The sequence below is a fragment of the Orbicella franksi genome, chromosome 8 (genome assembly GCF_964199315.1).
Source record: "Orbicella franksi chromosome 8, jaOrbFran1.1, whole genome shotgun sequence".
In the NCBI taxonomy this organism is placed as follows: Eukaryota; Metazoa; Cnidaria; class Anthozoa; order Scleractinia; family Merulinidae; genus Orbicella; species Orbicella franksi.
The window spans coordinates 29,857,244-29,959,743 of record NC_138152.1 but is presented as its reverse complement, the minus strand read 5'-3'; the positions used below and the strand labels follow the sequence as shown (position 1 = coordinate 29,959,743).

Sequence of the window (102,500 nt, the reverse complement as noted above, 5' to 3'; positions counted from 1 at the left end):
GGCGGCGAGCGAAGAAAACGATCAATGGCGGCTCTTATGGATTTCGTGGATGAACTCTTATAATATGTGCCATCTTTCTTCCTCGCTGACGTGTAAAAGCACTTCAAACAAACGTTCAGCTCTTCTTTTGACATTTCTTGTATTGGTTTTGAAAATGTGGTGCCACCAGGACTAGCAAGCCATTCTGTAACATTAAGGTAAATATTGTTGTTGTTGTTACGTAATCTTCATGAATGCGTAAAATCTCGACGGTCGTATTTGAAATTTTGCAACTTTTAATTGAAAATTAACGGGTACGTACCGTTAAATAATTTCATCCCGAACTTTGTGGCTTTTTTTGTTGTTTCTGGGGCAGCCTTGTCCATGATTTCTTGTATTTCTTCCGTGGATAGCTCACCAAATCTGCTTTTCTCATCCATTTTTTTTTTCTGTCGACGAAACTTGGCTTCCCGGGAAAAATTTTATGCTGAATGACATTTGCCGCATTCATTTCCATATAAGGTCAAACGCAGGTATAATGGCTGGTAACCGAGATCTAGTGAACCAATCAGAAAGCTATAATTGCATTATCCGAGGTTGAGAATTTAATAATGAGAAATATCCCGAATTTAGATATTTATCCCCTGACGCTATTTGTTTCCAGTACTTTCTGCTGAGCTATCACGCTATATTTTAATGGTCAGCGTTTGCACAAATCACGTTTGAAAAGGGCAGATGATTTCACAAGTTTCAGTAAAGAAGATTGATTACCTGACTCGTGATTTCCACGTTAAATTTCACGCGAGGAACCGATATCGCACAAATCGCGAAGTGAAACCAGAAATCATTCACTGGTATTCAACAACGTTGAGCAAACGGGCAGTTTTAAGTAAGAACTATTTTTACACTCAAATTAAAATTTCAATACCAGCCAAATTTTCAATGTTCAAATTCTTCGAAAGAACATCGAGTCAAGAATAAAAAGTCGAAATGTACTTCTCGTAGCAGAAAAGCTTACCGATCGAGAACTGCCGTTGTACCAGATTGGAAGTTGATAGAAATATTAACTGGGGAGTTGTTGAACGATGCTCCAGTTGAAGTAGCACTAAATGCAAACCCAGCCAGCTTGTTTGACATCCTTCGTCGTTTTTCCAGAGGCTGTAGCTTGCAGTTGAATCTGGGTTAGCGTGACCTTTCAGTTCCGAGATTTTAAGCGGATGAAAGTCGTCGCGTAGGCTTTGAATATGACTGTTTTACAGCCGCTTGAGTTTGTGAATTTGCCATCCAAGGACGCAATTGAGGCGATGTCCAACGTCTACTTTGCAAGTGTATTTCGCCCGAGTGGAACCATCTTATACAAGATATTTTGATGTTGGTTTCTTAACTGGAGTGAGGATAACATGATACCAGAAACATTAATTGTGACGCTTAAGAGATGGCCTAGATACTCAAAATGAATGGTGTACTGTAGCTGTGCTTTTCTTAGTAGTTGGTAAGGTAATGTTCTCCTTGAAACCTGCCATTGATTTCGTCTTCTACGTATGTCACAATTGGCACTGGAGCTTCTTCGGCTGCTGAACTTTGCCTTCCGGATTTCCTTCGTTTCAGTGCTTCGGCCATTTTCTTGCCCAGGCCGTTATGGTTTTGTCGTTTTCTGGTACTCGGAATCGTAAGCGGCTTCTTATATCTCTCTAAAAAGTTGTACTTCAGGTCAAAGCAGGGAGAAACTTCATTTTCACTTTGAAAAAGACTCATGCTTGTTTTTAGCTCCGTAGATTGCGGCAATGATTTTGCAACATGATTAAAAGGTCACTTTTGTTTGTTCTTTGTCGTACCAATGAACGATCACGCAAACTTTTTTTGGAGTTTTTAGTGTTTTTGGAGTCGTAATTTCACGCTAAATACCTCGCCTTGGTTACCAAGACCGGCGCTTTTGATACTTTAAACAACCTCGTTACATAAAGTAAAACTCTTTTCCGCACTAATTCCTTTTAAATATATTCGCAACTTTTTGACAAATTCTGCGCACAAAAAAAATGGCAAACCGTTTTAGGCAGTTTCTGCCAATATTTGGCAACTTTTTGGCATTTCTTTGTTTGTCTCCTTTGCATTTTTGAGGAATTTCTGCGTGTATGGCCAGGTTTAATTGTTCAGTTGATCTAAAATTTCTGCACACTATTTCTTCATCTTTTGTCATACTGATTAGATTAATTCGTATACTACAATCATCATTTTTCAGCGTTAACTGACGATATTAATATTTTGTATTTTGTATTTTTTCTTTCTTACATCCACATCCACAATCGAGGCTCCCTTTTTCATGAACTTTTTATATATCTCTTTACTTCCTAAACCACTTAACAAAACAAATTCTAACCTGCTGGAAATCGATCTTCTTGCATTCGGTTCCGGTTGTCCAAGAGTTTAAGGATGTGGTGCCAGTTTGAGATCCATGGGGTTTCGTTTCAAACGCAAGATAGTTTACCTCAATGGACTTATTTGAACCGTTAACAAATTCTAAAACACAGATTGTAAATTCACTCGCTTTAACATCTTCTACCCAGACTGCAGCGCCGTTCCGAGGGGTTTGGCTCTTCACGGTATGGCCAACTGAGGCGAGAACCGTTACTTGCTGTCCGCCGTAAAATGGCGTTTGAAAGTAAATCTTCTTACAACCGAACAGCCCTGGTGAGCTTGTTGTTACGTTGTTTTTTCCGGCCTTGAATCCGAGTGCTGTAAAGGAATAAAAAAAACCTTTTTTCTTAAAAATGATCGCACCTACAAAGTTTTAACTGAATGCGCAGCCGATATCCTAGGAACGGACATGTTGATTGCTTTGGGAAGAGATTTAATTCTCAATTTCCTTGATCTGTGCGCCCTTCCCCCCATCTTTCAGCTCGCTTCTTCTCTGATCAACAAGACATAAAAACGCCTGAGCTTGCCGTGAGAAGTTGAATTAAGGTTTATATTCAGAGAATGCAACTGAGAGTAGATACCATACCTTCAGTGGCTGGAGCGCCCAGGCAAACCAACAAAAAAATGAGAAAGAAGTGCATCTCGTATTGGTGCTCAGACGACATCTTGCTCCGACTGAAAGGGAACTTCACTCTCATGCACATTATAATCATCACAAGGGCAATGCATGACTGGAATGTACCTGTTAAGACATGTCGAATTATAGGATATTAACAAATTTTAAACAGCACGTCCACAAAAGTGAGTTATCTTGGGGGTGCCGCATATAAGTGACAAGGTTTAGGATGACAGGCAGAAGGAAAATGACTAGCGTAAAAAAATATGACGGATTCCTTAGAAATTGACGATACTTCTCCTATCCGAGGAGCGTATTTTATTTTCATCAATTTACAATACAAGAATTGCTTTAAATAACACTAAATTGATTATTATCGCTGTTGCTTTGTGAATGAAAACTACCGACCCCACCCCATGTCCCCTCTCCCCAATCCCCCGCAGTGCCCCCGTATCCTCCACAACAAACCAAACTTGCTAAGTTAACTAAATTTTCCAGTTTGAACTTTACACATTTCAATTTTGATCGATTAATGTTCGGTTTTCGCTTTCCTAATTTATGCCTTGTAGCGAATTTTCAGTTCATTTCAAGTATGAATTTTTTCATGCCAATTGAATTTCAACCCAGTTACAGAGGAGATTGTGTCTGATTTTTTTATTTATACGGTTATCAGTTTCAAAGAGGTAAACTCATAAAGTAACTTGGGATTTGAAAGTTTCGAAGGCGTTCTCTTTCATCATATTCTTGTATAGATGATAATATCATTTAAAAGGGTCGTAAGTTATTTTCCTCAGAGTCGTCATTTATTTTGCTGTGTTAAGACTCGCTTGTTGTTCTTCCTGTTCTTAGACCTTCTTAAGTTCTTCGGTTATTCTTACTTATCGTTTGAAGACACGCCAGCTCACTACATTAGGAGATAGGCCTCAATTGGTTGACGTATTGTTTTGGTTAATTTGATCATTTGCCAGTTTGTTCATTTTATGTTTTTTTTTTTTTTTTTTTTTTTCATTTTGACGGAGTCTCGTTTCTTTAGATCGAAGCTAATGGCGGAATTTGCTATTACCTTCCTCTGACGCATTTTGTATTTTTTATTTATTGAAAGCCTCTTGTGTAAAATCTAGTTTCAACTCTGCTAGAAATGTGGACTTCACTTGATATATATGCAATCGAACTTTCCTTAAGTGGTGACATTCAGTCGAGCCACTAAACAATTGAGCTGTAACGAGAGCTGTCAGCTTACACAAGGGTAAAGATTCAGTGTTTGTACGTATCTGAGAAAATCACGATGCGTCTACTTACGGGTTATGGTATGCAATGGGATTCGACTGTGTTTAATTGTTGTTATCTTAGCTTATTGTACTTTGATGATGCACTATGCACTCGCGTGGACTACTAAACATAATCAGGTGTTTTTTTGCGGCTGGAGAGGCTTTGCGGAAGGGTTCGAGGGGAGATTAACAGAACGGTTTTCTATTTCTTTGTTTCTCGGCTGTTGTATAGTTACTCAGTTCAAGAATAACTAAATTCATTCTGTAAGTGTCGGGTGGTTTTTGTTTCTTTGTGCACGTGGAAGTTCTTTAAATTTTGTAACAGTAAGGAAGCGTGCCATGAGCGCTCGCCTCTTTAATCCGCTTTTTTCCCTTTTGTTTTTATGGTAACGCATTTTAATCATTCTGTAAAATTTTTCCGCAGGAGGGTGATTTTATTTAACCCGTGAAACAACATCTACTGTAGCAGTAAGTCAAAAAAGTCATAACTAATAAAAGAAAACCATGAAATTGGTATTCAGTAGCATCTAATTGTGCAGCAACTATTTCACGGGTTAGGTAAAATCACTCTGAGATTGACACCTTATTGATCCTGAATCCACTTAGTATTATTACGGCTGAGAGAATAACAGACACGTTGTGACAGAACAGTCTTTGAACTAAGAATGCCAATTTAATTAAGGACAGTTTTCTGGGAAAATATAAAATAGAAGTCGCAGTTGCATACAGCAGTCTCCTGTGAAGTGGTAGAGATACATTTTTTTTCTACCCCATGTCCCCTCTGCCCAGTCATCCGCGGTGCCCACGTATACTTCACAAGAAACCAAAATTTATGTTTATCAAATTTTCCGGTTTAAACTTTACGCATTTCAATTCTGATCGATTAACGTTTTTATTTTCGCTTTTCGAATTTACGCTTTGCAGCAAATTTTCAGTTCACTTCTATTTTGAATTGAATTGTTTTAGTTATAGAGGAAATTATGTCGAATTCTAGCTAATCTTTTTAAAGAGGAAACTCGTAAAGTGACTAGAGATTTGAAAGTTACGAAGGCGTTCTCTTCGATCATTTTCTTCCATAGATGATAAAATCATCTGAAAAGGGTTATTTTCGTCAGAGTCGTCATTTATTTTGCTGTCATCAGACTCGCTTGTTGTTCTTCCTGTTCTTAGACCGGCCTTCTTAAGTTCTTCGGTTATTCTTGATTATTGTTTCAAGACACCAGGTCATCACATTAGGAGATGGATTTCAATTGACTGATGTATTTCTTGGCTAATTTTATCATTTGTGAGTTTTTTTATTCATTTGATGTGTGTTCTATTTCATTTTGACTGTAGTTTGCGTGCATTTAACTAAATATATAAGCGAGCGAACTTTCCGTAAGCTGTGACCTTCACTGGGGCCACTAAATAATTGAGCTGTTGCGAGAGAACTTATGCAAGGTTAAAGATTGAGTGTTTGTATGGATCTGAGACAATCAGGAAGCCTCTACTTTGGGGCTGGTGTCCGATGAAATTCCACCGTGTTTAATTGTGGTTATCTTAGCTTGTTGCATTTTGATGATGCACTAGGTACTCACGTGGACTAGTTAACATAGTACTGGGGAAGTGTTTAAGGGGGGTAGAAAAGAATGGTTTTCTATTTTCTTCTTTCTCGCAGTTTTATAGTTTGTCAGTTCATGAATGACTAAATTCATGCTCTAGGTTACGCCGTATTTTTTTCTTTGTAGAAGCTCTTTAAATTTTGTACCCGTGCCATGCGCGCTCGCCCCTTTAATCAGCTTGCATTGCTTCCTTTTTTATCGTCACGCATTTTAATTCAATTCTTTGACATTTTTCCTGCTAGAGTGATTTTATTTAACCCGTGAAATATAGCTAATATTTAGTTCAAAAAGTCAAAATTAACGCAAGAAAACTAGGAAATTATAATCTAATAGTATGATCTAATTTTGTAGCAACTGTTTTACGGGTTAAGTAAAATCACTTTGAGATTGACACCCTGAAAAGATATTGAAACGTTCCAAAATTGATCCGAAATCCTCTTAGTATTATTGCAGCCCAAAGGATAATAGACACGCTGTGACAGAACAGTCTTTGACCTAAGAATGCCCATTTATGGACAGTTTTCTGAGAAAATATAAAAATAGTAGTCGCAGTTGCAGACAACAGTCTCCTGTGAAGTGGTAGAGATACATTTTGGAAGGCATTACTTATTTTAAAAGCCAGAAATAGAACACATATTTTCGAAGCTCAGTGAAAGAAAAGAAAGCACTTTATGACGTCGGACTGCATAGTTTAAGGAGTTGTTCAGCTTACGAACACATGTAATTTTTAACTTGATTGAAACCTCGATAACAAGGTGACAAGGGATCGACTTACTAGAGAAATCATTTGCTCGCTGTAACGCGTGTTCAGCGATATGACAAAGCATGGACCGAACCAGAAGGCTTTTGGTTATTATGTCTCAATTGAATTTTGAATTGTTATTAAATGGGCAAAGAGAATCTTCGAGCATTTCCCGGTAAGCTAAGGCAGTTCTTCTCATGACATCCTGCCCGGGCGAACTGTTCATGCAGGCTATTTATTAACCGCGCGGCCATGGGCCGAGCGCGGTTCATGTTCTACCCTTGGTTTATTTATTTTTTTATTTTTTTTGTCGGAGACCAGACGCAGATCTCCACTCGGCCAGCTTTGAATTACGCAATCGGTAATGTTTACTCGCCAAACCTTGTTTCTTCAGGGTCAACAGAAATCTCAGATTACAAAATCACGCCGAACCTACACGTTGCAAAAAAATCTCTTCAAAACCCTGACATCGAAGCGATATATCACTTTAGCGTTAATAGCTACCTCATATCGGCAGATTAAAATCTATTCGTTAACAATCCAGCTTCATCATATTAAAATTTCAACGAAATCGAACAAAACCAGAACTAAATATGATTAGATTTTTTTTGTAACCTAGCTTCATTGCGTGAGTCGACAAAGGAAGCGACGGTCGCCCATAGCCACCGAAACACATTAACATAACCAGTGAACCTACGTTTCGGTCAAAAAAATCCAGGATTATTGCCTGAAAGCTGAAAATTCAAGAGGAACATCTTTTTCGAACTTTTCTCAAGTTATTTAGACTAAAAAATGACCTCGGCGGACTCCAAAAGAGAACGAAACAAAAAACAGAACGAGACAGTGAGAAGAGCCGATAATTTATTCACCGCGTGGTCTTCGTTACGTTCACGTTAAAAAAACCTTACTTCTGGATAATTTCAGCCTTACAAGTCAGCAACTGGTCCCAAGTTACTTTCTGTATCCTTACAAGTGTCCTGACTTCCATCTCCGAAAGATTTGGCCGCAATTTTTTAGCAAATAAACATTTCGCCGACAGCAATCACCATTACGGTGGCTTGCAACTAATTCGCTAACTTTACAAAACCCTCCCGAGGGGGGGATATGACGAAAAGAGCTGAAAAATGATGACCGGAAATAGAGTAATTTTCTCAGCTTCCAGTGTGCCAAATTTGCTGGAAATAGGTTCAAAACCGATATTTTTTTTTCGTTTTTTTTTCTTCGGGTCACTCATGCTACCAAAACAGTTAACTTTTAAAAGCGCGGTTGTAAGATCTTAAAGATCTTCTTGTATTTCTCCAAGATCTTTTGTAATAAGATCCGGTTGCTTTTCTTTACTGAATTTTCGTTGTCTTCTGTTCGTCATTGCTCGTGCTATAACCCCGCTTGCTGTCGATCGTTTTATTGTTGTTGTTGTTGTTGTTTTTTTTTTTAATCGACGGCAACTAAGCTCGTACGAGCGGTTTCCTCCCGTGGAAGGCGACAGTGTCCAAAGTTGAGTGTCATGACTCCAAGAAAAGCCTTTTGTGGTAGTTGTTAACATTACTTTCATTTCTTAACGGCTTTAAATTTCTGACGCACGACGTCGAGAGCAAAACGAGTCAATTTGAAATCGTTGTTAAGTCGTAAGCAAGTTTTGATGCAAAAGTTAAAATAAAAGAAAGTTTTAAACTTTTACTTGCTATAAAAGTTAAGGACACTTGGTGATAAATTACATGGTCAACCGTCGCGCTACGATCGCTGAGATAGAATTGAGGTCTATCTCAGCGATTGTTGGTACAGTGATCACTCTGATCACCGTCTGAAGAGTTGTTTCCATATGTTGTACCGAAACAAGTTCAAGACTTCATTGCAAACTTTAAATACAACTACTACGATTTCCCTAAAGGCGGGTTTCACAGAGGCAATTAGATACGACTACCATGATTTCCCTAAAGGCGGGTTTAGTAGAGGCAATTAGACTTTGACAATTCTCAATAACAGTGATAAAAAAGATTTCTTTTCGCCTAGATAAGAACGAACACAAACACAAAACAACGCGTTATTTTCAGCCTGCTCTATTTTATTGTTACAAGCTTTTATAACGGTGTGCCTGATACGTATTTATTTTCTACGTTAGCAGTCTCAAAAGACAACTCACAATTACTACAAAGAAAAAAAAACAAAAACAAAAAAAATGCTTACTCCATCATACTTTCTCAATATCCTTTTTCTAAATCCCCTTTACTTGAATAAGATAAGAAATCAAAACCAGCTGGAGACCTGTAACTTGCAACTTATCCTGGTATGATGTTCGTGGAATTCAATCAATTGAAACTCAGCATCAAGATTTTCCTTCTTAAGGGATAATTTCACGGTTCAGCGCGTGTACAAGTTATAGCGTGACTATAAACCACTACCTTGTTCATTTTTTTTTACTGAGCCACATGTAGTTCAGTAACTACGGACTATAATTTGTGAAACCAGAAAGACTGATGCCCAAATTTTATCAAGATGTCAGCGGATTTATCAAGCAAAACTTCGAATTCAGTTTAGTCAGTTAAACGTTAAATTTTTTCATTCGGCGGCTAAGGTCTTACTCTGGACACACACACACGTTATCTACTTTTATTAGATTGGTGGATAAACAATATAGGTATTAATTAAAACAGAGAGTAAGAAATTCTAATGAGAAACATTACTGCTATCACCGTGTTACTGTGACTGAAGGGAACTGAAGTCTGACAGGAAATTCAGTTCTGGCAGAAGTCAGTAGCTCGGCTAACATTATAGCTTGTTATAATACGGAGCCATGAAACCATCCTTTAATGGCAATTACCAAACAAGTAAGCCGCTCAAAGTAAACTGTTTATCTTCGACTAAGGATACGTGACTACTCGATTTTGTACTAACCTATTGATTGACATATCATCGGCGATATTGAAATTTTCTGATTATATTGCGCTTCTATAATTTACCAACAGTTTGTATATATACTTGAATAATTGCAAAGGTTTAGTTGTTCTGTACAGGGTGTGTAAAACTAATACTGCAAGCTCCGCGATTTCTTCAGGTAGTTTCATAAAAGACTTCGACTTCGTCAGGTCGGAATTTGTAACTACCCGCCAGGAATGATCGTGAGAAGGCGGTGTACAGGCTGTTGCCAAGTGGCGGGCTGTAGGTCCATCCAAGGTCTGAGTATGAATTGGTGTTTGATGCAGCGTTGTTGGCAATGTAAATATCGTACCCGTTTCCAAATATTGGTCCACAGGAAGAGCAGCTGTAGATGGAATATCTGTAGGAACTATACTTTCCTGTTTGATCTAGCTTTAGCGGCTGCCAACCAGGCTTGTTAACCAACGAGAAGAGAAAGGCTGCTGAATCGTAGTGAAATGAAGAACTGGAGCCTAATTTGAATAAACGATGAAAACAACGTTGAGGATGTTTACTATACATTGATGTTTACGATGTATGTTTACTATACATTATTAATTTGTGATTTTTATCAGATGAATTGTGATATTAGCGTTGCCTAGTTGTTAGGTTCTCATTAGTTATTAGGTGGAATACTATTAGACTCTGCATGATGTATAAAATTCATAAAGGCTTGATAGCCATGGACGCGCAAGAGTTCATGACTCCACTTCAAAGGAGATCACGGCACGTAAATTCAGATGCGTACAAAATTCCCCGCTCAAAGACGGACTGCCACATGTACTCGTTTTTTCCGAGGACGATACGAGAGTGGAACAGCCTGACCAATGAAACAGTGAATGCACCAAACTTGACGGCCTTCAAGAAAAGCCTGCCGCCTGACCAAGGCCAAACCAAACGACGTTGACTTTGACTTTATTATTATTATTATTATTATTATTATTATTATTATTATTATCATCATTATTGCTATTATTATTATTTAGTTTTTATCATAACATTTTAGCCTTATTTTAATTTGTAGTTTTTTATTTATACGCTCACTAGAATCTTCAGAATTGAAGGAGGTGAGTCGCCCAGGAAGAAGAAGAAGAAACTAGCTCTCAAGCTATGCGTATATCCACGTTAAATAAAGCATTCATTCATTCATTCATTCATTCATTCATTCATTTATTCATTAATTACTGACACTTAAGACAGTTTCTTAATGTAGAATTACAACGTTAATGTGGTTTGTTCACAAAATTTTACTATTATTCGTAGCTCAGCATTATTTCTTGTAGTGTTAATCTTAAGTTCTCTGGTTTCTGTATGTTAAAGGTCTCCTGAGTTTTTAATAATTTCAATTCTAGGGTAAGCAAGCCCGGTGCGAGATTGGAAACAGCTGCCCCTCTTCAGACTGAACATGATTTCCACGCCCTGTCAGTTAGCCAAGCACGCCATGCCATGTAAAAATGCAAGTGTTTCTATCGGCCTGTTAAGCTCGATGGGTTATCCAGAAAATTCTTAGTATCATTGACTTATTTGCCTTTCTTTGGTATTAACCTTTTTTGTTTCCTTGCTTAATGATTCGAAGCCGTTTTACCGCTTCTATAAAGTTCTTACCTTCCGATATCTCCCTAAAACCGTCACGAATCAGAAAAGAGGCGCGTAAACACAGCAAGTAATATTTTAATACACCATGGAAGTAATATAAGGCATTTCGTTAAGAATTTTCTAGCACTTAACTATCCCAAACCATATTGTAAATATTCCTTTTTTTAAATTCTTTTTAAACTCTTTTCCCATATTTCTCCGTGACCGCTATTGCGAAATATGATCATGGCTGACTCACAGGTTGAGCTTGGGTGGCCTGTGATAAGATGAAATTGATCATGTCACTTACCCCACGAGAGACTTGTGTATCCTCCAAAAATATATTTTCCAACACGGATGATTGTGACAGTTGGACCTTTGCCGTCACAGTTTGAATGGAAGGTATAGGAAGACCAGCCATTTACAGTTGCCTGGTAACAGCGATTCCAAAAAGAGGATTGGCGAGTCACAGGCTTCAACCATTTATCCAGCCATGTCAAAAAAGTCTGGCTGTTTCCCACAATCCTGGAATATTTAAGACCCGCTGCAAAAATAACGTATAAGAACGTTCTTTGGATCAACTTTGTACTTAGCACTTGTTTTGGTGGACTATGTTGAAAGTTGGTTTTGCTAAGAATAAATAACACTGCCATCTTCACCAGTTATAAGATGACCATCATTGCTTGCACCCTAAATGTGACGCTAACTAAACTGGATGCACTGTTTTTTCGGAAAGATATTTTATATGTGGTGGTTATATTCCACCGTGCAACTTCATTTTTTTTTTTCCTGGAATATCTCGTTTTAAATTTTGGGTCGCAGTGATCAGTACTCTTAATAGATGATTTAAAATCCTGAACAGGAAAATATTCGTATGATATTTATCAGGAAAACGTAATATCATTACCAATGCTTCGCGCCGACGTCAGAATTCTCAATGGAAAAACCAGCGGCGGATAAAGTCACGAAATTTGACAGCTTTCGTAAATATTTAAATTTTGAAAAAAAGCCTTTAATGGTTAAAGTCCACGTAGGCGGTCTTAGCTCCACACCCCACTCCTGTCCTTTCTAAGTGTGGTTAATGTTAATGTCAAAGCGTGTCCGTAGTAGCGAGGAGATAGCAAACAACATTACTGAGTCGTGTCCTTTTTTTTATTTTCAACAATAACAGTCCTTGCAATATGGCAAACTAATCCAAGATAGAAAGGAGAATTCTGATTGGTTCCCTGAGCGGTTCGAATTTTAAAATATCGACCGCTGAGATGCTCCATTCGTGAATTAGTTTGGCGAATTGTTTTTCTTGAAAGCAGTTTTACAAAAGAAAGTAGTTTGTTAGGTTTGACGAAATCTCAGGTTTTTGATTGCTTTTTAGACATCATGTTTGGTGGACAATTTGAGCTTAATTCCAACCGCTGAAACCTGAATTTAAATACAATTAATGTAAAATACTAACCTGCCGCGAAGCGAGTGCATGTTTTCCCATCTCCTACGTAGGGATGGTTACACGTACATGTGTAGGATCCTACAGTGTTTGTACATGTAGCTAAACGGTGGCAGTCGTGTACACCGCTGACGCACTCATCGATCACTGGGGGAATAAGGAACACGGCAAAGTTAGTAAACAAGCATAAATTACGTTGAACATGTTCACAAAAAGTGCTCTATATGTTCTTGAGTAAGGTGCTTTTGTTCGTATTGATATAAGTACTACTTTATGATAATACTTCTGAACTCATTTCGCAGTATTGTTGTTGTTCTTGTTTTCAACTGATAACTTTGTAGTTCTTGTTAAGTGAAAACAACTTACCAGTGCAATTTTTGCCATCGCCCGAATATCCAAGTTTACATGCGCAAGTGTAAGATCCACGAGTATTGTTACAAACAGCATTCACATCACAGCTATGGGAGTTTGAAGAGCACTCGTCTATGTCTGAAACAAGATTAAAGGAGTAAATACGGATAAACGTTGAGTTATCGTTAGTCTCACCATTTCACCAAAGAAACAAACAGCTTGAGGACAGTCCGTCGAACAGTTACGGTAAGCAGAGACAGTATCTTTTCCTGAAAAATAGATTTCTTTTACTTTCCACAACCTCTAACTCATTCTCTGCTTTTGGATAATTTTATATTGCTGGTTTTCAGTGTCACGCCATTCAAAATAGATCAAAATTAAATAAACTGAAATCAAAACCGTTCAGTAGATAAAGTCCAGAATCTGGAAAATGAAAGAAGGTAAATATGCAAAGGCTCTCGCCAAGATTCTGGTCACCGCAATTTTTCTTATGCAAAATGCAGAGAAATATTTTACCCAGATTTATAGAGATATGTATAGAGACGCCATGCTGGTGCCCATCCGTATGGGCACCAACATGGCAGCCGAAAACCAACAGAAACATCTGTCACTGAGTTTGGCTACAAAAGCGTGAATATATCCCTCGAGGAACGCTACAAAATTAAAATAATACTTTTTCTAAGACATGAACTGTTCAGATAGCCAAATTCCCCGAAATAAGTCACTTTTTTAACCATCATGACAGCTCTCTAGGCCGTCATGTAAATGCCGCTTCACGCAAAAACTTGGAAATTCAAGCGTAGTGTATCACAAAACCAAGAACCCATTCGGAGCGAAATTTGTATGAATATTAGTTTTCAGCTGCTCTTATACATCATTAAAGTAAAATCTAAGGAAGATCAATAGTCTAGTAGTTTGAATTTTAGTGACATTGTTATCACACTCAGCATCAGCATCAAATGTATTCATCTCTGACTTTTTTGTTGCTATTGGTTGGTTTCTTACCGTTGCAAGTTTGTCCATCTCCGGTATATCCAGCTCTACACTTACAGGAATATGAGCCTACGGTATTCACACAATCTGCATTCACGTCACAGTTATGAGTATTGGTGGAGCATTCCTCTAGATCTGCAAAAATTAAATTTAGAAAAGAAAAATATGAAATAGTCATCAAATGCATAAATAATGTTTACAGTACTGGTTTGTAACAAGTTATTTTGAAAATGAACCATGGAACCTTTTTTAGCGCGAAAGATTATCCTGACTAAATTCTGGGAAGTTAACTATTTTTTATTAGTAGATTACAATGTATTTTAACCGCATTAAGCAAGAGATTTATCACCTGTAAAGCAAGTAAAGTTGAAGCAGTTATCGCACGGCACGTCATTCCAAGTGTATCCATGCCTCACGCCAAGAGTGTGCACACAGTCTTCGTTGTTCCAGTCGTTTGGTTGCTTTGGAGCCCAGAACCTAAAACTGCTAATTTCTTTGTTTGTCCACACAAAAGAACCTTCAACACTACGGTCATTCAGCCCTATCCATGATCTATCGCCAGCATGACGGTGCTGAATAAATACGTTTTCCTCCTGGTTGTGTACTGTAACCAGATCAGAGTTCATCTCAGAACAGTTTGACTCAGCAGTCAACCATGTGGCGCATGCGGGACTTGAAAAGTAGCAATAACCGCCAAAGTAAGTCCATCCTGGCTGGCAGATGTCTGTAGATGTAAACAAAAATAGATTCATAAAAGTAAGAGAAATCATTCAGAATGTCTTGAGTGTTTTTAAAGGAAATAGTTGTTTGTAATGTTTATGCAAAGGCTTCACATGTTTTGGTATTTTTACTCCTGACTGAAACATTGGACGTCATTTGTTATGAAATAAACTTCTAACAATCAAATTCAAGAAATGGCCTGATAAAATCTTATTTTTAACAGCGTAAGTGACAGAAGTTACTAATATGTGAATACTAAATGAGCTAAACTACTGATCTAGACGTTAGTAAAATTAACGATGCTTTATTTTGTCCGTACCTGAAAGGACAGTGTATGAGATAGACAGTGGATCATACTTTGTGTCGTACAACTCTTTTAAACAAACTCGCACACCGGTCGTATTGATGTACTGTAAAAAAAAAAAAAAAGAACAAAAATTATCCGTGGTCTTCTAAACTGAAGTCGAAAAGACAATTTTCAGAACGCTCACAATGATATTCTGAAATATCATTTAATCTTCGGAAGAAAAACCAAACTCATAGCTCCCTTGGGTTTTCGTTTAAGTAAGACATATCACTATCATATCATTTGCATCTAGTAGGTATCCCTCAACTTTCTGTACAACAGGAAATGTTTTTGTCGATTTTGACTTCAGCCGTCTTGGAGACGCCATCTTGTATTTTACGATTTTCCCCGCATTCAATTTGATGGAAAACAACGGATGTAAAAGGGCACGTTACAAATTCAGCATGGATGTTCCCCCTGAGAAAATTGGAAGACACCAAGAACTCTTTCAAATAGACGAGATTTGGTTTGACTGGCGTGTCAAAAATGCTGTTGCTATGGAAATGCCTAGAGAAATAAAAAAAAAGAATTACCTCCACCCAAGTAGTTATTCCATTGTGCACTGGTTGTCGATTTCCACCGCTAGACGAATGGTTCGCGGAAACGAACACATTCGGGGTGCTGTTGTACTTTTCAGTAAAGCGGATATCCTAAAGAAAAACTCTCATTAAGTAAGCGGGATGTTATTCAACTTTGACCACTAGCAGACTGAATTTTATAATAACCTACTGAGTGAGTATTGTTTAAATTGACGCTGTTCTGTTGGGTCTATACACTAACTCTTGAAATGTTTGAAAAAGTAATTCTAGACAAGCTCTCTAGTAAGACGAAAAAGATACCAACCTTGCAATACGCATTGTTGTAATCTGCAGGTGGATGTTGGGCGTTAGCAAAATAGACTGAACTATGTTCTGTAAAAAGAGGCTTGTGGAGAGAAGAGAACGCCAACCATTTCTAAAAGAGAAAAATGAATAAACCCGAAAAAAGGAACATCAACGAAACTTGAAGAACTATTCAAATGGCTCTAATGTTGCCAACCATGCGTGGCAAAACAATCACTCCATTGATTTCGACAATGCTTGTGTCTTTGACAAAGGCAATTACCGCGTTCGAAAAACACTAGAATCTTGGCACACAGCAAAAACCGTCGACGCGGATAACATTTCAAAACCGTTGCCTAGGCAATACTCTATTTTATTGTAATCAGACCTCATTTACATTTTTATCTTCTTGCTTTTTTCACTTTTGTTTTTATTCTCAATTTTTCGCACCCCATTCGTATATATTTTCGCTTGCGCGCCACATTTTTCATTCGTTAAAGGCTATAGACTGATAGCCGAATGCTTATGTTTTTAATATATTTTTAACCAGAGAACGTTCTTATTCCAATATGTCTTATCCTGGTTACAGAACGGTACAACAGCGGACCACGGAGGGAACAGCTACTTGTCGGAACAATGGGACAATAGGAGGATCGAAATGCACCAATCACAGCCGACCTTTGTCATATAAATGATACCGTGCAATCAGTCGACCTGATCGCCTGAAGAAGACTAGCAGTAAGCAGTCGAAACGTCGCGATCTACATCTTAAGTGACTACATCGTGAGACAAACGAAAATACACGTTATTATTAGAAAATTGAGATGGAAATAGTATTTTTTTCGAAAAATTAAGTGAAATAACCATAAGCAAACGTCTAAATCAAGATTCTATTTCTTATTGATATGTCTCGATGGTAAAGTATGTTAGAGACTTAGCTGCCAATGCAAAAGACCAGTGTTAAGAGGCTAAAGTAAGTGATAAAGATCTCTCAATACCTTATGGTTGGTACATAAAAAATGGTATGGAAACTTACAGTGTAAACATCGTCGTGAGATCCTGCGTAGTTCTGAAGCTCTCTCAAACAAACTTTAAACGAGGATTGCGTGACGTCTTCAATCCACACACTGGCAGCGTCACGCTTGAGTCCTGCACGATAGTGCGCTGCGGTAACAAACACTGAAGGTATCACTGAAAACTTTCCCTACATAGAAAACAAAAAAGCAAGCCGTTACCGTTGACGTTCAGCTTACTGATGTTGTTGCTGCTGTTGCCCTAGTGCTGTTTAACAGTAACGAGGATTTGGAAACTTAGTGCGGGTTAGTGCTCTACTGGTTGAGTGTTAGGTGACACTTTAGTACCATTAGTCCAAAGGAAGTCATATTATATTGAACTAAATCCGATAACTGTAAGCTATTCAAAATTATTCTTCGTGAACTTGAGTTGTAAAATGAAACGAAAAAGTACCTACCGATGGAAAATTGACAGATTTACAAGTCGTTCCAGTCCACCATTGTGATATCCGTTCTTCCCCGGCAACACCACCCGCTGGAGCCCCTTGGTACGTCATCCAATCAACTGTCACGTTGGCTTTTGATTTTCGCTCATTGTAGCCTGCCGCCATCACACACGCAGTGAATCGATCATAACTGACATTCTCAACCCACGACACAGCGGCATCATGTACGTACGACCTGTCACTGGTGTCAATATGATTGACAGTGATCTGAACTTCAAGTGGTTTGTCAGGATAAAACACATAAGGCTTGAGGCGAATTACTTCACAATGAGAATATCCCAGTGAAGGAATGTGTGGCATGTGACGGCGACCCCGCTGGAAAGGAAATCCTTTAAGAAAATTACAGTACAAAACACAAATCAGTACAAACGATTCAAACTTCCCACGTTTTTTCATCATAATGATCATCATCTTCTTCGACGTCGTCAGAAATTTCGGAGTAAAACAATTTCTAACCTTCACAACTACCAGGGTGTTGCACAGAGAAGTTGAGTCGCTGAATGCACATTTCCTGTCGAAACAAACACTCATTGTCGTATGTTGTGCCATTGGATGAGCAGACTGGTTCTTGGTAGGATGGACAACTGTCAACAGCAATGCAGCGAGCATCATTTGGTCCAAACGCTTTACAGAGGCAGTGATAATGACATGTCACGTCGATGCAAGGATCCAAGTCTGACAAGAGATAGAAACGATCAGAACAATTGTGAAGAAACGATTTGATCTTCTAGTACACGCTTGCTTGATAGTTATCCATACTTCCGTCTTCCCAGTGTGGGTTTGCAAGGTTTTACAAATATTATTGCAATGAACAACACCGCTGAGGGGTAAAGGGGATACGGGAAAGAGAATCTTAATATACCGAGTGATTTTTCAATCTCCAGACGGAATCTTTTTGCCTACCTCCAGTGACCATGTAGTCGACAGTGATAACATCTTTATTGTTGGCGTCGCTGTTGTAATTCTTTACACACACTTGTGCATCAGTTGTAGATGTATGCTGAATAACACAAAAAAGAATTAAACCCGGCCTGGTTCATGTTGTTAACGTCCGCCGGAATAGTATTTGAAAAAAAAACGGATATAAACGAAAGTTACAGCGAAACAAAAACTTGCTGAAATCGCTTTGAAACGGCTCCGAAACAGCATAGAAACACAAGTCACAAACAGAAGAATTCAAGTAATTATTTTTATCGAATTTTGCTTCCATACCTCGAGCTGTTATATGCGAATGTTACATTCCCGTATAAACTGTTATATTTATGTTGTTACGCAATGTCATATAATGTTCACGGGTCCCAAGGAACTTGGAATATTTGTGCCATTACCTTATGAGTGTTTGCTAAACTTACAAAAAGATCACAAGAGTTATTCCTTACCTCAACCCAAGCGGTGACAGCGTTACAACGTGACCCAGAAAGATTAGCATTGTTGTTGTTGTCAGTGCGTTTTAGCGTCACTAATACAACAGGACGAGCATAAAATGGTTTTGTGAAGTTCACTATCTGCAATGTAAAAGAAAAGAATAATTTAATATGGACTGTATTTCCGCAAGACTCTTTTAGAGGTTAAGCTGATAAATAATCCGTATTGGTATTTATAATGCGCTGATTCCAATGTTTAGATTCCAAGTCACAGCGTCTTTGATTTGAACAGGGCCGACCTGCACCGTTTACAAGGGTCTTCATGATTGACCAAACGAAACAATAGGTATACACCACAAACAATGCCCCTAGCCCTAGAACCAAAGAGGTGCAGATTAACAAGAACGAGTCAAAATAGAAGTTTTAAACAGGTACAGGTCATCTGTTTGAACAAGAGGAAAAGTATGTTTGATCAATTGATCACCGAAGATAAAATTGGGTCTATGACAGATTTTGAGGGTCCAGAGTTCAAATAGTTCCATGTTAACAGTCAATTTTAACTTCCTCCATTGATATGAAAGCGTTGCTGTTGTTGCCCTTTTGATGCCCTATTATAAAGAGGATTTAGATAAGAAACAATAATGCGCCGGGCTGCCAATAATTATTCTTACTTGACAGAAAGCGTAGTTATCCTGATCAGATGGTGAGTTTGTATTGGTAAACACGAGACTGTCGGTTATGGTAAAATTGTCAACACTCAGATTTGTAAACGCCAACCAATTCTGCAGAAAAAAAAGAAAGAAATTGTAGATAAAACCTGGCAATTATGAAAGAGATAAAAACATGCACAATTAAGGACTGTTTTAACCAACGTAAAAGAGTACATGAAATTATCGGCAAGATACGCAAACCCGGTAAGATGTTGATAATTAGCCTTTTTTCAGGAAAAAAATCTATAAAAGAAACAACTCTCCTTGTGTTTGCATTCAACTGCTTCCAGTCAACGCTTTCTACCACATGGTTTCCACAAGTAGCTTGAGGTTTATTTAAGAGCTAACAAACACATATTTTCTTTGTATTGTTTTCTTTTGAAAGCCAACGATTGATGTTTCATACTGGTACAAAAAAGACTCATCTGGAACAGCTTGAAAATGGAAGATGATCAGGCACGTCACAGGGAAAGTTGACCTCTGATATATTTGGTAACATCGTAACGCATGTAAAAATTTTAGAATGCTGCTCTTTAGTCAGGGGTCATCATGATTTTCATTCAACTTTAATGAAGTGTATATCTTTGGCAGAGCATGGTTCATTAGACTGACGACTGACAGAAAACGAAATTTAAATTTACTCACTATCTTTATGCCTTTATGGGGTCCATCGAAAATCTTTACTTCTCTGAGACAAATTTTGAAATTGTCCACGCGCAACTCCTCCACCCACACGGCCATGGCATCCTGAGGTCTCTTGGGAACTTGGTGGCTAGCAGTTACAAATATGGTTGGAGGAGTAGAAAACCGCTGAAATGAAATAACGAGAGAAGTTAGATTAGTAAATTAATCGAGTGCATGCCTGGGTGAATGACCGCATGAACAGATCAGCGAATATGTAAATGACCAATAATGAGAGAATGCGTGAATGCTTGTTTGAGCCATCAAATGTTGTGGCATTTTAAAAATACAAAATGCCTCAAATAACAAATTAATATTTAACAGTGAGTCACGCAACACGTTACACGCCGCAGAAAGTGTAAATATTTTCACAATCAGAGTCCGCCGAGGATATTTTAATTAAAAGGGAACAATACGCTTAAATCCGAAAAATACTAATCAGCTTATTGTTAATCGGTTTTGATCTTTTGCATTAGGAATATTTGCGTTTGATGAGGAAAAACAATATTTTTAGTTAGTCTCAATTGATAAATTAAAAACGCTGTTTAATTTCAACAATTTTCAAAATAGTGACATTTTACTCATGTTTTTCGATTGCATTGACATGAAAAGTTTTCTGTTTAGGCTTAGTCTTATGTTTTTCGGACTCTTTATTTGAATTACAAGGCAATTGTTCTACTTAAGGCAACTTGTTTTCAAGGGAGGTGGCTTTTTGGTGTTTTTCTTCAGTTATTGAGAAATATTCCGTACTCAGATATTTATCCCCTAAAAAATCTTTGTTTCGAATGCTTTCTGCTGTATTTTTACGCTATATTTTGATGGTTAGCATTTGCACAAGTCATGTTTGAAATTGATAGATGATTGACAATTTTCAGTAAGGAAGATTGATTGCCCGACTCGTGATTTCCATGTTAAATTTCACGCGAGAAACCGATATCGCACAAATCGCGAAGTGAAACGAGCTCGAGAAAGCGTAGCGAGAAAGCACTGGCTGATATTTAACAACGTCGAGCAAAGAGTTTTAAGTAAGAAATATTTTTACACTCAAATTAAAATTTCAATACCAGCTAAATTTTCAGTGCTCAAGTTCTTCGAAAGAATAATGAGTACTAGCCAAGATGTATTTCTCGCAGCAGAAAAGCCTACCGTTGTGCCATATTGCAAATTGATAGATATATTTACTTGGGAGTTGTTAAACGATGCCCCACGGTAAACAGTCAACCGAGAGCTCTCGCTGTAAATCACAAGTGATTGTTGCGTTGACTGCTGATGGCGAAGCAGGCCCGCTGTTGACATCGCAATTTCTCGTAAACCTTGCGTGGAGCCGGAGCCGCTTCAAATGTACGCAGTAGCACTAAATGCAAACCCAGCCTGCTTGTTTGACATCCTTCGTCGTTTTTTAAGGGGTTGTAACGTAAAATTGAATCTGTGTTAGCTTGACCAGTCAGCTCCGAGATTTTAAGCGGATGAAAGCCGTCGCGTAAGCTTTAAATATGACTCACTGCAGTTTTGCGGTCGCTAGAGTTTGTGAATTTATCATCCAACGACGCGGTTGAGGCGATGCCCTTTGTCTGCTTTGCAAGTTTATAACAGCTGAGAGGAACCATCTTATGCAAGATATTTGATAATGGTTTCTTAACTAGAACATTGTGACCCTTATGAAATAGCCTACATACTCAAAATGAATGATGTACTGTAGCTCTGCTTTTCTTTGTAGTTGGTGAGGTAATGTTCGCCTTGCAAGCTGCCATTTCGTCTTCTATATACGTCGCAATTGGCACTGGAGCTTCTTCGGCCGCTGAACTTTGCCTTGCGGCTTTCCTTTATTTGTTTCGGCCATTTTCTTGTCCAAGCCGTTATGATTTTGTCATTTTCTGGTACTCGGAATCGTAAGCGGCCTCTTATTTGAAAAAGACTTTTGCTCTATTTTTCGCTCCGTAGATTGCAGCAATGATTTTGCAACATGATTAAAAGGTCGCTGAGAGTGTTTTCTGAGAGTTTCGTCTTTTGCACTGTGAAGCCCTCACCTGAGTTTGGAGGTTAAGGTGGCTTGAAGGGAATTCTTGGGGAATGAAGATTTTTCTTATCAGGGTTCTCTATTGCCAAGTAAGGGTCGTTTCGTCTGCTTGATATCTCTTGGATGAACTTAGCGAATTGACTTAATGAAGGATAGTCTGCGGCTTTCTTAACTTTATATCGGTAAGCGTGACGTTGTCATCTTCCAGGAAGGTCATCAGGAAGTTTAACAAGTAACGGTTTTAGGAAAGCCGCTTCGTCAAGTACTATTAGACCACTGAGTCCTCCATCATTCTTTGCAAATTCCAGTTCGCACAGCAAATTTCCTAGTTCCTGTGGGCCTTTATTATCCTTGGGTTCGATCTTGGGGAACATTGTCAGTTTGTTAAGGTGCATTTGAGCTACGACTGCATTCGAACCGAAGCGCTCACTTAATTTCTTCCAAGCCTCTTTTAAACCCTCGGCAGGATTCTCTACATAGGCATTGCGCAGGGGTTGAACAAATCTCCTTGACTCTCTGGCCGGTGGTATTCTCGGTTAACAGGGTTAACGTTTCACTTGCAGTGATGTTCACATCTCTCACCATGTTTTCAAATGACGCTTTCCAAGCGCGGTAGTTTTCTGGGCGGTTGTCTCGTCTAGCCATAAACTGAATAAAAGATTCCAGGTGTTTGATAGGCATAGGTGAGACAGTGCTTTCAATTTGCAATGGAGTAAACTCTGTAGCTTTAGGATCTAACTTCTTAGGGGTGGGGAGTTCCTATTTGAAAGCTGAATTAATATGCTGTGCTGCTCAAGGATTTAACTTCTCAGCAGTGGTTTGCTCCTCCTTGAAATTTATGTTGGGATGAGTCCCTCGAGTGCTTTCTTCATCTATATGTGCCTCGATGAAATCTCGCACACGCTGGGATGGATCCATGAGTGGCAAATCTGGTTTCTGGAATTCGTTGGCAAAAGTGGGAGCGAGTTCCTCATCCATCGCGTTCGCTTTGGCCAGTGCCACGGCTGCCTTTTGCTCCAAGCGTAAACACGCGATCCGCGCCTCTTCCTCACGTTTCTGTCGGGCGAAGGCCATTTCTTCCTCTCTCTTGTTTTTCTCTTCTCGCTCTAACAGGAGGGCCGACTGGGCCTCGATTTCGGCCATTTTCCTTTCTCTTTCTGCCTTTTTTACGGCTGCCAGGCAACTCGCTTATCGCTGAGCGAATCTTGTCCCCCGAATCCAGTGTAACCGATAAATTTAGATTCATTTTTTGGTGAAAAAAAAGCTCTTACTACCCTAGCGATTGAAAATTCCAACTACCCCGTGACGCTAATAGAGACCAGAATGTAAGCTGAGTGCGCTGCCCAATAAAAACGCGAGGAAAGATCACATGGATAAACAAGGCAAAAAAGTAACGCAATAGGTAACGTGATGCTGTAAGTATGTGACACCACAGAATATGCAAATGACGTAAATGCTTGCTTGAGCCTTCAAATGTTCTTCAACTTACAGACATTTTGAGATTGCAACAGCTCTTTTCAAAAACTGACCGAACGTTTGGGATGGTAAAAATTCAAAATGCCTCAAATAACAAATTAATATATAAAAGTGAGTCACGCAACCCGTTACACGGCGCAGAAAATGTAAATGTTTTCACAATGAGAGCCAGCCGAGGATATTTTAATTATTCAAAAGGAGAAAAATACGCTTAAGTCCAAAAACCACTAATCAGCTTATTGTTAATCGGTTTTGATCTTTCGCATTAGGATCATTTGTGTTTGATAAGGAAAAATAACCTTTGTAGTTAGTCTCAATTGATAAGCGCTTCTTAATTTCAACAAACTTCAACATAGTAACAGCATATTCTTCGATCATTGAAACAGTTTTTTGTTTACGCTTAGCCTTATGTTGCTTGGCAACTTTTGAATTACAACTGTTTTACTTGAGGCAACCTCTCATCAAGAGAGGCGGCTGTTTAGTGTGTTCCTTCAGTTATTGAGAAATATTCCGAATTAAGACATTTATCCCCTGACGCTATTTGCTTCCAATACTTTCTGCTGAGCTCTCACGCTATATTTTAATGGTCAGCGTTTGCACAAGTCACGTTTGAAAAGGGCAGATGATTGACAATTTTCAGTATAGAAGATTGATTACCTGACTCGTGATTTCCACGTTAAAGTTCACGCGAGAAACCGATATCGCACAAATCGCGAAGTGAAGCGAGAAAGCACTGACTGGTATTCAACAACATGTCATGGTGGGTAAACAGTTTTAAGTAAGAACTATTTTACACTCAAATTAAACTTTCAATACCGGTCAAATTTTCAGTGTTCAAGTTCTTCGAAAGAACATCGAGTCAAGAATAAAAAGTCGAAATGTATTTGTCGTAGCAGAAAAGCTTACCGATCGAGAACTTCCGTTGTACCATATTGCAAGTTGATAGAAATATTAACTGGAGAGTTGTTAAACGATGCCCCAGTTAAGCCGGAAGTAGCACTAAATGCAAACCCAGCCAGCTTCTTTGACATCCTTCGTCGTTTTTTCCAGAGGCTGTAACTTGCAGTTAAATCTGAGTTAGCGTGACCTTTCAGCTCGGAGATTTTAAGCGGATGAAAGTCGTCGTGTAGGCTTTGAGTACGACTGTTTGACGGCCGTTTAAGTTTTGCAAGTGTATTTCGCCCGAGTGGAACCATCTTATACAAAATATTTTGATGTTAGTTTCTTAACTGGAGGGAGGATAACATGATACCAGAAACATTAATTGTGACCATTATGGCATGGCCTACATACTCAAAATGAATGCTGTACTGTAGCTGTGGAGGTAATGTTCTCCTTGAAAGCTGCCATTTCGTCTTCTACATATGTCACAATTGGCACTGGAGCTTCTTCGGCTGCTGAACTTTGCCTCGCGGATTTCCTTCGTTTGCTTCGGCCATTTTCGTGTCCAAGCCGTTATGATTTTGTCGTTTTCTGGTACTCGGAATCGTAAGCGGCTTCTTATTTCTCTCTAAAAAGTTGTACTTCAGTTAAAAGCAGGGAGAAACTTCACTTTCACTTTGAAAAAGACTTGTGCTTCTTTTTAGCTCCATAGATTGCGGTAATGATTTTGCAACATGATTAAAAGGTCACTTTGGTTTTTTTTTTTTTCACACCGGTGAACGATCACGCAAACTCTCGTTTTTGGAGTCGTAATTTTTCGCTAAATACCTCGCCTTGGTAACCAAGACCGGCGCTTTTGATGCTGTAACTAACCTCGTTACATAAAGTAAAGCTCTTTTCGGCAACTAATTCCTTTCAAAAATATTAGCAACTTGTTGACAAATTCTGCTCACAAAAAAGACTGGCAAACCGTTTTAGGCAGTTTCCGCCAATATTTGGCAACTTTTGGGCATTTCCTTGTTTGTCCTTTTTGCATTTTTGAGGAATTTCTGAGTGTATGGCCAGGTTTAATTCTTTGATCTACAATTTCTACATACTATTTCGTCATCTTTTGTCATACTGATGAGATTAACTCGTATACTGTAATCATCATTTTTTAGGGTTAACTGACGATGTTAATATTTTATATTTTGTATTTTTTCTTTCTTACATCCACATCCACAATCGGGGCTCCCTTTTTCATGAACTTTTTATATATCTTTTTTACTTTCTAAACCACTCAACAAAACAAATTCTAACCTGCTGGAAATCGATCCTCTTACATTCTGTTCCAGTTGTCCAAGAGTTTAAGGATGTGGTGCCAGTTTGAGATCCATGGGATTTCGTTTCAAACGCAAGATAGTTTACCTCAATGGACTTATTTGAACCGTTAGCAAATTCTAAAACACAGATTGTAAATTCACTCGCTTTAACATCTTCTACCCAGACTGCAGCGCCGTTCCGAGGGGTTTGGCTCTTCACGGTATGGCCAACTGAGGCGAGAACCGTTACTTGCTGTCCGCCGTAAAATAGCGTTTGGAAGTAAATCTTCTTACAACCGAACAGCCCTGCTGAGCTTGTTGTTACGTTTTCTTTTCCGGCCTTGAATCCGAGTGCTGTAAAGGAAAAAAAAACTTTTTTCTTCAAAATGATCGTACTTACAGAGATTTAACTGAATGCGCAGCCGATATCCTAGGAATGGACATGTTGATTGCTTTAGGAAGAGATTTAATTCTCAATTTCCTTGATCTGTGCGCCCCTCCCCCATCTTTCAGTTCGCTTCTTCTCTGATCAACAAGACATAAAAACGCCTGAGCTTGCCGTGAGAAGTTGAATTAAGGTTTACATTCAGAGAATGCAACTGAGAGTAGATACCATACCTTCAGTGGCTGGAGCGCCCAGGCAAACCAACAAAACAATGAGAAAGAAGTGCATCGCGTATTGGTGCTCAGACGACATCTTGCTCCGACTGAAAGGGAACTTCACTCTCATGTACATTATAATCATCACAAGGGCAATGCGTGACTGGAATGTACCTGTTAAGACATGTCGAATTATAGGATATTAACAAATTTTAAACAGCACGTCCACAAAAATGAGTTATCTTGGGGGTGCCGCATATAAGTGACGAGGTTGAGGATGACAGGCAGAAGGAAAATGACTAGCGTAAAAATATATGACGGATTCCTTAGAAATTGACGATACTTCTCCTATCCGAGGAGCGTATTTTATTTCCATCAATCTACAATACAAGAATTGTTTTAAATAACACTAAATTGATTATTATCGCTTTTGCTTTGTTAATGAAAACTACCGACCCCACCCCATGTCCCCTCTCCCCAATCCCCGCAGTGCCCCCGTATCCTCCACAACAAACCAAACTTGTTAAGTTAACTAAATTTTCCAGTTTGAACTTTACACATTTCAATTTTGATCGATTAATGTTCGGTTTTCGCTTTTCTAATTTATGCCGTGTAGCGAATTTTCAGTTCATTTCAATTTTGAATTTTTTCATGCCAATTGAATTTCAACCCAGTTACAGAGGAGATTATGTCTGATTTTTTTATTTATACGGTTATCAGTTTCAAAGAGGAAAACTCATAAAGTAACAAGGGATTTGAAAGTTTCGAAGGCGTTGTCTTCCATCATATTCTTGTATAGATGATAATATCATTCAAAAGGGTCGTAAGTTATTTTCGTCAGAGCCGTCATTTATTTTGCTGTGTTAAGACTCGCTTGTTGCTCTTCCTGTTCTTAGACCTTCTTAAGTTCTTCGGTTATTCTTACTTATTGTTTGAAGACACGCCAGGTCACTACATTAGGAGATAGGCCTCAATTGGTTGACGTATTGTTTTGGTTAATTTGATCATTTGCCAGTTTGTTCATTTTATGTTTTTTTTTTTTTTTTTTCTCATTTTGACGGAGTCTCGTTTCTTTAGATCGAAGCTAATGGCGGAATTTGCCATTACCTTCCTCTGACGCATTTTGTATTTTTCATTTATTGAAAGCCTCTTGTGTAAAATCTAGTTTCAACTCTGCTGGAAATGTGGACTTCACTTGATATATATGGAATCGAACTTTCCGTAAGTGGTGACCTTCAGTCGAGCCACTAAACAATTGAGCTGTAACGAGAGCTGTCAGCTTACACAAGGTTAAAGATTCACTGTTTGTACGTATCTGAGAAAATCACGATACGTCTACTTACGGGTTATGGTATGCAATGAGATTCGACTGCGTTGAGTTGTTGTTATCTTAGCTTATTGTACTTTGGTGATGCACTATGTACTCGCGTGGACAACCAAACATAATCAGGTGTTTTTTTGCGGCTGGAGAGGCTTTGCGGAAGTGTTCCAGGGGAGTTTAACAGAACGGTTTTCTATTTCCTTGTTTCTCGGCTGTTGTATAGTTACTCAGTTCGAGAATAACTAAATTCATTCTGTAAGTGTCGGGTGGTTTTTGTTTCTTTGTGCACGTGGAAGTTCTTTAAATTTTGTAACAGTAAGGAAGCGTGCCATGAGCGCTCGCCTCTTTAATCGGCTTTTTTCCCTTTTGTTTTTATGGTAACGCATTTTAGTCATTCTGTAAAATTTTTCCGCAGGAGGGTGATTTTATTTAACCCATGAAACAACATGTACTGTAGCAGTAAGTCAAAAAAAGTCATAACTAATAAAAGAAAACCATGAAATTGGTATTCAATAGCATCTAATTGTGCAACAACTATTCTACAGGTTAGGTAAAATCACTCTGAGATTGACACTTTATTGATCCTGAATACACTTAGTATTATTACGGCTGAGAGAATAACAGACACGCTGTGACAGAACAGTCTTTGAACAACAGTCTTCTGTGAAGTGGTAGAGATACATTTTTTTAGCCCATGTCCCCTCTGCCCAGTCCTCCGCGGTGCCCACGTATACTTCACAAGAAACCAAAATTAAGTTTATCAAATTTTCCAGTTTAAACTTTACACATTTCAATTCTGATCGATTAACGTTCTTAGTTTCGCTTTTCCAATTTACGCTTTGTAGCAAATTTTCAGTTCATTTCTGTTTTGAATTGTTTTCATGCCAATTTAATTTCAACCCAGTTTTAGAGGAAATTATGTCAAATTTTAGCTTATCTTTTCAAAGAGGAAAACTCGTAAAGTAACTGGAGATTTGAAAGTTGCGAAGGCGTTCTCTTCTATCATTTTCTTCCATAGATGATAAAATCACCTGAGAAAGGGTTATTTTCGTCAGAGTCGTCATTATTTTGCTGTCATCAGACTCGCTTGTTGTTCTTCCTGTTCTTAGACCTTCTTAAGTACTTCGGTTATTCTTAATTATTGTTTCAAGACACCAGGTCATCACATTAGGAGATGGATTTCAATTGATTGATGTATTTTTTGGCTAATTTGATCATTTGTGAGTTTGTTTATTCATTTGATGTGTGTTCTATTTCATTTTGACTGTAGTTTGCGTGGATTTAACTAAATATATAAGCGAACGAACTTTCTGTAAGCGGTGACCTTCAGTGGGGCCACTAAATAATTGAGCTGTGACGAGAGAACTTATGCAAGGTTAAAGATTGAGTGTTTGTATGGATGTGAGACGATCAGGAAGCCTCTACTTTGGGGCTGGTGTCCGATGAAATACCACCGTGTTTAATTGTGGTTATCTTAGCTTGTTGCATTTTGATGATGCACTAGGTACTCACGTGGACTAGTTAACATAGTATTGGGGAAGTGTTTAAGCGGGGGGGGGGGGGGTAGAAAAGAATGGTTTTCTATTTTCTTCTTTCTCGCAGTTTTATAGTTTGTCAGTTCATGAATGATGAAATTCATGCTCTAGGTTAGGCCGTATTTTTTTCTTTATAGAAGCTCTTTAAATTTTGTACCCGTGCCAAGAGCGCTCGCCCCACAGTCTCCTGTGAAGTGGTAGGGATACATTTTGGAAGACATTACTTATTTTAAAAGCCAGAAATAGAACACATATTTTCGAAGCTCAGTGAAAGAAAAGAAAGCACTTTATGACGTCGGACTGCATAGTTTAAGGAGTTGTTTAGCTTACGAACACATGTAATTTTTAACATGATTGAAACCTTGATAACAAAGTGACAAGGGATCGACTTACTAGAGAAATCATTTGCTCGCTGTAACGCGTGTTCAGCGATATGATAAAGCATAGACCGAACCAGAAGGCTTTTGGTTATTATGTCTCAATTGAATTTTGAACTGTTATTAAATGGGCAAAGAGAATCTTCTAGCATTTCCCGGTAAGCTAAGGCAGTTCTTCTCACGACATCCTGCCCGGGCGAACTGTTCATGCAGGCTATTTATATTTCTCCAAGATCTTTTGTAATAAGATCCGGCTGCTTTCCTTTACTGAATTTTCGTTGTCTTCTGTTCGTCATTGCTCGTGCCATAACCCCGCTTGCTGTCGATCGTTTTATTGTTGTTGTTTTTTTAAATCGACGGCAAGTAAGCTCGTACGAGCGGTTTCCTCCCGTGGAAGGCGACAGTGTCCAAAGTTGAGTGTCATGACTCCAAGAAAAGCCTTTTGTGGTAGTTGTTAACATCACTTTCATTTCTTAACGGCTTTAAATTTCTGACGCACGACGTCGAGAGCAAAGCGAGTCAATTTGAAATCGTTGTTAAGTCGTAAGCAAGTTTTGATGCAAAATTTAAAATAAAAGAAAGTTTTAAACTTTTACTTGCTATAAAAGTTAAGGACACTTGGTGATAAATTACATGATCAACCGTCGCGCTACGATCGCTGAGATAGAATTGAGGTCTATCTCAGCGATTGTTGGCACAGTGATCACTCTGATCACCGTCTGAAGAGTTGTTTCCATATGTTGTACCGAAACAAGTTCAAGACTTCATTGCAAACTTTAAATACAACTACTACGATTTCCCTAAAGGCGGGTTTCACAGAGGCAATTAGAATTTGGCAATTCACAATAAGAGTGATAAAAAAAAATTTCTTTCCACCTGAATAAGAACGAACACAAACACAAAACAACGCGTTATTTTCAGCCTGCTCTATTTTATTGTTACAAGCTTTTATAACGGTGTGTCTGACACTTGTATTTATTTTCTACGTTAGCACTCTCAAAAGACAATTCACAATTACTACAACAACACAAAGATGCTTACTCTATCATACTTTCTCAGTATACTTTTTCTAAATGCCCTTTACTTGAATAAGATAAGAAATCAAAACCAGCTGGAATCATGTAACGTGCAACTTATCCTGGTATGATGCTCGTGGAATTCAATCAATTGAAACTCAGCATCAAGATTCTCCTTCTTAAGAGATAATTTCACGGCTCAGCGCATGTACAAGTTATAGCGTGAGTATAAACTACTACCTTGTTCATTTTTTACTGAACCACATGTAGTTCAACAACTAAAGACTATAATTTGTGAAAGCAGAATGACTGATGCCCAAATTTTACTCAAGATGTCAACGAATTTATCGAGCAAAACTTCGAATTCAGTTTAGTGATTAACGTTAATTTTTTCATTCGGCCGCTAAGGATTTACTCTGGATAGATACACGTGTCAAGCGAAAATGAGGTGTTATCTACTTTAATCCGATCGGTGGATTAACAATATATGTATTAATCAAAACATAGAGTAAGAAATTTTAATGAGAAACATTACTCCTATCGCCTAGTAGTTACCGTGACTGAGGTGAAAGTCTTAAAGGAAATTCAGTTCTCGCAGAAGTCATTAGCTCGGCAAACGTTATAGCTTGTTATAACACGGAGCCATAAAACTATCCTTTAATGGCAATTACCAAAGAAGTAAGCTCAAAGTAAACTACTTGTCTTAGAGTAAGGATACGTGACTACTCGATTTCATCGGTGATATTGAAGTTTTCTGATTATATTGCGCTTCTATAATTTAGCAACAGTTTGTAAAATCCTTATATAATTGCAAAGGTTTAATTTTACTGAACAGGGTGTGTAAAACTAAGACTCCAAGCTCTGCGATTTCTTCAGGTAGTTTCATAAAAGACTTCGACTTCGTCAGGTCGGAAGGTGTAACTACCCGCCAGGAATGATTTTGTGAAGGAGGATCCATAGCTGTTGCCAGGTGGCGGGCTGTAGGTCCATCCAAGGTTTGAGTGTGAGTTGGTGTTTGATGCAGCGTTGTTGGTAATGTGAATATCGTGTCCTCCTCCAAATGTTGGTCCACAGGAAGAGCAGCTGTAGATGGAATATCTGTAGGAAATATACTTTCCTGTTTGATCGAGCTTTAGTGGCTGCCAACCAGGCTTGTTAACCAATGAGAAGAGAAAGGCTGCTGAATCGTAGCGATATCCACTACTGTAGCCTAATTTGAAATACACAATGGAAAAAGAAGTCTGACATTAATGATGTTTACATTGGACAGTTTCTTAATGACGTCTTACCGACAACGTTAATTTGATTGCCTCACAGAATTTTACTTTTATTCGTAGCTCGGTATTATTTCTTGTAGTGTTAATCTTAAGTTCTCTTGTTCCTCTATGTTAAATGTCTCCTGCGTTTTTAATAATTTCAATTCTGGGAAAAGCAAGCCAGGTGGGAGACTTGAAACAGCTGCCCCGATTTAAGACTGAACATGAGTTTCATGCCCTATTTTATAAATTTCATAAAATTGATATCCAGCTGTAAAGCTCTTAGTTAGCCAGGAACACCATGCCATTTAAAAATACAAGTGTCTCTATCGGCCTGTTTATCGCCATGAGTTATCCAGAAAATTCTTAGAATCATTGACTTATTTGCCTTTCTTTGGTAATACCCTTTTTTTGTTTCCTTGCTTAATGATTCGAAGCGGTTGTACGGCTTCCTATAAATTTCTTCCATCCCGATATCTCCCTAAAACCGTCACGAATCAGAAAAGAGGCGCGTAAACACAGCAAATAATATTTTAATACACCTTGGAAGTGAGATAAGGCATTTTGTTTAGAATTTTCTAGCACTTAACCATCCCAAAACAACATTGTAAATATTCCTTTTTAAAATTCGTTTTAAAACTCTTTTCCCATATTTCTCCGTGACCCGCTATTGCGAAATACGATCATGGCTGACTCACAGCTTGAGCTTGGGTCGCCTGTGATAAAATGAAATTAATCGTGTCACTTACTCCATGACAGACTTGTGTATCCTCCAAAAATACACTTCCCAACACGAATGATTGTGACAGTTGGACCTTTGCCGTCACACTTTGAATGGAAGGTAGAGGAAGACCAGCCATTTACAGTTGCCTGGTAACAGCGATTCCAGTAAGAAGATTGGCGAGTCACAGGCTTTAACCATTTATCCAGCCATGTCAAAAAATTCTGGCTGTTTCTTACAATGCTGGAATATTTAAGACCCGCTGCAAAAATAACATATAAGAACGTTCTTTGGATCCATTTTGTACCTACCATTTGTTTCAGTGGACCATGTTGAAAGTTGGTTTTGCTAACTGAATAAATAACATGTTCATGTTCACCAGTTATAAGATGACCATCATTGCTTGCACCATAAATGTGACGCTAACTAAACTGGATGTACTGTTTGTTCGGAAACATATTTTATAAATGGTCGTTATATGCCACCGTGCAACTTAAAATATTTTTCATCTGGAATATCTCGTTGTAAATTTTGGGTCGCAGAGATCAATACTCTTAATAGACGATTTTATATCCTGAACAGGAAAAAATTCGGAGAGTATTTGTCAGGAAAACGTAATATCATTACCAATGCTCAACGCCGACCTCAGAATTCTCAATGGAAAAACCAGCGACAGATAAAGTCACAAGATTTGACAGCTTTTTTAAAATGTTAACATTTTGAAAAAACTGTTTTAATGGTTAAAGTCCACATGGGCTGTTTTTGCTCCAAACCCCACCCCTGTCCTTCCTATGTGTGGTTAATCAGAGCGTGTCTGTAGTAGCGAGGAAATAGCAAACAACATTAATGACTCGCGTTTTCTTTTAATTGCAACAGTAACTGTCCTTGCAATATGGCAAACTGATCCAAGACGGAAATGAGAATTCTGATTGGTCCCTGAGCGGTCCGAGGTTTGCACTAGTGACCGCTAAGATGCACCATTCACGAATTAGTTTGCGAACTGCTTTTCCTGAAAGCATTTCACAGAAGAAAGCAGTTTGTAATTAAGACAAAATCTCAGGGGTTTTTGTTCGCTTTTTGACATCATATTGGTGGACAACTTGAGCTTAATTCTGACCGCTGCAGCCTGAATTGAAGTACAATCAACGTGGAATACTTACCTGCCGCGGTGTACCTGCAGGTTTTTCCGTCTCCTGATAAAGGATGGTTACACGTACATGTGTAGGATCCTACAGTGTTTGTACATGAAGCTGAACGGTGGCAGTCGTGTACACCGCTGACACACTCATCGATATCTGTGGGTAACAAGGAACAGGGCAGAAAAAGAAAAAAAAAACATAAATTATGTTGTACTTTGTCACAAAAAGTGTTTTATGTTCTAAAGTAGGGAGTTTTCGTTGGTAGTACTTTAGTAGTACTTTATCGTAAATTTGATAGTACGTGTCGTGATTAAAGGTTCAATAAATCTCTCAAGAGAATAAATCCTTGTTGTAGAGCGTTGTCATGGCAGTCATATTTTCGGATCGGCGATATTTCTTGCTTTTTTTGCGGAAACTAATTTTTGGGATTGTGAAAGACTGGTTATTCGTGCTGGGTATCCGTGAGTTTTGTAATGTTGAGAAAGTGGCATTTGCTACGTTCTTAGTTGCACTACATGGTAAGTTGTAATGTGCCGTAAGGCGCGGTAGACTCACGGCATGCATGGTTAATACACTCGTCTCAGGATCGAGACCTGGCCAGAGACATTGCGTTGTGTTCTTGGGCAAGACACTTAACTCTCTCAGTGCCTCTCTCCACCAAGGTGTATAAATGGGTACCGGCGGAATAAATGTTGGGGTAACCCTGCGATGGACTAGCATGCCATAGAGGAGGAACTACAAACATTCGTTGTTACTTCTTACTCCGGCCTGATAACATGGGCCACTTGGCTCGTATGCAAACTTTACCTTCACGGTAATCAAGTAGCCAGTCGCTCTGGAACAATTACGTCCTGCCCCAGTCTGGCTGGTAGTGCCTTCAGATGATCTTTTTCTGTCAAGTTTTAACAGCTACACCTGCCTTGTACCATGGGCAATTTCATCGTTTTATTTAAAGAGAGGTTTTAAATAAATGGCATCAACAAGATTCTGCATGTGAGTCCGTGTTTGTATGATTTCGACAATGGAGTAAAATTTTGTTTGCGAATCGTGGAAAAAAAAAATGCAACTTGAAAATCGCAAAAATTAGGACCAGAAAAAACTCGTCCCACATTGCAAGCGTATAGCTTAATTTTCATGTGGCGTCATTTCATTTCATTTCGCAGTATTTTTTTTAGTTCTTGTTGAGCAGATATAACTTACCAGTGCAATTTTTGCCATCTCCTGAGTATCCAGGTTTGCAGGCGCAAGTGTAAGATCCACGAGTGCTGTTACAAACACCATTCACATTACAGCTATGAGAGTTTGAAGAGCACTCATCTATGTCTAAAACAAGGTGAAAAGGAGTAAATATGGATAAACGTTGAGTTATCGTTAGTCTGACCATTTCACCGAAACTAAAAAAAAGAAGCATACAGCTTGAGAACAATCCGTCGAAAATTTACGGTAAGCACCGAATGTTTTAATTAAAAAACGATTTATTTTACTTTCCACACTCTCTAACTCATTCTCTGCTTTTCGATGATTTATATTACCCAGGTTATAAGTCATTGGCGCAGGCTTCGAAACTGTTAAAAAATAAAGTTATTACAGGGTTGAACCTTTCTTCTATCGGCCTTCTCATTGCACAAGAGCGGTTGGTTACATTTTTTTTTCTAAACTTATAAATGCAGGACAAATTTCATAGTTGTTGAAAATAAAGTGAGATTGTTATTAAATTCAGTATCAACATCAAAAATTGTTTGTTTGATGGTTGGTTGGTAGATTTCTTACCATTGCAAGTTTTTCCGTCTCCGGTGTATCCAGCTCTACACTTACAGGAATATGAGCCCACGGTATTCCCACAATCTGCATTCACGTCACAGTTATGAGTGTTGGTGGAGCATTCCTCCAGATCTGCAAAAATTAAATTTGAAGAAAAAAAAAAAAACGAAATAGTCATCAAATGCACGAGTAATGTTTACAGTACTGGCTTGTAACAAATTATTTTGAAAATGAGTCATGGAACCTTTTTGAACGCACAAGATTATCCTTGCTAAATTCTGGAGAGTTGGCTATTTTTTACTTGTACATTACGATGTATTTTAACCGCATTGAGCAAGAGATTTATCACCTGTAAAGCAAGTAAAGTTGAAGCAGTTATCGCATGGCACGTCATTCCAAGTGTATCCATGCCTCACGCCAAGAGTGTGCACACAGTCTTCGTTGTTCCAGTTGTTTGGTTGCTTTGGAACCCAGAACCTAAAACTGCTAATTTCTTTGTTTGTCCACACAAAAGAGCCTTCAACACTGCGGTCATTCAGCCCTATCCACGATCTATCGCCAGCATGACGGTGCTGAATAAATACGTTTTCCTCCTGGTTGTGCACAGTCACCAGATCAGAGTTCATCTCAGAACAGTTTGATTCAGCAGTCAACCATGTTGCGCATGCGGGGCTTGAAAAGTAGCAATAACCGCCAAAGTAAGTCCATCCTGGCTGGCAAATGTCTGTAGATGTAAACAAAAATAAATCAATAAAAAATAAGAGGAATCATTAAGAATGTCTTAAGTGTTTTTAAAGGAAATAGTTGTTTTGTCATGTTTCTGCAAAGCCTTCACCGGTTTTGGCATTTTTACTCCTGACTGAAACATTGAAAGTCATTTGCTATGAAACTAACTTCTAGCAATCAAATCCAAGAAATACCCTGATAAAATCTTATTTTTAACAGCGTAAGGGACAGAAGTTACTAAAATATGAGTACTAAATGAGCTAAACTACTGATAAAGACATTAGGAAAATTAACGATGAATTATTTTGTCCGTACCTGAGAGCACAGTGTATGAGATAGACAGTGGATCATACTTTGTGTCGTACAACTGTTTTAAACAAACTCGCACACCGGTCGTATTGATGTACTGCAAAAAAGAGAAGAACAAAAATAATCAGTGGTCTTCTAAACTGAAGTCGAAAAGACAATTTTCACAACGCTCACGGTGATATTCTGAAATATTATTTAATCTTCGGAAGAAAAAGCAAAGTCATTTGCATCTAGTAGGTATCCTTCAACTTTCTGTTCAACAGGAAATGTTTATGTCGATTCTGACTTCGGCTGTCTTGGAGAGGCCATCTTGTATTTCACGATTTTTCCCGCATTCAATTTGATGGAAAATAACGGATGTAAAAGGGTACGATACTAATTCTGCATTGATGCTCACGCTGAAAAAATTGGAAGAAACCAAGAACTCTTTCAAATAGACGAGATTTGGTTCGACTGCCGTGTCAAAAATGTTGTTGCTATGGAAATGCCTAGAATGAAGTTACAGAATTACCTCCACCCAAGCAGTTATTCCATTGTGTACTGGTTGTCGATTTCCACCGCTAGACGAATGGTTCGCGGAAACAAACACATTCGGGGTGCTGTTGTACTCTTCAGTGAAGCTGATATCCTAAAGAAAAACTCTCATTAAGTTAGCGGGCTGTTATTCAACTTTGACCACTAGCAAACTGAATTTTATAGTAACCTACTCTGTGAGTATTGTTTAAATTGACGCTGTTCTGTGGGATCCGTACACTAACCCTAACTTTTAAAATTTTTAAAAAAGTAATTCTAGGCAAGCTCTCTGGTAAGACGTAAAAGATACCAACCTTGCAATAAGCATTGTTGTAATCTGCAGGTGGATTTTGGGGGTTAGCAAAATAGACTGAGCTGTGTTCTGTAAAAAGAGGCTTGTGGAGAGAAGAAAACGCCAACCATTTCTAAAAGAGAAAAATAAATAAATGTTAACTAGAAAATTGAGATGGAAATGGTATTTTTTCGTAAAATTAAGTGAGATAACCATAAGCAAACGTCTAAATCAAGATTATATTTCTTTTTAATATGTGCCGATGTTAAAGTATGCTAGAGACTTAGCTACCAATGCTAAAGACCAGTGTTAAGAGGCTAAAGTAAGTAACAAAGATCTCTCAGTACCTTATGTTTGGTACGTAAAAAAAAGGTGTAGGCACTTACAGTATAAACATCGTCGTGAGATCCTGCGTAGTTCTGAAGCTCTCTCAAACAAACTTTAAACGAGGATTGCGTGACGTCTTCAATCCACACACTGGCAGCGTCACGCTTGAGTCCTGCACGATAGTGCGCTGCGGTAACAAACACTGAAGGTATCACTGAAAACTTTCCCTGCATAGAGAGCAAAAAAAAAAAACAAGCTGTTACCATTGACGTTCAGCTTACTGATGTTGTTGTTGCTGTTGCCCTAATGCTGCTTAACAGAAACGAGGATTTGGAAACTTAGTGCGGGTTAGTGCTCTAATGGCTGAGTGAGAGGTGACATTTTAGTCCCATTAGTCCAAAGGAAATCATATTATATTGAGCTAAATCCGATAACTGTAAGCTATTCGAAATTATTGTTCGTGAACTTGAGTTGTAAAATGAAACGAAAAAGTACCTACCGATGGAAAATTGACAGATTTACAAGTCGTTCCAGTCCACCATTGTGATATTCGCACTTCCCCGGCAACACCACCTACTGGAGCCCCTTGGTACGCCATCCAATCGACTGTCACATTAGCTTTTGATTTTCGCTCATTGTAGCCTGCCGCCATCACACACGCAGTGAATTGATCATAACTGACATTCTCAACCCACGACACAGCGGCATCATGTACGTATGACTTGTCACTGGTGTCAATATGATTGACAGTGATCTGGACTTCAAGTGGTTTGTCAGGATAAAACATGTAAGGCTTGAGGCGAATTACTTCACAATGAGAGTATCCCAGTGAAGGAATGTGTGGCATGTGACGGCGACCTCGCTGGAAAGGAAATCCTGATAGAAACGAAGAGGACTAAGTAATTAATTAGTACTTAGGGTTTACTACTATTTTGCGCTTTTCGTTTCGGTCAAAAATTTAACTAACACCTTTAACTGAACGGCTGGAAGAGGCTATGTTTGTTTAGAGTTGTCCAGGTTGTCGCATGCAAATTAGTTTAAATAAGCCTTGATCAAAGAGAAACACGATGAAAAATTTTTGTATATGTAATTAAGTAACTAAATCTTTCAAAAAGTCTTTGTCTTCTAGCCATGTGTTAAAAGTCTTTTCTCATTTACTTCCCATTAGCGTCCTCAAGGTGTATACCACGAAAATCAAAATTAATCGATCCTGACCTTCACAGCTGCCCGGATGTTGTACAGAGTAGTTTAGTTGAAGAAGACACATTTCCTGTTTATATAAACACTCATTGTCGTATGTTGTTCCATTTGATGAGCAGACTGGTTCCTGGTAGGATGGACAACTGTCTACACACACACAGCGAGCATCATGGGGTCCAAACGCTTTGCACAGACCATGGTATTGACATTTCACATTCAAACATGGGTCCAAGTCTGTTACGAGGAGGCAATGCGTCAGTCATACAACGTTTCTTTTCAATGTTATATGCTTTACAAATTAGGCTAGGTATATAATTCGGAAATTTTTTCATAATTTTAGACACTGAATATAATTTAAGAAAATCTCGGCAAATTAAAAAGACAACGAGTAAAAGCAGTGGGGTGAGTGAGTATATATATGAGAATTTTGAAGATTTTTAAATTAATTTTAGACCATTTTGGGGGATAATGGGTCAAACCTTTTAAATAAATAAATCTTCATTTCAAGGCGGTGAATCTATAGACAAAACGCAGTATGATCATTTGATAACTTTCAAGTGCGACCACGTAAGGACAATGGATCTCTACTAGCCTAATGACAGCTGAATAGCTACCTCCAATCACCATGTAATCCACTGTAATGGAGTCCTTGCTGGCGTAACTGTTATAATTTCTTACACACACCTTTACTTCCTTTTTGGACGTGTGCTAAGTAAATAAATAAATATCATATTAATTACTTTTGTTAAATACATTGCAGTTGGAAATTTAAGAAGAGGAACGAAATTGAATATTGACATACCTCAACCCAAGCGGTAACAACGCTACATTGGCTTCCAAACAAATGTGAATATCTATTATCGAAACTGTGCTTTGGCGACACTAGCACAACCGGAGGAGCATAAAATGGCTCTGTGAATGTTATTGTCTGCAATGCAAAAGTAAACGTATTAGGACGTTGTTCCTGTTAAAAAACGCTATTTGATGGTTTTTAAGAGTGTTATGTTACTGATTAATTTTCATTAAGAGTATTTTCTTCAATCGATTTTGGGGTATTTCCTTTTTAATATCAGAAACATTTTCTTACTCTAGATGTATCTGAGACTCAAACATCAAAATACTCGTGCTATCTTTGAGTTCTAACTATCAATAGAAGAATTCTACTCGAGCTCGTATACCACTGCAAAAGCTGCAATCTGATTGGCAGAGTCATTGCACACTATTAGGCATTGGCATATATATAGTGTGCAATGGCTTAATGTAATCAACATAAATGGCCACGTTTTCTAGCTTCCGCGACGTTTTGAAGGAACACTGAGTCACTTGGACAGTCAAATCCCTGGAAAGAGAATTAACGAAGGACATTTACGGTTTCTGGCATTTTAAGACTCGAAATTGTTGAAATAAACTAATGAGCGCGTAGACTGCCTGAAATTTCAAATCAAACTTCAGTCCTAGCGATTATTCCAAAGTTTCTGATAATGATAATGATGATGATATCCATAATGATGATGATGATGAAGTTGATATTATTTAATTCTTACTTGGCAGAATGCGTAGTTATTTTGGTGTGACGGATAAGAGGTGTTTTTGAATATTAGACTGTCGGTTATGGTGAAGTTGTCAACCCTCAGATCCGTAAATGCCATCCAGTTCTGCGAAGGAAAACATAATATCAATGGACCTTAGATGTATATTATAATCATCACTTAGCGGGAGAGTTTTTGCTAGAATTGTAATGCATAGTATTATTTTTATCAGCGTATTACAGTCTATTGTAATAAACAGTAGTACAATCCAAGTTCAGAGTTGTTGTTTCCAATTTATAACATCCACAGGTAATACCAAAAGAGCATGATAAATCCTTTTGTTAACAAATCAAGCGAAAGTACGTTTTGCCAGCTAAAGAAAGAAAAATGTTATGGAAAGTTGGTCAACGCTGGCTCTCTTTATTCCAAAAAATTAACTGCATATGCGACCGCTGGAAAATTTCCACCTCATTTTCCCAGGCTCAGTTTATGGCTGTTGCGCATTGTTTGCCTATTGTAACCGGCATAAATTTGTTGCCCCTTTTAAATGGTTGATTGATTAATTGCAAAATTCAATAGTGTTTGTGTACGGACGCTCATAACAAACGTAATGAACTCAAACAAAGTCTAGCTGTTCCGTTTTTAGCTCTGCAAGTGCGTCCCGCTGAAAGATAAGGAAATCTTTATTACATGTAACTTCATGAACTACTGGTCTCATAAACTGAACCAAAAGAACTTCGCTATGAGTTCCATTTGGAACTAGATAACGCTTTAGATTCTTCCAGACAATGATATTATTGATAAAATACACTCACTATTTTAATGTTACTTTGTGGTCCAGAAAAAATCTTAGCTTCTCGAATGCAAATTTTGAAACTGTGTTTGGGAAAGTCTGCCACCCATAGGAGAATAGCCTCGTGAGCTTTCTTCGAAACCTGATGGCTGGCGGTTATAAATATAGCTGGAGCAGTGGATGAATTCTGTGAAAAAATATCAAAACATAAAAAAGAGAAACTATTAAGTGAACTAAATTCAAGTGAAGAAGTGAAGAAGTGAAGAAGTGAAGGAGTGAAGAAGTGAAAAAGTGAAGAAGTGAAGAAGTGAAGGAGTGAAGAAGTGAGGAAGTAAAGAAGTAAAGAAATGAAGAAGTCCAGAAGTGAAGAAGAAGGGGCAGGGCGACAATGGGACAATGAGACAAGGGGACGAGGGGAAAACGGGAACATGGAGACAAGGAATCAAGAGAAAAAGGAATCAAACCATAAAGGAAAGAATGACAACGGTGGAAAGGCTTGGAAAAAGCCAAAACGTCGCGAAAATTCCTAGTTTGCCTCAGTATTCAACACTTTTTAAAAATGGAGAAGTGAAGAACTAAGTAAAGAATGACAACAGCAATAAAGATGGGAAAAAGGTCGGGAAAGGCCCTAGTTTGGCAGGGTATTCTACACTTCCACGCACAGAGAAGTGTGGAATTATATCAAAGTGTAGAGACCAGGGATTTAATTGCCAGTACTGAACGCTTACGACAAGGAGACATGGGACAAGAGAACAAGGGAACAAGGGCACAAGGGGACAAGGGCACAAGGGCACAAGGGCACAAGGGGACAAGGGGACAAGGGGACAAGGGGACAAGGGAATAAGGGCACAAGGGCACAAGGGGACAAGGGCACAAGGGCACAAGGGCACAAGGGGACAAGGGGACAAGGGGACAAGGGGACAAGGGAATAACGGCACAAGGGCACAAGGGGACAAGGGCACAAGGGCACAAGGGCACAAGGGCACAAGGGCACAAGGGCACAAGGGGACAAGGGGACGAGGGGCCGAGGGGCGAGGGGACGAGGGGCCGAGGGGACGAGGGGCCGAGGGGACGAGGGGACGAGGGGACGAGGGGACGAGGGGACGAGGGGACGAGGGGACGAGGGGACGAGGGGACGAGGGGACGAGGGGACGAGGGGACGAGGGGACGAGGGGACGAGGGGACGAGAGGACGAGGGGACGAGGGGACGAGGGGACGAGAGGACGAGGGGACGAGGGGACGAGGGGACGAGGGGACGAGGGGACGAGGGGACGAGGGGACGAGGGGACAAAGGTACAAGGGAACAAGGGAACAAGGGATCAAGAGGACAAGGGGACAAGTGGACAAGGGGACTAGGGGACAAGTGGACAAGGGGACAAGAGGACAAGGGGACAACGGAACAAGGGGACAAGGGGGCAAAAGGACAAGTGGAAGAGGGGACAAGGGAGACAAGGGGACAATGGAACAAGGGTACAAGGGGACAAGGGGACAAGGGGACAAGGGGACAAGGGGACAAGGAGACAAGGAGACAAGGAAACCATTGGACAAGGGAACAAGGGTACGTACAAGGGTATAAGGGGACAAGGGGAAAGGGGAACAAGGTGAGAAGGGGACAATGATACTAGCTGTCAAGGGAACAAGTGTACAAGGGGACAGGGGAACAAGAGGAAAGGGACAACGGGACAAGGGAACAAAGTGACAAGGAGGCAAGGAGACAAACGGTCAAGAGGACAAGGCGACAGGGGACAAGAAGACAAGGGGACAAGAACGCAACGGGACAAGAAGACAAGGAGACAAGGGGACAATGAGACAAGGGCAAAAGGGGACATGGGTTCTTCGAGAGAAGGGGTCACGGGGAGAGAGAGGCCAGGGGATAAGGGGACACTAGCACATGTTAAGAAAGGAAATGAGACAAGCTCACTAGGGAACAGGTGGACCATCTGACTAGGGAACTAGGGGACCAGGAGACTAGGGCAGATGGGGAGAAGCGGAGAAAGGGACTAGAGGATGTCAAGGGGACAAGGGGGCAAGAGGACAGGGGGAAATGGGAAAAAGGAGACAAGGGGTTATGAGGACATGGGGCAACGGCACAGGAGAACAAAAGAACCAGGGGGCAAGGGGATAAGGTAACAAGGGAACGATGGGACAAAGGGACAAGGGTATAAGGGGACAATGGGACAGGGGAACAAGGGGACAAGGAGGCAAGAGGACAAGGGGACAAGAGGATACGGGGACAAGGAGACAAGGAAACAAGTGGACAAGGGGAGGAAGGGACAACGGCGCTAGACAACTGGGGAAAAAGAGGACAAGTGGACCGGTGGAGTAGGGCGACAAGGACCGGTGGAGTAGGGACAAAAGGACCAGGGCACAAGTGGACAAGGGGACCAGATAACGGGTTAAGGGGACAAGGGGACAATTTAGGGGTAAGGGGATAAGGGGACAATTAGTGGGTAAGGGGACAAGAGAACAAGTGGACCAGGTGACGAGGGGACGAGGGGATAAGGGGACAAGGGTGAGGGGGAAAAGAGAACAAGTGAACCAGATGACAAGACAAGGGACTAGAGGACAGAGTTTAAGGGGGGCAAGGAATTAAGGGAAGAAGGGGTCGCTTCGACACTGGAACAAATGGACAAGGGAAAGGGATCGAGTTGGCAAAGCAACCATGGGACAAGGGATGAACGAGAAAGGGGTTAATGGGGCAAAGGAACAATGGGAATAAATAACGAGGGGCAAGTGGATAAGGGGACAGGGGTAGGAAATAAGAAAATATTTCTAACCTGTATTAAACCGATCTTTTTACATTGGGTTCCACTTATCAAATACTTGAACGTGATACTGCCAAATTGCGATCCAGATGGTGTAGTTTGAAACGCTATCCAATTAACCTCGGCTGTCTCGTTGGAACCTTCTCCATATTCCAGAACACAGACTTTGAATCCACTTGTGGTAACAGACTCTACCCACAGAGTCGCGCTATTGCGGAGAAGTGAACTCTTGACGGTGTGGCCAATTGATGCAAAAACCTTTACTTGTTGCGCACCGTAAAATGAATGTTGGAATGAGATCTTCTTACAGCCAAACAGTCCTGGCGCGACGGTGGCTACTTTGTCTTTCCCAGCTTCTAAAGCGTACGCTGTGAAAAGATCAAGAGAACAAATTCCCTTGAACGATTTCTGTGTTTGTATTATGCAACCTCCACATTTACCATTTACACATTCTTTTCTATCTTTTCCTAGAGACCAAATTAATCTTATTTCACCATAATGAGAATAAAATAGACTGATAAAAATCGGAATAGTGGTTTCTTGTCGCATACCTTCACTGATGCGTGCACAGAGAAATAAGACGAAGGCGAAGAACAAACACAGCGAGAGTTGGCGATCGTAAGACATCTTGGTTCAACTCAAAGAAAAATGTTCCGTTATGTATATTTATTTTTTATCATACGTGGCCTTCATTTGTACCTGTATCTACAAGACTAATTTTCAGACAGCACGTGCTTTTAAACCATTTGCCCTGGAGGTATCTGTCTGAAACTGATGTGCGGGTGGAGGTGTTATGAACATATATTATAATTATGCTGAAATCTAAGATCAATTGAATAAAAGTTACACAGTAAACCTCCTCCTCCTAAGTATAAAATTCTTTTTCAGATTAAGACATTGCTTTATTATTTGCATTTGTGTTCAGTGGTCAGTGACATTACGGATCGTAACTCTGTCACTTACAAAGTTACACCTCCCCATCCTCCACAGGGTTCACTTTTATGCCTTCAATCCGTAATCAAAATACCTTTAGGGCATACTTTGGAGTATTAAGTAGTCGAGAAATTACGATACAAAAACATTAATGTTAACGAAATTTTACCTTCAATTTCTTTTTCCATTTATATCTGCATATATTTGTATACGTATTTTCGAGTGATGACCTCTTTATCCGACCTTTTTACTTTTGTTTTGTAGTGCGAAAGCGATCTTGGCAACCGAGAGAAAATGAGGTCTCTTGGTTGTTACAGCATTATCGCATTCCTAGGTAGTACAAGAGACAGAAATTTCTCAGTATGAAGTAGCATACGCTACTGAGGTAAACTTTTAGCCTAATATGGTCTTAGTTTTCGTGAGCGGCCACCTCACGTGAGCGACCACCTAGGTTTGACATTTTTGGTGGTCGTTTACGGAAGGGTCGACTGTATATTATACAGTTGATGATTACAAAGTTCTCGTAATATTCAAGGATACATACCTTTTCTCCACCAATGGCAAAAGAATCCGATTTTAAGCGTTTTAGATAGATTCAACGTTCGATAGGTTTTAGAATGAATCAAGTTAACGAAAATATACATACCATCAGATAGTCACATCCACGCAGAGCAAAAAAATAACGATAATAAGAAATTTCTTTATTACTAAGGAATTCTTAAGGGTACAAAGTATAATAATGCTTTCAAAAACAACACGACGTGTTTGAAATTTATATCTTATATTAAATAATGAAACAGACTCTGTAAATTCCCAAGTTAAACATCCTAATTTATCTTTTTCATATAATTAGCCTGTTATAATTTTAGTGTTATAATTTCACTTTTTTCTGTTTCGCGCTTTAATCCTTAATTGTTTTTACTTTCATCACGCAGTCGGAAACTATTTATTGCTCGTTTTCACTTAGTGTTCTTGTGGTAACAATGGATGATGTTTCATCCTAAACATGTTTTGTTATTGAATTTCAGCTATAAATTTTAAACACGTCGTGTCGTTTTGAGAGAATTTCTTTATTATCTCTCTCGAAGTTATCAAAAGATTGTGTACTAAGCTATCATGTCTCGTTTATTTTGATTGTTGGCCGTGTTTTCTTATTTTTGCTTTACTTCCGTCAGCTCACAAATCTAAATAGTCAGTTCAAGGTTTCTAGGGCATAGTAATTAACAATAATCAGTAATCGTATCACTCACAACAGGTTTGCTTTTGGTGGTTTATGATCCATGAATGTATGTCAATCGAAATGTCGCTGTCTCTTTGTAATGGAGTTGTTTTGACAGCTGGATTGTTCCTTGTTTTTTTATTTAAATGCAAATAGCGTTTTCGTTTTCGATTACCCTAGCCGAGATTCAAATACGGCCCCTCGTATTTTTCTCTCACTTGCTCTCTTTGTTTCGCTGGTCCCCAACTAACGGTAGCATAGAACGGGCTAAGATTTCACCTGTAAGGAAATTACGAAAAATGATGTCTAAATTATAACGACTGGATTTTCCAAAGAGCGGTGTCTGAAGAACTGATGTAAATATGCAGTTTACAACGTTGTGTTACATGGTGTTAACGCTCTCTGTAAAATTGTAATTAAAAAAGACCAGATTAAACTTTTTAAATTTTTGAGATTATGTGACGCATGACGGTCAACCAAACACAATACAAGGGAAAACTTATGGCAAGTATTAACAAAGTAAATTTTTTTGTTTCTAGAATGTGGCTTGGAACGACGATTAACCAGATAATAAATGTACTGAAAAAAGTGATCAAGGAATGTTGAATAATGTCTACGGGCTTTGACTTCTTAGTCTGCGCCGTAGGCTATGCTGTCGTTAAAGGACGTTTTCTAGGCGGGATGCCTGTGGCAGACTGCGTCGAAGTTTCGGTCGAGTTCCTCTTTTTTTATCTTTCTTCGTAGTCACAGATTGAAAGGTTTTTTTTTTCTAAGTTTCCCGTATCCCTCGGGACCACATGGTCTTTGTGTTTGTTTCGCGTAGAGGTATGCATTCGAAGTTGAAATAACATCAGACCAAAGGAACACGGGAGGAATATGGACATAAATTTGCTTCAAAAGCTGCCATCGCCTCGAGATTTCACCAAGAACATGCTCGATAGTTGCCCTGACCATCACTTTTCTACCGTCACCGGCCGAGGGAGAATTTAAGCTCGCAATTCAATTCTCCCAGCTACTTTTTCAGCCAAACGTCCACAGAGTGAGAATTTAATTAAGCTAACAAATCCCGCAGTTAAATTTCATGGCGAGATCCATCGCGAAGGCAAGTTCCAGCATTGCTTTTGATTTCCTTCATCGCCGGCAAACGCCCCCTGCGCTAAGTGGGAATTAGAGCTCGCAAATCTCACAGATATTTTTCATCGCGACCCATCGCGAAGTCCAGCGAATTTACCAAAGGAGGAAAATATCCATAACTTTGCCTCAAAAGATCCCATCGCCTTCAGATCTCAACAGCAACAACGTTACTCGTGCTATCAAAACAAATTTTAATTAACGCAAACCAATCTCTCTACAATTTTTTTGTTGAAGAACTTCGTTTATAATGCAAAACTGAATATTAGCATTTCCGTTTGGATTTATATCTACGCGGTAGTCATTGTGGAGGCGCCGTGGCCTCATGGTTAGTGCGCTCGTCTCTGGATCGAGCGGTCCGGCTTCGAGCCCTGGCCGGGGACATTGTGTTGTGTTCTTGGGCAAGACACTTTGCTCTCACAGTGCCTCTCTCCACCCAGGTGTATAAATGGGTACCGGCGAACTTAATGCTGGGGGTAACCCTGCGATGGACTAGCATCCCATCCAGGGGGGAGTAGAAATACTCCTAGTCGCTTTATGCTACAGAAACCGGGATAAGCTCCGGCTTGATGGGCCACTTGGCTCGCATGCAGACTTTACCTTTTTTTTTTTTACCGGTAGTCATTCAAAGCTGATGCATTATCACATCGACCAAAGCATTTCGAGAGAAAGCCTTTAAGCTTCTTGCCACATGTGTCCTTTTTGACGCAGTTTTTTCTGTTTTTTTTTTTTTTCAATACCCAACTCGGCCAAAATGGATCGAAAAAGAGCAATTTCACGCGAATTTTGAAAGCTAATGACACAAGACAGCTGTTGTAAACGAGAGCTCTACATTAAGCCTATTTTCAAATGTTCAAAATACAGTGTTGTATTCTTTTTCTGCAAAACTCCGTGTTCAAATACAGTGTTTATTGTAACGTTACATTTTATCTTGTAGTGCTGAAGCTAGAAGAATGAATGGCTGTGAATAATTAGCAGATCACCTTGTACATTTATTTTTATCTTGAATACATACGGCATGTATGGCGCATACACACAGGCTAAGCCAGGCTCATTCTTGTCCCCAGGCTAATCGTCTTAAAATGTCGCTGACGAGTAGATTCCTCCGTTTCGCCGACCACGTGACCGAAAGAAACGGAGTCTCTGGGGACAAGAATGAACCAGGCAAAGCAACTTTTTTCTGTGCTAAGTTATCATCAATACGCTAAAAATGTTTTTTTAGTAAAATCAAAATGCGGATATATCCCAAATAATATATTTTGTTGTTTTCCTCTTTCATACAGCTAAATCTTAACTAAAAAGAAAAACGTTTTTGCTGGTGGAATTTCTAATTTCTTCAATAAATCGCGCCAGCAGATAATCATGGCATAAATGTATTCAACAAAACAAGTTCAAGACTTGACTGGAAACTTTGACTACTACAGGCATGATTTCCAAAGGCGGGTTTCACAGAGGTACTGGATATTAGGAATTTACAGTAATAGTGATGAAATATAATAATACTTCTTTCCGCCTAGATAAGAACGAACACAAACATAAACACAACGCGTTATTTTCACCCTGCTCTATTTTATTGTGACAAACTTTTATAACGGTGTGTCTGACACTTGTATTTATTTTCTACGTTAGCACCCTCAAAATACAATTCATAATAACGCAGACCAAAAGAACTGTTTACTCTATCATTACATTCTCAATCTACTTTTTCTAAGTCCACTTCATTAGACTAAAATAGGAAATCAAAACCAGCTGGAATCCTGTAACTAGGAACCTATCCTGGTATGATGCTCGTGAAATTCACTCAACTGAAACTCAGTAACAAGATTCTTCTTAAGGGATAATTTCACGGTTCAGCGCATGTACAAGTTATGGCGTGAGTATAAACTACTACCTTGTTCGTTTTTTGCTGAACCACATGTAGTTCAACAACTACAGACTGTGATTCGAGAAAGCAGAATGACTGATACCAAAATTTCACAGATGTCAACGAATTTATCGAGGAAATTTCTAATTTAGTAATGAACATTGAAAGTTTTTGTTCGGCGCGAAGGATTTAATCTAGACACACACACTTGTAATCTACTTTTATCCGATTGTTGGATAAACAATATTGTATTAATCAAAACATACGAAAGGAATTCTAATGACAAACATTACTCCTGTCGCAGCGTTTTCGTGACTGACGTGAAAGACTTAAAGGAAAATTCCTTCCAGCAGTCATTAGCTCGGCTAACGTTATCGTTTGTTATAACACGGAGCCATAAAACTATCCTTTAATGGTAATTACCAAAGAAGTAAGCTCAAAGTAAGCTGTTTATCCGTCTTAGACTAAAGCTACGTGACTACTCGATTTTGTACTAACCTATTGATTGACATATCATCGGTGATATTGAAATTTTCTGATTATAGTGCGCTTCCGTAATTTACCAACAGTTTGTATATACCCTTATATAGTTGCAAAGGTTTAGTTGTTCTGTACAGGGAGTGTAAAACTAAGACTTCAAGCTTTGCGATTTCTTCAGGTAGTTTCATAGAAGACTTCGACTTCGTCAGGTCGGAAGTATTTAGTACCCGCCAAGAATGATTGTGTGAAGGAAGATCCATAGCTGTTGCCAGCTGGCGGGCTGTAGGTCCATCCAAGGTACACGGTGTGGGAGTAGGTGTTTGATGCAGCGTTGTTGGCAATGTAAATATCGTGTCCTCCTCCAAATGTTGGTCCATAGGAAGAGCAGCTGTAGATGGAACGTCTGTAGGAAATATACTGTCCTGTTTGATCTAGCTTTAGTGGCTGCCAACCAGGCTTGTTAACCAATGAAAAGAGAAAGGCTGCTGAATCGTAGCGATATCCACAACTGTAACCTAATTTGAAATACACAAAGGAAAAAGAAGTCCAACATTAATGATGTTTACTGACACTTTGGACAGTTTAGTAATGACGTATTACCGACAACGTTAATTTGATTGGCTCACAAAATTTGACTATTATTCATAGCTCGGTATTATTTCTTGTAGTGTTAATCTTAAGTTCTCTGGTTCCTGTATGTTAAATGTCCTCTGAGTTTTTAATAATTTCAATTCTGGGAAAAGCAAGCCCGGTGGGAGAAAGGAAACAGCTGCCCCGATTTCAGACTGAACATGAGTTTCATGCCCTATTTTATAAATTTCATAAAATTAATATCGAGTTCTGAAACAGTCAGTTAGCCAGGAACACCATGCCGGCCCTATAACAATGCAAGTGTTTCTATCGGCCTGTTTATCTCGATGAGTTTTCCAGAAAATTCTTAGTATCACTGACTTATTTGCTTCTCTTTGGTATTACCCTTTTTTGTTTCCTTGCTTAATGATTCAAAGCGGTTGTACCGCTTCCTGTAAAGTTCCGATATCTCCCTAAAACCGTCGCGAATCAGAGAAGGGGCGCGTAAACACAGCAAGTAATACACCATGGAAGTAAGATAAGGCATTTTGTTAAGAATTTTTTAGCACTTAACTATCGCAAACCATATTTTAAATATTCTTTTTTTAAAATTCTCTTTAAAACTCTTTTCCCATATTTCTCCGTGACCGCTATTGCGTAACATGACATGGCTGACTCACAGCTTGGGTGGCCTGTGATAACATGAAATTGATCATGCCACTTACTCCATGAGACACTTGTGTATCCTCCAAAAATATATTTTCCAACACGGATTATTGTGACAGTTGGACCTTTGCCGTCACACTTTGAATGGAAGGTATAGGAAGACCAGCCATTTACAGTTGCCCGGTAACAGCGATTCCAGTAAGAGGATTGGCGAGTCACAGGCTTTAACCATTTATCCAGCCATGTCAAAAACTTCTGGCTGTTTCCCACAATGCTAGAATACTTAAGACCCGCTGCAAAAATAACATATAGGAACGTTCTTTGGATCCATTTTGTACCTAGCATTTTTTTAGTGGACCATGTTGAAAGTTGGCTTTGCTAAGAGTTAATAACACTGCCATCTTCACCAGTTATAAGGTGACCATCATTGCTTGCACCGTAAACGTGACGCTAACTAAACTGGATGTACCGTTTGTTCGGAAAGATATTTTAAATGGGGTCGTTATATTCCACCGGGCATGCAACTTAAATTTTTTTTATCTGGAATATCTCGTTCTAAATTTTGGGTCGCAGTGATCAATACTCTTAATAGATGATTTAAAATCCTGAACAGGAAAATATTCGCATTTTATTTGCCAGGAAAACGTAACATCATAACCAATGCTCGGCGCCGACGTCAGAATTCTCAATGGAAAAACCAGCGGCAGCTAAAGTCACGAAATTTGACACGAAAGTCACGAAATTTGACAGTTTTTTAAATATTGAAAATATTGAAAAAAAGCCTTTAATGGTTAAAGTCCACGTAGGCGGTTTAAGCTCCACACCCCACTCCTGTCCTTTCTAAGTGTGGTTAATGTTAATGTCAAAGCGTGTCCGTAGTAGCGAGGAGCTAGCAAACAACATTACTGAGTCGTGTCCTTTTTTTATTTTCAACAATAACAGTCCTTGCAATATGGCAAACTGATCCAAGATGGAAAGGAGAATTCTGATTGGTTCCCTGAGCGGTTCGAATTTTAAAATATCGACCGCTGAGATGCTCCATTCATGAATTAGTTTGGCGAATTGTTTTTCTTGAAGGCAGTTTTACAAAAGAAAGTAGTTTGTTAGGTTTGACGAAATCTCAGGTTTTTGATTGCTTTTTAGACATCATGTTTGGTGGACAATTTGAGCTTCATATTCCAACCGCTGAAACCTGAATTTAAATACAATTAATGAAAATACTAACCTGCCGCGAAGCGAGTGCATGTTTTCCCATCTCCTACGTACGGATGGTTACACGTACATGTGTAGGATCCTACAGTGTTTGTACATGAAGCTAAACGGTGGCAGTCGTGTACACCGCTGACGCACTCATCGATGACTCGGGTAATAAGAAACACGGCAAAGTTAGTAAACAAACATAAATTACGTTGTGCATGTTCACCAAAAGTGCTCTATATGTTCTTGAGTAAGTTGTTCTTGTGCGTATTGATGTAAGTACTACTTTATTATAGTACGTCTAAAATCATTTCGCAGTGTTGTTGTTGCTCTTGTTTTCAACTGATAACTTTATAGTTCCTGTAAGTGAAAATAACTTACCAGTGCAATTTTTGCCATCGCCTGAATATCCAAGTTTACACGCGCAAGTGTAAGACCCACGAGTATTGTTACAAACAGCATTCACATCACAGCTATGAGAGTTTGAAGAGCACTCGTCCATGTCTAAAACAAGATTAAAGGAGTAAATATGGAAAAAAGTTGAGTTGTCGTTAGTCTGACCATTTCACCAAAGAAGCAAACAGCTTGAGGACAGTCGGTCGAACAGTTACGGTAAGCACAGACAGTATCTTTTCCTGAAAAATAGGTTTCTTTTACTTTCCACAACCTCTAACTCATTCTCTGCTTTTGGATGATTTATATTGCTGGTTTTCAGTGTCACGCCATTCAAAATAGATCAAAATAAACTGAAATCAAAACCGTTCAATAGATAAAGTCCAGAATCTGGAAATTGAAAGAGGGTAAATATGCAAAGGCTCTCGCCAAGATTCTGATCACAGCAATTTTTCTTATGCAAAATATGCGGAGAAATATTTTAGCCAGATTTATAGAGATTCGTATGGAGACGCCATGCTGGTGCCCATCCGTATGGGCACCAACATGGCAGCAGGAAACCAACAGAAACATCTGTTACTGAGTTTGGCTACAAAAGCGTGAATTTATCCCTCGAGGAACTCTAAAACATTAAAAGAATACTTTTTCTAAGACATGAACTGTTCAGATAGCCAAATTCCCCGAAATAAGTCACATTTTAAACCATCATGACAGCTCTCAAGACCGTCATGTAAATGCCGCGTCACGCAAAAGCTTAGAAATTCAAGCGTAGTGTATCACAAAACCAAGAACGCGTTCGGAGCGAAAATTTGTATGAATATTAGTTTTCAGCTGCTCTTATACATCATTAAAGTAAAATCTCCGGAAGATCAATAGTTTTGCAGTTTGAATTTTAGTGACGTCATGTGAAAACCAGCAATTACCCAGGTTCTAAACCACTGGCGCCGGTATCGAAATTGAAAAAAAAAGGTTATTAAAGGGTTGAATTTTTCAGTCTATCATTATTCTTATTGCACAAGAGCGATTTTTACTTAACAGTTTTCTTCTAAGGACATTAATGCAGAAGAAATTTGATGGTTGCAGAAAATAAAGTGACATTGTTATCACATTCAGCATCAGCATCAAATGTATTCATCTTTGACTTTTTGTTGCTATTGGTAGATTTCTTACCATTGCAACTTTGTCCATCTCCGGTATATCCACCTCTACACTTACAGGAATATGAGCCCACGGTATTCACACAATCTGCATTCACGTCACAGTTATGAGTGTTGGTGGAGCATTCCTCCAGATCTGCAAAAATTAAATTAGGAAAAAAAAAAAAATGAAATAGTCATCAAATTCATGAATAGTGTTTACAGTACTGGTTTATAATAAATTATTTTGAAAATGAACCATGGAACCTTTTTGAGCGCGAAAGATTATCCTGACTAAATTATGGGAAGTTTACTATTTTTTATTAGTAGTTTACAATGTTAAATATTGCATAAAACGTACAACAGTTTTTAAAGACATGTTTCGGCATGCTTATGCCATCTTCAGTTTAATAGAGTGACTAATGATACGTGACACAAGTTATATACTACAAAATATGAATAAATTATTTACAATATGCATTACAAAACAGTGGAAACGGAAATTACAGAGTTAAAAAGGTGTTGAAGTGATGTAACTGTTTGTTAAGGTCAGGTTTGTTCTTACTAATATAAAAGGTTTCTTTAAGTTTAAGATCAATAGAGCTATTCGCTGAGTCTAAGATGCGAAAACAAGAAGGTGTGTACATGCCCCTGCATGAAGAAAATTGAGAAAGATGTTTAAAAATATGCGAGTTTTTATCGCTTACTGTATGTTCTTTAATCCTGGTAGAAAAATGGCGACTGGTTTCACCAATATAACAGGAATTACATCCCGCACAAGTAAATTGATAAACTACCATGGATTTTAGAGCATCAGGAGTACGATCTTTAAAACTGAACATATTTTTGATTTTGAAAGAAGTAAAAACTAATTTGATATTAAGATCCGTTTCACAAAAACGTTTAAGTAATTGCCGTAGTTTGAGTTCCGTTATTCTAGAGTACTGGCCGATAAAAGGAAGCTTAAAATAGCGTATATTGTTTTCATCATTAACGTTGCGGCTTTTTTGATCAGAAGGCTTGTTAAGATACCGCTTGAAGGTTTTTTCAATGATGTGTGAAGGAAACGAGTTACGTTTTAGAGTGTCCGAAAGCTTGATCAAATCGTTTTCAAAACCGGAAGAAGTGTTGTTGATTTTATAAGTTCGGTCAATGAGAGTACGGACAAGGCCAATTTTATAGCGAAACGGAGTGAAACTAAAAAAATTTGTTAAGAGACCAGTGTAGGTTTTTTTATGAAAAACTGAAAAAACGCAGTCGTGCGAAGAGTTGTCAATCAGAACATCCAAAAAGGAAAGTTTACCGTCGTTCTGTTTCTCGAAAGTAAATTTGATGTTGGGATGTTGAGAATTGATGAATTCAAAGAAAGACATGGCATCCCGCTCATTTTTAAAGACGCAAAAAGTATCGTCAACATAACGCCTATAGAGTAAGATGTCGGCCTTGTTAAAATTATTTAGCCATGTTTCTTCGTGAAATCCAAGAAAAAGATTAGCTAAAATAGGTGCTAAAGGGGAGCCCATAGCTACCCCATCGACTTGATCATAAAATTTACCATTGAAAAGGAAATGAGTCTCGGATGTGGCAAATGAAAACAATTTCTTAAGGTCGGGTTTTTTGATGGAAAATTTGGGATGATGTTTCAAAATAAGGTCAACGGCAATATCGATAGTTTCATTTAGCGGAATGTTTGTAAAAAGGCTTTCAACATCGAAGGAAATAAGGAACTTGTTGTTAAAATCGAAACTCCTAAGCTCTTCAACAAAAGAAAAGGAATCCTTAACCGAATATTTATCAGGCAAAAGCGGAACAAGAAGAGAACTTAAGTACTTAGCTAAATTATAATTGTAAGCTCCAATAGAGGATACAATGGGTCTAAGAGGTGGTTGCCTATGATTATCACGTTTCTTATGTAATTTCGGAAGGCCATAGAATTTTGCTGGTTGTGAACCCTTAGGAAATATGTTGCAATAGGTATCATCATCGATAGAACGCTTTTTCTTAAGTTGAGTAATAAAACGTTTAAGTCTGCCTTCTCTTAATAAAGTAGGATCGTTATCTAAAAGTTTAAACTTAGTCTTATCATTAAGTATATTAAAACAAGAATCTAAATAAACGGTACGGTCTAAAATAACTACGCCATTACCTTTGTCGGGCTTAAGAATTATGATATTATGATTGTTCCTCAGAGTTCGTAGGATGCGGTGTTTTTTGAGATCGTTGCTTGAAGGACGGTAGGAAGAGAGATAGTTCTGAGCCAAATGAGCGATTTCAGTTTTTAGGTGCGTTGCGGAGTTTTTATCAATTAGTTTGTTCTTCATGGTGTAGTGGATCTTTTCAAAGGAAGCCAGAATGTTTGTCTTGTTAAGGTGAGGAGGTTTGATAGAGAATCCGAGTCCATTCTTTAGTAGTTCAAGTTCATCGTCAGTCAGTTTGCAAGAAGAGAGATTATTTCAGTTTCGCTCGGTGAGAAGGGTAGTTCGGCGTTCTTTGTGAGGTTTTTTAGTTTCTTTCGATGCGTGGAGATGACTTTAGAGATGTTCTTGTCAACATTGTTGTTCAAGGCTTTGTTTAAGAAGTACCAGTCAACAGAGTTCAAAGAGTTCTTCACACGTTCGGTCAGCTTGTCACAGTCACAGGATAGTTTGTTGAGTTCTTTTTGGCGCTTGGAGATGGCACTACGAAGTAGACGTTTACGGATGGCGAGGACATCAAAACGGTTGGTGTTAGGTAGAGGAAAACAAATAAATTTCGGGAACACGTTGAAGGTCTTACAGGAACGAAGAAAGGACACATCTAGTTCAGCTTTGCAAATTAGTTTTTACTTCTTTCAAAATCAAAAATATGTTCAGTTTTAAAGATCGTACTCCTGATGCTCTAAAATCCACGGTAGTTTATCAATTTACTTGTGCGGGATGTAATTCCTGTTATATTGGTGAAACCAGTCGCCATTTTTCTACCAGGATTAAAGAACATACAGTAAGCGATAAAAACTCGCATATTTTTAAACATCTTTCTCAATTTTCTTCATGCAGGGGCATGTACACACCTTCTTGTTTTCGCATCTTAGACTCAGCGAATAGCTCTATTGATCTTAAACTTAAAGAAACCTTTTATATTAGTAAGAACAAACCTGACCTTAACAAACAGTTACATCACTTCAACACCTTTTTAACTCTGTAATTTCCGTTTCCACTGTTTTGTAATGCATATTGTAAATAATTTATTCATATTTTGTAGTATATAACTTGTGTCACGTATCACTAGTCACTCTATTAAACTGAAGATGGCATAAGCATGCCGAAACATGTCTTTAAAAACTGTTGTACGTTTTATGCAATATTTATCATTATTGCTAGTATTACGACCTTATAGTTTACAATGTATTTTAACCGCACTGAGCAAGAGATTTATCACCTGTAAAGCAAGTAAAGTTGAAGCAGTTATCGCATGGCACGTCATTCCAAGTATATCCGTGCCTCACGCCAAGAGTGTGCACACAGTCTTCGTTGTTCCAGTTGTTTGGTTGCTTTGGAGCCCAGAACCTAAAACTGCTAATTTCTTTGTTTGTCCACACAAAAGAGCCTTCAACACTGCGGTCATTCAGCCCTATCCATGATCTATCGCCAGCATGACGGTGTTGAATAAATACGTTTTCCTCCTGGTTGTGCACTGTAACCAGATCAGAGTTCATCTCAGAACAGTTTGACTCAGCAGTCAACCATGTGGCGCATGCGGGGCTTGAAAAGTAGCAATAACCACCAAAGTAAGTCCATCCTGGCTGGCAAATGTCTGTAGATATAAACAACAATAAATCCATAAAAAGTAAGAGAAATCATTAAGAATGTCTTGAGTGTTTTTAAAGGAAATCGTTGCTTGTCATGTTTCTGAGAAACCTCCACATGTTTTGGCACTTTACTCCTGACTGAAACATTGGACTTCGTTTGTTATGAAATCAACTTCTGACTATCAAACTAGAAAAAAATTAGGCTGATACGATCTTATTTTTAAAGGGCCACAGTCACAGTATCTTGAGTTATTTTTGGCCACGTAAAAAATTACCATTAAATTGAAAGAGACCTGAAAATCGTCGTACACTAAGATACAGGCTTCAAAGAGGTAATAATAAACAATCAAGGAACTAGGATGGCCAGAATGGAGGTTAACACGGATTACAAACGACGGATTTGAAATATTTAACCTAAACTTTTCAACATGGGCAAACTGTGACGTAGCTCCTTTAAAAGGCGTAGGAGATAGAAGTTAATAAAATATGAATATCCAAAAAGCTAAACTACCGATCTAGAGAATAATAAAATTAAAAATGAACTATTTTGTCCGTACCTGAAAGGACAGCGTATAAGATAGACAGTGGATCATACTTTGTGTCATACAACTCTTTTAAACAAACTCGCACACCGGTTGTATTGATGTACTGCAAAAAAAGAACAAATATAATCAGTGGTCTTCTAAACTTTTAGTCCAAAAGATAATTTTCACTTCGCTTCCGGTAATATTCTGAACATTATTTACTCATCGGGAAAAAAAGCAAACTCATACCCCCCTTGGGTTTTTGTTCTGGTAAGACATATCAATATCATATTATTTGCCTGTAGCAGATATTCCTCAACTTTCTGTACAACATGAAATTAATGTTTTGTCGATTATGACTTCAGCCGTCTTGGAGACGCCATCTTGGATTTTACGATTTTCCCGGCATTCAATTTGATGGAAAATAATGACTGTAAAAAGGTACGATACTAATTCTGTATCGACGTTTAAGAAAATTCAAAGAAACTAAGAACTCTGTCAAATAGATGAGATTTGGTTCGACTGGCTTGTCAAAAATGCAGTTTCTATGGAAATGGCTAAAGAAGTAAAGAAACAGAATTACCTCCACCCAAGCAGTTATTCCATTGTGTACTGGTTGTCGATTTCCACCGCTAGATGAATGGTTCGCCGAAACAAACACATTCGGGGTGCTGTTGTACTTTTCAGTGAAGCGGATATCCTAAAGAAACACTCTCATTAAGTAAGCGGAGTGTAATCCAACGTTGACCACTAGCTTTAACCACTACCAAACCGGAATTTTGTAATAACCTACTGAGTCAGTTTTGTTTAAATTGACGTTGTTCTGTAGGATCTGTACACTAACTCTTGAAATTTTTAAAAAAGTATACGTAATTCGGGGCAAACTCTCTAGTAAAAAAAAAAAGATACCAACCTTACAATAGGCATTGTTGTAATCTGCAGGTGGATGTTGGGCGTTAGCAAAATAGACTGAACTGTGTTCTGTAAAAAGAGGCTTGTGGAGAGAAGAAAACGCCAACCAATTCTAAAAGAGAAAAATAAATAAATGTTAACAAGACAATTAACCATAAGAAAAGGTCTAAGTCAAGATTATATTTTTTCTTGATGTATGATATGCCGATGTTAAAGTATGCTAGAGAATTAGCTGCCAATGCTAAAGACCAGTGTTAAGAGGCTAAAGTAAGTGATAAGCATCTATTAGTTTCTTATGGTTGGTACGCAAAAAAGGTGTGGACACTTACAGTATAAACATCGTCGTGAGATCCTGCGTAGTTCTGAAGCTCTCTCAAACAAACTTTAAACGAGGATTGCGTGACGTCTTCAATCCACACACTGGCAGCGTCACGCTTGAGTCCTAAACGATAGTGCGCAGCAGTAACAAACACTGAAGGTATCACTGAAAACCTTCCCTGCATAGAAAAAAACACACAAGCTGTTACTGTTGATGTTACTCGTGCTACTACTGTTGTTATTGTTACCTTACTGCTGTTTAACATTAGCGAAGATTTGGAAATCTAGGGATGGCTAATGCTTTCATGGTTGAGTGATACGTGACATTTTAGCTCCATTGATCCAAAGGAAATCATATTATATTGAGCTAACTCCGATGACTGTAAGCTATTCGAATTTATTCTTCGTGAACTTGAGTTGTAAAATGAAACGAAAAAGTACCTACCGATGGAAAATTGACAGATTTACAAGTCGTTCCAGTCCACCATTGTGATATCCGTACTTCCCCGGCAACACCACCCACTGGAGCCCCTTGGTACGCCATCCAATCAACTGTCACGTTAGCTTTTGATTTCCGCTCATTGTAACCTGCCGCCATCACACATGCAGTGAATCGATCATAACTGACATTTTCGACCCACGACACAGCGGCATCATGTACATATGACTTGTCACTGGTGTCAATATGATTGACAGTGATCTGAACTTCAAGTGGTTTGTCAGGATAAAACATATAAGGCTTGAGGCGAATTACTTCACAGTGAGAATATCCCAGTGAAGGAATGTGTGGCATGTGACGGCGACCTCGCTGGAAAGGAAATCCTTCAAGAAAATAACAGTACAAAACACAAATCAGTACAAAAAAAAATTTGATTAACTTCCCAGGTTTTTTCATCGTAATCATCATCATCTTCTTCGACATCGTCAGAAATTTCAGAGTAAAACAATTTCTAACCTTCACAACTACCAGGGTGTTGCACAGAGAAATTCAGTCGCTGAATGCACATTTCCTGTCGAAACAAGCACTCATTGTCGTATGTTGTGCCATTGGATGAGCAGACTGGTTCTTGGTAGGATGGACAACTGCCAACAGCAACGCAGCGAGCATCATTTGGTCCAAACGCTTTACACAGGCAGTGATAATGACATGTCACGTCGATGCAAGGATCCAAGTCTGGCAAGACATATAAACAATTGTCACGAAACGATCTGATGTTATTTTAGTACACACTTGCTTGATAGTTATACACACTTCTGCCCTCCCAGTGTGGGTTTGCAAGCTTTTACAAAGATAACTCCAATGAGCAACATTGAAGAGGGGGAAAATGCATACAGGAAAGAGAATGCTAAATATACCAAGTGTTTTTTCTATCTCCAGATGGAATCTTTTTGCCTACCTCCAGTGACAATGTAGTCGACAGTGATAACATCTTTATTGTTGGAGTCGCTGTTGTAATTCTTCACACACACTTGTGCATCAGTTGTAGATGTATACTGAATAAAATCAAAGGTGAATTAAACCCGGCCTGGTTCAAGTTGCTACACCGCCCGATAAGTTTTAAAGAACTCATATAAACGAAAGTTACAGTGAAACTAAAAGTTACTGAAATCGCTTTGAAACGGCCCCAAAGTAGCATAGAAACACAAGTAACAAACAGAAGAGTTAAACTAATTGTTTTTATTGTTTCTATATCTCGAGCTGTTATATGTATATGTTCCCATACAAACTGTTATATTTACGTTGTTACGCAATGTCATATAAAGTTCATGGGTCCCGAGGAACTTGGGATTTTTGTGCCATTACCTGAGTGTTTGCGGAAATCACACAAAGATCACAACAGGTATTCCTTACCTCAACCCAAGCGGTGACAGCGTTACAACGTGACCCAGAAAGGTTCGCATTGTTGTTGTTGTCAGTGCGTTTTGGCGTCACTAACACAACAGGACGAGCATAAAATGATTTTGTGAAGTTCACTGTCTACAATGTAAAAGAAAAAAATAATTTAATATCGACTGTATTTCCGCGAGTCTCTTGTAGAGGTAAGGTTGATAAATAATCCGTATTGGTATTTATAATACGCTGATTCTAATGTTTAGATTTGAAATCAAAGCGGGTTTGATTCGAACATGGCCGACCTGCACCGTTTACAAGGGTTTTCATGATTGGCCAAACGAGACAATAGTTATACAACACAAACAATGCCCCTAGCCCTAGAAACAAAAGAGGTACAGATTAACAAGAATGAAACCAAATAGAAGTTTTAATGAGGTACAGGTCATTTGTTTGAACAAGAGGAAAAGTATGTTTGATCAATTGATCACCGAAAATGAAATTGGGTCTCAGAAACTATTTATGACATATTTTGTGGGCCCACAGTTCAAATAGGTCCATGTTAACAGTCAATTTTAACTTCCTCCATTGTTATGATAGCATTGCTGTTGTTGCCCTTTTGATGCCCTATTATAAAGAGGATTTAGATAAGAAACAATAATGCCGCGGGCTGGCAATAATTATTCTTACTTGACAGAAAGCGTAGTTATCCTGATCAGATGGTGAGTTTGTATTGGTAAACACGAGACTGTCGGTTATGGTAAAATTGTCAACACTCAGATTTGTAAATGCCATCCAATTCTGCAGAAGAAATAAAAGATATTGTAGTTAAAACCTGTCAATTATTAAAGAAACAAAAACATGCACAATTAAGGACTGTTTTAACCAACGTACAAGAGTACATGAAATTATCGGCAAGATACGCAAACCCAGTAAGATGTTCATAATTAGCCTTTTTTCAGGAAAAAAGCTATAAAAGAAGCAACTCTCCTTGTGTTTGCATTCAGCTGCTTCCAGTCAACGGTTTCTACCACATGATTTCTACAAGTAGCTAGAGGTTTATCAAAGAGCTACCAAAAACATATTTTTTTTGTATTATTTTCTTTTGAAAGCCAACGATTGATGTTTTATGCTGGTACAAAAAAGACTCATGTTGAACAGCTTGAAAATGGAAGACGATCGGGCACGTCACATGGGAAGTTGACCTCTGATATATTTGGTAACATCGTAACGCATGTAAATATTTCAGAATGCTGCTCTTTAGTCAGGGGTCATCATGATTTTCATTCAACTTCGATGAAGTGTACATCTTTGGCAGAGTCTAGTTCATTAGACTGACTACTGACAGAAAACGAAATTTGAATTTACTCACTATCTTTATCCCTTTATGGGGTCCATCGAAAATCTTTGCTTCTCTGAGACAAATTTTGAAATTGTCCACGCGCAACTCCTCCACCCACACGGCCATGGCATCTTGAGGTCTCTTGGGAACTTGGTGACTAGCAGTTACAAATATGGTTGGTGGAGTCGAAAACCGCTGAAATGAAATAATCAGAGAAGTTAAGATTAGTAAATTAAGGGAGTGAGTGGGTGAATGACCGAATGAACAGATCAGGGAAAAGAAAATGACCGATAATGGCAGAATGAGTTAATACTTGCTTGAGCCCTCCAAGGTTCTTCAACTTACAGACATTTTGAGATTGCAACATATCTTTTGAAAAACTGACGGAACGTTTAAGATGGTAAAAATACAAAATGCCTCAAATAACAAATTAATATTCAAAAGTGAGTCACGCAACCCGCTACACGCTGCAGAAAGTGTAAATGTTTTCACAATGAGAGCCCGCCGATAATATTTTAATTATTCAAAAGGAGAAAAATATGCTTAAGTCCAAAAACCACTAATCAGCTTATTGTTATCGGTTTTGATCTTTCGCATTAGGAACATTTGTGTTTGATGAGGAAAAATAATCTTTGTAGTTAGTCTCAATTGATAAGCGCTTCTCAATTTCAACAAATTTCAACATAGTAACATCATGTTTTTCGATTGCATTGAAACAGTTTTCAGTTTAGGCTTAGCCTTATGTTGCTTGGCAACTTTTGAATTACAATTGTTTTACTTGAGACAACCTCTCATCAAGAGAGGCGGCTCTTTAATGTATTTCTTCAGTTGTTGAGAAATATTCCGAATTTAGATATTTATCCCCTGACGCTATTTGTTTCCAATACTTTCTGCTGAGCTATTACGCTATATTTTAATGGTCAGCGTTTGCACAAGTCACGTTTGAAAAGGGCAGATGATTGACAAGTTTCAGTAAAGAAGATTGATTACCTGACTCGTGATTTCCACGTTAAATTTCACGCGAGAAACCGATATCGCACAAATCGCGAAGTGAAACCAGAAAGCATTGACTGGTATTCAACAACGTTGAGCAAACAGTTTTAAGTAAGAACTATTTTACACTCAAATTAAAATTTCAATACCAGCCAAATTTTCAGTGTTCAAATTCTTCGAAATAACATCGAGTCAAGAATAAAAAGGCGAAATGTATTTCTCGTAGCAGAAAAGCTTACCGATCGTGGACTGCCGTTGTACCAGATTGGAAGTTGATAGAAATATTAACTGGGGAGTTGTTAAACGATGCCCCAGTTAAGAAGTAGCACTAATTGCAAACCCAGCCAGCTTGTTTGACATCCTTCGTCGTTTTTCCAGACGCTGTAACTTGCAGTTGAATCTGGGTTAGCGTGACCTTTCAGCTCCGAGATTCTAAGCGGATGAAGGTCGTCGCGTAGGCTTTGAGTATGACTGTTTTACGGCCGCTTGAGTTTGTGAATTTGCCATCCAAAGGCGCAATTGAGGCGATGTCCTTCGTCTACTTTTCAAGTGTATTTTGCTCGAGTGGAACCGTCTTATACAAGATATTTGATGATGGTTTCTTAACTGGAACATTGTGACCCTTATGGGATGGCCTACATACTCAAAATGAATGCTGTACTGTAGCTGTGCTTTTCTTAGTAGTTGGTGAGGTAATGTTCCCCTTGAAAGCTGCCATTTCGTCTTCTACATATGTCACAATTGGCACTGGAGCTGCTTCGGCTACTGAACTTTGCCTTGCGGATTTCTTTCGTTTCAGTGCTTCGGCCGTTTTCTTGTCCAAGCCGTTATGGTTTTGTCGTTTTCTGGTACTCGGAATCGTAAGCGGCTTCTTATATCTCTCTAAAAAGTTGTACTTCAGTTCAAAGCAGGAAGAAACTTCATTTTCACTTTGAAAAAGACTTGTGCCTGTTTCTAACTCCGTAGGTTGCGGCAATGATTTTGCAACACGATTAAAAGGTCACTTTTGTTTTTTTGTTTTCTTTTTTTCTGTCGCACCAGTGAACAATCACGCAAACTCTCGTTTTTAGGGCCCGTTTTTAGAGTCGTAATTTCACGCTAAATACCTCGCCTTGGTAACCAAGACCGGCGCTTTTGATTCTTTAAATAACCTCGTTACATAAAGTAAAGCTCTTTTCCGCACTAATTCCTTTCAAAAATATTAGCAACTTTTTGACAAATTTAGCACACAAAAAAGACTGGCAAACCGTTTTAGGCAGTTTCTGCCAATATTTGGCAACTTTTTGGCATTTCTTTGTTTGTCTTTTTTGCATTTTTGAGGAATTTCTGAGTGGATGGCTAGGTTTAATGCTTTGATCTATAATTTCTACACACTAGTTCTTCATCTTTTGTCATACTGATTAGATTAATTCGTATACTGCAATCATCATTTTTTAGTGTTAACTGACGATATTAATATTTTGTTTTTGTATTTTTTCTTTCTAACATCCACATCCACAATCGAGGCTCCCTTTTTCATGAAATTTTTATATATCTCTTTACTTTCTAAACCACTTAACAAAACAAATTCTAACCTGCTGAAAATCGATCCTCTTGCATTCCGTTCCAGTTGTCCAAGAGTTTAAGGATGCGGTGCCAGTTTGAGATCCATGGGGTTTCGTTTCAAATGCAAGATAGTTTACCTCAATGGACTTATTTGAACCGTTAGCAAATTCTAGAACACAGGCTGTAAATTCACTCGCTTTAATATCTTCTACCCAGACTACAGCGCCGTTCCGAGGGGTTTGGCTCTTCACCGTATGGCCAACTGAGGCGAGAACCGTTACTTGCTGTCCGCGGTAAAATGGCGTTTGGAAGTAAATCTTCTTACAACCGAACAACCCTGGTGAGCTTGTTGTTACGTTGTCTTTTCCGGCCTTGAATCCGAGTGCTGTAAAGGAATAAAAAAAATTTTTTCTTCAAAATGATCGCACTTACAAAGTTTTAACTGAATGCGCAGCCGATATCCTAGGAATGGACATGTTGATTGCTTTAGGAAGAGATTTAATTCTCAATTTTCTTGATGTGTGCGCCCCTCCCCCATCTTTCAGTTCGCTTCTTCTCTGATCAACAAGACATAAAAACGCCTGAGCTTGCCGTGAGAAGTTGAATTAAGGTTTACATTTAGAGAATGCAACTGAGAGTAGATACCATACCTTCAGTGGCTGGAGCGCCCAGGCAAACCAACAAAAAAATGACAAAGAAGTGCATCGCGTATTGGTGCTCAGACGACATCTTGCTCCGACTGAGAGGGAATTTCACTCTCATGCGCATTATAATCATCACAAGGGCAATGCGTGACTGGAATGTACCTGTTAGGACATGTCGAATTATGGGATATTAACAAATTTTAAACAGCACGTTCACAAAAATGAGTTATCTTGGGGGTGACGCGTATAAGTGACGAGGTTGAGGATGACAGGCAGAGAGAAAATGACCAGTGTAAGAAAATATGACGGATTCCTTAGAAATTGACGATACTTCTCCTATCCGAGGAGCGTATTTTATTTCCATCAATTTACAATACAAGAATTGTTTTAAATAACACGGAACTGATCATTATCGCTGTTGCTTGGTCAATGAAAACTACCGACCCCACCCCATGTCCCCTCTCCCCAGTCCCCCGCAGTACCCCCGTATCCTCCACATAAAACCAAAATTAAGTTAATCAAATTTTCCAGTTTGAACTTTACACATTTCAATTTTGATCAATTAATGTTCTGTTTTCGCTTTTCTACTTTATGCTTTGTAGCGAATTTTCAGTTTATTTGTATTTTGAATTGCTTTCATGCCAATTTAATTTCAACCCCTTATAGAGGAGATTATATCGGATTTTAGCTTATCTTTTCAAAGAGGAAAACTCATAAAGTAACTAGAGATTTGAAAGCTTCGTAGGCGTTCTCTTCCATCATTTTCTTTTATAGACGATAAAATCATCTGAAAAGGGTGACAAGTTATTTTCGTCAGAGTCGTCATTTATTTTGCTGTGTTAAGACTCGCTTGTTGTTCGTCCTGAACTTTGACCTTCTGAAGTGCTTCGGTTGCTCTTAACTATTGTTTGAAGACAAGCCAGGTCATTACATTAGGAGATGGGTCTCAACTGATTGGCGTATTTTTTTGGTTAATTTGATCATTTGCCAGTTTGTTCATTTTATGTGTTTTTTTGATTTTCTTTTTTTTTTTTTTTTTTTTTTGATTTTGACCGAGTCTCGTTTCTTTTGATTTAGATCGAAGCTAAGGGCGGAATTTGCCATTACATTTGTATTTTGTATTTATTGAACGCCTTTTGTGTAAAATCTAGTATCAACTCTGCTAGAATGTGGACTAACTTGATATATATGTAATAGAACTTTCCGTAAGTGGTTACCTTCAATGGGGCCACTAAACAATTGAGCTGTGACGAGAGCTGTCAGCTTACACAAGGTTAATGATTCAGTGTTTGTACGTATCTGAGAAAATCACGATGCGTCTATTTACAGGTTATGGTATGCAATGGGATTCGACTGTGTTTAATTGTTGTTATCTTAGCTTATTGTACTTTGGTGATGCACTATGTACTCGCGTGGACTACTAAACATAATCAGGTGTTTTTTTGCGGCTGGAGAGGCTTTGCGGAAGTGTTCGAGGGGAGTTTAACAGAACGGTTTGCTATATCCTTGTTTCTCGGCTGTTGTATAGTTATTCAGTTCAAGAATAATTAAATTCACTCTGTAAGTTAGCCTGGTGGTTTTTGTTTCTTTGTGCACGTGGACGTTCTTTAAATTTTGTAACAGTAAGGAAGCGTGCCATGAGCGCTCGCCTCTTTAATCTGCTTATTTCCCCTTTCTTAATGGTAACGCATTTTTCTTTCTTTAACCCTTTTCCTCAGCAGGCTGATTTTATTTAACCCGTGAAACAACATCTACTGTAGCAGTGAGTCAAAAGAGCCATAACTAATAAATGAAAACCATGAAATTGGTATTCAGTAGCATCTAATTGTGCAACAACTATTTCACGGGTTAGGTAAAATCACTCTGAGATTGACACCTTACTGATCCTGAATGCACTCAGTATTATTACGGCCGAAAGAATAACATGCACGCTGTGACGGAACAGTCTTTGACCTAAGAATGCCCATTTAAGGACAGTTTTCTGAGAAAATAGAAAAATAGTAGTCGCAATTGCAGACAACAGTCTCCTGTGAAGTGGTAGAGATGCATTTTGGAAGACATTACTGATTTTAAAAGCCGGAAATAGAACATACATTTTCTACGCACAGTGAAAGAAAAGAAAGCACTTTACGCCGTCGACTGCATAGTTCAAGGAGTTGTCGAACTTACGAACACATGTAATTTTTAACTTGATTGAGACCGCAAACTGCCAAAAGACTTCCTAGGGACATTTGCTCATTTGCTCGCTGTAACGTGTGTTCAGCGATACGATAAAGCTTAGAACTGGACCAGAAGGCTTTTTGTTATTATATCTCAGCTGAATTTTGAATTGCTACTGAACAGGCAAATCTAGTCTTCGGGCATTTCCGGCTACGGCAGTCAGCTACTAAAAATGTCCTGCAGGAAGAATTTCGAGCAGGCTCAGTTAAATTTCTTTAAGAATTTTGGCAATCCGATCTATTGCTTTATCTAGATCTCTTCTGAATTTTCTTTGGCTCCTGTCCTTCTTTTAAGAGCGTCCAGTATTAAACCGATTCATGCGCACATGAATCGACAATGTCAATGTCAACAGTGAAAAGCTATTACTTTACTAGGAAAGCTTTTCCACTGTTCACTTTACAGACAGTTTCCGTTTGAGACGTCAGATGTTTTTGTGTCTAGGTTCCAGACCCCCACTGATACAGTACAAATAGCTTTCCAAAAATTTTAACGGAGATACTATTGAAAATGTATGTTGATTAGCATACGAAACGTCAAGTTCAAAAAATGCATGTTTTTAAAAATGTTTATCACCGCTGTTTGTTTTACATTTAATCAAGCTACGATGGCCGAAGAGCAAGCTAGAAGCTAATAAGGACTACTATGAGAAGACGTGCCAGCCAGAAGAAGGCATGTGTATCAGGGTCTGGCAGGATGTAGATAGTCCCCTAAAGAGAAACGGGAAGCAAACCACCAGAAAGTAAAACTATTTTCTACACGTAGCATTTAGAGTAATTTTCGAAGCATTCTAATACATTGTCTTATATACGGCTTAAATTGTAACGCAATCGCCAACAGCATAATGTCACGTGTTAATCGTATTCCACGTCTGGGCCGCCTGTGATAACATCAAGGGCAGATCAAACATACTCAGCCGTAACAGGTGTTGCGGCTTACAGCCCTTGTTGCCAGTCCTGTACAATCACATCTTGTATCCAGGGTACAACCATTTCAGCGACTTCCTCTGAAGATTCCAAAACAAATGCATGTTTTAACTTCCTTTCACAAAGATATATCTCCCCTTCAGGAAACTTCTTTTTCATGCCTTCATAATAGGAGACTGGTGCCCAATGGTCAGTCGCTCCATAGTAAAATATCAACTTCTTCAAATTTTGTTCAATCACCTGAGAAAGAAAATTATTAATGTCAGAAACAATGGTGTCCATTATCAGTTGTTTGCTTCAAGGACTGTATTGCATCCTAGAGCGTTTCTGACCGTTCAGAACTAAGTACTGTGCTGTTCAAGGTGGTTCTACCTCTTAAATAAGTGGATAAAACTCTGGTGTGTGACCATTTAAAGTAAAGCTATTGAGCAACACTTTCATGTGGTGGTTTATTAAGTTGTACAAGGTGGTTCTAACGTTTTAGTCATTGGATAAAACCCTAGTGTGTGACCATTAATTCAAACGAAAGCTATTGAGCAGTACTTTCATGTGGTACTGTTTATTATGCTATACAAGGTGGTTCTAACTTTTAAGTCTGTGGAACTCACTCTTGTGTGTGGCCATTTAAAAGACAGCATTTTCATATAAAACTATTTGTTTTTTTAATATTTATTTCTGGAAAGTGATATTAAATTTCATTCCTTTTTATTTGAAATTTGACACTCTAGGAGTGTGCTGTTTTTAAAGTTCCTCTCAATCAATATTAAGTAAATGTGTAGATTCTTTTCAGTCAGTTGCGTCTTTGAACTTAGACTTCAATAAAAAATGCGAGGATGAAAACTTAGTGTGTGACCACTTAAATGAAAGCTACTGGGCAGTACAGTCTAATTTCTCCTAGTCTGACATGTTACATGTTCAACATTGTTGACTTTCTAACAGGCAGATGCCTCTTCTTGTTGAATAAGACTGGTATGAGCCGGCTTTCACCTGCTCTCACTCACTCGTGCTGCAGATAAAATGCATGCTTTGTATTCAGTCGCCCTCCCAGCTCTCTAAGCTTCACTTGTAATCAAATCTAAATACCTACTTTTAAAGTGAAATTTCAAAACTTTGTGAGTGTAAAACGCAGACTGCAGACTGCAGATTGCAGACTAGGGATTATTTTATAGCATACCTCTTCATCTGGGTCAACCACCTCTTTCATCTCATCATGTGTCATTGTCAAACAACCATTTACAGACTGTGGGGTAAGAAGCTTGAGCACTGAGTCCACCGAGCTCAGCATTAAATTCTTCTTGTTGCTCAACCACCACTGGACAAGTCCTTTTTTAACAAACTCAGGTAAACAAGAAAAAGCAGTGACTGCAGCTATTGCAAACCACTTAAAATATGTCACCATCGGAGTAAAATATCTGCCACTGGGCGATATTGCCATTATTTCGATGGTCGGAAACAATAGAATACTTTTGGTCACATCTGTAGCTCTATTACAGTTTTTAAGAAGGTGAAGTATTATGTAAGCTCCTATGGAATGTCCAATGAGTATTATTTTAGATTGTGATGAAATGTGCCCCTCTAAGAATATCTTCTTGTACGTGATTTGTTCATCAAGACTGAGTGGAAAGCTGTTTGATTCAGTTGCGTCAATTGGACTTGGATTCGCTGGATAATCGTTTGTTGGGGAATGACCTGAAAAAAGAAATGACATATACTATTAAACCCGGGGAAGGTTTTGCATTACCTTTTAGGGGATCTTTGACTCATTTACAATCGTTTTTGAATTGCGTGACTCTGGCCAAAATTCTGATCACAGCAACTTTTCTTACGCGAGATATGGGGAGAAATTTTTAGAGAGCTGTCATGAGATTTGTATACTTTTTCTAAGACATGAACTGTTAGCTGGTTGCCAGAGTCTTTGCATATTTACTTTACTAAGGGGTATCAAGATCCTGTTTTGTGACTAAAATTCAAACTACAAAAATAAATTCAAGTGTAGTGTATTACAAAACCAAGAACCCCTTTGGAGCGAAAATTTGTATGAATATTAGTTTTCAGCTGCTCTTATACATCATTCAAGTAAAATCTCAGGAAGATCAATAGTTTTGTAGTTTGAATTTTAGTGACGTCATGTGAAAACCAGCTATAGCTGCGATAGAGACGATTGTAAATGAGTCAAAGATCCCCTGACATTTTTTTCTGCTCAATACCCTAAAAGGTAATGCAAAAGCTTCCGCAGTGACCCATTAGAGACTGAGCACCTTTAGAGGAATCAAAACCGCTCTTTTAACCCCTTAAAGGCACGACAGGCACCCCCGTCCACCCCCGGGACTTCTGCTTTTAGACAGTTCCCATAGGTGGACACCCACTGAAAATAGACACTTAGTAATGGTCCTAACCACATACAGCCACTATACGGTCAAACCTCTCCGTAACGGCCACCTTAGGGACAGAGAAGTGGCCGTTATGGGGAGGTAGAGGTGTAATATGACACCTGCTTTTTTCGGGGTGCAACAAATATACTAAGCTAAATTGCATTGCGGCGTTGTAAAAGAGTGAAAATTTTATAGAATCAGATTCATTGAAATTCCAATATTTAGGTCGAACAAGCAGGATAAAAATGTTATTTTACCGAGCAGAATTCTAATCAGAATCTAAAACATTTTTGTGAGAAGCACCAGCAGGCATTGAATTTAGAGTTCATAATCTAGATTCAGCTCCTTCTGAAGGTTATTCCAAGAAGAATATTATGCTTATTAATATAAATATTGAGTTGGGTGTCGGCTGGCTAATATCAAGAGAGGATCAATGATCGTCCTCTATTTATAACGGATAAAACATATTTAAAAGGTCACACACTAAGGGTTCGTCCATAGAATTAAAAGTTAGAACCATCTTGTCCAGCATAATAAACAGTACCATATGAAAGTACTGCTCAATAGCCTTCATTTAAAAGGTCACACACTAGGGTCTCATTCACAGACTTAAAAGTTCGAACCACCTTGTACAGCATGCATAATAAACAGTACCACATGAAAGTGCTGCGCAATAGCTTTCAATTGAATGGTCACTCACTAATTTTTCACCCTCAGAGTTTAAGTACGATCAATTGTCTTCTTTTTTTTTTTTCACGCACTTTTTTTCTTTTCGATGCCGCAAATCGGCCAAAATCGATCGAAAAAGCAGCGTATTCAGAGGTTCGTAAACTCGAAAGTAAAGACTGTTATTGTAAACTACTAAATGTAGGTCGCATTTGTACTTCCCTTCTTTTGTATTTAGAGCTAAATAGATCGCAATTTGGTTAGGTATCATATACTTCAGTTCACGTAACGACGGACGCAGGACAACTAAACGAGAGCTCTACATTAAGCCTATTTTCAAACGCTCAAAATACAGTGCATATATGTATTCTTTTTTTGCAAAACTCCGTGTTCAAATACAGTGATCATTGTAAACATTGTATTTTATCCGGCAGTGCTGAAGCTAGAAGACCAATGGCTGTGAATAATTAGCATGCAGATATCCTTGTACATTAATTTTTGTCTTTATGACCCACGACATGTATGACGCATGAGCTAAGCCAGGTTAAGGAACTTGTTTCTGTGTAAGTTATCATCAACTATCAATATGTTAAAAATGTTTTTCGAGTAAAATTAAAATGATGATGTATCTCAAATAATATAGTGTTGTTTTCTCTTTCAAATAGCTAAATCCCCAACTAAAAAGAAAAACGTTCGTGCGGGTAGAATTTCGAATTTCTTCAATAAATCGCGACAGCAGATAATCGTGTTCAAGTTCAAGACTTGATTGGAAATTTTGAATACAACTACCATGATTCCCTAAAGGCGGGTTTCACGGAGGCAATTGGACATTGGGAATTCGCATTGTAAGTGATAAAAAATATTATTTCCATCTAGATGAAAACGAACACAAACAGAAAACAACAACAACACGTTATTTTCACCCTGCTCTAATTTATTGCTACAAGCTTTTGCAACGGTGTGTCTGACACTTGCATTTATTTTCTACGTTAGCACTCTCAAAATACAATTCATAATTATTATAAACGAATGAAAAAAAATGCCTTCTCTACCTTATTTTCTTAACCTGCTTTTTCTAAATCCACTTCATTACAATAAAATAGGAAATCAAAACCAGCTGGAATCCTGTAACTAGGAACCTATCCTGGTATGATGCTCGTGCAATTCAGTCAACTGAAACTCAGTAACAAGATTCTTCTTCTTAAGGGATAATTTAACGGTTCAGCGCATGTACAAATTATAGCGTGAAAATAAGCTACTACCTTGTTCATTTTTTACTGAGCCACATGTAGTTCAACAACTACAGACTATGATTTATGAAACCAGAATGACTGATGCCCAAATTGTACTCAAGATGTGAACGTATTTATCGAGCAAAACTTCGAATTCAGTTTACTAATTAACGTTAATTTAATTTTTCACTCGGCCGGTAAGGATTTACCCTGGACACATGCACGTGTTATCTACTTTTATCCGATTGGTGGATTAACAATATGTATGTATTAATTAAAACATAGAGTAAGAAATTCCAATGAGAAACATTACTGTTATCACCGCGTTACTTTGACTGACGTGAAAGTCTTAAAGGAAATTCAGTTCTTGCAGAAGTCATTAGTTCGGCAAACGTTATAGCTTGTTATAACACGGAGCCATAAAACTATCCTTTAACGACAATTACCAAACAAGTAAGCTCAAACTAAACTGTTTATCTTAGACTAAGGATACGTGACTACTCGATTTTGTACTAACCTATTGATTGACATATCATCAGTGATATTGAAATTTTCTGATTATATTGCGCCTCTAGAATTTACCAACAGTTTGTTTATACCCTTATATAATTGCAAAGGTTTAGTTGTTCTGTACAGGGTGCGTAAAACTAAGACTCCAAGCTCCGCGATTTCCTCAGGTAGTTTCATAAAAGACTTCGACTTCGTCAGGTCGGAAGTTGTAACCACCCGCCAGGAATGATCTTGTAGAGGAGGATCCAGAGCTGTAGCCACGTGGCGGGTTGTAGCTGCTTCCCAGGTATGTGTATGAGTTGGTGTTTGATGCAGCGTTGTTTGCAATGTAAATATCGTGTCCGCTTCCAAATGTTGGTCCATAGGAAGAGCAGCTGTAGATGGAATTGCCTCCTATTTGATCTAGCTTTAGTGGCTGCCAACCAGGCTTGTTAACCAATGAAAAGAGAAAGGCTGCTGAATCGTAGTGATATCCACCACAACTGTAACCTAATTTGAAATACACAATGGAAAAAGAAGTCCAAGATCAATGATGTTTACTGACACTTTGGACAGTTTAGTAATGACGTATTACCGACAACGTTAATTTGATTGGCTTACAAAATTTTACTATTATTCCTAGCTCGGCATTATTTCTTGTAGTGTTAATCTTAAGTTCTCTGGTTCCTGTATGTTAAATGTCCCCTGAGTTTTTAATAACTTCAATTCTGCGAAAAGCAAGCCTGGTGCGAGACTGGAAATAGCTGCCCCAGTTCCAGACTGAACATGATCTCTACGCCCTATTTTATAAATTTCATAAAACTAATATCGAGCTGTCAAGCTGTCAGTTAGCCAGGAACACCATGCCATATAAAAATGCAATTGTTCCTATCGACCTGTTTATCTCGATGAGGTATATAGAAAATTCTTAGTATCATTAACTTATTTGCCTTTCTTTGGTATTACCCTTTTTTGTTTCCTTGCTTTATGATTCGAAGCCTTTGGACCGCTTCCTATAAAGTTCTTCCCTCTCGATATCTCCCTAAAACCGTCATGAATCAGAAAAGAGGTGCGTAAACACAGCAAGTAATATTTTAATACACCACCACCATAGTGTAAATATTCCTTTTTTAAAATTCTTTTTCAAACTCTTTTCCCATATTTCTCCGTGACGGCTATTGCAAAATATGATCATGGCTGACTCACAACTTGAGCTTGGATCGCCTGTGATAAGATGAAATTGATCATGTCACTTACTCCATGAGACACTTGTGTATCCTCCAAAAATATATTTTCCAACACGGATGATTGTGACAGTTGGACCTTTGCCGTCACACTTTGAATGGAAGGTATAGGAAGACCAGCCATTTACAGTTGCCCGGTAACAGCGATTTCAGTAAGAGGATTGGCGAGCCACAGGCTTTAACCATTTATCCAGCCATGTCAAAAAATTCTGGCTGTTTCCCACAACGCTGGAATATTTAAGACCCGCTGCAAAAATAACATAAGAACGTTCTTTGGATCCATTTTGTACCTAGCAGTTATTTTGGTGGACTATTTTGAAAGTTGGTTTTGCTAAGAATAAATAACACCGTCATCTTCACCAGTTATAAGATGACCATCATTGCTTGCACCGTAAATGTGACGCTAACTAAACTGGATGTACTGTCTGTTCGGAAAGACATTTCATACGTGGTCGTTATACTCCACCGGCAACTTAAAATATTTTTTTTATCTGGAATATCTCCTTCTAAATTTTGGGTCGCAGTGATCAATACTCTTAATAGATGATTTAAAATCCCGAACAGGAAAATATTCGGATAGTATTTATCAGGAAAACGTTACATTTTACCAATGCTCAGCGCTGACGTTAGAGTTCTCAATGGAAAAACCAGCGGTAGATAATGTCAAGAAACTTGACAGCTTTTTTAAATATTGAATTGAAAAAAAGCTTCTAATAGTTAAAGTCCACGTAGGCGGTTTCAGCTTCACACCCCATTACTGTCCTTTCTAAGTATGGTTAATGTTAATGTAAAAGCTTGTCTGTAGTAGCGAGAAGGTAGCAAACAACATTACTGAGTCGTGTTCTCTTTTAGTTGCAACAGTAACAGTCATCCAATATGGCAAACTGATCAAAATTGTAAAGGAGAATTCTGATTGGTTCCTTGAGTGGTTCGAATTTGCAACATCGGCGGCTGAGATGCATCATTCATGAGTTAGTTTTGGAGAATTGCTTTTTTTTAAACCATACCAAAAAAGAAAGCAATGACCAAGAAATCTCAGTTTTTGTTTGTTTTGTTGACATCATATTTGGTGGACAAGTTGAACTTAATTCTAAACCACTGCTACCTGAATTGAAGCACAATTAACGTGAAATACTCACCTGCCGCGGTGTACCTGCAGGTTTTTCCGTCTCCTGATAAAGGATGGTTACACGTACATGTGTAGGATCCTACAGTGTTTGTACATGAAGCTGAACGGTGGCAGTCGTGTACACCGCTGACGCACTCATCGATATCTGTGGGTAATAATGGACAGGGAAGAAGAAAGAAAACAAACATAAATTATTTTGTACTTTGTCGCAAAAAGTGTTTTATGTTCTGAAGTAAGGAGTTTTCGTTGGTAGTACTTAAGTAGTACTTAATCGTAAATTTGATAACACGTGTCGTGATTAGAGGTTTACCATGTTTATCAATAAAACCTCTCAAGGGAAATAACCCTTGTTGTAAAGCGTTGTCACGATAGCCATACTGCTGTGCCCGGTCAATAGAACATGTTTGCATATCAAAAGAACCCGTTGTCCAAAGAAAGTATGAGAAATGTCATTTTTTCGGATTTCTGGTTTATACCCTTGAGGTTTTTTTTTCCGTGAATAGAACCAAAATAAATATACACTCTTTTTTTTCTGTTACATCCAAAACGAGCCTGAGCTCATTCAAAATCATAAATATATTTTTCATACTAGAAATTGGTTATGTGTGGCAAGACATTTTTGCGGGAGTTTAATTTTTCGGATGGGCGATATTTTTTTTTTGCGGGAACTAATTTTTGGGATTGTGAAAGACTGGTTCTTCGTGCTGGGTATGAAATTTTGTTACTTTCAGAAAGTGGCATTTGCTGCGTTTTTTGTTGCACTTTACGGTAAGCTGTAAGGCGCGGTAAGGCGCGGTAGACTCATGCATGGTCAATGCACCTCGTCTCAGGATCGAGCGGCCCGGATTTGACATCTGGCCGGAGACACCGCGTTTTGTTCTTGGGCAAGACACTTAACTCGCTCCACCAAGGTGTTTAAATGGGTACCGGCGAACTAAATGTTGGGGTTAACCCTGCGATGAACTAGCGTCCCATAGAGGCGGGAATAGAAATATCCGTAATCGCTTCTTGCTACGCAGAAACCAGGATAAGCTCTGGCCTGGTGGCATGACCCACTTGGCTCGTATACAGACTTTACCTTCACGGTAATCAAGTAACCAGTCACTGTGGAACAATTACGCCCTGCCCAACTTTGGCTGGTAGTGCCTTCAGATGATCCTTTTCTGTCAAGTTTTAGCAGCTACACCTGCCTTGTACCATGAGCAATTTCATCGTTTTATTGAAAGAGACGTTTTAAATAAATGGCATCAACAAGTTTCTGCATGTGAGGCTTGTTTGTATAATTTCGACAATGGAGGAAAGTCGTGGAAAAAAAAATGCAACTTGAAAATCGCAAAAATTAGCTAGGAGCAAAAGAAAACTCGTCCCACACTGTAGACGTATAGCTTTATTTTCATGTAGCGTCATTTCATTTCGCAATATTTTTTTTAGTTCTTGTTAAGCAGATATAACTTACCAGTGCAATTTTTGCCATCTCCTGAGTATCCAGGTTTGCACGCGCAAGTGTAAGATCCACGAGTTTTGTTACAAACACCATTCACATCACAGCTATGAGAGTTTGAAGAGCACTCGTCTATGTCTGAAACAAGGTGAAAAGGAGTAAATATGGATAAACGTTGAGTTATCGTTAGTCTGACCATTTCACCGATACTGAAAAAGAAACATACAGCTTGAGAACAATCCGTCAAAAATTTACGGTAAGCACAGAATATTTTAATGAAAAAAAAAAAACGATTAATTTTACTTTCCACTCGTTTTGACTCATTCTTTGCTTTTGGATGATTTACATTACCGTGGTTATAAACCACTGGCGCAGGCTTCGAAACTGTCAAAAAATAAAGTTATTACAGGGTTAAACCTTCTTTTCTATCAGCTTTCTTATTACACAAGTGCAGTTGGTTACAGTTTTTTCTAAGCCTATCAATGCAAGAGAAATTTCATAGTTGTTGAAAGTAAAGTGAGATTGTTATTAAATTCAGTATCAACATTAATATGTTGTTTGTTTGATGGTTGGTTGGTAGATTTCTTACCATTGCAAGTTTGTCCATCTCCGGTATATCCAGCTCTACACTTACAGGAATATGAGCCCACGGTATTCACACAATCTGCTTTCACGTCACAGTTATGAGTGTTGGTGGAGCATTCCTCTAGATCTGCAAAAATTAAATTTCGAAATTAATGAGAGTCATCAAATACATGAATAATGTTTACAGTACTGGTTTGTAACAAACTATCTTAAAAATGAATCATGGAACCTTTTTGAGCGCGAAGGAAATTCTGGGGAGTTTATTATTTTTTATTAGTAGATTACAATGTATTTTAACCGCATTAAGCAAGAGATTTATCACCTGTAAAGCAAGTAAAGTTGAAGCAGTTATCGCATGGCACGTCATTCCAAGTGTATCCATGCCTCACGCCAAGAGTGTGCACACAGTCTTCGTTGTTCCAGTTGTTTGGTTGCTTTGGAGCCCAAAACCTAAAACTGCTAATTTCTTTGTTTGTCCACACAAAAGAGTCTTCAACACTGCGGTCATTCAGCCCTATCCATGATCTATCGCCAGCATGACGGTGCTGAATAAATACGTTTTCCTCCTGGTTGTGCACTGTAACCAGATCAGAGTTCATCTCAGAACAGTTTGACTCAGCAGTCAACCATGTGGCGCATGCGGGGCTTGAAAAGTAGCAATAACCACCAAAGTAAGTCCATCCTGGCTGGCAAATGTCTGCAGATATAAACAACAATAAATCCATAAAAAGTAAGAGAAATCATTAAGAACGTCTTAAGTGAAAGTTATTAAAGGAAATAGTTGCTTGTCATGTTTCTGAAAAACCTTCAAATGTTTTGCTATTTTTACTCCTGACTGAAACATTGGACGTCATTTGTTATGAAATTAACTTTTAACAATCAAATTCAAGAAATCGCCTGATAAAGTCTTATTTTTAACAGCGTAAGTGAGAAAAGTTACTAAAATATGAATACTAAATGATCTAAACTACTGATCAAGACATTAGTAAAATTAACGATGAATTATTTCGTCCGTACCTGAAAGGACAGTGTATGAGATAGACAGTGGATCATACTTTGTGTCGTACAACTCTTTTAAACAAACTCGCACACTGGTCGTATTGATGTACTGCAAAAAAAAAAACAAACAAAAATAATCAGTGGTCCTCTAAACTGAAGTCGAAAATATAATTTTCACAACGATCACGGAGATATTCTGAAATATTATTAAATCTTCGGAAGAAAAAGCAAACTCATGATCATAGCTCCCTTGGGTTTTCGTTCTAGTAAGACATATCAATATCATATCATTTGCATCTAGTAGGTATCTCTCAACTTTCTTGGCTGTCTTGGAGACGCCATCTTGTATTTTACGATTTTCTCCGCATTTAATTTGATGGAAAATAACGGATGTAAAAGGGTACGAAACTAATTCTGCATTGATGTTCCCCCTGAGAAAATTGGAAGAAGCCAAGAACTCTTTCAAATAGACGAGGTTTGGTTCGACTGGCGTGACAAAAATGCAGTTTAAATGGAAATACTTAATAAAGTGAAGAAACAGAATTACCTCTACCCAAGCAGTTATTCCATTGTGTACTGGTTGTCGATTTCCACCGCTAGACGAATGGTTCGCGGAAACAAACACATTTGGGGTGCTGTTGTACTTTTCAGTAAAGCGGATATCCTAGAGAAAAACTCTCATTAAGTAAGCGGGGTGTTATTCAACTTTGACCACTAGCAAACTGAATTTTATAATAACTTACTGAGTGAGTATTGTTTAAATTGGCGCTGTTCTGTGGGTCTGTACACTAACTCTTAAATTTTTTAAGAAATTAATTCTAGGCAAGCTCTCTTGTAAGACGAAAAAGATACCAACCTTGCAATAGGCATTGTTGTAATCTGCAGGTGGATGTTGGGCGTTAGCAAAATAGACTGAACTATGTTCTGTAAAAAGAGGCTTGTGGAGCGAAGAAAACGCCAGCCATTTCTAAAAGAGAAAAATAAATAAATGTTAACTAGAAATTGAGATGGAAATAGTATTAAGTGAGATATCCATAAGCAAACGTCTAAATCAAGATTCTATTTCTTAATTATATTTTTCCATGGTGAAGTATGCTAGAGACCTAGCTGCCAATGCAAAAGACCAGTGTTAAGTGGCTAAAGTAAGTGATAAAGATCTCTCAGTACCTTATGGTTGGTACATAAAAAAAGGTATAGACACTTACAGTATAAACATCGTCGTGAGATCCTGCGTAGTTCTGAAGCTCTCTCAAACAAACTTTAAAGGAGGATTGCGTGACGTCTTCAATCCACACACTGGCAGCGTCACGCTTGAGTCCTGCACGATAGTGCACTGCGGTAACAAACACTGAAGGTATCACTGAAAACTTTCCCTACATAGAAAACAAAAAAGCAAGCCGTTACCGTTGACGTTCAGCTTACTGATGTTGTTGTTGCTGTTGCCCTAGTGCTCTTTAACAGTAACGAGGATTTGGAAACTTAGTGCGGGTTAGTGCTCTAATGGTTGAGTATTAGGTGACACTTTAGTACCATTAGTCCAAAGGAAATCATATTATATTGAACGAAATCCGATAACTGTAAGCTATTCAAAATTATTCTTCGTGAACTTGAGTTGTAAAATGAAACGAAAAAGTACCTACCGATGGAAAATTGACAGATTTACAAGTCGTTCCAGTCCACCATTGTGATATCCGTTCTTCCCCGGCAACACCACCCGCTGGAGCCCCTTGGTACGTCATCCAATCAACTGTCACGTTAGCTTTTGATTTTCGCTCATTGTAGCCTGCCGCCATCACACACGCAGTGAATCGATCATAACTGACATTCTCAACCCACGACACAGCGGCATCATGTACGTACGACTTGTCACTGGTGTCAATATGATTGACAGTGATCTGAACTTCAAGTGGTTTGTCAGGATAAAACACATAAGGCTTGAGGCGAATTACTTCACAATGAGAATATCCCAGTGAAGGAATGTGTGGCATGTGACGGCGACCCCGCTGGAAAGGAAATCCTTTAAGAAAATTACAGTACAAAACACAAATCAGTACAAACGATTTAAATTTCCCACGTTTTTTCATCATAATGATCATCATCTTCTTCGACATCGTCAGAAATTTCAGAGTAAAACAATTTCTAACCTTCACAACTACCAGGGTGTTGCACAGAGAAATTCAGTCGCTGAATGCACATTTCCTGTCGAAACAAACACTCATTGTCGTATATTGTGCCATTGGATGAGCAGACTGGTTCTTGGTAGGATGGACAACTGTCAACAGCAACGCAGCGAGCATCATTTGGTCCAAACGCTTTACAGAGGCAGTGATAATGACATGTCACGTCGATGCAAGGATCCAAGTCTGACAAGAGATAGAAACAATCAGAACAATTGTGAAGAAACGATTTGATCTTCTAGTACACGCTTGCTTGATAGTTATCCACACTTCCGTCTTCCCAGTGTGGGTTTGCAAGGTTTTATAAATATTATTGCAATGAACAACACCGCTGAGGAGTAGAGGGGATACGGGAAAGAGAATCTTAATATACCGAGTGATTTTTCAATCTCCAGACGGAATCTTTTTGCCTACCTCCAGTGACCATGTAGTCGACAGTGATAACATCTTTATTGTTGGCGTCGCTGTTGTAATTCTTCACACACACTTGTGCATCAGTTGTAGATGTATGCTGAATAAAACAAAAAAGAATTAAACCCGGCCTGGTTCATGTTGTTAACGTCCGCCGGAATAGTATTTGAAAAAAAAAAAACGGATATAAACGAAAGTTACAGCGAAACAAAAACTTGCTGAAATCGCTTTGAAACGGCCCCGAAACAGCATAGAAACACAAGTTACAAACAGAAGAGTTCAAGTAATTATTTTTATCGAATTTTGCTTCCATACCTCGAGCTGTTATATGCGAATGTTACATTCCCGTATAAACTGTTATATTTATGTTGTTACGCAATGTCATATAATGTTCACGGGTCCCGAGGAACTTGGAATATTTGTGCCATTACGTTATGAGTGTTTGCTAAACTTACAAAAAGATCACAAGAGTTATTCCTTACCTCAACCCAAGCGGTGACAGCGTTACAACGTGACCCAGAAAGATTAGCATTGTTGTTGTTGTCAGTGCGTTTTGGCGTCACTAATACAACAGGACGAGCATAAAATGGTTTTGTGAAGTTCACTATCTGCAATGTAAAAGAAAAGAATAATTTAATATGGACTGTATTTCCGCGAGACTCTTTTAGAGGTTAAGCTGATAAATAATCCGTATTGGTATTTATAATGCGCTGATTCCAATGTTTAGATTCCAAGTCACACCGTCTTTGATTTGAACAGGGCCGACCTGTACCGTTTACAAGGGTCTTCATGATTGGCCAAACGAAACAATAGGTATACACCACAAACAATGCCCCTAGCCCTAGAACCAAAGAGGTGCAGATTAACAAGAACGAGTCAAAATAGAAGTTTTAAAGAGGTACAAGTCATCTGTTTGAACAAGAGGAAAAGTATGTTTGATCAATTGATCACCGAAGATAAAATTGGGTCTATGACAGATTTTGAGGGTCCAGAGTTCAAATAGTTCCATGTTAACAGTCAATTTTAACTTCCTCCATTGATATGAAAGCGTTGCTGTTGTTGCCCTTTTGATGCCCTATTATAAAGAGGATTTAGATAAGAAACAATAATGCGGCGGGCTGGCAATAATTATTCTTACTTGACAGAAAGCGTAGTTATCCAGATCAGATGGTGAGTTTGTATTGGTAAACACGAGACTGTCGGTTATGGTAAAATTGTCAACACTCAGATTTGTAAACGCCATCCAATTCTGCAGAAAAAAAAGAAAGAAATTGTAGATAAAACCTGGCAATTATGAAAGAGATAAAAACATGCACAATTAAGGACTGTTTTAACCAACGTAAAAGAGTACATGAAATTATCGGCAAGATACGCGAACCCGGTAAGATGTTGATAATTAGCCTTTTTTCAGGAAAAAATCTATAAAAAAAACAACTCTCCTTGTGTTTGCATTCAACTGCTTCCAGTCAACGCTTTCTACCACATGGTTTCTACAAGTAGCTTGAGGTTTATTAAAGAGCTAACGAACACATATTTTCTTTGTATTGTTTTCTTTTGAAAGCCAACGATTGATGTTTCATACTGGCACAAAAAAGACTCATCTGGAACAGCTTGAAAATGGAAGATGATCAGGCACGTCACAGGGGAAGTTGACCTCTGATATATTTGGTTACATCGTAACGCATGTAAAAATTTTAGAATGCTGCTCTTTAGTCAGGGGTCATCATGATTTTCATTCAACTTTGATGAAGTGTATATCTTTGGCAGAGCATGGTTCATTAGACTGACGACTGACAGAAAACGAAATTTAAATTTACTCACTATCTTTATGCCTTTATGGGGTCCATCGAAAATCTTTACTTCTCTGAGACAAATTTTGAAATTGTCCACGCGCAACTCCTCCACCCACACGGCCATGGCATCCTGAGGTCTCTTGGGAACTTGGTGGCTAGCAGTTACAAATATGGTTGGAGGAGTAGAAAACCGCTGAAATGAAATAACGAGAGAAGTTAGATTAGTAAATTAATCGAGTGCATGCCTGGGTGAATGACCGCATGAACAGATCAGCGAATATGTAAATGACCAATAATGAGAGAATGCGTGAATGCTTGTTTGAGCCATCAAATGTTCTGGCATTTTAAAAATACAAAATGCCTCAAATAACAAATTAATATTTAACAGTGAGTCACGCAACACGTTACACGCCGCAGAAAGTGTAAATATTTTCACAATCAGAGTCCGCCGAGGATATTTTAATTAAAAGGGAACAATACGCTTAAATCCGAAAACTACTAATCAGCTTATTGTTAATCGGTTTTGATCTTTTGCATTAGGAATATTTGCGTTTGATGAGGAAAAATAATATTTTTAGTTAGTCTCAATTGATAAATTAAAAACGCTGTTTAATTTCAACAATTTTCAACATAGTGACATTTTACTCATGTTTTTTGATTGCATTGACATGAAAAGTTTTCTGTTTAGGCTTAGTCTTATGTTTTTCGGACTCTTTATTTGAATTACAAGGCAATTGTTCTACTTAAGGCAACTTCTTTTCAAGGGAGGTGGCTTTTTAGTGTTTTTCTTCAGTTATTGAGAAATATTCCGTACTCAGATATTTATCCCCTAAAAAATATTTGTTTCGAATACTTTCTGCTGTATTTTTACGCTATATTTTGATGGTTAGCATTTGCACAAGTCATGTTTTAAATTGACAGATGATTGACAATTTTGCAGTAAGGAAGATTGATTGCCCGACTCGTGATTTCCATGTTAAATTTCACGCGAGAAACCGATATCGCACAAATCGCGAAGTGAAGCGAGCTCGAGAAAGCGTAGCGAGAAAGCACTGGCTGATATTTAACAACGTCGAGCAAAGAGTTTTAAGTAAGAAATATTTTTACACTGAAATTAAAATTTCAATACCAGCTAAATTTTCAGTGCTCAAGTTCTTCGAAAGAATAATGAGTACTAGCCAAGATGTATTTCTCGCAGCAGAAAAGCCTACCGTTGTGCCATATTGCAAATTGATAGATATATTTACTTGGGAGTTGTTAAACGATGCCCCACGGTAAACAGTCAACCGAGAGCTCTCGCTGTAAATCACAAGTGATTGTTGCGTTGACTGCTGATGGCGAAGCAGGCCCGCTGTTGACATCGCAATTTCTCGTAAACCTTGCGTGGAGCCGGAGCCGCTTCAAATGTACGCAGTAGCACTAAATGCAAACCCAGCCTGCTTGTTTGACATCCTTCGTCGTTTTTTAAGGGGTTGTAACGTAAAATTGAATCTGTGTTAGCTTGACCAGTCAGCTCCGAGATTTTAAGCGGATGAAAGCCGTCGCGTAAGCTTTAAATATGACTCACTGCAGTTTTACGGTCGCTAGAGTTTGTGAATTTGCCATCCAACGACGCGGTTGAGGCGATGCCCTTTGTCTGCTTTGCAAGTTTATAACAGCTGAGAGGAACCATCTTATGCAAGATATTTGATGATGGTTTCTTAACTAGAACATTGTGACCCTTATGAAATAGCCTACATACTCAAAATGAATGATGTACTGTAGCTCTGCTTTTCTTTGTAGTTGGTGAGGTAATGTTCGCCTTGCAAGCTGCCATTTCGTCTTCTATATACGTCGCAATTGGCACTGGAGCTTCTTCGGCCGCTGAACTTTGCCTTGCGGCTTTCCTTTATTTGTTTCTGCCATTTTCTTGTCCAAGCCGTTATGATTTTGTCATTTTCTGGTACTCGAAATCGTAAGCGGCTTCTTATTTGAAAAAGACTTTTGCTCTTTTTTTCGCTCCGTAGATTGCAGCAATGATTTTGCAACATGATTAAAAGGTCGCTGAGAGTGTTTTCAGAGAGTTCCGTCTTTTGCACTGTGAAGCCCTCACCTGAGTTTGGAGGTTAAGGTGGCTTGAAGGGAATTCTTGGGGAGTGAAGATTTTTCTTATCAGGGTTCTCTATTGCCAAGTAAGGGTCGTTTCGTCTGCTTGATATCTCTTGGATGAACTTAGCGAATTGACTTAATGAAGGATAGTCTGCGGCTTTCTTAACTTTATATCGGTAAGCGTGACGTTGTCATCTTCCAGGAAGGTCATCAGGAAGTTTAACAAGTAACGGTTTTAGGAAAGCCGCTTCGTCAAGTACTATTAGACCACTGAGTCCTCCATCATTCTTTGCAAATTCCAGTTCGAACAGCAAATTTCCTAGTTCCTGTGGGCCTTTATTATCCTTGGGTTCGATCTTGGGGAACATTGTCAGTTTGTTAAGGTGCATTTGAGCTACAACTGCATTCGAACCGAAGCGCTCACTTAATTTCTTCCAAGCCTCTTTTAAACCCTCGTCAGGATTCTCCACATAGGCATTGCGCAGGGGTTGAACAAATCTCCTTGACTCTCTGGCCGGTGGCATTCTCGGTTAACAACTGGTCGAGTAATGGCGACGTAAAGACGTGCGTTGCTGCCGCCCGCCGATCTTTCTGCTCTGTCTTTGGTAAATGGCCGTTTTTTTCGGTCAGTTTTTGAGCAAAAGAAAAACCATATCCTCAGACTCTTCCGACGAATCATCTCTTTCGCCGGAAATCAAAAAAACCAAGCCATACTCCTCGCCAACGCATCACGAAGACGAAATAATGACAGCTCTCAGTATGACACAAGATGTTGGTGCAACTCTACAAGCAATCTTAGCAAAGCTGGAAAAGCTTGATTCAATAGAATCCGCCGTGAAGAAAATTGAAGCCAATCTCGAGAACTTAGAGAAACGAACCCAAAGGCTAGAAGATTTCCAAACAACAGCGAAGAAAGATATTGACGATCTAAAAGAAGGGATCAACTTTACTGGACAACAACTCAAGGATAAGACAGAAGCTATGGAGAAGGTGCATCGACTCTATGAAACTCAATTAGCAGAGCTCACGACAAAATGCCAGAAAAATGGGGATTTGTTAGACGAGATCCACACCAAAAATCTTTACTTAGAAGCCTACTCTCGCCGGGAGAATATCAAATTCACGAACATAGAAGAATCGACAGAAATAGGCGGCCGCACTAGTGAAGACACCGAAGAAGTTCTCCGAACTTTTCTGGAACGTGATCTTGGTTATAGGGATGCAAGGAATGTAGAAATTCAGCGAGTACATCGCATCGGAAAAAGCAAGGATGGAAATCCGCGTCCTATTCTGGCCCGTTTCCTTAGATATAAAGACTGTCAACAGATCTTTTTACTGGGTCACCGGCTTAAAGGCACTAACTTTCAAATGTTCCGAGACCTTCCCCAGGAAATCATTACCCGTCGCAAAGTACAGATGGGAGCTTTTAAGGATGCCAGGAAAAATGGAGTGGCTGCCTCCTTCAGCCAATCTCAACCGGATAAATTGTATATCAGAGGTAAATTGTGGCCGATCGGGCAAAAATTTACTATTTAATTAACACTAAATAAACTTTGTTCAGATTGACCGGTAAATTGTTCAAACTTCTCGCAGTTTCGTTATTGCCAATATGCTTTTCACCAATTAGAGGCGGTCGGCAACTTAAACGGGCTAATAGAGTTGCAGGCTTTTTCTCTTTTTTGCTGTAGTAAGCAATCAAGTTGCCTAATTTCTCCACCATAAGTCCTTTAGTAATTTTATTCATTTTGTGTGTGTTTTCGTTTTACTGTCTCCAGGGCATAAAAATCTATCTAATTAACAATAGTTTAAAGGCATGTGGTCATTTAGATATCTTTTATTGTGAAAATGCAAAACAGTCAACTCAGCCTCCTTCATTACTCACAATACAACAGATCTGAAAATAATTTCCCTCAATGTCAGGGGATTGGGAAACAATGCCAAAAGAAAAGAGGTGTTTAACTGGCTGAGAGCGAAAAAGCAATCTATATATATGCTGCAAGAGGTCCATTGTTCTCGAGAAACTACCGATATACGGTCTTGTGAATGGGGGTACAAAGCGCTCTTCAGCTGCTGCAGCAGCAACAAAGCAGGGGTTGGTATTCTTTTCAATAATAATTTCAATTGCCAGATCCACAAGGTTTTCTCGGATCCGAATGGACGCTTTTTAATATGTGATATCGTTGCTGATAGCAAGCGTCTGACTGTGGCTAACATCTACGCTCCGAATGAAGACGATCCAAACTTCTTTCAGGTTTTTTTCGATCATTTATCAAACTTTAAATGTGGTGAAATCATAATTGGTGGGGACTTTAACTTAGTTCTTGACGTGGAAAAAGACAAGAGGGGTGGCCTTGCCAGAACACACAAAAATGCCTTAAAAGTGATTCGAGATTTCTCTGAAAATCTTTGTTTGACTGATATTTGGAGACTTTTCAACCCAGAAGCCAGGAGATATACTTGGCGCCAAAACCAACCTGTCATACATTGCCGACTCGATTTTTTTCTAGTAAGTGAATCATCTTTATGTGATGTGACCCATGCAGATATTTTTCCTGGTTTCAAAACGGATCATTCGATGATTACTCTGAATCTAGCTTTACACTCGAACCCCAGAGGCAAAGGTTTTTGGAAGTTGAACACGTCCCTTTTATCCGAAATGAGATATGTCCAAGAAATTAAAACAACAATTGAAAGCACTGTGAAACAATACAAAGACGACACCTCAGTGAACCCAGCTCTGCTTTGGGAGATGATTAAATTAAAGGTGCGAGAAAAATCAATATCTTATGCTTCATACAAAAACGCGACAACAAGGAAACGCGAAGAAATGTTGGAACGCGAAATCGCCTTGTTAGAAAAACATTTAGACAATGCAAGCAATAGTAACCCCTCATATCATATTGTTGCTGAAAGAATTTTTACCTTAAAGAAAGAGCTAGAAAACATTTGAGTATCGAACCAAAGGCGCTATCATTAGGTCAAAGTCGCAATGGTACAACGAGGGCGAAAAGAACTCCGGATATTTTCTAAACCTCGAAAAAAGGCACTGTAAACAAGGAACAATTAGTCAATTAAAAATTAATGACACCGACTTTGTCACCACAGACAAAGATATCTTATCTGAATGTACGGCTTTTTATAAAAATCTTTATACGTCAAAAAGCCCCGACAACATCCAGTCAACATTCCTCTCTGAAGTGAACTCCACTTCTTTGACCAATGAAGAACAAACTTTATGTGAAGGCCCCTTAACTCAAAAGGAATGTTTCGAAGCCCTGAAGAAGATGGAGTCTGACAAAACGCCAGGCACGGATGGACTTCCCGCCGAATTCTACAAAGTTTTTTGGAAAGACATTTCTTCTTTTTTAATCTCGGCCCTCAACTATGCTTTTGACTCTGGCTGCCTCTCAGTAACACAAAGACGAGGGGTTATAAAACTAATTCCAAAAAAAGATGCGGAACTATACTTCATCAAAAATTGGAGGCCTATTACCCTTTTGAACACTGATTACAAAATCGCAGCAAAATCTATTGCAAACCGAATTAAATTAGTACTTCCAAACCTTATCAATCACGATCAAACAGGATTTTTGAAGGGTAGATTTATAGGCGAAAATATCAGACTCATTGACTCAATCATCCAATATGCCACAGAAAAGAATATCCCGGGCCTGTTACTTTTTATTGACTTTGAAAAGGCATTTGATTCTCTCGAATGGTCCTTCATACATGGAACATTAAGATCCTACGGTTTTGGTGCTTCGCTAATTAACTGGGTGAAAACCCTGTATAGTCATAGTGAAAGCTGTATTCTGAATAATGGATGGGCAAGTAATTTTTTTGAAATTCAAAGAGGTGTTAGGCAAGGCTGCCCGCTCTCACCTTATTTATTTATCCTATCGGCAGAGGTGCTGGCCACGGCAATTAGGAAAAATACTAATATAAAGGGAATCTCTGTAAATAATGTGGAAATTAAGTTAAGTCAGTATGCCGATGACACAACACTTATATTAGACGGGTCACGTGAATCTCTCCTTTCATCCCTTGCAATGCTTGACGATTTCAGCAAAGTCTCTGGCCTCAGACTCAATGATAAGAAAACGGAAGCTCTATGGATTGGCGCAAGTATTGGAAGTGATAAAATTCTGTTATCAGGAAAAGAGCTTAAATGGCCAAAAGACAAAGTAAAATCCCTAGGTCTATGGATTTCAACAGATCCCGAACTATCTGCCTCTTTAAACTACAATGAGAAACTTGAAAAAGTGAAAGAAATCCTGAGATGCTGGAAATACCGCCGACTCACATTGTTAGGGAAAATCACTGTTATCAAATCACTAGTGGTCTCCCAATTGGTTTATCTACTCTCGCCTCTTCGCTCAAACTACAGGGTTTTAAAAGAAATAAATGATTTACTCTACACTTTTCTATGGAATGGTAAAGGCGACAAGATAAAACGGAAGGTAATGATCAATGATTTCGGTGGTGGTGGCCTAAAAATGATTGATATTAGTTCCTTCAATAAATCTCTCAAAACCACATGGATTAAAAAATATTTAGATAACAACAATAAGGGAAAATGGAAAATCTTTTTTGATATAACCCTAAAAAAATATGGCTGTCAAAACTTTTTTTCCTACAACCTCAACGTTAGAGACACCTTATCGACAATAACAACTTCGGATGCCTTTTTAAAAGAACTATTAGGAATCTGGGCGGAAGTTAACTTTGAACCTGAAATAACATCGAAAGATCACTTTCTGGATCAACAACTTTGGCATAACTCCCTAATAAAGATAGCCAACAAAACAGTTTTTTAAAAACATTGGTTCACCAAAGGAATAACTCGGGTGAAACATCTTTTAGGACCGGACAACAACTTTCTCTCGTTAAATGATTTCCGCTGTAAGTATGAAATAGACCCTCGCCCTCTCAGCTTCTACGGATTAATATCGGCTGTAAAGTCTCTTCGGACTGATTCTAATTTTCAAGATTTACAGAACACCGACCACGAATATGAGCCACTTACAACAAGAATTTTGCAGGTCAAAAAAGCAACTACAATAATATATAAAAAACTGATTAGTAACAAGAGTTTAACCCCAGAGTCAAGTCAAAAGAAGTGGCTAGAGGATTGTGGCCTACCAATAAATGACAACATAAATTGGAATGCTGCCTATCTTTTAGCTAAAAAATGCACAAAGAGCACTAAGTTGATAGAGTTTCAATTTAAATTCTTACATAGACGTGTACCAACCAATAACTTTTTATTTAGAATAGGCCTACAGGGCGATGAAAAGTGCAGTTTTTGTCACACCTCCTCTGAGTCAATAATTCATCTTTTTTGGTCATGCCGTCAAACATCTCACTTTTGGATTAAACTTACTGAATGGCTGAAAAACTTAAATTTACTTCCTAGAGATTATGCTTTGACAAATATTACTGCTTTGGGTCTGAGGCCAGATATCTCTCAATTTGCGCTTCTTATAAATTACTGCTTTCTCTTAGCACGATATCACATATGGCTCGCTAAAACAAAAAATGATCATCCAAATCTTACGCTTTTCATATGCACACTAAAATTACAATATGAGATAGAAACAAAAAGTGGAGACACGAAGAAATGGAAACCTCTTACAGGATACATGAGGATTTAATTAATATTTTAGATTATATTTTCTGTAGGGTTATCTATCTCCTACCCATTAATCTATTTCTAATCTCCTGTCAGATGCATAACTCATTTTACTTTGGTCTGTTTTTTTATGTTTCTGTACTACAACCTCAAGCTGTAATGATAACTAGCTATTTTTCTTCTCAGTTTTGTTTTTTTTTCTTTGCCCCTTGTCGTCACTGTATTTCTTAATTGTGTAAGTCGTGTAACTGTATTTGTTAGTAATGTAAGTCGTTTAGTTATTGTAATTTAAATAGTGTAAATAATTAGAGCAATATAATGTAAATAGAGTTAGTGTTGTAAGTAAAAAAAAAACAAACAAAAAAAAACAAAAAAATTCTCGGTTAACAGGGTTAACGTTTCACTTGCAGTGATGTTCACATCTCTCACCATGTTTTCAAATCACGCTTTCCAAGCGCGGTAGTTTTCTGGCCGGTTGTCTCGTCTAGCCATAAACTGAATAAAAGATTCCAGGTGTTTGAGAGGCATAGGTGAGACAGTGCTTTCAATTTGCAATGGAGTAAACTCTGTACCTTTAGGATCTAACTTCTTGGGGGCGGTGAGTTCGTATTTGAAAGTTGATTTTATATGCTGTGCTGCTCAAGGATTTAACTTCTCAGCAGTGGTTTGCTTCTCCTTGAAATTTATGTTGGGATGAGTCCCTCGAGTGCTTTCTTCATCTATATGTGCCTCGATGAAATCTCGCACACGCTGGGATGGATCCATGGGTGGCAAATCTGGTTTCTGGAATTCGTTGGCAAAAGTGGGAGCGAGTTCCTCATCCATCGCGTTCGCTTTGGCCAGTGTCACGGCTGCCTCTTGCTCCAAGCGTAAACACGCGATCCGCGCCTCTTCCTCACGTTTCTTTCGGGCGAAGGCCATTTCTTCCTCTCTCTTGTTTTTCTCTTCTTGCTCTAACAGGAGGGCCGACTGGGCCTCGATTTCGACCGTTTTCCTTTCTATTTCTGCCTTCTCTACGGCTGCCACGCAACTCGCTTATCGCTGAGCGAATCTTGTCCACCGAATTTAGTGTAACCGATAAATTTAGATTCATTTTTTGGTGAAGAAAAGGCTCTTACTACGCTAGCGATTGAAAATTCCAACTACCTCGTGACGCTAATACAGACCAGAATATAAGCTGAGTGCGCTGCCCAATAAAAACGCGAGGAAAGATCACGTCGATAAACAAGACAAAAAGAGTAACGCAATAAGTAACGTGATGCTGTAAGTATGTGACACCACAGAATATGCAAATGACGTAAATGCTTGCTTGAGCCTTCAAATGTTCTTAAACTTACAGACATTTTCAGATTGCAACAGATCTTTTCAAAAACTGACGGAACGTTTGGGATGGTAAAAATACAAAATGCCTCAAATAACAAATTAATATACAAAAGTGAGTCACGCAACCCGTCACACGCCGCAGAAAGTGTAAATGTTTTCACAATGAGAGCCCGCCGAGGATATTTTAATTATTCAAAAGGAGAAAAATACGCTTAAGTCCAAAAACCACTAATCAGCTTATTGTTAATCGGTTTTGATCTTTCGCATAAGGAACAGTTGTGTTTCATGAGGAAAAATAATCTTTGTAGCTAGTCTCAATTGATCAGCGCTTCTTAATTTCAACAAATTTCAACATAGTAACATCATGTTTTTCGATTGCATTGAAACAGTTTTGTGTTTAGGCATAGCCTTATATTGCTTGGCAACTTTTGAATTACAGCTGTTTTACTTGAGGCAACCTCTCATCAAGAGAGGCGGCTCTTTAGTGTATTTCTTCGCACAAATCGCGAAGTGAAGCGAGAAAGCACTGACTGGTATTCAACAACGTTGAGCAAACAGTTTTAAGTAAGAACTATTTTTACACTCAAATTAAAATTTTAATACCAGCCAAATTTTCAATGTTCAAATTCTTCGAAATAGCATCGAGTCAAGAATAAAAAGTCGAAATGTATTTCTCGTAGAAGAAAAGCTTACCGATCGTGGACTGCCGTTGTACCATATTGCAAGTTAATAGAAATATTAACTGGGGAGTTGTTGAACGATGCCCCATGGCCAGTTAAGAAGTGGCAGTAAATGCAAACCCAGCCAGCTTAGTTGACATCCTTCGTCGTTTTTCCAGAGGCTGTAACTTGCAGTGAAATCTGGGTTAGCGTGACCTTTCAGCTCCGAGATTCTAAGCGGATGAAAGTCGTCGCGTAGGCTTTGAGTATGACTGTTTTACGGCCGCTTGAGTTTCTGAATTTGCCATCCAAGGACGCGGTTGAAGCGATGTCCTTCGTCTACTTTGCAAGTGTATTTCGTCCGCGTGGAACCATCTTCTACAGGATATTTTGATGTTGGTTTCCTAACTGGAGTGAGGATAACATGATACCAGAAACATTAATTGTGACCCTTATGGGGTAATCTACATACTCAAAATGAATGCTGTACTATAGTTGTGCTTTTCTTTGTAGTTGGTGAGGTAATGTTCTCCTTGAAAGCTGCCATTTCGTCTTCTACATATGTCACAACTGGCACTGGAGCTTCTTCGGCTGCTGAACTTTGCCTTACGGCTTTCCTTTGTTTGTTTCGGCCATTTTCTTGCCCAAGCCGTTATGATTTTGTCGTCTTCTGGTACTCGGAATCGTAAGCGGCTTCTTATATCTCTCTAAAAAGTTGTACTTCAGTTCAAAGCAGGGAGAAACTTCATTTTCGCTTTGGAAAGACTTGTGCTTGTTTTTAGCTCGGTAGATCGCGGGAATGATTTTCCAACATGATTAAAAGGTCACTTTTGTTTTTTTTTTTTTGTCGCACCAGTGAACGATCACGGAAACTCTTGTTTTCAGAGTCGTAATTTCACGCTAAATACCTCGCCTTGGTAACCAAGACGGGCGCTTTTGATGCTTTAAATAACCTCGTTACATAAAGTACAGCTCTTTTCCGCACTAATTCCTTTCAAAAATATTAGCAACTTTTTGACAAATTTAGCACACAAAAAAGACTGGCAAACCGTTTTAGGTAGTTTCTGCCAATATTTGGCAACTTTTTGGCATTTCTTTGTTTGTCTTTTTGCATTTTTGAGGAATTTCTGAGTGGATGGCCAGGTTTAATTCTTTGTTCTACAATTTCTACACTATTTCTTCATCTTTTGTCATACTGATTAGATTAATTCGTATACTGTAATCATCATTTTTTAGGGTTAACTGACGATATTAATATTTTGTATTTTTTCTTTCTTACATCCACATCCACAATCGGGGCTCCCTTTTTCATGACCTTTTTATATATCTCTTTACTTTCTATACCACTTAACAAAACAAATTCTAACCTGCTGGAAATCGATCCTCTTGCATTCCATTCCAGTTGTCCAAGAGTTTAAGGATGTGGTGCCAGTTTGAGATCCATGGGGTTTCGTTTCAAACGCGAGATAGTTTACCTCAATGGACTTATTTGAACCGTTAGCAAATTCTAGAACACAGGCTGTAAATTCACTCGCTTTAATATCTTCTACCCAGACTGCAGCGCCGTTCCGCGGGGTTTGGCTCTTCACGGTATGGCCAACTGAGGCGAGAACCGTTACTTGCTGTCCGCCGTAAAATGGCGATTGGAAGTAAATCTTCTTACAACCGAACAGCCCTGGTGAGCTTGTTGTTACGTTTTCTTTTCCGGCCTTGAATCCGAGTGCTGTAAAGAAATAAATAAAACTTTAGTCTTGAAAATGATCGCACTTACAAAGGTTTAACTCAATACGCAGCCCATATCCTAGGAATGGACATGTTGATTGCTTTAGGAAGAGATTTAATTCTCAATTTCCTTGATCTGTGCGCCCCTCCCCCATCTTTCAGTTCGCTTCTTCTCTGATCAACAAGACATAAAAACGCCTGAGCTTGCCGTGAGAAGTTGAATTCAGGTTTACATTCAGAGAATGCAACTGAAAATAGATACCATACCTTCAGTTGCTGGAGCGCCCAGGCAAACCATCAAAAAAATGAGAAAGAAGTGCATCGCGTATTGGTGCTCAGACGACATCTTGCTCCGACTGAAAGGGAACTTCACTCTCATGCACATTATAATCATCACAAGGGCAATGCGTGACTGGAATGTACCTGTTAAGACATGTCGAATTATAGGATATTAACAAATTTTAAACAGCACGTTCACAAAAATGAGTTATCTTGGAGGTGACGCATGTAAGTGACGAGGGTGAGGATGACAGGCAGAGGCAAAATGACCAGTGTAAAAAAATAAGACGGATTCCATAGAAATTGACGATACTTCTCCTATCCGAGGAGCGTAGTTTATTTCCATCAATTTACAATACAAGAATTGTTTTAAATAACACTGAACTGATCATTATCGCTGTTGCTTTGTCAATGAAAACTACCGACCCCACCCCATGTCCCCTCTCCTCAGTCCCCCGCAGTGCCCCCGTATCCTCCACAAGAAACCAAAATTAAGTTAATCAAATTTTCCAGTTTGAACTTTACACATTTCAATTCTGACCGATTAATGTTCTGTTTTCACTTTTCCAATTTATACTTTGTAGCGAATTTTCAGTTCTTTTCAATTTTGAATTGTTTTCATGCAAATTTAATTTCAACCCCGTTATAGAGGAGATTATGTCGGATTTCAGCTTATCTTTTCAAAGAGGAAAACTCATAAAGTAAAGAGATTTGAAAGCTTCGTAGGCGTTCTCTTCCATCATTTTCTTGTATAGATGATAAAATCATCTGAAAAGAGCCGCAAGATATTTTCGTCGGAGTCGTCATTTATTTTGCTGTGTTAAGACTCGCTTTTGTTCTTCCTGTTCTTAGACCTTCTTAAGTTCTTCGGTTGTTCTGAATTATTGTTTGAACACGCCAGGTCATTACATTAGAAGATGGGTCTCAATTGATTGACGTATTTTTTTTTAGCTAATTTGGTGATTTGCCAGTTTGTTCATTTTAGGTTTTAGGTTTTTTTTTTTTTCATTTTGCCCGAGTCTCGTTTCCCTTTAATTTAGATCGAAGCTAATGGCGGAATTTGCCATTACCTTCCTCTGACGCATTTTGTATTTTGTATTTATTGAAAGCCTCTTGTGTAAAATCTAGTTTCAACTCTGCTAGAAATGTGGACTAACTTTATTTATATGCAATCGAACTTTCCGTAACTGGTGACCTTCAGTGGGGCCACTAATAAACAATTGAGCTGTGACGAGAGAGCTTATGCAAGGTTAAAGATTCAGTGTTTGTATGTATCTGAGACAATCGCGAAGCGTCTACTTACGGGTTATGGTATGCAATGGGATTCGACTGTGTTTAGTCGTTGTTATCTTAGCTTATTGTACTTTGGTGATGCACTATGTACACGCGGGGATTACTAAACATAATCAGGTGCTTTTTTGCGGCTGGAGAAGCTTTGCGGAAGTGTTCGAGGGGAGTTTAACAGAACGGTTTTCTATTTCCTTGTTTCTCGGCTGTTGTACAGTTATTCAGTTCAAGAATACTTAAATTCATTCTGTAAGTGTCGCGTAGTTTTTGTTTCTTTGTGCACGTGGAAGTTCTTTAAATTTTGTAACAGTAAGAAAGCGTGCCATGAGCGCTTTCCTCTTTAATCTGCTTTTTTCCCTTTTGTTTTTATGGTAACGCATTTTAATCATTCTGTAAAATTTTTCCACGGGAGGGTGATTTTATTTAACCCGTGAAACAACATCTACTGTAGGAGTAAGTCAAAAAAGTCATAACTAATAAAAGAAAACCATGAAATTGGTATTCAATAGCATCTAATTGTGCAGCAACTACTTCACGGGTTAGGTAAAATCACTCTGAGATTGACACCTTATTGATCCTGAATCCACTTAGTATTATTACGGCCGAGAGTATAACAGACACGTTGTGACAGAACAGTCTTTGAACTAAGACAGCCCATTTAATTAAGGACAGTTTTCTGGGAAAATATAAAAATAGAAGTCGCAGTTGCATAGAGCAGTCTCCTGTGAAGTGGTAGAGATACATTTTTTTTCTACCCCATGTCCCCTCTGCCCAGTCCTCCGCGGCGCCCACGTATATTTCACAAGGAACCAAAATTAAGTTTATCAAATTTTCCAGTTTAAACTTTACACATTTCAATTCTGATCGATTAACGTTCTTATTTTCGCTTTTCCAATTTACGCTTTGCAGCAAATTTTCAGTTCATTTTTATTTTGAATTGTTTTCGTGCCAATTTAATTTCAACCCCGTTATAGAGGAAATTATGTCGAATTTTAGCTTATCTTTTCAAAGAGGAAAACTCGGAAAGTAACTGGAGATTTGAAAGTTGCGAAGGCGTTGTCTTCTATCATTTTCTTCCATAGATGATAAAATCATCTGAAAAGGGTTATTTTCGTCAGAGTCGTCATTATTTTGCCGTCATCAGACTCGCTTGTTGTTGTTCCTGTTCGTAGACCTTCTTAAGTTCTGCGGTTATTCTAAATTATTGTTTCAAGACACCAGGTCATCACATTAGGAGATGGATTTCAATTGATTGATGTATTTCTTGGCTAATTTGATCATTTGTGAGTTTGTTTATTCATTTGATGTGTGTTGTATTTCATTTTGACTGTAGTTTGCGTGGATTTAACTAAATATATAAGCGAGCGAACTTTCTGTAAGCGGTGACCTTCAGTGGGGCCACTAAATAATTGAGCTGTGACGAGAGAACTTATGCAAGGTTAAAGATTGAGTGTTTGTATGGATCTGAGACAATCAGGAAGCCTCTACTTTGGGGCTGGTGTCCGATCAAATTCCATCGTGTTTAATTGTGGTTATCTTAGCTTGTTGCATTTTGATGATGCACTAGGTACTCACGTGGACTAGTTAACATAGTATTGGGGAAGTGTTTAAGGGGGTAGAAAAGAATGGTTTTCTATTTTCTTCTTTCTCGCAGTTTTATAGTTTGTCAGTTCATGAATGATTAAATTCATGCTCTACGGTAGGCCGTTGTTTTTTCTTTGTAGAAGCTCTTTAAATTTTGTACCCGTGCCATGAGCGCTCGCCTCTTTAATCAGCTTGCATTGCTGCATTTTTTATCGTCACGCATTTTAATTCAATTCTTTGACATTTTTCTTGCTAGAGTGATTTTATTTAACCCGTGAAATATAGCTAATATTTAGTTCTAAAAGTCAAAATTAACGCAAGAAAACTAGGAAATTATAATCTAATAGTATGATCTAATTTTGTTGTAACTGTTTTGCGGGTTAAGTAAAATCACTTTGAGATTGACACCCTGAAAAGATATTGAAACGTTCCAAAATTGATCCGAAATCCTCTTAGTATTATTGCAGCCCAAAGGATAACAGACACGCTGTGACAGAACAGTCTTTGACCTAAGAATGCCCATTTATGGACAGTTTTCTGAGAAAATATAAAAATAGTAGTCGCAGTTGCAGACAACAGTCTCCTGCGAAGTGGTAGAGATACATTTTTTAAGACATTACTTATTTTAAAAGCCAGAAATAGAACACATATTTTCGAAGCTCAGTGAAAGAAAAGAAAGCACTTTATGACGTCGGACTGCATAGTTTAAGGAGTTGTTTAGCTTACGAACACATGTAATTTAACTTGATTGAAACCTCGATAATAAAGTGACAAGGGATCGACTTACTAGAGAAATCATTTGCTCGCTGTAACGCGTGTTCAGCGATATGATAAAGCATAGACCGAAGAATAAGGCTTTTGGTTATTATGTCTCAATTGAATTTTGAACTGTTATTAAATGAGCAAAGAGAATCTTCGAGCATTTCCCGGTAAGCTAAGACAGTTCTTCTCACGACATCCTGCCCGGGCAAACTCTTCAAGCAGGCTATTTATATTTCTCCAAGATCTTTTGTAATAAGATCCGGTTGCTTTTCTTTACTGAATTTTCGTTGTCTTCTGTTCGTCATTGCTCGTGCTATAACACCGCTTGCTGTCGATCGTTTTATTGTTGTTGTTGTTGTTTTTTTCAAATCGACGGCAAGTAAGCTCTTACGAGCGGTTTCCTCCCGTAGAAGGCGACAGTGTCCAAAGTTGAGTGTCATGACTCCAAGAAAAACCTTTTGTGGTAGTTGTTAACATCACTTTCATTTCTTAACGGCTTTAAATTTCTGGCGCACGACGTCGAGAGCAAAGTGAGTCAATTTGAAATCGTTGTGAAGTTGTAAGCAAGTTTTGATGCAAAATTTAAAATAAAAGAAAGTTTTAAACTTTTACTTGCTATAAAAGTTAAGGACACTTGGTGATAAATTACATGGTCAACCGTCGCGCTACGATAGCTGAGATAGAACTGAGGTCTATCTCAGCGATTGTTGGTACAGTCGTCACTATGATCACCGTCTGAAGAGTTGTTTCCATATGTTGTACCGAAACAAGTTCAAGACTTCATTGCAAACTTTAAATACAACTACTACGATTTCCCTAAAGGCAGGTATAGCAGAGGCAATTAGACTTTGACAATTCTTAATAACAGTGATAAAAAAGATTTCTTTTCGCCTAGATAAGAACGAACACAAACACAAAACAACGCGTTATTTTCACCCTGCTCTATTTTATTGTTACAAGCTTTTATAACGGTGTGCCTGACACGTATTTATTTTCTACGTTAGCACTCTCAAAAGACAATTCATAGTTACTACAAACAAAAAAAAAACACAAAAAAAATCCTTACTCTATTATACTTTCTCAATATCCTTTTTCTAAATCCTTTACTTGAATAAAATAAGAAATCAAAACCAGCTGGAATCCTGTAACTTGCAACTTATCCTGGTATGATGTTCGTGGAATTCAATCAATTGAAACTCAGCATCAAGATTCTCCTTCTTAAGGGACAATTTCACGGTTCAGCGCATGTACAAGTTATAGCGCGACTATAAACTACTACCTTGTTCAGTTTTTTTACTGAGCCACATGTAGTTCAGCAACTACAGACTATAATTTGTGAAACCAGAAAGACTGATGCCCAAATTTTATCAAGATGTCAGCGGATTTATCAAGCAAAACTTCGAATTCAGTTTAGTCAGTTAAACGTTAAATTTTTTCATTCGGCGGCTAAGGTCTTACTCTGGACACACACACACACGTTATCTACTTTTATTCGATTGGTGGATAAACAATATAGGTATTAATTAAAACAGAGAGTAAGAAATTCTAATGAGAAACATTACTGCTATCACCGTGTTACTGTGACTGAGGGGAAAGTCTGAAAGGAAATTCAGTTCTCGCAGAAGTCAGTAGCTCAGTTAACGTTATAGCTTGTTATAACACGGAGCCATGAAACCATCCTTTAATGGCAATTACCAAACAAGTAAGCCGCTCAAAGTAAACTGTTTATCTTCGACTAAGGATACGTGACTACTCGATTTTGTACTAACCTATTGATTGAGATATCATCGGCTATATTGAAATTTTCTGATTATATTGCGCTTCTATAATTTACCAACAGTTTCTATATATACTTGTATAATTGCAAAAGTTTAGTTGTTCTGTACAGGGTGTGTAAAACTAAGACTGCAAGCTCCGCGATTTCTTCAGGTAGTTTCACAGAAGACTTCGACTTCGTCAGGTCGGAAGGGGTAACCACCCGCCAGGAATGATCGTGAGAAGGAGGATCCATAGCTGTAACCAGCTGGCGGGCTGTAGTCGTGTCCAAGGTTTGAGTATGAGTTGGTGTTTGATGCAGCGTTGTTGGCAATGTGAATATCGTGTCCTCCTCCAAATGTTGGTCCATAGTGAGAGCAGCTGTAGATGGAATATCTTCTAAGATAACTATACTTTCCTGTTTGATCTAGCTTTAGTGGCTGCCAACCAGGCTTGTTAACCAATGAGAAGAGAAAGGCTGCGGAATCGTAGTGATATGAACAACCACCTCATTTGAAATAATCAATGGAAAAAGGAGTCCAACATTAATGATGTTTACTGACACTTTGGACAGTTTAGTAATGACGTATTACCGACAACGTTAATTTGATTGGCCCGCAAAATTTTACTATTATTTGTAGCTCGGCATTATTTCTTGTAGTGTTAATCTTAAGTTCTTCGGTTCCTTTATGTTAAATGTCTCCTAAGTTTTTAATAACTTCAATTCTGGGATAAGCAAGCCCGGTGGGAGACTGGAAACAGCTCCCCCCATTCCAGACAGAACGTAACTTCCATGTCCCGTTTTATAAATTTCATAAAATTAATATCGAGCTGTAAAGCTGTCAGTTAGCCAGGAACATCAAGGCGTTTAAAAACGCAAGTGTTTCTATCGGCCTGTTTATCACGATAAGTTATCCAGAAAATTCTTAGTATCATTAACTTATTTGCCTTTCTTTGGTATTAACCTTTTTTTGTTTCCCTGCTTAATGATTCGAAGCCATTGTACCCCTTCCTATAAAGTTCTTCCATCCCGATATCTGCCTAAACCGTCACGAATCAGAGAAGAGGCGCGTAAACACAGCAAGTAATACACCATGGAAGTAAGATAAGGCATTTGGTTAAGAATTTTCTAGCACTTAACTACCCCAAACTATGTTGTAAATATTCCTTTTTTAAAATTCTTTTTAAAACTCTTTTCCCATATTTCTCCGTGACTGCTATTGTGAAATATGATCATGGCTGACTTACAGCTTGAGCTTGGGTGGCCTGTGATATGATGAAATTGATCATGTCACTTACTCCATGACACACTTGTGTATCCTCCAAAAATATATTTTCCAGCACGGATTATTGTGACAGTTGGACCTTTGCCGTCACAGTTTGAATGGAAGGTAGAGGAAGACCAGCCATTTACAGTTGCCTGGTAACAGCGATTCCAGTAAGAAGATTGGCGAGTCACAGGCTTTAACCATTTATCCAGCCATGTCAAAAAATTCTGGCTGTTTCCCACAATTCTGGAATATTTAAGACCCGCTGCAAAAATGACACAGAAGAACGTTCTTTGGATCCATTTTGTACCTAGCATTTGTTTTAGTGGACCATGTTGAAAGTTGATTTGCTAAGAATAAATAACACTGTTATCTTCAATAGTTATAAGGTGACTATCATTGCTTGCACCGTAAATGTGACGCTAACTAAACTGGATGTACTGTTGGTTCGAAAACATATTTTATATGTGGTCGTTTTAAGTCACTGTGCAACTTAAAATATTTTTTTATCTGGAATTTCTCGTTCTAAATTTTGGGTCGCAGTGATCAATACTCTTAATAGATGATTTAAAGTCCTGAACAGGAAAATATTCAAATAGTATTTATCAGGAAAACGTAATATCATTACCAATGCTCAGCGACGAAGTCAGAATTCTTAATGGAAAAACCAGCGGCAGATAAAGTCACGAAATTTGACAGCTTTTGTAAATATCTAAATTTTAAAAAATGTTTTTAATCGTTTAAGTCCACGTGGGCTCTTTTAGCTCCACACCCCACCCCTGTCCTTTCTAAGTGTTGTTAATGTTAATGTCAAAGCGTGCCGTAGTAGCGAGGAGGTAGCAAACAACATTACTGAGTCGTGTCCTTTTTTTTATTTTCAACAATAACAGTCCTTCCAATATGGCAAACTGATCCAGGATGGAAAGGAGAATTCTGATTGGTTCCCTGAGCGGTTCGAATTTTAAAATATCCACCGCTGAGATGCATCATTCATGAATTAGTTTGGCGAATTGCTTTTCTTGAAAGCAGTTTTACAAAAGAAAGTAGTTTGTTAGACAAGACGA

The 102,500-nt window shown here is 38.5% G+C and overlaps 11 protein-coding genes and 1 pseudogene across 11 annotated transcripts in view; 1 reads left to right on the top strand and 11 right to left on the bottom strand.

Moving 5' to 3' along the window:
• Positions 1 to 271, bottom strand: part of LOC145494538 (uncharacterized) — a 1,499-nt gene extending 1,228 nt beyond the window's left edge. Inside the window, exon 1 of the mRNA XM_081474030.1 lies at positions 1 to 271. This exon is cut by the window's left edge and continues 1,228 nt beyond it. Within this exon, the coding sequence (XP_081330156.1) occupies positions 1 to 134 (134 nt within the window). The 5' untranslated portion in view covers positions 135 to 271.
• Positions 1 to 3,097, bottom strand: part of LOC145495761 (uncharacterized) — an 18,930-nt gene extending 15,833 nt beyond the window's left edge. Inside the window, exons 1-2 of the mRNA XM_081475352.1 lie at positions 2,981 to 3,097; positions 2,357 to 2,712 (exon numbers count right to left, since the gene is read on the bottom strand). Of these exons, the coding sequence (XP_081331478.1) occupies positions 2,357 to 2,712; positions 2,981 to 3,092 (468 nt within the window). The 5' untranslated portion in view covers positions 3,093 to 3,097. The remainder of the gene's footprint in view (positions 1 to 2,356; positions 2,713 to 2,980) is intronic.
• Positions 1 to 26,454, bottom strand: part of LOC145494531 (uncharacterized) — a 64,969-nt gene extending 38,515 nt beyond the window's left edge. Inside the window, exons 1-16 of the mRNA XM_081474023.1 lie at positions 26,350 to 26,454; positions 25,730 to 26,085; positions 20,020 to 20,184; positions 19,336 to 19,446; positions 18,680 to 18,805; positions 18,204 to 18,300; positions 17,757 to 17,975; positions 17,253 to 17,629; positions 16,818 to 16,985; positions 15,804 to 15,914; positions 15,494 to 15,610; positions 14,934 to 15,024; positions 14,244 to 14,618; positions 13,907 to 14,029; positions 12,917 to 13,039; positions 12,563 to 12,697 (exon numbers count right to left, since the gene is read on the bottom strand). Coding sequence (XP_081330149.1) covers positions 12,563 to 12,697; positions 12,917 to 13,039; positions 13,907 to 14,029; positions 14,244 to 14,618; positions 14,934 to 15,024; positions 15,494 to 15,610; positions 15,804 to 15,914; positions 16,818 to 16,985; positions 17,253 to 17,629; positions 17,757 to 17,975; positions 18,204 to 18,300; positions 18,680 to 18,805; positions 19,336 to 19,446; positions 20,020 to 20,184; positions 25,730 to 26,085; positions 26,350 to 26,428 — 2,773 coding nt within the window. The 5' untranslated portion in view covers positions 26,429 to 26,454. The remainder of the gene's footprint in view (positions 1 to 12,562; positions 12,698 to 12,916; positions 13,040 to 13,906; positions 14,030 to 14,243; positions 14,619 to 14,933; positions 15,025 to 15,493; positions 15,611 to 15,803; positions 15,915 to 16,817; positions 16,986 to 17,252; positions 17,630 to 17,756; positions 17,976 to 18,203; positions 18,301 to 18,679; positions 18,806 to 19,335; positions 19,447 to 20,019; positions 20,185 to 25,729; positions 26,086 to 26,349) is intronic.
• A 4,861-nt stretch (positions 26,455 to 31,315) lies between these two features.
• LOC145494535 (uncharacterized) lies at positions 31,316 to 65,056 on the bottom strand. Its single transcript, XM_081474027.1, has 17 exons — positions 64,782 to 65,056; positions 62,245 to 62,409; positions 61,563 to 61,673; positions 60,894 to 61,019; positions 60,439 to 60,535; positions 59,997 to 60,215; positions 59,487 to 59,863; positions 59,053 to 59,220; positions 58,725 to 58,835; positions 58,395 to 58,511; positions 57,845 to 57,935; positions 56,918 to 57,292; positions 53,535 to 53,657; positions 52,353 to 52,475; positions 52,000 to 52,134; positions 32,586 to 32,819; positions 31,316 to 31,790 (listed from the first exon to the last, which is right to left on the bottom strand). The coding sequence occupies exons 2-17, from the start codon at positions 62,338 to 62,340 to the stop codon at positions 31,453 to 31,455; spliced, it is 2,841 nt and encodes a 946-aa protein (XP_081330153.1). The 5' UTR covers positions 62,341 to 62,409; positions 64,782 to 65,056; the 3' UTR covers positions 31,316 to 31,452.
• Positions 33,421 to 40,473, bottom strand: LOC145495760 (uncharacterized). Its single transcript, XM_081475351.1, has 14 exons — positions 40,369 to 40,473; positions 39,627 to 39,752; positions 39,439 to 39,532; positions 38,840 to 39,058; positions 38,124 to 38,500; positions 37,684 to 37,851; positions 37,320 to 37,430; positions 37,004 to 37,120; positions 36,499 to 36,589; positions 35,807 to 36,181; positions 35,467 to 35,589; positions 34,897 to 35,019; positions 33,718 to 33,852; positions 33,421 to 33,566 (listed from the first exon to the last, which is right to left on the bottom strand). Exons 1-14 carry the CDS (start codon positions 40,471 to 40,473, stop codon positions 33,421 to 33,423), a joined length of 2,310 nt encoding a protein of 769 aa, XP_081331477.1.
• Positions 49,538 to 51,119, bottom strand: LOC145495759 (uncharacterized). Its single transcript, XM_081475349.1, has 2 exons — positions 50,834 to 51,119; positions 49,538 to 50,053 (listed from the first exon to the last, which is right to left on the bottom strand). Exons 1-2 carry the CDS (start codon positions 51,117 to 51,119, stop codon positions 49,713 to 49,715), a joined length of 627 nt encoding a protein of 208 aa, XP_081331475.1. The 3' UTR covers positions 49,538 to 49,712.
• Positions 65,057 to 68,548: 3,492 nt separating the features above from the next.
• Positions 68,549 to 70,247, bottom strand: LOC145494342 (lipid droplet-associated hydrolase pseudogene; annotated as a pseudogene).
• A 3,934-nt stretch (positions 70,248 to 74,181) lies between these two features.
• Positions 74,182 to 95,605, bottom strand: LOC145494534 (uncharacterized). The gene is made up of 17 exons (XM_081474026.1): positions 94,769 to 95,605; positions 94,147 to 94,502; positions 83,106 to 83,270; positions 82,423 to 82,533; positions 81,767 to 81,892; positions 81,288 to 81,384; positions 80,841 to 81,059; positions 80,337 to 80,713; positions 79,902 to 80,069; positions 79,553 to 79,663; positions 79,244 to 79,360; positions 78,715 to 78,805; positions 78,020 to 78,394; positions 77,702 to 77,824; positions 77,128 to 77,250; positions 75,682 to 75,816; positions 74,182 to 74,789 (listed from the first exon to the last, which is right to left on the bottom strand). Exons 1-17 carry the CDS (start codon positions 94,893 to 94,895, stop codon positions 74,692 to 74,694), a joined length of 2,919 nt encoding a protein of 972 aa, XP_081330152.1. The 5' UTR covers positions 94,896 to 95,605; the 3' UTR covers positions 74,182 to 74,691.
• LOC145494539 (uncharacterized) lies at positions 85,712 to 87,190 on the top strand. Its single transcript, XM_081474031.1, has one exon. It carries the CDS (start codon positions 85,775 to 85,777, stop codon positions 86,699 to 86,701), a length of 927 nt encoding a protein of 308 aa, XP_081330157.1. The 5' UTR covers positions 85,712 to 85,774; the 3' UTR covers positions 86,702 to 87,190.
• A 3,747-nt stretch (positions 95,606 to 99,352) lies between the features above and the next one.
• Positions 99,353 to 102,500, bottom strand: part of LOC145494542 (uncharacterized) — a 29,362-nt gene continuing 26,214 nt past the window's right edge. The window contains exon 3 of the transcript XR_014050266.1: positions 99,353 to 99,709. The gene's annotated coding sequence lies outside the window, so the exon portion shown is untranslated. The remainder of the gene's footprint in view (positions 99,710 to 102,500) is intronic.
• Positions 100,339 to 101,197, bottom strand: LOC145494341 (uncharacterized). Its single transcript, XM_081473783.1, has 2 exons — positions 101,134 to 101,197; positions 100,339 to 100,646 (listed from the first exon to the last, which is right to left on the bottom strand). The coding sequence occupies exons 1-2, from the start codon at positions 101,195 to 101,197 to the stop codon at positions 100,339 to 100,341; spliced, it is 372 nt and encodes a 123-aa protein (XP_081329909.1).
• Positions 101,272 to 102,500, bottom strand: part of LOC145494540 (uncharacterized) — a 3,780-nt gene continuing 2,551 nt past the window's right edge. Inside the window, exon 5 of the mRNA XM_081474033.1 lies at positions 101,272 to 101,701. Coding sequence (XP_081330159.1) covers positions 101,460 to 101,701 — 242 coding nt within the window. The 3' untranslated portion in view covers positions 101,272 to 101,459. The remainder of the gene's footprint in view (positions 101,702 to 102,500) is intronic.

Coding starts and splice junctions, on each gene's coding strand:
- LOC145495760 (XM_081475351.1), bottom strand. CDS start 40,473: ATGGCATTTACGGATCTGAGGGTTGACAACTTCACCATAACCGACAGT. Junction 37,852..38,123: donor AATCTGTCAATTTTCCATCG/GTAGGTACTTTT, acceptor CTCTCTATGCAG/GGAAAGTTTTCAGTGATACC. Junction 35,590..35,806: donor CAACTTTACTTGCTTTACAG/GTGATAAATCTC, acceptor TAATTTTTGCAG/ATCTGGAGGAATGCTCCACC.
- LOC145495759 (XM_081475349.1), bottom strand. CDS start 51,119: ATGCTAGGTACAAAATGGATCCAAAGAACGTTCCTATATGTTATTTTT. Junction 50,054..50,833: donor ATACACAAGTGTCTCATGGA/GTAAGTGGCATG, acceptor ATTTCAAATTAG/GTTACAGTTGTGGATATCGC.
- LOC145494535 (XM_081474027.1), bottom strand. CDS start 62,340: ATGGCCGTGTGGGTGGAGGAGTTGCGCGTGGACAATTTCAAAATTTGT. Junction 58,836..59,052: donor CTCACGACGATGTTTATACT/GTAAGTGTCCAC, acceptor TTTCTCTTTTAG/AATTGGTTGGCGTTTTCTTC. Junction 57,936..58,394: donor GAATAACTGCTTGGGTGGAG/GTAATTCTGTTT, acceptor CTTTTTTTGCAG/TACATCAATACAACCGGTGT.
- LOC145494539 (XM_081474031.1), top strand. CDS start 85,775: ATGGCCGTTTTTTTCGGTCAGTTTTTGAGCAAAAGAAAAACCATATCC.
- LOC145494534 (XM_081474026.1), bottom strand. CDS start 94,895: ATGATTATAATGTGCATGAGAGTGAAGTTCCCTTTCAGTCGGAGCAAG. Junction 83,271..94,146: donor AGAGGATCGATTTCCAGCAG/GTTAGAATTTGT, acceptor ATTTCATTTCAG/CGGTTTTCTACTCCTCCAAC. Junction 74,790..75,681: donor CTGCAGGTACACCGCGGCAG/GTGAGTATTTCA, acceptor TTATTTTTGCAG/CGGGTCTTAAATATTCCAGC.
- LOC145494341 (XM_081473783.1), bottom strand. CDS start 101,197: ATGGAAGAACTTTATAGGAAGGGGTACAATGGCTTCGAATCATTAAGC. Junction 100,647..101,133: donor AAGCAGGGAAACAAAAAAAG/GTTAATACCAAA, acceptor ACGATTCCGCAG/CCTTTCTCTTCTCATTGGTT.